Below are 132,378 nucleotides of genomic sequence, written 5' to 3'. Positions count from 1 at the left end.
GGCTAAGGTGTCTTGGCTAAGGTGTCTTGGCTAAGGTGTCTTGGCTAATGTGTCTCGGCTAAGGTGTCTTGGCTAAGGTGTCTTGGCTAAGGTGTCTTGGCATATGTGTCTCGGCTAAGGTGTCTTGGCTAAGGTGTCTTGGCTAAGGTGTCTTGGCTAATGTGTCTCGGCTAAGGTGTCTTGGCTAAGGTGTCTTGGCTAAGGTGTCTTGGCTAAGGTGTCTTGGCTAAGGTGTCTTGGCTAAGGTGTCTTGGCTAAGGTGTCTTGGCTAAGGTGTCTTGGCTAATGTGTCTTGGCTCATGTGTCTTGGCTAAGGTGTCTTGGCTAATGTGTCTTGGCTAAGGTGTCTTGGCTAATGTGTCTTGGCTAAGGTGTCTTGGCTAAGGTGTCTTGGCTAAGGTGTCTTGGCTAATGTGTTTAGGCTAAGGTGTCTTGGCTAAGGTGTCTTGGCTAAGGTGTCTTGGCTAATGTGTCTCGGTTAAGGTGTCTTGGCTAAGGTGTCTTGGCTAAGGTGTCTTGGCTAAGGTGTCTTGGCTAAGGTGTCTTGGCTAAGGTGTCTTAGCTAAGGTGTCTTGGCTAAGGTGTCTTGGTTAAGGTGTCTCGGCTAATGTGTCTTGGCTAAGGTGTCTTAGCTAAGGTGTCTTGGCTAATGTGTTTTGGCTAAGGTGTCTTGGCTAATGTGTTTTGGCTAAGGTGTCTTGGCTAATGTGTCTCGGCTAAGGTGTCTTGGCTAATGTGTCTTGGCTAAGGTGTCTTGGCTAAGGTGTCTTGGCTAAGGTGTCTTGCCTAAGGTGTCTTGGCTAAGGTGTCTTGGTTAAGGTGTCTCGGCTAATGTGTCTTGGCTAAGGTGTCTTAGCTAAGGTGTCTTGGCTAATGTGTTTTGGCTAAGGTGTCTTGGCTAATGTGTTTTGGCTAAGGTGTCTTGGCTAAGGTGTCTTGGCTAAGGTGTCTTGGCTAAGGTGTCTTGGCTAAGGTGTCTTGGCTAATGTGTCTTGGCTAAGGTGTCTTGGCTAATGTGTCTTGGCTAAGGTGTCTTGGCTAAGGTGTCTTGGCTAAGGTGTCTTGGCTAATGTGTCTCGGCTAATGTGTCTTGGCTAATGTGTCTTGGCTAAAGTGTCTTGGCTAATGTGTCTCGGCTAAGGTGTCTTGGCTAATGTGTCTTGGCTAAGGTGTCTTGGCTAAGGTGTCTTGGCTAAGGTGTCTTGGCTAAGGTGTCTTGGCTAATGTGTCTTGGCTAAGGTGTCTTGGCTAATGTGTCTCGGCTAAGGTGTCTTGGCTAAGGTGTCTTGGCTAATGTGTCTTGGCTAAGGTGTCTTGGCTAAGGTGTCTTGGCTAATGTGTCTTGGCTAAGGTGTCTTGGCTAAGGTGTCTTGGCTAAGGTGTCTTGGCTAAGGTGTCTTGGCTAAGGTGTCTTGGCTAATGTGTCTCGGCTAAGGTGTCTTGGCAAAGGTGTCTTGGCTAATGTGTCTCGGCTAAGGTGTCTTGGCTAAGGTGTCTTGGCTAAGGTGTCTTGGCTAATGTGTCTTGGCTAATGTGTCTTGGGTAAAGTGTCTTGGCTAATGTGTCTCGGCTATGGTGTCTTGGCTAATGTGTCTTGGCTAAGGTGTCTTGGCTAAGGTGTCTTGGCGAAGGTGTCTTTGCTAAGGTGTCTTGGCTAATGTGTCTTGGCTTAAGTGTCTTGGCTAAGGTGTCTTGGCTAAGGTGTCTTGGCTAATGTGTCTTGGCTAAGGTGTCTTGGCTAATGTGTCTCGGCTAAGGTGTCTTGGCTAAGGTATCTTGGCTTATGTGTCTTGGCTAAAGTGTCTTGGCTAAGGTGTCTTGGCTAATGTGTCTTGGCTAATGTGTCTCGGCTAAGGTGTCTTGGCTAATGTGTCTTGGCTAAGGTGTCTTGGCTAAGGTGTCTTGGCTAAGGTGTCTCGGCTAATGTGTCTTGGCTAAGGTGTCTTAGCTAAGGTGTCTTGGCTAATGTGTTTTGGTCAAGGTGTCTTGGCTAAGGTGTCTTGGCTAAGGTGTCTTGGCTAAGGTGTCTTGGCTAAGGTGTCTTGGCTAAGGTGTCTTGGCTAAGGTGTCTTGGCTAAGGTGTCTTGGCTAAGATGTCTTGGCTAAGGTGTCTTGGCTAATGTGTCTTGGCTAAGGTGTCTTGGCTAATGTGTCTTGGCTAAGGTGTCTTGGCTAAAGTGTCTTGGCTAAGGTGTCTTGGCTAATGTGTCTCGGCTAAGGTGTCTTGGCTAAGGTGTCTTGGCTAATGTGTCTTGGCTAAGGTGTCTTGGCTAAGGTGTCTTGGCTAAGGTGTCTTGGCTAATGTGTCTTGGCTAATGTGTCTTGGCTAAAGTGTCTTGGCTAATGTGTCTCGGCTAAGGTGTCTTGGCTAATGTGTCTTGGTTAAGGTGTCTTGGCTAAGGTGTCTTGGCTAAGGTGTCTTGGCTAAGGTGTCTTGGCTAAGGTGTCTTGGCTAATGTGTCTTGGCTAAGGTGTCTTGGCTAATGTGTCTCGGCTAAGGTGTCTTGGCTAAGGTGTCTTGGCTAATGTGTCTTGGCTAAGGTGTCTTGGCTAAGTTGTCTTGGCTAAGGTGTCTTGGCTAAAGTGTCTTGGCTAAGGTGTCTTGGCTAAGGTGTCTTGGCTAATGTGTCTTGGCTAAGGTGTCGTGGCTAATGTGTCTCGGCTAAGGTGTCTTTTCTAATGTGTCTTGGCTAATGTGTCTTGGCTAAGATGTCTTGGCTAAGGTGTCTTGGCTAAGGTGTCTTGGCTAAGGTGTCTTGGCTAAGGTGTCTTGGCTAAGGTGTCTTGGCTAATGTGTCTTGGCTAATGTGTCTTGGCTAAAGTGTCTTGGCTAATGTGTCTCGGCTAAGGTGTCTTGGCTAATGTGTCTTGGTTAAGGTGTCTTGGCTAAGGTGTCTTGGCTAAGGTGTCTTGGCTAAGGTGTCTTGGCTAAGGTGTCTTGGCTAATGTGTCTTGGCTAAGGTGTCTTGGCTAATGTGTCTCGGCTAAGGTGTCTTGGCTAAGGTGTCTTGGCTAATATGTCTTGGCTAAGGTGTCTTGGCTAAGGTGTCTTGGCTAATGTGTCTCGGCTAAGGTGTCTTGGCTAAGGTGTCTTGGCTAAGGTGTCTTGGCTAAGGTGTCTTGGCTAATGTGTCTCGGCTAAGGTGTCTTGGCTAAGGTGTCTTGGCTACGGTGTCTTGGCTAATGTGTCTTGGCTAAGGTGTCTTGGCTAAGGTGTCTTGGCTAAGGTGTCTTGGCTAAGGTGTCTTGGCTAAAGTGTCTTGGCTAAGGTGTCTTGGCTAAGGTGTCTTGGCTAAGGTGTCTTGGCTAAGGTGTCTTGGCTAATGTGTCTCGGCTAAGGTGTCTTGGCTAAAGTGTCTTGGCTAATGTGTCTTGGCTAAGGTGTCTTGGCTAAGGTGTCTTGGCTAAGGTGTCTTGGCTAAGGTGTCTTGGCTAAGGTGTCTTGGCTAAGGTGTCTTGGCTAAGGTGTCTTGGCTAAGGTGTCTTGGCTAAGGTGTCTTGGCTAAGGTGTCTTGGCTAAGGTGTCTTGGCAAATGTGTCTCGGCTAAGGTGTCTTGGCTAAGTTGTCTTGGCTAATGTGTCTTGGCTAAAGTGTCTTGGCTAAGGTGTCTTGGCTAATGTGTCTCGGCTAAGGTGTCTCGGCTAATGTGTCTTGGCTAAGGTGTCTTGACTAATGTGTCTTGGCTAAGGTGTCTTGGCTAAGGTGTCTTGGCTAAGGTGTCTTGGCTAAGGTGTCTTGGCTAAGGTGTCTTGGCTAATGTGTTTTGGCTAAGGTGTCTTGGCTAAGGTGTCTTGGCTAAGGTGTCTTGGCTAAGGTGTCTTGGCTAAGGTGTCTTGGCTAAGGTGTCTTGGCTAAGGTGTCTTGGCTAAGGTGTCTTGGCTAATGTGTCTTGGCTAAGGTGTCTTGGCTAAGGTGTCTTGGCTAATGTGTCTTGGCTAATGTGTCTCGGCTAAGGTGTCTTGGCTAAGGTGTCTTGGCTAAGGTGTCTTGGCTAAGGTGTCTTGGCTAAGGTGTCTTGGCTCAGGTGTCTTGGCTAAGGTGTCTTGGCTAATGTGTCTTGGCTAATGTGTCTCGGCTAAGGTGTCTTGGCTAAGGTGTCTTGGCTAAGGTGTCTTGGCTAAGGTGTCTTGGCTAAGGTGTCTTGGCTAAGGTGTCTTGGCTAATATGTCTTGGCTAAGGTGTCTTGGCTAAGGTGTCTTGGCTAATGTGTCTCGGCTAAGGTGTCTTGGCTAAGGTGTCTTGGCTAAGGTGTCTTGGCTAAGGTGTCTTGGCTAATGTGTCTCGGCTAAGGTGTCTTGGCTAAGGTGTCTTGGCTACGGTGTCTTGGCTAATGTGTCTTGGCTAAGGTGTCTTGGCTAAGGTGTCTTGGCTAAGGTGTCTTGGCTAAGGTGTCTTGGCTAAGGTGTCTTGGCTAAAGTGTCTTGGCTAAGGTGTCTTGGCTAAGGTGTCTTGGCTAAGGTGTCTTGGCTAAGGTGTCTTGGCTAATGTGTCTCGGCTAAGGTGTCTTGGCTAAAGTGTCTTGGCTAATGTGTCTTGGCTAAGGTGTCTTGGCTAAGGTGTCTTGGCTAAGGTGTCTTGGCTAAGGTGTCTTGGCTAAGGTGTCTTGGCTAAGGTGTCTTGGCTAAGGTGTCTTGGCTAAGGTGTCTTGGCTAAGGTGTCTTGGCTAAGGTGTCTTGGCTAAGGTGTCTTGGCTAAGGTGTCTTGGCAAATGTGTCTCGGCTAAGGTGTCTTGGCTAAGTTGTCTTGGCTAATGTGTCTTGGCTAAAGTGTCTTGGCTAAGGTGTCTTGGCTAATGTGTCTCGGCTAAGGTGTCTCGGCTAATGTGTCTTGGCTAAGGTGTCTTGACTAATGTGTCTTGGCTAAGGTGTCTTGGCTAAGGTGTCTTGGCTAAGGTGTCTTGGCTAAGGTGTCTTGGCTAATGTGTTTTGGCTAAGGTGTCTTGGCTAAGGTGTCTTGGCTAAGGTGTCTTGGCTAAGGTGTCTTGGCTAAGGTGTCTTGGCTAAGGTGTCTTGGCTAAGGTGTCTTGGCTAAGGTGTCTTGGCTAATGTGTCTTGGCTAAGGTGTCTTGGCTAAGGTGTCTTGGCTAATGTGTCTTGGCTAATGTGTCTCGGCTAAGGTGTCTTGGCTAAGGTGTCTTGGCTAAGGTGTCTTGGCTAAGGTGCCTTGGCTAAAGTGTCTTGGCTAAGGTGTCTTGGCTAATGTGTCTTGGCTAAGGTGTCTTGGCTAAGGTGTCTTGGCTAATATGTCTCGGCTAAGGTGTCTTGGCTAAAGTGTCTTGGCTAATGTGTCTTGGCTAAGGTGTCTTGGCTAAGGTGTCTTGGCTAAGGTGTCTTGGCTAAGGTGTATTGGCTAAGGTGTCTTGGCTAAGGTGTCTTGGCTAAGGTGTCTTGGCTAAGGTGTCTTGGCTAAGGTGTCTTGGCTAAGGTGTCTTGGCAAATGTGTCTCGGCTAAGGTGTCTTGGCTAAGGTGTCTTGGCTAAGGTGTATTGGCTAAGGTGTCTTGGCTAAGGTGTCTTGGCTAAGGTGTCTTGGCTAAGGTGTCTTGGCTAAGGTGTCTTGGCTAAGGTGTCTTGGCAAATGTGTCTCGGCTAAGGTGTCTTGGCTAAGCTGTCTTGGCTAAAGTGTCTTGGCTAAGGTGTCTTGGCTAATGTGTCTCGGCTAAGGTGTCTCGGCTAATGTGTCTTGGCTAAGGTGTCTTGACTAATGTGTCTTGGCTAAGGTGTCTTGGCTAAGGTGTCTTGGCTAAGGTGTCTTGGCTAAGGTGTCTTGGCTAATGTGTTTTGGCTAAGGTGTCTTGGCTAAGGTGTCTTGGCTAAGGTGTCTTGGCTAAGGTGTCTTGGCTAAGGTGTCTTGGCTAAGGTGTCTTGGCTAAGGTGTCTTGGCTAATGTGTCTTGGCTAATGTGTCTTGGCTAAGGTGTCTTGGCTAATGTGTCTTGGCTAATGTGTCTCGGCTAAGGTGTCTTGGCTAAGGTGTCTTGGCTAAGGTGTCTTGGCTAAGGTGTCTTGGCTAAGGTGTCTTGGCTCAGGTGTCTTGGCTAAGGTGTCTTGGCTAATGTGTCTTGGCTAATGTGTCTCGGCTAAGGTGTCTTGGCTAAGGTGTCTTGGCTAAGGTGTCTTGGCTAAGGTGTCTTGGCTAAGGTGTCTTGGCTAAGGTGTCTTGGCTAATATGTCTTGGCTAAGGTGTCTTGGCTAAGGTGTCTTGGCTAATGTGTCTCGGCTAAGGTGTCTTGGCTAAGGTGTCTTGGCTAAGGTGTCTTGGCTAAGGTGTCTTGGCTAATGTGTCTCGGCTAAGGTGTCTTGGCTAAGGTGTCTTGGCTACGGTGTCTTGGCTAATGTGTCTTGGCTAAGGTGTCTTGGCTAAGGTGTCTTGGCTAAGGTGTCTTGGCTAAGGTGTCTTGGCTAAGGTGTCTTGGCTAAAGTGTCTTGGCTAAGGTGTCTTGGCTAAGGTGTCTTGGCTAAGGTGTCTTGGCAAATGTGTCTCGGCTAAGGTGTCTTGGCTAAGTTGTCTTGGCTAATGTGTCTTGGCTAAAGTGTCTTGGCTAAGGTGTCTTGGCTAATGTGTCTCGGCTAAGGTGTCTCGGCTAATGTGTCTTGGCTAAGGTGTCTTGACTAATGTGTCTTGGCTAAGGTGTCTTGGCTAAGGTGTCTTGGCTAAGGTGTCTTGGCTAAGGTGTCTTGGCTAATGTGTTTTGGCTAAGGTGTCTTGGCTAAGGTGTCTTGGCTAAGGTGTCTTGGCTAAGGTGTCTTGGCTAAGGTGTCTTGGCTAAGGTGTCTTGGCTAAGGTGTCTTGGCTAAGGTGTCTTGGCTAATGTGTCTTGGCTAAGGTGTCTTGGCTAAGGTGTCTTGGCTAATGTGTCTTGGCTAATGTGTCTCGGCTAAGGTGTCTTGGCTAAGGTGTCTTGGCTAAGGTGTCTTGGCTAAGGTGTCTTGGCTAAAGTGTCTTGGCTAAGGTGTCTTGGCTAATGTGTCTTGGCTAAGGTGTCTTGGCTAAGGTGTCTTGGCTAATATGTCTCGGCTAAGGTGTCTTGGCTAAAGTGTCTTGGCTAATGTGTCTTGGCTAAGGTGTCTTGGCTAAGGTGTCTTGGCTAAGGTGTCTTGGCTAAGGTGTATTGGCTAAGGTGTCTTGGCTAAGGTGTCTTGGCTAAGGTGTCTTGGCTAAGGTGTCTTGGCTAAGGTGTCTTGGCTAAGGTGTCTTGGCAAATGTGTCTCGGCTAAGGTGTCTTGGCTAAGCTGTCTTGGCTAAAGTGTCTTGGCTAAGGTGTCTTGGCTAATGTGTCTCGGCTAAGGTGTCTCGGCTAATGTGTCTTGGCTAAGGTGTCTTGACTAATGTGTCTTGGCTAAGGTGTCTTGGCTAAGGTGTCTTGGCTAAGGTGTCTTGGCTAAGGTGTCTTGGCTAATGTGTTTTGGCTAAGGTGTCTTGGCTAAGGTGTCTTGGCTAAGGTGTCTTGGCTAAGGTGTCTTGGCTAAGGTGTCTTGGCTAAGGTGTCTTGGCTAAGGTGTCTTGGCTAATGTGTCTTGGCTAATGTGTCTTGGCTAAGGTGTCTTGGCTAATGTGTCTTGGCTAATGTGTCTCGGCTAAGGTGTCTTGGCTAAGGTGTCTTGGCTAAGGTGTCTTGGCTAAGGTGTCTTGGCTAAGGTGTCTTGGCTCAGGTGTCTTGGCTAAGGTGTCTTGGCTAATGTGTCTCGGCTAAGGTGTCTTGGCTAAGGTGTCTTGGCTACGGTGTCTTGGCTAATGTGTCTTGGCTAAGGTGTCTTGGCTAAGGTGTCTTGGCTAAGGTGTCTTGGCTAAGGTGTCTTGGCTAAGGTGTCTTGGCTAAAGTGTCTTGGCTAAGGTGTCTTGGCTAAGGTGTCTTGGCTAAGGTGTCTTGGCTAAGGTGTCTTGGCTAATGTGTCTCGGCTAAGGTGTCTTGGCTAAAGTGTCTTGGCTAATGTGTCTTGGCTAAGGTGTCTTGGCTAAGGTGTCTTGGCTAAGGTGTCTTGGCTAAGGTGTCTTGGCTAAGGTGTCTTGGCTAAGGTGTCTTGGCTAAGGTGTCTTGGCTAAGGTGTCTTGGCTAAGGTGTCTTGGCTAAGGTGTCTTGGCTAAGGTGTCTTGGCTAAGGTGTCTTGGCAAATGTGTCTCGGCTAAGGTGTCTTGGCTAAGTTGTCTTGGCTAATGTGTCTTGGCTAAAGTGTCTTGGCTAAGGTGTCTTGGCTAATGTGTCTCGGCTAAGGTGTCTCGGCTAATGTGTCTTGGCTAAGGTGTCTTGACTAATGTGTCTTGGCTAAGGTGTCTTGGCTAAGGTGTCTTGGCTAAGGTGTCTTGGCTAAGGTGTCTTGGCTAATGTGTTTTGGCTAAGGTGTCTTGGCTAAGGTGTCTTGGCTAAGGTGTCTTGGCTAAGGTGTCTTGGCTAAGGTGTCTTGGCTAAGGTGTCTTGGCTAAGGTGTCTTGGCTAAGGTGTCTTGGCTAATGTGTCTTGGCTAAGGTGTCTTGGCTAAGGTGTCTTGGCTAATGTGTCTTGGCTAATGTGTCTCGGCTAAGGTGTCTTGGCTAAGGTGTCTTGGCTAAGGTGTCTTGGCTAAAGTGTCTTGGCTAAGGTGTCTTGGCTAATGTGTCTTGGCTAAGGTGTCTTGGCTAAGGTGTCTTGGCTAATATGTCTCGGCTAAGGTGTCTTGGCTAAAGTGTCTTGGCTAATGTGTCTTGGCTAAGGTGTCTTGGCTAAGGTGTCTTGGCTAAGGTGTCTTGGCTAAGGTGTATTGGCTAAGGTGTCTTGGCTAAGGTGTCTTGGCTAAGGTGTCTTGGCTAAGGTGTCTTGGCTAAGGTGTCTTGGCTAAGGTGTCTTGGCAAATGTGTCTCGGCTAAGGTGTCTTGGCTAAGCTGTCTTGGCTAAAGTGTCTTGGCTAAGGTGTCTTGGCTAATGTGTCTCGGCTAAGGTGTCTCGGCTAATGTGTCTTGGCTAAGGTGTCTTGACTAATGTGTCTTGGCTAAGGTGTCTTGGCTAAGGTGTCTTGGCTAAGGTGTCTTGGCTAAGGTGTCTTGGCTAAGGTGTCTTGGCTAATGTGTTTTGGCTAAGGTGTCTTGGCTAAGGTGTCTTGGCTAAGGTGTCTTGGCTAAGGTGTCTTGGCTAAGGTGTCTTGGCTAAGGTGTCTTGGCTAATGTGTCTTGGCTAATGTGTCTTGGCTAAGGTGTCTTGGCTAATGTGTCTTGGCTAATGTGTCTCGGCTAAGGTGTCTTGGCTAAGGTGTCTTGGCTAAGGTGTCTTGGCTAAGGTGTCTTGGCTAAGGTGTCTTGGCTCAGGTGTCTTGGCTAAGGTGTCTTGGCTAATGTGTCTTGGCTAATGTGTCTCGGCTAAGGTGTCTTGGCTAAGGTGTCTTGGCTAAGGTGTCTTGGCTAAGGTGTCTTGGCTAATGTGTCTTGGCTAAGGTGTCTTGGCTAAGGTGTCTTGGCTAAGGTGTCTTGGCTAATGTGTCTTGGCTAAGGTGTCTTGGCTAATGTGTCTCGGCTAAGGTGTCTTGGCTAAGGTGTCTTGGTTAATGTGTCTTGGCTAAAGTGTCTTGGCTAAGGTGTCTTGGCTAATGTGTCTCGGCTAAGGTGTCTTGGCTAAGGTGTCTTGGCTAAGGTGTCTTGGCTAATGTGTCTTGGCTAAGGTGTCTTAGCTAAGGTGTCTTGGCTAATGTGTTTTGGCTTAGGTGTCTTGGCTAAGGTGTCTCGGCTAAGGTGTCTTGGCTAAGGTGTCTTGGCTAAGGTGTCTTGGCTAATGTGTCTTGGCTAAGGTGTCTTGGCTAATGTGTCTCGGCTAAGGTGTCTTGGCTAAGGTGTCTTGGCTAATGTGTCTTGGCTAATGTGTCTCGGCTAAAGTGTCTTGGCTAAGGTGTCTTGGCTAATGTGTCTCGGCTAAGGTGTCTTGGCTAAGGTGTCTTGGCTAAGGTGTCTCGGCTAATGTGTCTTGGCTAAGGTGTCTTAGCTAAGGTGTCTTGGCTAATGTGTCTTGGCTAATGTGTCTCGGCTAAGGTGTCTTGGCTAAGGTGTCTCGGCTAAGGTGTCTTGGCTAATGTGTCTTGGCTAAGGTGTCTTGGCTAAGGTGTCTTGGCTAAGGTGTCTTGGCTAAGGTGTCTTGGCTTAGGTGTCTTGGCTAAGGTGTCTTGGCTAATGTGTCTTGGCTAAGGTGTCTTGGCTAATGTGTCTTGGCTAATGTGTCTCGGCTAAGGTGTCTTGGCTAATGTGTCTTGGCTAAGGTGTCTTGGCTAAGGTGTCTTGGCTAAGGTGTCTTGGCTAAGGTGTCTTGGCTAATGTGTTTTGGCTAAGGTGTCTTGGCTAAAGTGTCTTGGCTAAGGTGTCTTGGCTAATGTGTCTCGGCTAAGGTGTCTTGGCTAAGGTGTCTCGGCTAAGGTGTCTTGGCTAATGTGTCTTGGCTAAGGTGTCTTGGCTAAGGTGTCTTGGCTAAGGTGTCTTGGCTAAGGTGTCTTGGCTTAGGTGTCTTGGCTAAGGTGTCTTGGCTAATGTGTCTTGGCTAAGGTGTCTTGGCTAATGTGTCTTGGCTAATGTGTCTCGGCTAAGGTGTCTTGGCTAATGTGTCTTGGCTAAGGTGTCTTGGCTAAGGTTTCTTGGCTAAGGTGTCTTGGCTAAGGTGTCTTGGCTAAGGTGTCTTGGCTAAGGTGTCTTGGCTAATGTGTCTTGGCTAAGGTGTCTTGGCTAAGGTGTCTTGGCTAAGGTGTCTTGGCTACGGTGTCTTGGCTAATGTGTCTTGGCTAAGGTGTCTTGGCTAAGGTGTCTTGGCTAAGGTGTCTTGGCTCAGGTGTCTTGGCTAAGGTGTCTTGGCTAATGTGTCTCGGCTAAGGTGTCTTGGCTAAGGTGTCTTGGCTACGGTGTCTTGGCTAATGTGTCTTGGCTAAGGTGTCTTGGCTAAGGTGTCTTGGCTAAGGTGTCTTGGCTAAGGTGTCTTGGCTAAGGTGTCTTGGCTAAAGTGTCTTGGCTAAGGTGTCTTGGCTAAGGTGTCTTGGCTAAGGTGTCTTGGCTAAGGTGTCTTGGCTAATGTGTCTCGGCTAAGGTGTCTTGGCTAAAGTGTCTTGGCTAATGTGTCTTGGCTAAGGTGTCTTGGCTAAGGTGTCTTGGCTAAGGTGTCTTGGCTAAGGTGTCTTGGCTAAGGTGTCTTGGCTAAGGTGTCTTGGCTAAGGTGTCTTGGCTAAGGTGTCTTGGCTAAGGTGTCTTGGCTAAGGTGTCTTGGCTAAGGTGTCTTGGCTAAGGTGTCTTGGCTAATGTGTCTCGGCTAAGGTGTCTTGGCTAAGTTGTCTTGGCTAATGTGTCTTGGCTAAAGTGTCTTGGCTAAGGTGTCTTGGCTAATGTGTCTCGGCGAAGGTGTCTCGGCTAATGTGTCTTGGCTAAGGTGTCTTGACTAATGTGTCTTGGCTAAGGTGTCTTGGCTAAGGTGTCTTGGCTAAGGTGTCTTGGCTAAGGTGTCTTGGCTAATGTGTTTTGGCTAAGGTGTCTTGGCTAAGGTGTCTTGGCTAAGGTGTCTTGGCTAAGGTGTCTTGGCTAAGGTGTCTTGGCTAATGTGTCTCGGCTAAGGTGTCTTGGCTAAGGTGTCTTGGCTAAGGTGTCTTGGCTAAGGTGTCTTGGCTAAAGTGTCTTGGCTAAGGTGTCTTGGCTAATGTGTCTTGGCTAAGGTGTCTTGGCTAAGGTGTCTTGGCTAATATGTCTCGGCTAAGGTGTCTTGGCTAAAGTGTCTTGGCTAATGTGTCTTGGCTAAGGTGTCTTGGCTAAGGTGTCTTGGCTAAGGTGTCTTGGCTAAGGTGTATTGGCTAAGGTGTCTTGGCTAAGGTGTCTTGGCTAAGGTGTCTTGGCTAAGGTGTCTTGGCTAAGGTGTCTTGGCTAAGGTGTCTTGGCAAATGTGTCTCGGCTAAGGTGTCTTGGCTAAGGTGTCTTGGCTAAAGTGTCTTGGCTAAGGTGTCTTGGCTAATGTGTCTCGGCTAAGGTGTCTCGGCTAATGTGTCTTGGCTAAGGTGTCTTGACTAATGTGTCTTGGCTAAGGTGTCTTGGCTAAGGTGTCTTGGCTAAGGTGTCTTGGCTAAGGTGTCTTGGCTAATGTGTTTTGGCTAAGGTGTCTTGGCTAAGGTGTCTTGGCTAAGGTGTCTTGGCTAAGGTGTCTTGGCTAAGGTGTCTTGGCTAAGGTGTCTTGGCTAATGTGTCTTGGCTAATGTGTCTTGGCTAAGGTGTCTTGGCTAATGTGTCTTGGCTAATGTGTCTCGGCTAAGGTGTCTTGGCTAAGGTGTCTTGGCTAAGGTGTCTTGGCTAAGGTGTCTTGGCTAAGGTGTCTTGGCTCAGGTGTCTTGGCTAAGGTGTCTTGGCTAATGTGTCTTGGCTAATGTGTCTCGGCTAAGGTGTCTTGGCTAAGGTGTCTTGGCTAAGGTGTCTTGGCTAAGGTGTCTTGGCTAAGGTGTCTTGGCTAAGGTGTCTTGGCTAAGGTGTCTTGGCTAAGGTGTCTTGGCTAATGTGTCTTGGCTAAGGTGTCTTGGCTAATGTGTCTCGGCTAAGGTGTCTTGGCTAAGGTGTCTTGGTTAATGTGTCTTGGCTAAAGTGTCTTGGCTAAGGTGTCTTGGCTAATGTGTCTCGGCTAAGGTGTCTTGGCTAAGGTGTCTTGGCTAAGGTGTCTTGGCTAATGTGTCTTGGCTAAGGTGTCTTAGCTAAGGTGTCTTGGCTAATGTGTTTTGGCTTAGGTGTCTTGGCTAAGGTGTCTCGGCTAAGGTGTCTTGGCTAAGGTGTCTTGGCTAAGGTGTCTTGGCTAATGTGTCTTGGCTAAGGTGTCTTGGCTAATGTGTCTCGGCTAAGGTGTCTTGGCTAAGGTGTCTTGGCTAATGTGTCTTGGCTAATGTGTCTCGGCTAAAGTGTCTTGGCTAAGGTGTCTTGGCTAATGTGTCTCGGCTAAGGTGTCTTGGCTAAGGTGTCTTGGCTAAGGTGTCTCGGCTAATGTGTCTTGGCTAAGGTGTCTTAGCTAAGGTGTCTTGGCTAATGTGTCTTGGCTAATGTGTCTCGGCTAAGGTGTCTTGGCTAAGGTGTCTCGGCTAAGGTGTCTTGGCTAATGTGTCTTGGCTAAGGTGTCTTGGCTAAGGTGTCTTGGCTAAGGTGTCTTGGCTAAGGTGTCTTGGCTTAGGTGTCTTGGCTAAGGTGTCTTGGCTAATGTGTCTTGGCTAAGGTGTCTTGGCTAATGTGTCTTGGCTAATGTGTCTCGGCTAAGGTGTCTTGGCTAATGTGTCTTGGCTAAGGTGTCTTGGCTAAGGTGTCTTGGCTAAGGTGTCTTGGCTAAGGTGTCTTGGCTAATGTGTTTTGGCTAAGGTGTCTTGGCTAAAGTGTCTTGGCTAAGGTGTCTTGGCTAATGTGTCTCGGCTAAGGTGTCTTGGCTAAGGTGTCTCGGCTAAGGTGTCTTGGCTAATGTGTCTTGGCTAAGGTGTCTTGGCTAAGGTGTCTTGGCTAAGGTGTCTTGGCTAAGGTGTCTTGGCTTAGGTGTCTTGGCTAAGGTGTCTTGGCTAATGTGTCTTGGCTAAGGTGTCTTGGCTAATGTGTCTTGGCTAATGTGTCTCGGCTAAGGTGTCTTGGCTAATGTGTCTTGGCTAAGGTGTCTTGGCTAAGGTTTCTTGGCTAAGGTGTCTTGGCTAAGGTGTCTTGGCTAAGGTGTCTTGGCTAAGGTGTCTTGGCTAATGTGTCTTGGCTAAGGTGTCTTGGCTAATGTGTCTCGGCTAAGGTGTCTTGGCTAAGGTGTCTTGGCTAAGGTGTCTTGGCTAAGGTGTCTTGGCTAATGTGTCTTGGCTAATGTGTCTTGGCTAAGGTGTCTTGGCTAATGTGCCTTGGCTAATGTGTCTCGGCTAATGTGTCTTGGCTAAGGTGTCTTGGCTAAGGTGTCTTGGCTAAGGTGTCTTGGCTAAGGTGTCTTGGCTCAGGTGTCTTGGCTAAGGTGTCTTGGCTAATGTGTCTTGGCTAATGTGTCTCGGCTAAGGTGTCTTGGCTAAGGTGTCTTGGCTAAGGTGTCTTGGCTAAGGTGTCTTGGCTAAGGTGTCTTGGCTAAGGTGTCTTGGCTAAGGTGTCTTGGCTAATGTGTCTTGGCTAAGGTGTCTTGGCTAATGTGTCTCGGCTAAGGTGTCTTGGCTAAGGTGTCTTGGTTAATGTGTCTTGGCTAAAGTGTCTTGGCTAAGGTGTCTTGGCTAATGTGTCTCGGCTAAGGTGTCTTGGCTAAGGTGTCTTGGCTAAGGTGTCTTGGCTAATGTGTCTTGGCTAAGGTGTCTTAGCTAAGGTGTCTTGGCTAATGTGTTTTGGCTTAGGTGTCTTGGCTAAGGTGTCTCGGCTAAGGTGTCTTGGCTAAGGTGTCTTGGCTAAGGTGTCTTGGCTAATGTGTCTTGGCTAAGGTGTCTTGGCTAATGTGTCTCGGCTAAGGTGTCTTGGCTAAGGTGTCTTGGCTAATGTGTCTTGGCTAATGTGTCTCGGCTAAAGTGTCTTGGCTAAGGTGTCTTGGCTAATGTGTCTCGGCTAAGGTGTCTTGGCTAAGGTGTCTTGGCTAAGGTGTCTCGGCTAATGTGTCTTGGCTAAGGTGTCTTAGCTAAGGTGTCTTGGCTAATGTGTCTTGGCTAATGTGTCTCGGCTAAGGTGTCTTGGCTAAGGTGTCTCGGCTAAGGTGTCTTGGCTAATGTGTCTTGGCTAAGGTGTCTTGGCTAAGGTGTCTTGGCTAAGGTGTCTTGGCTAAGGTGTCTTGGCTTAGGTGTCTTGGCTAAGGTGTCTTGGCTAATGTGTCTTGGCTAAGGTGTCTTGGCTAATGTGTCTGGGCTAATGTGTCTCGGCTAAGGTGTCTAGGCTAATGTGTCTTGGCTAAGGTGTCTTGGCTAAGGTGTCTTGGCTAAGGTGTCTTGGCTAAGGTGTCTTGGCTAAGGTGTCTTGGCTAAGGTGTCTTGGCTAATGTGTCTTGGCTAAGGTGTCTTGGCTAATGTGTCTCGGCTAAGGTGTCTTGGCTAAGGTGTCTTGGCTAAGGTGTCTTGGCTAAGGTGTCTTGGCTAAGGTGTCTTGGCTAATGTGTCTTGGCTAAGGTGTCTTGGCTAATGTGTCTCGGCTAAGGTGTCTTGGCTAAGGTGTCTTGGCTAATGTGTCTTGGCTAATGTGTCTTGGCTAAGGTGTCTTGGCTAAGGTGTCTTGGCTAAGGTGTCTTGGCTAAGGTGTCTTGGCTAAGGTGTCTTGGCTAATGTGTCTTGGCTAATGTGTTTTGGCTAAGGTGTCTTGGCTAAAGTGTCTTGGCTAAGGTGTCTTGGCTAATGTGTCTCGGCTAATGTGTCTTGGCTAAGGTGTCTCGGCTAAGGTGTCTTGGCTAATGTGTCTTGGCTAAGGTGTCTTGGCTAAGGTGTCTTGGCTAAGGTGTCTTGGCTAAGGTGTCTTGGCTTAGGTGTCTTGGCTAAGGTGTCTTGGCTAATGTGTCTTGGCTAAGGTGTCTTGGCTAATGTGTCTTGGCTAATGTGTCTCGGCTAAGGTGTCTTGGCTAATGTGTCTTGGCTAAGGTGTCTTGGCTAAGGTGTCTTGGCTAAGGTGTCTTGGCTAAGGTGTCTTGGCTAAGGTGTCTTGGCTAATGTGTCTTGGCTAAGGTGTCTTGGCTAATGTGTCTCGGCTAAGGTGTCTTGGCTAAGGTGTCTTGGCTAAGGTGTCTTGGCTAAGGTGTCTTGGCTAATGTGTCTTGGCTAAGGTGTCTTGGCTAAGGTGTCTTGGCTAATGTGTCTTGGCTAAGGTGTCTTGGCTAATGTGTCTCGGCTAATGTGTCTTGGCTAAGGTGTCTTGGCTAAGGTGTCTTGGCTAAGGTGTCTTGGCTAATGTGTCTTGGCTAAGGTGTCTTGGCTAAGGTGTCTTGGCTAATGTGTCTTGGCTAATGTGTCTTGGCTAAGGTGTCTTGGCTAATGTGTCTTGGCTAATGTGTCTCGGCTAAGGTGTCTTGGCTAATGTGTCTTGGCTAAGGTGTCTTGGCTAAGGTGTCTTGGCTAAGGTGTCTTGGCTAAGGTGTCTTGGCTAAGGTGTCTTGGCTAAGGTGTCTTGGCTGAGGTGTCTTGGCTAAGGTGTCTTGGCTAATGTGTCTTGGCTAATGTGTCTCGGCTAAGGTGTCTTGGCTAAGGTGTCTTGGCTAAGGTGTCTTGGCTAAGGTGTCTTGGCTAAGGTGTCTTGGCTAAGGTGTCTTGGCTAAGGTGTCTTGGCTAAGGTGTCTTGGCTAATGTGTCTTGGCTAAGGTGTCTTGGCTAATGTGTCTCGGCTAAGGTGTCTTGGCTAAGGTGTCTTGGCTAATGTGTCGTGGCTAAAGTGTCTTGGCTAAGGTGTCTTGGCTAATGTGTCTCGGCTAAGGTGTCTTGGCTAAGGTGTCTTGGCTAAGGTGTCTTGGCTAATGTGTCTTGGCTAAGGTGTCTTAGCTAATGTGTCTTGGCTCATGTGTTTTGGCTTAGGTGTCTTGGCTAAGGTGTCTCGGCTAAGGTGTCTTGGCTAAGGTGTCTTGGCTAAGGTGTCTTGGCTAATGTGTCTTGGCTAAGGTGTCTTGGCTAATGTGTCTCGGCTAAGGTGTCTTGGCTAAGGTGTCTTGGCTAATGTGTCTTGGCTAATGTGTCTCGGCTAAAGTGTCTTGGCTAAGGTGTCTTGGCTAATGTGTCTCGGCTAAGGTGTCTTGGCTAATGTGTCTTGGCTAAGGTGTCTTGGCTAAGGTGTCTTGGCTAAGGTGTCTTGGCTAAGGTGTCTTGGCTAATGTGTCTTGGCTAATGTGTCTCGGCTAAGGTGTCTTGGCTAAGGTGTCTTGGCTAAGGTGTCTTGGCTAAGGTGTCTTGGCTAAGGTGTCTTGGCTAAGGTGTCTTGGCTAAGGTGTCTTGCCTAATGTGTCTTGGCTAAGGTGTCTTGGCTAATGTGTCTCGGCTAAGGTGTCTTGGCTAAGGTGTCTTGGCTAATGTGTCTTGGCTAAAGTGTCTTGGCTAAGGTGTCTTGGCTAAGGTGTCTTGGCTAATGTGTCTTGGCTAAGGTGTCTTGGCTAATGTGTCTCGGCTAAGGTGTCTTGGCTAAGGTGTCTTGGCTAAGGTGTCTTGGCTAAGGTGTCTTGGCTAATGTGTCTTGGCTAAGGTGTCTTGGCTAAGGTGTCTTGGCTAAGGTGTCTTGGCTAAGGTGTCTTGGCTAAGGTGTCTTGGCTAAGGTGTCTTGGCTAAGGTGTCTTGGCTAAGGTGTCTTGGCTAATGTGTCTTGGCTAAGGTGTCTTGGCTAATGTGTCTCGGCTAAGGTGTCTTGGCTAAGGTGTCTTGGCTAAGGTGTCTTGGCTAAGGTGTCTTGGCTAAGGTGTCTTGGCTAAGGTGTCTTGGCTAAGGTGTTTTGGCTAATGTGTCTTGGCTAAGGTGTCTTGGCTAATGTGTCTCGGCTAAGGTGTCTTGGCTAAGGTGTCTTGGCTAAGGTGTCTTGGCTAAGGTGTCTTGGCTAATGTGTCTTGGCTAAGGTGTCTTGGCTAATGTGTCTCGGCTAAGGTGTCTTGGCTAAGGTGTCTTGGCTAAGGTGTCTTGGCTAATGTGTCTCGGCTTAGGTGTCTTGGCTAAGGTTTCTTGGCTAATGTGTCTCGGCTAATGTGTCTTGGCTAAGGTGTCTTAGCTAAGGTGTCTTGGCTTATGTGTTTTGGCTAAGGTGTCTTGGCTAAGGTGTCCCGGCTAAGGTGTCTTGGCTAAGGTGTCTTGGCTAAGGTGTCTTGGCTAATGCGTCTTGGCTAAGGTGTCTTGGCTAATGTGTCTCGGCTAAGGTGTCTTCGCTAAGGTGTCTTGGCTAAGGTGTCTTGGCTAATGTGTCTTGGCTAAGGTGTCTTGGCTAAGGTGTCTTGGCTAAGGTGTCTTGGCTAAAGTGTCTTGGCTAAGGTGTCTTGGCTAAGGTGTCTTGGCTAAAGTGTCTTGGCTAAGGTGTCTTGGCTAATGTGTCTCGGCTAAGGTGTCTTGGCTAAGGTGTCTTGGCTAATGTGTCTTGGCTAATGTGTCTTGGCTAAGGTGTCTTAGCTAAGGTGTCTTGGCTAATGTGTTTTGGCTTAGGTGTCTTGGCTAAGGTGTCTCGGCTTAGGTGTCTTGGCTAAGGTGTCTTGGCTAAGGTGTCTTGGCTAAGGTGTCTTGGCTAAGGTGTCTTGGCTAAGGTGTCTTGGCTAAGGTGTCTTGGCTAATGTGTCTTGGCTAATGTGTCTTGGCTAAGGTGTCTTGGCTAATGTGTCTTGGCTAATGTGTCTCGGCTAAGGTGTCTTGGCTAAGGTGTCTTGGCTAAGGTGTCTTGGCTAAGGTGTCTTGGCTAAGGTGTCTTGGCTCAGGTGTCTTGGCTAAGGTGTCTTGGCTAAGGTGTCTTGGCTAATGTGTCTCGGCTAAGGTGTCTTGGCTAAGGTGTCTTGGCTAATTTGTCTTGGCTAAGGTGTCTTGGCTAAGGTGTCTTGGCTAAGGTGTCTTGGCTAAGGTGTCTTGGCTAAGGTGTCTTGGCTAATGTGTCTTGGCTAAGGTGTCTTGGCTAATGTGTCTCGGCTAAGGTGTCTTGGCTAAGGTGTCTTGGTTAATGTGTCTTGGCTAAAGTGTCTTGGCTAAGGTGTCTTGGCTAATGTGTCTCGGCTAAGGTGTCTTGGCTAAGGTGTCTTGGCTAAGGTGTCTTGGCTAATGTGTCTTGGCTAAGGTGTCTTAGCTAAGGTGTCTTGGCTAATGTGTTTTGGCTTAGGTGTCTTGGCTAAGGTGTCTCGGCTAAGGTGTCTTGGCTAAGGTGTCTTGGCTAAGGTGTCTTGGCTAATGTGTCTTGGCTAAGGTGTCTTGGCTAATGTGTCTCGGCTAAGGTGTCTTGGCTAAGGTGTCTTGGCTAATGTGTCTTGGCTAATGTGTCTCGGCTAAAGTGTCTTGGCTAAGGTGTCTTGGCTAATGTGTCTCGGCTAAGGTGTCTTGGCTAAGGTGTCTTGGCTAAGGTGTCTCGGCTAATGTGTCTAGGCTAAGGTGTCTTAGCTAAGGTGTCTTGGCTAATGTGTCTTGGCTAAGGTGTCTTGGCTAAGGTGTCTTGGCTAAGGTGTCTTGGCTAAGGTGTCTTGGCTAAGGTGTCTTGGCTAAGGTGTCTTGGCTAATGTGTCTTGGCTAATGTGTTTTGGCTAAGGTGTCTTGGCTAAAGTGTCTTGGCTAAGGTGTCTTGGCTAATGTGTCTCGGCTAAGGTGTCTTGGCTAAGGTGTCTCGGCTAAGGTGTCTTGGCTAATGTGTCTTGGCTAAGGTGTCTTGGCTAAGGTGTCTTGGCTAAGGTGTCTTGGCTAAGGTGTCTTGGCTTAGGTGTCTTGGCTAAGGTGTCTTGGCTAATGTGTCTTGGCTAAGGTGTCTTGGCTAATGTGTCTTGGCTAATGTGTCTCGGCTAAGGTGTCTTGGCTAATGTGTCTTGGCTAAGGTGTCTTGGCTAAGGTGTCTTGGCTAAGGTGTCTTGGCTAAGGTGTCTTGGCTAAGGTGTCTTGGCTAAGGTGTCTTGGCTAATGTGTCTTGGCTAAGGTGTCTTGGCTAATGTGTCTCGGCTAAGGTGTCTTGGCTAAGGTGTCTTGGCTAAGGTGTCTTGGCTAAGGTGTCTTGGCTAATGTGTCTTGGCTAAGGTGTCTTGGCTAAGGTGTCTTGGCTAATGTGTCTTGGCTAAGGTGTCTTGGCTAATGTGTCTCGGCTAATGTGTCTTGGCTAAGGTGTCTTGGCTAAGGTGTCTTGGCTAAGGTGTCTTGGCTAATGTGTCTTGGCTAAGGTGTCTTGGCTAAGGTGTCTTGGCTAATGTGTCTTGGCTAATGTGTCTTGGCTAAGGTGTCTTGGCTAATGTGTCTTGGCTAATGCGTCTCGGCTAAGGTGTCTTGGCTAATGTGTCTTGGCTAAGGTGTCTTGGCTAAGGTGTCTTGGCTAAGGTGTCTTGGCTAAGGTGTCTTGGCTAAGGTGTCTTGGCTAAGGTGTCTTGGCTAAGGTGTCTTGGCTGAGGTGTCTTGGCTAAGGTGTCTTGGCTAATGTGTCTTGGCTAATGTGTCTCGGCTAAGGTGTCTTGGCTAAGGTGTCTTGGCTAAGGTGTCTTGGCTAAGGTGTCTTGGCTAAGGTGTCTTGGCTAAGGTGTCTTGGCTAAGGTGTCTTGGCTAAGGTGTCTTGGCTAATGTGTCTTGGCTAAGGTGTCTTGGCTAATGTGTCTCGGCTAAGGTGTCTTGGCTAAGGTGTCTTGGCTAATGTGTCTTGGCTAAAGTGTCTTGGCTAAGGTGTCTTGGCTAATGTGTCTCGGCTAAGGTGTCTTGGCTAAGGTGTCTTGGCTAAGGTGTCTTGGCTAATGTGTCTTGGCTAAGGTGTCTTAGCTTATGTGTCTTGGCTCATGTGTTTTGGCTTAGGTGTCTTGGCTAAGGTGTCTCGGCTAAGGTGTCTTGGCTAAGGTGTCTTGGCTAAGGTGTCTTGGCTAATGTGTCTTGGCTAAGGTGTCTTGGCTAATGTGTCTCGGCTAAGGTGTCTTGGCTAAGGTGTCTTGGCTAATGTGTCTTGGCTAATGTGTCTTGGCTAAGGTGTCTTGGCTAAGGTGTCTTGGCTAAGGTGTCTTGGCTAAGGTGTCTTGGCTGAGGTGTCTTGGCTAAGGTGTCTTGGCTAATGTGTCTTGGCTAATGTGTCTCGGCTAAGGTGTCTTGGCTAAGGTGTCTTGGCTAAGGTGTCTTGGCTAAGGTGTCTTGGCTAAGGTGTCTTGGCTAAGGTGTCTTGGCTAATGTGTCTTGGCTAAGGTGTCTTGGCTAATGTGTCTCGGCTAAGGTGTCTTGGCTAAGGTGTCTTGGCTAATGTGTCTCGGCTAACGTGTCTTGGCTAATGTGTCTCGGCTAACGTGTCTTGGCTAATGTGTCTCGGCTAATGTGTCTTGGCTAAGGTGTCTTGGCTAAGGTGTCTTGGCTAAGGTGTCTTGGCTAAGGTGTCTTGGCTAAGGTGTCTTGGCTAATGTGTCTTGGCTAATGTGTTTTGGCTAAGGTGTCTTGGCTAAAGTGTCTTGGCTAAGGTGTCTTGGCTAATGTGTCTCGGCTAAGGTGTCTTGGCTAAGGTGTCTCGGCTAAGGTGTCTTGGCTAATGTGTCTTGGCTAAGGTGTCTTGGCTAAGGTGTCTTGGCTAAGGTGTCTTGGCTAAGGTGTCTTGGCTAAGATGTCTTGGCTTAGGTGTCTTGGCTAAGGTGTCTTGGCTAATGTGTCTTGGCTAAGGTGTCTTGGCTAATGTGTCTTGGCTAATGTGTCTCGGCTAAGGTGTCTTGGCTAATGTGTCTTGGCTAAGGTGACAGAGTGGAGTGACAGTCGGTGCAAGCAGACGTGTAGTGTTTTGCGATCCGTGGTTTTATATAAATAATTTGGTGTAAAGTCGCGTTGGTCGTGATAAATTCGACACAAGTGCAAAGTTCAAAGTGCTAAGTGAACATTGTTGTGGAGTGTGCGAGTTTGCACCCCTTTTTTGAAGCGAAAGGAAGGAAATTAAAAACTGCATTCGCGGCCGTGCATCTTCGGCTTCAGGTCGCTTCGGCGACAGGCAGCCTGCTGCATCTTTCGTGTGAAGTGCTTTGGTATCGAGGGACAGACTAGTGTGCTGAAACCTTAGTGCTCGTGGGTGGCTTGCGTTTTGTTTACTAACAAAAACGGTGCGTCGCTAGCAACAAAGTGTTTGGTACGGTGCTTGGTACGAATCAGTATTTTGCGCGGCGCGTCCTTTGTGTCGATCGAAAATAGTATTCGTGAGGGCAGCAGGCGTCCCCACGCACATTAAAGTAAAACGTGTCTCCACGCACATAAGTACATGTGCGTCCCTGGTTTAGTGCGACGTTGCGTACACTGATCCTGACTACGTGCTGTTCGAACGTGAGTGTGAGCCTACGTGAGTGTTCGTATAGTGCGTCAGATGGTGTTCAGCGGTGAGTGCTGTGCTTAAGGCTCATTTACACGAGCGAAACGCAGCATTTTTAAAATGAGTGAACACGAAGGAAGTCACCCAAACGCATTGGGTACTGCACTGAGCGTTTTCTTCGGCCGTAGCAGTAAAACTGTGCGTTCTCCGCCCAGTGGAAATTCCCAGTCGGTAGAAGAAGGAAAGAAGGACAGTGAAGGACAGGGAGCAGGTGAGCATACTACAATCGAATGTTGCGATTTAGCTCAGGAAGCACAGGCGGAAAAAGATCCTGCAGGTATTGCTGGCGGAAAAAAGCTTGTGCAGATGCAAATATTTCCGAGGCAGGAGAGCGCCGAAGCATTGACCAAAAGCAGGCTTCAAGAAGCGCTTGACACGGCGCGTGAGTTGCACCTGTACACTAAGGATCGCAACAATGTCCATGCGCCGATAAAGAGGATGTCGGTGAAAATATTAAATGCTCTTAGCAACGTGGAACGTGAGCTTGCTACCTTGAAGCTGCGAGCAGAAAGAGCGGAAAAGGCACTAAGCTATGCCGAAGTAACCCGCGATTCATCGGCTACTCCTGTTATCCCTCCGGCAGGCCCCTCGAAACGTGGGAGAAACCAGAGAACACCGGAGGCCGATGTAGAAGGACAAAAGAAGCAGAAGAGCAATGTTACGGAGAAGAAAATGCCGACCTCAGCCGATGAAAGCAGCGAGTCTCAGTGGAATACTGTTGTAAGGAGAAAACAGCAGAGACCAACACCCGCAGAAGAAAAACATGCTGCTTGGACTTATCCTCCAGCGAAACCGCAAGTGCGTCCGAAAACAGAAGCCATAGTGATCGGGCTTAACGAAAAAGATTCCTACGCGGATATCTTACGGCGTGTTAAGACAGACCCAAAGCTACAGACGCTGGGTAAACAGGTCTCGAAGATCAGGCGCACGCGAGAAGGAAATATGATCTTCGAGCTGAAAAAGGACGAAACGGCCTGTGGGACGAATTACAAGGATCTCCTACAGGAGTCTGTGGGAGAAGCGGGGAAAGTAACAGTACGTGGCAACGAGGCGACAATTGAATGTCGTGATATAGATGAAGTTACAGCAGCAGAGACAGTTGAACTCGCTTTGCGAAGTCGGTTCGAACTAGGAAATGCCACCGTGGAAATAAAGATGAAACCGGCGTTTAATGGAACGCAGACGGCGTACATAAAAATGCCGTTAAAGCAAGCGTTGATTGTAGCAGAAGCCAGAGAGGTAGAGGTTGATTGGTCAATCTGTCGCGTCCGCATTTTGCCCCAGACCAGAAGGTGTTATCGTTGTTGGGAGTTCGACCATGTCCTACGTGACTGTAAGGGCCCAGACAGAAGAGAGCACTGTCTACGCTGCGGTGAAAAAGGGCATCAAGCACGAACCTGCGTCAAACCAGCAGTGTGTCTCGTGTGCCCCCCGGGAAGCAATGCACACCAAGTCGGAGGAACCCGTTGCCACGCAGCTCGGAAAGCATGGAAGTAGTCCAAGTGAACCTTAACCATTGCGAGGCTGCACAGGATCTTCTGTGGCAGGTGATAATGGAAGAAAAAGGCGATGTGGCCATTATATCAGAACCCTATCGTGCACCAGGTAACACCAACAACTGGGTCATGGATAAAACTGAGATGGCTGCAATCTGGGCTGTGGGACCTTTTCCCATTCAAACAGTAGTATCCTGCGGCTTCGAGGGGTTCGTCATCGCCCTGATCAACGGAGTCTATTTCTGCAGCTGCTACGCTCCCCCCAGGTGGGAGCTAAACAAATTCAACGATATGTTAGACAGCCTAGTGGAACAGCTCGAGGGTCGAAGCCCAGTAGTTATAGCTGGAGACTTCAATGCCTGGGCGGTTGAATGGGGAAGTAGACGGACGAACACCAGAGGAGACGCGGTGCTAGAAAGCCTTGCTCGACTGGATGTTGTTTTGGGAAACGTAGGTTCTACTCCCACGTTTAGTAGAAATGATAGGACTTCGATTATAGACATCACGTTCTGTAGCCCAATCCTAGCGCGACATCTGAACTGGAGAGTGAGCGAAGCGTACACTCTCAGCGACCATCGAGTTGTCCGATACGCTGCCATCAGAAGGAGCATGCCAACGACAGTGTATACTAACGGCACCCTAGGTTGGAAAATCCAGTTTTTCGACGAGGAGCTGTTCAAGGAGGCGTTAGCCTTTGGTGGCTTCGCAGATGCGCGCAGCGTGCACGAACTAGCAGCTGGGTTGACTGATGCTTGCGATGCGACAATGCCGAGGAGAAAAGCCTCCAGCTGTAAGCGAAACCCTGCCTATTGGTGGAACGCTTCTATCGCGACACTACGGGCCAGGTGCATAGCAGTACGCCGGAAATTACAGCGGGAGAGACGTATTGGAAACCGAGATCAACTGCGAGCAGCATACGTCACGGCCAGGTCTGATCTGAAGAGAGCAATTAAAGACAGTAAGAGGAGATGCTTCCTGGAGCTTAGTGCTGAAATTGCTCGGAAGCCCTGGGGTTTTGCCTACAAGACAGTGATGCAGAAGGTGAAAACTCGCCAAGAGCCTGTGGAACGATGTCCCATGAGACTTAAAAGGATCATTGGGAATTTGTTCCCCACTCATGACGCTCCAGAACTGTACACTACCTTCAGAACTTCAGAAAAAGAGATTGAGCCAATAACTGAAGACGAAATTCTACGGATTGCCGACCGTCTTAAACCTGGGAAAGCACCTGGCCCGGATGGCATTCCAAACGAAGCAGTCAAAGTAGCCATGAGAGCTTTCCCGAAAGTGTTCCAGATTGTACTCCAGGACACACTGAAGTCAGGCCAATTCCCGTCGACGTGGAAACAGCAGAAGCTGGTGCTAATACCAAAACCAGGAAAGCAGCCGGGCGACCCATCAGCTCTAAGGCCTTTGGGGCTCACAGATTCCCTGGCTAAGGTACAGGAAATTCCAATTCTGGATCGCCTGACAGTGCACACGGAAGGTCCGCTTGGACTTTCTAAGCGGCAGTTTGGATTTCGGAAGAAGCGCTCAACAGTCGACGCAATGTTGGCAGTGCTGGAGACGGGATATGCTGCGTTTCGGAGAAAAAGGTCCGGTGCACGTTACTGCGCGTTGATTACAATCGATGTAAAAAACGCCTTTAACAGTGCTAGCTGGGAGGCAATTGCTGCTGGGTTGGAGCGCATGGAGGTTCCCCCGTACTTGTGCAGGCTCTTGAGTAATTATCTTCAAGGACGGGTGCTACAATATGACACGGAGGAAGGAGTCCGGACAACCTCGATTACGGCAGGCGTCCCACAGGGATCAGTTTTAGGACCCACTCTGTGGAACGTCATGTATGACGGGGTGCTGACTCTCGCACTGCCACCAGGAGCTCAATTGATCGGGTTTGCAGATGACATCGCCCTTACAATAACCGGCGAAACGATTGAGGAGATCGAGATGCTGGCAACGGACGCAGTCAACAGGATTGATAGGTGGATGAGAGGGGTAAAGCTGCAAATTGAGCACGCGAAGACGAAGTTTATAGTCATCAGCAGCCACAGGGAAGTACAGAAAGCTACGATATTGGTTGGCTCGCACCACATTGAGTCTACCAGATATCTAAAATATCTCGGAGTCATAATCGACGATCGGCTGAACTTCAAGCAGCACCTCGTAGAAGTGTGTGGGAAGGCTATGAAGACCGCAAATATGATGGCAACATTCATGCCAAATATAGGTGGACCAAGCAGCAACATTAGGCGCCTACACGCTAATGTAGCTACGTCCGTAGTGAGGTACGGAGCCCCGGCGTGGGCACACATCATGTCGGCGAAGCAGAACCGGAAAGCTGTGGATAAGGTACACAGACGATTGGTCATGCGTGTTACCAGTGCGTATCGTACCATATCGTATGATGCGGTATGCGTAATTGCGGGAATCATGCCGCTCTACATCACCCTTGAAGAAGACGCGAAGAACTTCCGCAACGCACGCTCGGGGGAACCTCTTGCTGATGGAGCAGTTAAGTCGGAGTCAAAGAGGAAATGGCAGGTGGCTTGGAGCAACTCGGCGAAAGGGAGATGGACCTATTCCTTGATCCCCGACGTTGAAACGTGGCTGGGAAGGAAACATGGCGAAGTGAACTTCTTCGTCACACAATTTCTCTCCGGTCATGGCTGTTTCAGGAACTACCTGCATAGATTCCGACATGCCGCTTCACCACGATGCCCAGCATGCGGGGACGTAGATGAGACAGCTGAACACGTTTTGTTCTACTGTCCTAGATTCGCTGAGGAGCGCCGGCAATTGAGCGACAAGTGCGGAACGGCAGTGAACGCGTCGAACATCCTGCAAGTGATGTTGCAGAGTGCAGATCTGTGGAAGGCAGCTGAAACGGCGATGCGATCGATTCTGGTGAAACTGCAGAAACAGTGGCGACAAGATCAACGGTTTGGTCTCGCATGAGTGTGTGCTGTGCTGTGTATGTGATGTCCAGTGTTGTGTTGTGTTGTGAAAAAAAAAAAAAAAAAAAAAAAACAAACAAACAAAAGTGTTGCTTGTTGCTAGCGCGTATCATAAGACAGACTGAGTGCCACAGCACTGCCCCTCCCATGAAGTAATACCGCGAGGTGATTCCGTGGGAGGGTGCACAGGGTTCAAGGAGAGTTTTTTACTGGGTAAAAATCCCATGTCCCCCATTGTGGGTGTCTTTCGAAGATTTTAAACTCCTTGTAAAAAAAAAAAAAAAAAAAAAAAAAAGGTGTCTTGGCTAATGTGTCTTGGCTAATGTGTCTCGGCTAAGGTGTCTTGGCTAATGTGTCTTGGCTAAGGTGTCTTGGCTAAGGTGTCTTGGCTAAGGTGTCTTGGCTAAGGTGTCTTGGCTAAGGTGTCTTGGCTAAGGTCTCTTGGCTAAGGTGTCTTGGCTAATGTGTCTTGGCTAAGGTGTCTTGGCTAATGTGTCTCGGCTAAGGTGTCTTGGCTAAGGTGTCTTGGCTAAGGTGTCTTGGCTAAGGTGTCTTGGCTAAGGTGTCTTGGCTAAGGTGTCTTGGCTAAGGTGTCTCGGCTAATGTGTCTTGGCTAAGGTGTCTTGGCTAATGTGTCTCGGCTAAGGTGTCTTGGCTAAGGTGTCTTGGCTAATGTGTCTTGGCTAAAGTGTCTTGGCTAAGGTGTCTTGGCTAATGTGTCTCGGCTAAGGTGTCTTGGCTAAGATGTCTTGGCTAAGGTGTCTCGGCTAATGTTTCTTGGCTAAGGTGTCTTAGCTAAGGTGTCTTGGCTAATGTGTTTTGGCTAAGGTGTCTTGGCTAAGGTGTCCCGGCTAAGGTGTCTTGGCTAAGGTGTCTTGGCTAAGGTGTCTTGGCTAATGCGTCTTGGCTAAGGTGTCTTGGCTAATGCGTCTCGGCTAAGGTGTCTTGGCTAAGGTGTCTTGGCTAAGGTGTCTTGGCTAATGTGTCTTGGCTAAGGTGTCTTGGCTAAGGTGTCTTGGCTAAGGTGTCTTGGCTAAAGTGTCTTGGCTAAGGTGTCTTGGCTAAGGTGTCTTGGCTAATGTGTCTCGGCTTAGGTGTCCTGGCTAAGGTTTCTTGGCTAATGTGTCTCGGCTAAGGTGTCTTGGCTAAGGTGTCTTGGCTAAGGTGTCTTGGCTAATGTGTCTTGGCCAATGTGTCTTGGCTAAAGTGTCTTGGCTAATGTGTCTCGGCTAAGGTGTCTTGGCTAATGTGTCTTGGCTAAGGTGTCTTGGCTAAGGTGTCTTGGCTAAGGTGTCTTGGCTAAGGTGTCTTGGCTAAGGTGTCTTGGCTAATGTGTCTTGGCTAAGGTGTCTTGGCTAAGGTGTCTTGGCTAATGTGTCTTGGCTAAGGTGTCTTGGCTAATGTGTCTTGGCTAAGGTGTCTTGGCTAATGTGTCTCGGCTAAGGTGTCTTGGCTAAGGTGTCTTGGCTAAGGTGTCTTGGCTAAGGTGTCTTGGCTAAGGTGTCTTGGCTAAGGTGTCTTGGCTAAGGTGTCTTGGCTAATGTGTCTTGGCTAAGGTGTCTTGGCTAATGTGTCTCGGCTAAGGTGTCTTGGCTAAGGTGTCTTGGCTAATGTGTCTTGGCTAAAGTGTCTTGGCTAAGGTGTCTTGGCTAATGTGTCTCGGCTAAGGTGTCTTGGCTAAGATGTCTTGGCTAAGGTGTCTCGGCTAATGTGTCTTGGCTAAGGTGTCTTAGCTAAGGTGTCTTGGCTAATGTGTTTTGGCTAAGGTGTCTTGGCTAAGGTGTCCCGGCTAAGGTGTCTTGGCTAAGGTGTCTTGGCTAAGGTGTTTTGGCTAATGTGTCTTGGCTAAGGTGTCTTGGCTAATGTGTCTTGGCTAAGGTGTCTTGGCTAAGGTGTCTTGGCTAAAGTGTCTTGGCTAAGGTGTCTTGGCTAAGGTGTCTTTGCTAATGTGTCTTGGCTAAGGTGTCTTGGCTAATGTGTCTTGGCTAATGTGTCTTGGCTAATGTGTCTTGGCTAAGGTGTCTTGGCTAAGGTGTCTTGGCTAAGGTGTCTTGGCTAAGGTGTCTTGGCTAAGGTGTCTTGGCTAATGTGTCTTGGCTAAGGTGTCTTGGCTAATGTGTCTTGGCTAATGTGTCTCGGCTAAGGTGTCTTAGCTAATGTGTCTTGGCTAAGGTGTCTTGGCTAAGGTGTCTTGGCTAAGGTGTCTTGGCTAAGGTGTCTTGGCTAAGGTGTCTTGGCTAAGGTGTCTTGGCTAATGTGTCTTGGCTAAGGTGTCTTGGCTAATGTGTCTCGGCTAAGGTGTCTTGGCTAAGGTGTCTTGGCTAATGTGTCTTGGCTAAAGTGTCTTGGCTAAGGTGTCTTGGCTAATGTGTCTCGGCTAAGGTGTCTTGGCTAAGATGTCTTGGCTAAGGTGTCTCGGCTAATGTGTCTTGGCTAAGGTGTCTTAGCTAAGGTGTCTTGGCTAATGTGTTTTGGCTAAGGTGTCTTGGCTAAGGTGTCCCGGCTAAGGTGTCTTGGCTAAGGTGTCTTGGCTAAGGTGTCTTGGCTAATGCGTCTTGGCTAAGGTGTCTTGGCTAATGTGTCTCGGCTAAGGTGTCTTGGCTAAGGTGTCTTGGCTAAGGTGTCTTGGCTAATGTGTCTTGGCTAAGGTGTCTTGGCTAAGGTGTCTTGGCTAAGGTGTCTTGGCTAAAGTGTCTTGGCTAAGGTGTCTTGGCTAAGGTGTCTTGGCTAATGTGTCTCGGCTTAGGTGTCTTGGCTAAGGTTTCTTGGCTAATGTGTCTCGGCTAAGGTGTCTTGGCTAAGGTGTCTTGGCTAAGGTGTCTTGGCTAATGTGTCTTGGCCAATGTGTCTTGGCTAAAGTGTCTTGGCTAATGTGTCTCGGCTAAGGTGTCTTGGCTAATGTGTCTTGGCTAATGTGTCTTGGATAATGTGTCTTGGCTAAAGTGTCTTGGCTAAGGTGTCTTGGCTAAGGTGTCTTGGCTAAGGTGTCTTGGCTAATGTGTCTTGGCTAAGGTGTCTTGGCTAAGGTGTCTTGGCTAAAGTGTCTCGGCTAAGGTGTCTTGGCTAAGGTGTCTTGGCTAATGTGTCTCGGCTAATTTGTCTTGGCTAAGGTGTCTTGGCTAAGGTGTCTTGGCTAATGTGTCTTGGCCAATGTGTCTTGGCTAAAGTGTCTTGGCTAATGTGTCTCGGCTAAGGTGTCTTGGCTAATGTGTCTTGGCTAAGGTGTCTTGGCTAAGGTGTCTTGGCTAAGGTGTCTTGGCTAAGGTGTCTTGGCTAAGGTGTCTTGGCTAATGTGTCTCGGCTAAGGTGTCTTGGCTAATGTGTCTTGGCTAAGGTGTCTTGGCTAAGGTGTCTTGGCTAAGGTGTCTTGGCTAAGGTGTCTTGGCTAAGGTGTCTTGGCTAAGGTGTCTTGGCTAATGTGTCTTGGCCAATGTGTCTTGGCTAAAGTGTCTTGGCTAATGTGTCTCGGCTAAGGTGTCTTGGCTAAGGTATCTTGGCTAAGGTGTCTCGGCTAATGTGTCTTGGCTAAGGTGTCTTAGCTAAGGTGTCTTGGCTAAGGTGTCTTGGCTAAGGTGTCTTGGCTAATGTGTCTCGGCTAAGGTGTCTTGGCTAAGGTGTCTTGGCTAAGGTGTCTTGGCTAATGTGTCTTGGCTAATGTGTCTCGGCTAAGGTGTCTTGCCTAAAGTGTCTTGGCTAAGGTGTCTTGGCTAAGGTGTCTTGGCTAAGGTGTCTTGGCTAAGGTGTCTTGGCTAATGTGTCTCGGCTAAGGTGTCTTGGCTAAGGTGTCTTGGCTAAGGTGTCTTGGCTAAGGTGTCTTGGCTAATGTGCCTTGGCTAATGTGTCTTGGCTAATGTGTCTCGGCTAAGGTGTCTTGGCTAAGGTGTCTTGGCTAAGGTGTCTTGGCTAAGGTGTCTTGGCTAAGGTGTCTTGGCTAATGTGTCTCGGCTAAAGTGTCTTGGCTAAGGTGTCTTGGCTAAAGTGTCTTGGCTAAGGTGTCTTGGCTAATGTGTCTCGGCTAAAGTTTCTTGGCTAAGGTGTCTTGGCTAAGGTGTCTTGGCTAAGGTGTCTTGGCTAAGGTGTCTTGGCTAAGGTGTCTTGGCAAAGGTGTCTTGGCTAAGGTGTCTTGGCTAAGGTGTCTTGGCTAAGGTGTCTTGGCTAAGGTGTCTTGGCGAATGTGTCTTGGCTAAGGTGTCTTGGCTAAGGTGTCTCGGCTAAGGTGTCTTGGCTAAGGTGTCTTGGCTAATGTGTCTTGGCTAATGTGTCTTGGCTAAGGTGTCTTGGCTAATGTGTCTCGGCTAAGGTGTCTTGGCTAATGTGTCTCGGCTAAGGTGTCTTGACTAAGTTGTCTTGGCTAAGGTGTCTTGGCTAAGGTGTCTTGGCTAATGTGTCTTGGCTAATGTGTCTTGGCTAATGTGTCTCGGCTAAGGTGTCTTGGCTAAGGTGTCTTGGCTAAGGTGTCTTGGCTAAGGTGTCTTGGTCAAGGTGTCTTGGCTAATGTGTCTTGGCTAATGTGTCTTGGCTAAGGTGTCTTGGCTAAGGTGTCTTGGCTAATGTGTCTCGGCTAAGGTGTCTTGGCTAAGGTGTCTTGGCTAAGGTGTCTTGGCTAATGTGTCTCGGCTAAAGTGTCTCGGCTAAGGTGTCTTGGCTAAGGTGTCTTGGCTAAGGTGTCTTGGCTAATGTGTCTTGGCTAATGTGTCTCGGCTAAGGTGTCTTGGCTAAGGTGTCTTGGCTAAGGTGTCTTGGCTAAGGTGTCTTGGTCAAGGTGTCTTGGCTAATGTGTCTTGGCTAATGTGTCTTGGGTAATGTGTCTCGGCTAAGGTGTCTTGGCTAAGGTGTCTTGGCTAAGGTGTCTTGGCTAAGGTGTCTTGGCTAATGTGTCTTGGCTAATGTGTCTCGGCTAAAGTGTCTCGGCTAAGGTGTCTTGGCTAAGGTGTCTTGGCTAAGGTGTCTTGGCTAATGTGTCTCGGCTAAGGTGTCTTGGCTAAGGTGTCTTGGCTAAGGTGTCTTGGCTAATGTGTCTCGGCTAAGGTGTCTTTGCTAAGGTGTCTTGGCTAAGGTGTCTTGGCTATTGTGTCTTGGGTAATGTGTCTCGGCTAAGGTGTCTTGGCTAATGTGTCTCGGCTAAGGTGTCTTTGCTAAGGTGTCTTGGCTAAGGTGTCTTGGCTAATGTGTCTTGGGTAATGTGTCTCGGCTAAGGTGTCTTGGCTAAGGTGTCTTGGCTAAGGTGTCTTGGCTAATGTGTCTCGGCTAAGGTGTCTTGGCTAAGGTGTCTTGGCTAAGGTGTCTTGGCTAATGTGTCTTGGCCAATGTGTCTTGGCTAAAGTGTCTTGGCTAATGTGTCTCGGCTAAGGTGTCTTGGCTAAGGTATCTTGGCTAAGGTGTCTCGGCTAATGTGTCTTGGCTAAGGTGTCTTAGCTAAGGTGTCTTGGCTAAGGTGTCTTGGCTAAGGTGTCTTGGCTAATGTGTCTCGGCTAAGGTGTCTTGGCTAAGGTGTCTTGGCTAATGTGTCTTGGCTAATGTGTCTCGGCTAAGGTGTCTTGCCTAAAGTGTCTTGGCTAAGGTGTCTTGGCTAAGGTGTCTTGGCTAAGGTGTCTTGGCTAAGGTGTCTTGGCTAATGTGTCTCGGCTAAGGTGTCTTGGCTAATGTGCCTTGGCTAATGTGTCTTGGCTAATGTGTCTCGGCTAAGGTGTCTTGGCTAAGGTGTCTTGGCTAAGGTGTCTTGGCTAAGGTGTCTTGGCTAAGGTGTCTTGGCTAATGTGTCTCGGCTAAAGTGTCTTGGCTAAGGTGTCTTGGCTTAAGTGTCTTGGCTAAGGTGTCTTGGCTAATGTGTCTCGGCTAAAGTTTCTTGGCTAAGGTGTCTTGGCTAAGGTGTCTTGGCTAAGGTGTCTTGGCTAAGGTGTCTTGGCTAAGGTGTCTTGGCAAAGGTGTCTTGGCTAAGGTGTCTTGGCTAAGGTGTCTTGGCTAAGGTGTCTTGGCTAAGGTGTCTTGGCGAATGTGTCTTGGCTAAGGTGTCTTGGCTAATGTGTCTCGGCTAAGGTGTCTTGGCTAAGGTGTCTTGGCTAATGTGTCTTGGCTAATGTGTCTTGGCTAAGGTGTCTTGGCTAATGTGTCTCGGCTAAGGTGTCTTGGCTAATGTGTCTCGGCTAAGGTGTCTTGGCTAAGTTGTCTTGGCTAAGGTGTCTTGGCTAAGGTGTCTTGGCTAATGTGTCTTGGCTAATGTGTCTTGGCTTATGTGTCTCGGCTAAGGTGTCTTGGCTAAGGTGTCTTGGCTAAGGTGTCTTGGCTAAGGTGTATTGGCTAAGGTGTCTTGGCTAATGTGTCTTGGCTAATGTGTCTTGGCTAAGGTGTCTTGGCTAAGGTGTCTCGGCTAAGGTGTCTTGGCTAAGGTATCTTGGCTAAGGTGTCTCGGCTAAGGTGTCTTGGCTAATGTGTCTTGGCTAATGTGTCTCGGCTAAGGTGTCTTGGCTAAGGTGTCTTGGCTAAGGTGTCTTGGCTAATGTGTCTTGGCCAATGTGTCTTGGCTAAAGTGTCTTGGCTAATGTGTCTCGGCTAAGGTGTCTTGGCTAAGGTATCTTGGCTAAGGTGTCTCGGCTAATGTGTCTTGGCTAAGGTGTCTTAGCTAAGGTGTCTTGGCTAAGGTGTCTTGGCTAAGGTGTCTTGGCTAATGTGTCTCGGCTAAGGTGTCTTGGCTAAGGTGTCTTGGCTAATGTGTCTTGGCTAATGTGTCTCGGCTAAGGTGTCTTGCCTAAAGTGTCTTGGCTAAGGTGTCTTGGCTAAGGTGTCTTGGCTAAGGTGTCTTGGCTAAGGTGTCTCGGCTAAGGTGTCTTGGCTAATGTGCCTTGGCTAAGGTGTCTTGGCTAAGGTGTCTTGGCTAAGGTGTCTTGGCTAATGTGTCTCGGCTAAGGTGTCTTGGCTAAGGTGTCTTGGCTAATGTGTCTTGGCTAATGTGTCTCGGCTAAGGTGTCTTGCCTAAAGTGTCTTGGCTAAGGTGTCTTGGCTAAGGTGTCTTGGCTAAGGTGTCTTGGCTAATGTGTCTCGGCTAAGGTGTCTTGGCTAATGTGCCTTGGCTAATGTGTCTCGGCTAAAGTGTCTTGGCTAAGGTGTCTTGGCTAAAGTGTCTTGGCTAAGGTGTCTTGGCTAATGTGTCTCGGCTAAAGTGTCTTGGCTAATGTGTCTCGGCTAATGTGTCTCGGCTAAAGTGTCTTGGCTAAGGTGTCTTGGCTAAAGTGTCTTGGCTAATGTGTCTTGGCTAATGTGTCTCGGCTAAGGTGTCTTGCCTAAAGTGTCTTGGCTAAGGTGTCTTGGCTAAGGTGTCTTGGCTAAGGTGTCTTGGCTAAGGTGTCTCGGCTAAGGTGTCTTGGCTAATGTGCCTTGGCTAAGGTGTCTTGGCTAAGGTGTCTTGGCTAAGGTGTCTTGGCTAATGTGTCTCGGCTAAGGTGTCTTGGCTAAGGTGTCTTGGCTAATGTGTCTTGGCTAATGTGTCTCGGCTAAGGTGTCTTGCCTAAAGTGTCTTGGCTAATGTGTCTCGGCTAAGGTGTCTTGGCTAAGGTGTCTTGGCTAAGGTGTCTTGGCTAAGGTGTCTTGGCTAAGGTGTCTTGGCTAATGTGTCTCGGCTAAAGTGTCTTGGCTAAGGTGTCTTGGCTAAAGTGTCTTGGCTAAGGTGTCTTGGCTAATGTGTCTCGGCTAAAGTTTCTTGGCTAAGGTGTCTTGGCTAAGGTGTCTTGGCTAAGGTGTCTTGGCTAAGGTGTCTTGGCTAAGGTGTCTTGGCTAAGGTGTCTTGGCTAAGGTGTCTTGGCTAAGGTGTCTTGGCTAAGGTGTCTTGGCTAAGGTGTCTTGGCGAATGTGTCTTGGCTAAGGTGTCTTGGCTAATGTGTCTCGGCTAAGGTGTCTTGGCTAAGGTGTCTTGGCTAATGTGTCTTGGCTAATGTGTCTTGGCTAAGGTGTCTTGGCTAATGTGTCTCGGCTAAGGTGTCTTGGCTAATGTGTCTCGGCTAAGGTGTCTTGGCTAAGTTGTCTTGGCTAAGGTGTCTTGGCTAAGGTGTCTTGGCTAATGTGTCTTGGCTAATGTGTCTTGGCTTATGTGTCTCGGCTAAGGTGTCTTGGCTAAGGTGTCTTGGCTAAGGTGTCTTGGCTAAGGTGTCTTGGCTAAGGTGTCTTGGCTAATGTGTCTTGGCTAATGTGTCTTTGCTAAGGTGTCTTGGCTAAGGTGTCTTGGCTAATGTGTCTCGGCTAAGGTGTCTTGGCTAAGGTGTCTTGGCTAAGGTGTCTTGGCTAATGTGTCTCGGCTAAGGTGTCTTGGCTAAGGTGTCTTGGCTAAGGTGTCTTGGCTAATGTGTCTCGGCTAAGGTGTCTTGGCTAAGGTGTCTTGGCTAAGGTGTCTTGGCTAATGTGTCTTGGCTAAGGTGTCTTGGCTAATGTGTCTCGGCTAAAGTGTCTTGGCTAATGTGTCTCGGCTAATGTGTCTCGGCTAAAGTGTCTTGGCTAAGGTGTCTTGGCTAAAGTGTCTTGGCTAATGTGTCTTGGCTAATGTGTCTCGGCTAAGGTGTCTTGCCTAAAGTGTCTTGGCTAAGGTGTCTTGGCTAAGGTGTCTTGGCTAAGTTGTCTTGGCTAAGGTGTCTTGGCTAAGGTGTCTTGGCTAATGTGTCTTGGCTAATGTGTCTTGGCTTATGTGTCTCGGCTAAGGTGTCTTGGCTAAGGTGTCTTGGCTAATGTGTCTTGGCTAATGTGTCTTGGCTAAGGTGTCTTGGCTAATGTGTCTCGGCTAAGGTGTCTTGGCTAAGGTGTCTTGGCTAAGGTGTATTGGCTAATGTGTCTCGGCTAAGGTGTCTTGGCTAAGGTGTCTTGGCTAAGGTGTCTTGGCTAATGTGTCTCGACTAAAGTGTCTTGGCTAATGTGTCTTGGCTAAGGTGTCTTGGCTAATGTGTCTCGGCTAAGGTGTCTTGTCTAAGGTGTCTTGGCTAAGGTGTCTTGGCTAATGTGTCTCGGCTAAGGTGTCTTGGCTAAGGTGTCTTGGCTAAGGTGTCTTGGCTAATGTGTCTTGGCTAATGTGTCTCGGCTAAAGTGTCTCGGCTAAGGTGTCTTGGCTAAAGTGTCTTGGCTAAGGTGTCTTGGCTAAGGTGTCTTGGCTAAGGTGTCTTGGCTAATGTGTCTCGGCTAAGGTGTCTTGGCTAAGGTGTCTTGGCTAAGGTGTCTTGGCTAAGGTGTCTTGGCTAATGTGTCTTGGCTAATGTGTCTCGGCTAAAGTGTCTTGGCTAAGGTGTCTTGGCTAAAGTGTCTTGGCTAATGTGTCTTGGCTAATGTGTCTCGGCTAAGGTGTCTTGCCTAAAGTGTCTTGGCTAAGGTGTCTTGGCTAAGGTGTCTTGGCTAAGTTGTCTTGGCTAAGGTGTCTTGGCTAAGGTGTCTTGGCTAATGTGTCTTGGCTAATGTGTCTCGGCTAAGGTGTCTTGGCTAAGGTGTCTTGGCTAAGGTGTCTTGGCTAAGGTGTCTTGGCTAATGTGTCTTGGCTAATGTGTCTCGGCTAAAGTGTCTTGGCTAAGGTGTCTTGGCTAAAGTGTCTTGGCTAATGTGTCTTGGCTAATGTGTCTCGGCTAAGGTGTCTTGCCTAAAGTGTCTTGGCTAAGGTGTCTTGGCTAAGGTGTCTTGGCTAAGTTGTCTTGGCTAAGGTGTCTTGGCTAAGGTGTCTTGGCTAATGTGTCTCGGCTAAGGTGTCTTGGCTAAGGTGTCTTGGCTAATGTGTCTCGGCTAAAGTGTCTCGGCTAAGGTGTCTTGGCTAAAGTGTCTTGGCTAAGGTGTCTTGGCTAAGGTGTCTTGGCTAAGGTGTCTTGGCTAATGTGTCTCGGCTAAGGTGTCTTGGCTAAGGTGTCTTGGCTAAGGTGTCTTGGCTAAGGTGTCTTGGCTAATGTGTCTTGGCTAATGTGTCTCGGCTAAAGTGTCTTGGCTAAGGTGTCTTGGCTAAAGTGTCTTGGCTAATGTGTCTTGGCTAATGTGTCTCGGCTAAGGTGTCTTGCCTAAAGTGTCTTGGCTAAGGTGTCTTGGCTAAGGTGTCTTGGCTAAGGTGTCTTGGCTAATGTGTCTTGGCTAATGTGTCTCGGCTAAAGTGTCTCGGCTAAGGTGTCTTGGCTAAAGTGTCTTGGCTAAGGTGTCTTGGCTAAGGTGTCTTGTCTAAGGTGTCTTGGCTAAGGTGTCTTGGCTAAAGTGTCTTGGCTAAGGTGTCTTGGCTAATGTGTCTCGGCTAAAGTGTCTTGGCTAATGTGTCTCGGCTAATGTGTCTCGGCTAAAGTGTCTTGGCTAAGGTGTCTTGGCTAAAGTGTCTTGGCTAATGTGTCTTGGCTAATGTGTCTCGGCTAAGGTGTCTTGCCTAAAGTGTCTTGGCTAAGGTGTCTTGGCTAAGGTGTCTTGGCTAAGTTGTCTTGGCTAAGGTGTCTTGGCTAAGGTGTCTTGGCTAATGTGTCTTGGCTAATGTGTCTTGGCTTATGTGTCTCGGCTAAGGTGTCTTGGCTAAGGTGTCTTGGCTAATGTGTCTTGGCTAATGTGTCTTGGCTAAGGTGTCTTGGCTAATGTGTCTCGGCTAAGGTGTCTTGGCTAAGGTGTCTTGGCTAAGGTGTATTGGCTAATGTGTCTCGGCTAAGGTGTCTTGGCTAAGGTGTCTTGGCTAAGGTGTCTTGGCTAATGTGTCTCGACTAAAGTGTCTTGGCTAATGTGTCTTGGCTAAGGTGTCTTGGCTAATGTGTCTCGGCTAAGGTGTCTTGTCTAAGGTGTCTTGGCTAAGGTGTCTTGGCTAATGTGTCTCGGCTAAGGTGTCTTGGCTAAGGTGTCTTGGCTAAGGTGTCTTGGCTAATGTGTCTTGGCTAATGTGTCTCGGCTAAAGTGTCTCGGCTAAGGTGTCTTGGCTAAAGTGTCTTGGCTAAGGTGTCTTGGCTAAGGTGTCTTGGCTAAGGTGTCTTGGCTAATGTGTCTCGGCTAAGGTGTCTTGGCTAAGGTGTCTTGGCTAAGGTGTCTTGGCTAAGGTGTCTTGGCTAATGTGTCTTGGCTAATGTGTCTCGGCTAAAGTGTCTCGGCTAAGGTGTCTTGGCTAAAGTGTCTTGGCTAAGGTGTCTTGGCTAATGTGTCTTGGCTAAGGTGTCTTGGCTAAGGTGTCTTGGCTAATGTGTCTTGACTAAGGTGTCTTGGCTAATGTGTCTTGGCTAAGGTGTCTTGGCTAATGTATCTTGGCTAAGGTGTCTTGGCTAATGTGTCTCGGCTAAAGTGTCTTGGCTAAGGTGTCTTGGCTAAGGTGTCTTGGCTAAGGTGTCTTGGCTAAGGTGTCTTGGCTAATGTGTCTCGGCTAAAGTGTCTTGGCTAATGTGTCTTGGCTAAGGTGTCTTGGCTAAGGTGTCTTGGCTAAGGTGTCTTGGCTAATGTGTTTTGGCTAAAGTGTCTTGGCTAATGTGTCTTGGCTAATGTGTCTTGGCTAATGTGTCTCGGCTAATGTGTCTTGGCTAATGTGTCTTGGCTAAGGTGTCTTGGCTAAGGTGTCTTGGCTAAAATGTCTTGGCTAAGGTGTCTTGGCTAATGTGTCTTGGCTAATGTGTCTTGGCTAATGTGTCTCGGCAAATGTGTCTTGGCTAATGTGTCTTGGCTAAGGTGTCTTGGCTAATGTGTCTCAGCTAACGTGTCTTGGCTAAGGTGTCTTGGCTAAGGTGTCTTGGCTAATGTGTCTCGGCTAATGTGTGTTCTAATGTGTCTTGGCTAAGGTGTCTTGGCTAAGGTGTCTTGGCTAATGTGTCTTGGCTAATGTGTCTCGGCTAATGTGTCTTGGCTAATGTGTCTTGGCTAATGTGTCTTGGCTAATGTGTCTTGGCTAAAGTGTCTTGGCTAATGTGTCTCGGCTAAGGTGTCTTGGCTAATGTGTCTTGGCTAAGGTGTCTTGGCTAAGCTGTCTTGGCTAAGGTGTCTTGGCTAAGGTGTCTTGGCTAATGTGTCTTGGCTAAAGTGGCTTGGCTAAGGTGTCTTGGCTAATGTGTCTTGGCTAATGTGTCTTGGCTAAAGTGTCTCGGCTAAGGTGTCTTGGCTAAAGTGTCTTGGCTAAGGTGTCTTGGCTAAGGTGTCTTGGCTAAGGTGTCTTGGCTAAGGTGTCTTAGCTAAGGTGTCTTGGCTAATGTGTTTTGGCTAAGGTGTCTTGGCTAAGGTGTCTTGGCTAATGTGTCTCGGCTAAGGTGTCTTGGCTAAGGTGTCTTGGCTAAGGTGTCTTGGCTAATGTGTCTTGGCTAATGTGTCTTGGCTAAAGTGTCTTGGCTAATGTGTCTCGGCTAAGGTGTCTTGGCTAAGGTGTCTTGGCTAAGGTGTCTTGGCTAAGGTGTCTTGGCTAATGTGTCTCGGCTAAGGTGTCTTGGCTAAGGTGTCTTGGCTAAGGTGTCTTGGCTAAGGTGTCTTGGCTAAGGTGTCTTGGCTAATGTGTCTTGGCTAAGGTGTCTTGGCTAATGTGTCTTGGCTAAGGTGTCTTGGCTAAGGTGTCTTGGCTAAGGTGTCTTGGCTAAGGTGTCTTGGCTAATGTGTCTCGGCTAAGGTGTCTTGGCTAAGGTATCTTGGCTAAGGTGTCTCGGCTAATGTGTCTTGGCTAAGGTGTCTTAGCTAAGGTGTCTTGGCTAAGGTGTCTTGGCTAAGGTGTCTTGGCTAATGTGTCTCGGCTAAGGTGTCTTGGCTAAGGTTTCTTGGCTAAGGTGTCTTGGCTAATGTGTCTCGGCTAATGTGTCTCGGCTAAGGTGTCTTGCCTAAAGTGTCTTGGCTAAGGTGTCTTGGCTAAGGTGTCTTGGCTAAGGTGTCTTGGCTAAGGTGTCTTGGCTAAGGTGTCTTGGCTAAGGTGTCTTGGCTAATGTGTCTTGGCTAAGGTGTCTTGGCTAATGTGTCTTGGCTAAGGTGTCTTGGCTAAGGTGTCTTGGCTAATGTGCCTTGGCTAATGTGTCTTGGCTAATGTGTCTCGGCTAAGGTGTCTTGGCTAAGGTGTCTTGGCTAAGGTGTCTTGGCTAAGGTGTCTTGGCTAAGGTGTCTTGGCTAATGTGTCTCGGCTAAAGTGTCTTGGCTAAGGTGTCTTGGCTAAAGTGTCTTGGCTAAGGTGTCTTGGCTAATGTGTCTCGGCTAAAGTGTCTTGGCTAAGGTGTCTTGGCTAAGGTGTCTTGGCTAAGGTGTCTTGGCTAAGGTGTCTTGGCTAAGGTGTCTTGGCAAAGGTGTCTTGGCTAAGATGTCTTGGCTAAGGTGTCTTGGCTAAGGTGTCTTGGCTAAGGTGTCTTGGCGAATGTGTCTTGGCTAAGGTGTCTTGGCTAATGTGTCTCGGCTAAGGTGTCTTGGCTAAGGTGTCTTGGCTAATGTGTCTTGGGTAATGTGTCTTGGCTAAGGTGTCTTGGCTAATGTGTCTTGGCTAATGTGTCTTGGCTAATGTGTCTCGGCTAAGGTGTCTTGGCTAAAGTGTCTTGGCTAAGGTGTCTTGGCTAAGGTGTCTTGGCTAATGTGTCTCGGCTAAGGTGTCTTGGCTAAGGTGTCTTGGCTAATGTGTCTTGGCTAATGTGTCTTGGCTAAGGCGTCTTGGCTAATGTGTCTCGGCTAAGGTGTCTTGGCTAATGTGTCTCGGCTAAGGTGTCTTGGCTAAAGTGTCTTGGCTAAGGTGTCTTGGCTAAGGTGTCTTGGCTAAGGTGTCTTGGCTAATGTGTCTCGGCTAAGGTGTCTTGGCTAAGGTGTCTTGGCTAAGGTGTCTTGGCTAATGTGTCTTGGCTAAGGTGTCTTGGCTAAGGTGTCTTGGCTAATGTGTCTTGGCTAAGGTGTCTTGGCTAAGGTGTCTTGGCTAAGGTGTCTTGGCTAAGGTGTCTTGGCTAAGGTGTCTTGGCTAATGTGTCTCGGCTAAAGTGTCTTGGCTAAGGTGTCTTGGCTAAAGTGTCTTGGCTAAGGTGTCTTGGCTAATGTGTCTCGGCTAAGGTGTCTTGGCTAATGTGTCTTGGCTAAGGTGTCTTGGCTAAGGTGTCTTGGCTAATGTGTCTTGGCTAAGGTGTCTTGGCTAAGGTGTCTTGGCTAAGGTGTCTTGGCTAAGGTGTCTTGGCTAAGGTGTCTTGGCTAATGTGTCTTGGCTAAGGTGTCTTGGCTAATGTGTCTCGGCTAAGGTGTCTTGGCTAAAGTGTCTTGGCTAAGGTGTCTTGGCTAAGGTGTCTTGGCTAATGTGTCTCGGCTAAGGTGTCTTGGCTAAGGTGTCTTGGCTAAGGTGTCTTGGCTAATGTGTCTTGGCTAAGGTGTCTTGGCTAAGGTGTCTTGGCTAATGTGTCTTGGCTAAGGTGTCTTGGCTAAGGTGTCTTGGCTAAGGTGTCTTGGCTAAGGTGTCTTGGCTAAGGTGTCTTGGCTAATGTGTCTCGGTTAAAGTGTCTTGGCTAAGGTGTCTTGGCTAAGGTGTCTTGGCTAAGGTGTCTTGGCTAAGGTGTCTTGGCTAATGTGTCTTGGCTAAGGTGTCTTGGCTAAGGTGTCTTGGCTAATGTGTCTTGGCTAAGGTGTCTTGGCTAAGGTGTCTTGGCTAAGGTGTCTTGGCTAAGGTGTCTTGGCTAAGGTGTCTTGGCTAATGTGTCTCGGCTAAAGTGTCTTGGCTAAGGTGTCTTGGCTAAAGTGTCTTGGCTAAGGTGTCTTGGCTAATGTGTCTTGGCTAATGTGTCTTGGCTAAGGTGTCTTGGCTAAGGTGTCTTGGCTAATGTGTCTTGGCTAAGGTGTCTTGGCTAAGGTGTCTTGGCTAAGGTGTCTTGGCTAAGGTGTCTTGGCTAAGGTGTCTTGGCTAATGTGTCTTGGCTAAGGTGTCTTGGCTAATGTGTCTCGGCTAAGGTGTCTTGGCTAAAGTGTCTTGGCTAAGGTGTCTTGGCTAAGGTGTCTTGGCTAATGTGTCTCGGCTAAGGTGTCTTGGCTAAGGTGTCTTGGCTAAGGTGTCTTGGCTAATGTGTCTTGGCTAAGGTGTCTTGGCTAAGGTGTCTTGGCTAATGTGTCTTGGCTAAGGTGTCTTGGCTAAGGTGTCTTGGCTAAGGTGTCTTGGCTAAGGTGTCTTGGCTAATGTGTCTCGGCTAAAGTGTCTTGGCTAAGGTGTCTTGGCTAAAGTGTCTTGGCTAAGGTGTCTTGGCTAATGTGTCTCGGCTAAAGTGTCTTGGCTAAGGTGTCTTGGCTAAGGTGTCTTGGCAAAGGTGTCTTGGCTAAGGTGTCTTGGCTAAGGTGTCTTGGCTAAGGTGTCTTGGCTAAGGTGTCTTGGCGAATGTGTCTTGGCTAAGGTGTCTTGGCTAATGTGTCTCGGCTAAGGTGTCTTGGCTAAGGTGTCTTGGCTAATGTGTCTTGGCTAATGTGTCTTGGCTAAGGTGTCTTGGCTAATGTGTCTTGGCTAATGTGTCTTGGCTAATGTGTCTCGGCTAAGGTGTCTTGGCTAAGGTGTCTTGGCGAATGTGTCTTGGCTAAGGTGTCTTGGCTAATGTGTCTCGGCTAAGGTGTCTTGGCTAAGGTGTCTTGGCTAATGTGTCTTGGCTAATGTGTCTTGGCTAATGTGTCTTGGCTAATGTGTCTCGGCTAAGGTGTCTTGGCTAATGTGTCTCGGCTAAGGTGTCTTGGCTAAAGTGTCTTGGCTAAGGTGTCTTGGCTAAGGTGTCTTGGCTAATGTGTCTCGGCTAAGGTGTCTTGGCTAAGGTGTCTTGGCTAAGGTGTCTTGGCTAATGTGTCTTGGCTAAGGTGTCTTGGCTAAGGTGTCTTGGCTAATGTGTCTTGGCTAAGGTGTCTTGGCTAAGGTGTCTTGGCTAAGGTGTCTTGGCTAAAGTGTCTTGGCTAATGTGTCTTGGCTAAAGTGTCTTGGCTAAGGTGTCTTGGCTAAGGTGTCTTGGCTAATGTGTCTCGGCTAAGGTGTCTTGGCTAAGGTGTCTTGGCTAAGGTGTCTTGGCTAATGTGTCTTGGCTAAGGTGTCTTGGCTAAGGTGTCTTGGCGAATGTGTCTTGGCTAAGGTGTCTTGGCTAAGGTGTCTTGGCTAATGTGTCTTGGCTAAGGTGTCTTGGCTAAAGTATCTTGGCAAAGGTGTCTTGGCTAAGGTATCTTGGCTAATGTGTCTCGGTCAAGGTGTCTTGGCTAAGGTGTCTTGGCTAAGGTGTCTTGGCTAAGGTGTCTTGGCTAATGTGTCTTGGCTAAGGTGTCTTGGCTAAGGTGTCTTGGCGAATGTGTCTTGGCTAAGGTGTCTTGGCTAAGGTGTCTCGGCTAAGGTGTCTTGGCTAAGGTGTCTTGGCTAATGTGTCTTGGCTAATGTGTCTTGGCTAATGTGTCTCGGTCAAGGTGTCTTGGCTAAGGTGTCTTGGCTAAGGTGTCTTGGCTAAGGTGTCTTGGCTAATGTGTCTTGGCTAAGGTGTCTTGGCTAAAGTATCTTGGCAAAGGTGTCTTGGCTAAGGTATCTTGGCCAATGTGTCTCGGCTAAGGTGTCTTGGCTAAGGTGTCTTGGCTAATGTGTCTTGGCTAAGGTGTCTTGGCTAATGTGTCTTGGCTAAGGTGTCTTGGCTAAGGTGTCTTGGCTAAGGTGTCTTGGCTAAGGTGTCTTGGCTTATGTGTCTCGGCTAAGGTGTCTTGGCTAAGGTATCTTGGCTAAGGTGTCTCGGCTAATGTGTCTTGGCTAAGGTGTCTTAGCTAAGGTGTCTTGGCTAAGGTGTCTTGGCTAAGGTGTCTTGGCTAAGGTGTCTCGGCTAAGGTGTCTTGGCTAAGGTGTCTTGGCTAAGGTGTCTTGGCTAATGTGTCTTGGCTAATGTGTTTTTGCTAAGGTGTCTTGGCTAAAGTGTCTTGGCGAATGTGTCTTGGCTAATGTGTCTTGGCTAATGTGTCTCGGCTAAGGTGTCTTTTCTAAGGTGTCTTGGCTAATGTGTCTTGGCTAAAGTGTCTTGGCTAAGGTGTCTTGGCTAATGTGTCTCGGCTAAGGTGTCTTGGCTAAGGTGTCTTGGCTAAGGTGTCTCGGCTAATGTGTCTTGGCTAAGGTGTCTTGGCTAATGTGTCTCGGCTAAGGTGTCTTGGCTAAGGTGTCTTGGCTAATGTGTCTTGGCTAAGGTGTCTTGGCTAAGGTGTCTTGGCTAAAGTGTCTTGGCTAAGGTGTCTTGGCTAAGGTGTCTTGGCTAAGGTGTCTTGGCTAAGGTGTCTTGGCTAAGGTGTCTTGGCTAAGGTGTCTTGGCTAAGGTGTCTTGGCTAATGTGTCTTGGCTAAGGTGTCTTGGCTAATGTGTCTCGGCTAAGGTGTCTTGGCTAAGGTGTCTTGGCTAATGTGTCTCGGCTAAAGTGTCTTGGCTAAGGTGTCTTGGCTAAGGTGTCTTGGCTAAGGTGTCTTGGCTAAGGTGTCTTGGCTAAGGTGTCTTGGCTAAGGTGTCTTGGCTAAGGTGTCTTGGCTAAGGTGTCTTGGCTAAGGTGTCTTGGCTAAGGTGTCTTGGCTAATGTGTCTCGGCTAAGGTGTCTTGGCTAAGGTGTCTTGGCTAAAGTGTCTTGGCTAAGGTGTCTCGGCTAATGTGTCTTGGCTAAGGTGTCTTGGCTAAGGTGTCTTGGCTAAGGTGTCTTGGCTAATGTGTCTCGGCTAAGGTGTCTTGGCTAAGGTGTCTTGGCTAAGGTGTCTTGGCTAATGTGCCTTGGCTAATGTGTCTTGGCTAATGTGTCTTGGCTAAGGTGTCTTGGCTAAGGTGTCTTGGCTAAGGTGTCTTGGCTAAGGATTCTTGGCTAATGTGTCTCGGCTAAAGTTTCTTGGCTAAGGTGTCTTGGCTAAAGTGTCTTGGCTAAGGTGTCTTGGCTAATGTGTCTCGGCGTAAGTGTCTTGGCTAAGGTGTCTTGGCTAAGGTGTCTTGGCTAAGGTGTCTTGGCTAAGGTGTCTTGACTAATGTGTCTTGGCTAATGTGTCTCGGCTAAGGTGTCTCGGCTAAAGTGTCTTGGCTAAGGTGTCTTGGCTAAGGTGTCTTGGCTAAGGTGTCTTGGCTAAGGTGTCTTGGCTAATGTGCCTTGGCTAATGTGTCTTGGCTAATGTGTCTCGGCTAAGGTGTCTTGGCTAAGGTGTCTTGGCTAAGGTGTCTTGGCTAAGGTGTCTTGGCTAATGTGTCTCGGCTAAAGTGTCTTGGCTAAGGTGTCTTGGCTAAAGTGTCTTGGCTAAGGTGTCTTGGCTAATGTGTCTCGGCTAAAGTGTCTTGGCTAAGGTGTCTTGGCTAAGGTGTCTTGGCTAAGGTGTCTTGGCTAAGGTGTCTTGGCGAATGTGTCTTGGCTAAGGTGTCTTGGCTAAGGTGTCTCGGCTAAGGTGTCTTGGCTAAGGTGTCTTGGCTAATGTGTCTTGGCTAAAGTGTCTTGGCTAAGGTGTCTTGGCTAATGTGTCTCGGCTAAAGTGTCTTGGCTAAGGTGTCTTGGCTAAGGTGTCTCGGCTAATGTGTCTTGGCTAAGGTGTCTTAGCTAAGGTGTCTTGGCTAATGTGTTTTGGCTAAGGTGTCTTGGCTAAGGTGTCTTGGCTAAGGTGTCTTGGCTAAGGTGTCTTGGCTAAGGTGTCTTGGCTAATGTGTCTTGGCTAAGGTGTCTTGGCTAATGTGTCTTGGCTAAGGTGTCTTGGCTAAGGTGTCTTGGCTAAGGTGTCTTGGCTAAGGTGTCTTGGCTAATGTGTCTCGGCTAAAGTGTCTTGGCTAAGGTGTCTTGGCTAAAGTGTCTTGGCTAAAGTGTCTTGGCTAATGTGTCTCGGCTAAAGTGTCTTGGCTAAGGTGTCTTGGCTAAAGTGTCTTGGCTAAGGTGTCTTGGCTAATGTGTCTCGGCTAAAGTGTCTTGGCTAAGGTGTCTTGGCTAAGGTGTCTTGGCTAAGGTGTCTTGGCTAAGGTGTCTTGGCTAAGGTGTCTTGGCTAAGGTGTCTTGGCTAAGGTGTCTTAGCTAAGGTGTCTTGGCTAATGTGTCTCGGCTAAAGTGTCTCGGCTTAGGTGTCTTGGCTAAGGTGTCTTGGCTAAGGTGTCTTGGCTAAGGTGTCTTGGCTAAGGATTCTTGGCTAATGTATCTCGGCTAAAGTGTCTTGGCTAAGGTGTCTTGGCTAAAGTGTCTTGGCTAAGGTGTCTTGGCTAATGTGTCTCGGCGTAAGTGTCTTGGCTAAGGTGTCTTGGCTAAGGTGTCTTGGCTAAGGTGTCTTGGCTAATGTGTCTTGGCTAATGTGTCTCGGCTAAGGTGTCTTGGCTAAAGTGTCTTGGCTAAGGTGTCTTGGCTAATGTGTCTCGGCTAAGGTGTCTTGGCTAAGGTGTCTTGGCTAAGGTGTCTTGGCTAATGTGTCTTGGCTAAGGTGTCTTAGCTAAGGTGTCTTGGCTAATGTGTTTTGGCTAAGGTGTCTTGGCTAAGGTGTCTTGGCTAAGGTGTCTTGGCTAAAGTGTCTAGGCTAAGGTGTCTCGGCTAAGGTGTCTTGGCTAAAGTGTCTTGGCTAAAGTGTCTTGGCTAAGGTGTCTTGGCTAAGGTGTCTTGGCTAATGTGTTTTGGCTAAGGTGTCTCGGCTAAGGTGTCTTGGCTAAGGTGTCTTGGCTAAGGTGTCTTGGCTAAGGTGTCTTGGCTAAGGTGTCTTGGCTTATGTGTCTCGGCTAAAGTGTCTTTGCTAAGGTGTCTTGGCTAAAGTGTCTTGGCTAAGGTGTCTTGGCTAATGTGTCTCGGCTAAAGTGTCTTGGCTAAGGTGTCTTGGCTAAGGTGTCTTGGCTAAGGTGTCTTGGCTAAGGTGTCTTGGCTAAGGTGTCTTGGCTAATGTGTCTTGGCTAAGGTGTCTTGGCTAATGTGTCTCGGCTAAGGTGTCTTGGCTAAGGTGTCTTGGCTAATGTGTCTTGGCTAAGGTGTCTTGGCTAAGGTGTCTCGGCTAATGTGTCTCGGCTAAAGTGTCTTGGCTAAGGTGTCTTGGCTAAGGTGTCTTGGCTAAGGTGTCTTGGCTAAGGTGTCTTGGCTAAGGTGTCTTGGCTAAGGTGTCTTGGCTAATGTGTCTTGGCTAAGGTGTCTTGGCTAAGGTGTCTTGGCTAAGGTGTCTTGGCTAATGTGTCTCGGCTAAGGTGTCTTGGCTAAGGTGTCTTGGCTAAAGTGTCTTGGCTAAGGTGTCTTGGCTAATGTGTCTTGGCTAAGGTGTCTTGGCTAAGGTGTCTTGGCTAAGGTGTCTTGGCTAAGGTGTCTCGGCTAAGGTGTCTTGGCTAAGGTGTCTTGGCTAAGGTGTCTTGGCTAAGGTGTCTTGGCTAATGTGCCTTGGCTAATGTGTCTTGGCTAATGTGTCTCGGCTAAGGTGTCTTGGCTAAGGTGTCTTGGCTAAGGTGTCTTGGCTAAGGTGTCTTGGCTAAGGATTCTTGGCTAATGTGTCTCGGCTAAAGTTTCTTGGCTAAGGTGTCTTGGCTAAAGTGTCTTGGCTAATGTGTCTCGGCTAAGGTGTCTTGGCTAAAGTGTCTTGGCTAAGGTGTCTTGGCTAAGGTGTCTTGGCTAAGGTGTCTTGGCTAAGGTGTCTTTGCTAAGGTGTCTTGGCTTATGTGTCTCGGCTAAGGTGTCTTGGCTAAGGTGTCTTGGCTAAGGTGTCTTGGCTAAGGTGTCTTGGCTAATGTGCCTTGGCTAATGTGTCTTGGCTAATGTGTCTCGGCTAAGGTGTCTTGGCTAAGGTGTCTTGGCTAAGGTGTCTTGGCTAATGTGTCTTGGCTAAGGTGTCTTGGCTAATGTGTCTTGGCTAAGGTGTCTTGGCTAAGGTGTCTTGGCTAAGGTGTCTTGGCTAATGTGTCTCGGCTAAAGTGTCTTGGCTAAGGTGTCTTGGCTAAGGTGTCTTGGCTAAGGTGTCTTGGCTAATGTGTCATGGCTAAGGTGTCTTGCCTAAGGTGTCTTGGCTAATGTGTCTCGGCTAAAGTGTCTTGGCTAAGGTGTCTTGGCTAAAGTGTCTTGGCTAAGGTGTCTTGGTTAATGTGCCTCGGCTAAAGTGTCTTGGCTAAGGTGTCTTGGCTAAGGTGTCTTGGCTAAGGTGTCTTGGCTAATGTGTCTTGGCTAATGTGTCTCGGCTAAGGTGTCTTGGCTAAAGTGTCTTGGCTAAGGTGTCTTGGCTAAGGTGTCTTGGCTAAGGTGTCTTGGCTAAGGTGTCTTGGCTAAGGTGTCTTGGCTAAGGTGTCTTGGCTAATGTGTCTCGGCTAAGGTGTCTTGGCTAAGGTGTCTTGGCTAAGGTGTTTTGGCTAAGGTGTCTTGGCTAATGTGCCTTGGCTAATGTGTCTTGGCTAATGTGTCTCGGCTAAGGTGTCTTGGCTAAGGTGTCTTGGCTAAGGTGTCTTGGCTAAGGTGTCTTGGCTAATGTGTCTCGGCTGAAGTGTCTTGGCTAGGGTGTCTCGGCTAAAGTGTCTTGGCTAAGGTGTCTTGGCTAATGTGTCTTGGCTAAGGTGTCTTGGCTAAGGTGTCTTGGCTAAGGTGTCTTGGCTAAGGTGTCTTGGCTAATGTGTCTCGGCTAAAGTGTCTTGGCTAAGGTGTCTTGGCTAAAGCGTCTTGGCTAAGGTGTCTTGGCTAATGTGTCTCGGCTAAAGTGTCTTGGCTAAGGTGTCTTGGCTAAGGTGTCTTGGCTAAGGTGTCTTGGCTAATGTGTCTTGGCTAATGTGTCTCGGCTAAGGTGTCTTGGCTAAAGTGTCTTGGCTAAGGTGTCTTGGCTAAGGTGTCTTGGCTAAGGTGTCTTGGCTAAGGTGTCTTGGCTAAGGTGTCTTGGCTAAGGTGTCTTGGCTAATGTGTCTTGGCTAAGGTGTCTTGGCTAAGGTGTCTTGGCTAAGGTGTCTTGGCTAATGTGCCTTGGCTAATGTGTCTTGGCTAATGTATCTCGGCTAAGGTGTCTTGGCTAAGGTGTCTTGGCTAAGGTGTCTTGGCTAAGGTGTCTTGGCTAATGTGTCTCGGCTGAAGTGTCTTGGCTAGGGTGTCTTGGCTAAAGTGTCTTGGCTAAGGTGTCTTGGCTAATGTGTCTTGGCTAAGGTGTCTTGGCTAAGGTGTCTTGGCTAATGTGTCTTGGCTAAGGTGTCTTGGCTAAGGTGTCTTGGCTAAGGTGTCTTGGCTAATGTGTCTTGGCTAAAGTGTCTTGGCTAAGGTGTCTTGGCTAAGGTGTCTTGGCTAAGGTGTCTTGGCTAAGGTGTCTTGGCTAAGGTGTCTTGGCGAATGTGTCTTGGCTAAGGTGTCTTGGCTAATGTGTCTCGGCTAAGGTGTCTTGGCTAAGGTGTCTTGGCTAATGTGCCTTGGCTAATGTGTCTTGGCTAAGGTGTCTTGGCTAATGTGTCTCGGCTATGGTGTCTTGGCTAATGTGTCTCGGCTAAGGTGTCTTGGCTAAGGTGTCTTGGCTAAGGTGTCTTGGCTAAGGTGTCTTGGCTAATGTGTCTTGGCTAATGTGTCTCGGCTAAGGTGTCTTGGCTAAGGTGTCTTGGCTAAGGTGTCTTGGCTAAGGTGTCTTGGCTAAGTTGTCTTGGCTAAGGTGTCTTGGCTAAGGTGTCTTGGCTAAGGTGTCTTGGCTAAGGTGTCTTGGCTAAGGTGTCTTGGCTAAGGTGTCTTGGCTAATGTGTCTCGGCTAAGGTGTCTTGGCTAAGGTGTCTTGGCTAATGTGTCTTGGCTAAGGTGTCTTGGCTAAGGTGTCTTGGCTAATGTGTCTTGGCTAATGTGTCTTGGCTAATGTGTCTTGGCTAAGGTGTCTTGGCTAAGGTGTCTTGGCTAAGGTGTCTTGGCGAATGTGTCTTGGCTAAGGTGTCTTGGCTAATGTGTCTCGGCTAAGGTGTCTTGGCTAAGGTGTCTTGGCTAATGTGTCTTGGCTAATGTGTCTTGGCTAAGGTGTCTTGGCTAATGTGTCTCGGCTAAGGTGTCTTGGCTAATGTGTCGCGGCTAAGGTGTCTTGGCTAAGGTGTCTTGGCTAAGGTGTCTTGGCTAAGGTGTCTTGGCTAAGGTGTCTTGGCTAATGTGTCTCGGCTAAGGTGTCTTGGCTAATGTGTCTCGGCTAAGGTGTCTTGGCTAAGGTGTCTTGGCTAAGGTGTCTTGGCTAAGGTGTCTTGGCTAATGTGTCTCGGCTAAGGTGTCTTGGCTAAGGTGTCTTGGCTAAGGTGTCTTGGATAAGGTGTCTTGGCTAATGTGCCTTGGCTAATGTGTCTTGGCTAATGTGTCTCGGCTAAGGTGTCTTGGCTAAGGTGTCTTGGCTAAGGTGTCTTGGCTAAGGTGTCTTGGCTAATGTGTCTCGGCTGAAGTGTCTTGGCTAGGGTGTCTTGGCTAAAGTGTCTTGGCTAAGGTGTCTTGGCTAATGTGTCTTGGCTAAGGTGTCTTGGCTAAGGTGTCTTGGCTAAGGTGTCTTGGCTAAGGTGTCTTGGCTAAGGTGTCTTGGCTAATGTGTCTTGGCTAATGTGTCTTGGCTAAGGTGTCTTGGCTAAGGTGTCTTGGCTAAGGTGTCTTGGCTAAGGTGTCTTGGCTAATGTGTCTTGGCTAAGGTGTCTTGGCTAAGGTGTCTTGGCTAAGGTGTCTTGGCTAAGGTGTCTTGGCTAAGGTGTCTTGGCTAATGTGTCTTGGCTAATGTGTCTCGGCTAAGGTGTCTTGGCTAAAGTGTCTTGGCTAAGGTGTCTTGGCTAAGGTGTCTTGGCTAAGGTGTCTTGGCTAAGGTGTATTGGCTAAGGTGTCTTGGCTAAGGTGTCTTGGCTAATGTGTCTTGGCTAAGGTGTCTTGGCTAAGGTGTCTTGGCTAAGGTGTCTTGGCTAAGGTGTCTTGGCTAATGTGCCTTGGCTAATGTGTCTTGGCTAATGTGTCTTGGCTAAGGTGTCTTGGCTAAGGTGTCTTGGCTAAGGTGTCTTGGCTAAGGTGTCTTGGCTAATGTGTCTCGGCTGAAGTGTCTTGGCTAGGGTGTCTTGGCTAAGGTGTCTTGGCTAAGGTGTCTTGGCTAATGTGTCTCGGCTAAAGTGTCTTGGCTAAGGTGTCTTGGCTAAGGTGTCTTGGCTAAGGTGTCTTGGCTAATGTGTCTTGGCTAAGGTGTCTTGGCTAAGGTGTCTTGGCTAATGTGTCTCGGCTAAAGTGTCTTGGCTAAGGTGTCTTGGCTAAAGTGTCTTGGCTAAGGTGTCTTGGCTAATGTGTCTCGGCTAAAGTGTCTTGGCTAAGGTGTCTTGGCTAAGGTGTCTTGGCTAAGGTGTCTTGGCTAATGTGTCTTGGCTAATGTGTCTCGGCTAAAGTGTCTTGGCTAAGGTGTCTTGGCTAAAGTGTCTTGGCTAAGGTGTCTTGGCTAAAGTGTCTTGGCTAAGGTGTCTTGGCTAATGTGTCTCGGCTAAAGTGTCTTGGCTAAGGTGTCTTGGCTAAAGTGTCTTGGCTAAGGTGTCTTGGCTAAGGTGTCTTGGCTAAGGTGTCTTGGCTAAGGTGTCTTGGCTTAGGTGTCTTGGCTAAGGTGTCTTGGCTAATGTGTCTCGGCTAAGGTGTCTTGGCTAAGGTGTCTTGGCTAAGGTGTCTTGGCTAAGGTGTCTTGGCTAATGTGCCTTGGCTAATGTGTCTTGGCTAATGTGTCTCGGCTAAGGTGTCTTGGCTAAGGTGTCTTGGCTAAAGTGTCTTGGCTAAGGTGTCTTGGCTAATGTGTCTCGGCTGAAGTGTCTTGGCTAAGGTGTCTCGGCTAAAGTGTCTTGGCTAAGGTGTCTTGGCTAATGTGTCTTGGCTAAGGTGTCTTGGCTAAGGTGTCTTGGCTAAGGTGTCTTGGCTAAGGTGTCTTGGCTAAGGTGTCTTGGCTAATGTGTCTCGGCTAAAGTGTCTTGGCTAAGGTGTCTTGGCTAAAGTGTCTTGGCTAAGGTGTCTTGGCTAATGTGTCTCGGCTAAAGTGTCTTGGCTAAGGTGTCTTGGCTAAGGTGTCTTGGCTAATGTGTCTTGGCTAATGTGTCTCGGCTAAGGTGTCTTGGCTAAAGTGTCTTGGCTAAGGTGTCTTGGCTAAGGTGTCTTGGCTAAGGTGTCTTGGCTAAGGTGTCTTGGCTAAGGTGTCTTGGCTAAGGTGTCTTGGCTAAGGTGTCTTGGCTAAGGTGTCTTGGCTAATGTGTCTCGGCTAAGGTGTCTTGGCTAAGGTGTCTTGGCTAAGGTGTCTTGGCTAAGGTGTCTTGGCTAATGTGCCTTGGCTAATGTGTCTTGGCTAATGTGTCTCGGCTAAGGTGTCTTGGCTAAGGTGTCTTGGCTAAGGTGTCTTGGCTAAGGTGTCTTGGCTAAGGTGTCTTGGCTAATGTGTCTCGGCTGAAGTGTCTTGGCTAGGGTGTCTTGGCTAAAGTGTCTTGGCTAAGGTGTCTTGGCTAATGTGTCTTGGCTAAGGTGTCTTGGCTTATGTGTCTTGGCTAATGTGTCTTGGCTAAGGTGTCTTGGCTAAGGTGTCTTGGCTAAGGTGTCTTGGCTAATGTGTCTTGGCTAATGTGTCTTGGCTAAGGTGTCTTGGCTAAGGTGTCTTGGCTAAGGTGTCTTGGCTAAGGTGTCTTGGCGAATGTGTCTTGGCTAAGGTGTCTTGGCTAATGTGTCTCGGCTAAGGTGTCTTGGCTAAGGTGTCTTGGCTAATGTGTCTTGGCTAATGTGTCTTGGCTAAGGTGTCTTGGCTAAGGTGTCTTGGCTAATGTGTCTCGGCTAAGGTGTCTTGGCTAATGTGTCTCGGCTAAGGTGTCTTGGCTAAGGTGTCTTGGCTAAGGTGTCTTGGCTAAGGTGTCTTGGCTAATGTGTCTTGGCTAATGTGTCTTGGCTAATGTGTCTCGGCTAAGGTGTCTTGGCTAAGGTGTCTTGGCTAAGGTGTCTTGGCTAAGGTGTCTTGGCTAAGGTGTCTTGGCTAAGGTGTCTTGGCTAAAGTGTCTTGGCTAAGGTGTCTTGGCTAAGGTGTCTTGGCTAAGGTGTCTTGGCTAAGGTGTCTTGGCTAATGCGTCTCGGCTATGGTGTCTTGGCTAAGGTGTCTCGGCTAAGGTGTCTTGGCTAAAGTGTCTTGGCTAAGGTGTCTCGGCTAATGTGTCTCGGCTAAAGTGTCTTGGCTAAGGTGTCTTGGCTAAGGTGTCTTGGCTAAGGTGTCTTGGCTAAGGTGTCTTGGCTAATGTGTCTTGGCTAAGGTGTCTTGGCTAATGTGTCTCGGCTAAGGTGTCTTGGCTAAGGTGTCTTGGCTAATGTGTCTTGGCTAAAGTGTCTTGGCTAAGGTGTCTTGGCTAATGTGTCTCGGCTAAGGTGTCTTGGCTAAGGTGTCTTGGCTAAGGTGTCTCGGCTAATGTGTCTTGGCTAAGGTGTCTTAGCTAAGGTGTCTTGGCTAATGTGTCTTGGCTAAGGTGTCTTGGCTTAGGTGTCTTGGCTAAGGTATCTTGGCTAAGGTGTCTTGGCTAAGGTGTCTTGGCTAATGTGTCTTGGCTAAGGTGTCTTGGCTAAGGTGTCTTGGCTAAGGTGTCTTGGCTAAGGTGTCTTGGCTAAGGTGTCTTGGCTAAGGTGTCTTGGCTTAGGTGTCTTGGCTAAGGTGTCTTGGCTAATGTGTCTTGGCTAAAGTGTCTTGGCTAAGGTGTCTTGGCTAATGTGTCTTGGCTAAGGTGTCTTGGCTAAGGTGTCTTGGCTAAGGTGTCTTGGCTAATGTGTCTTGGCTAAGGTGTCTTGGCTAAGGTGTCTTGGCTAATGTGTCTCGGCTAATGTGTCTTGGCTAAGGTGTCTTGGCTAAGGTGTCTTGGCTAAGGTGTCTCGGCTAATGTGTCTTGGCTAAGGTGTCTTGGCTAAGGTGTCTTGGCTAAGGTGTCTTGGCTAAGGTGTCTTGGCCAATGTGTCTCGGCTAATGTGTCTTGGCTAAGGTGTCTTAGCTAAGGTGTCTTGGCTAATGTGTCTTGGCTAAGGTGTCTTGGCTAATGTGTCTTGGCTAATGTGTCTCGGCTAATGTGTCTTGGCTAAGATGTCTTGGCTAAGGTGTCTTGGCTAAGGTGTCTTGGCTAAGGTGTCTTGGCTAAGGTGTCTTGGCTAATGTGTCTCGGCTAATGTGTCTTGGCTAAGGTGTCTTGGCTAAGGTGTCTTGGCTAATGTGTCTCGGCTAATGTGTCTCGGCTAAGGTGTCTTGGCTAATGTGTCTTGGCTAATGTGTCTTGGCTAAGGTGTCTTGGCTAAGGTGTCTCGGCTAATGTGTCTTGGCTAAGGTGTCTTGGCTAATGTGTCTCGGCTAAGGTGTCTTGGCTAAGGTGTCTTGGCTAAGGTGTCTTGGCTAATGTGTCTTGGCTAATGTGTCTCGGCTAAGGTGTCTTGGCTAAGGTGTCTTAGCTAAGGTGTCTTGGCTAAGGTGTCTTGGCTAATGTGTCTTGGCTAATGTGTCTCGGCTAATGTGTCTTGGCTAAGGTGTCTTGGCTAAGGTGTCTTGGCTAAGGTGTCTTGGCTAAGGTGTCTTGGCTAAGGTGTCTTGGCTAAGGTGTCTTGGCTAAGGTTTCTTGGCTAAGGTGTCTTGGCTAAGGTGTCTTGGCTAATGTGTCTTGGCTAATGTATCTCGGCTAATGTGTCTTGGCTAATGTGTCTCGGCTAAGGTGTCTTGGCTAAGGTGTCTTGGCTAAGGTGTCTTGGCTAAGGTGTCTTGGCTAAGGTGTCTTGGCTAATGTGTCTCGGCTAATGTGTCTCGGCTAAAGTGTCTTGGCTAAGGTGTCTTGGCTAAGGTGTCTTGGCTAAGGTGTCTTGGCTAAGGTGTCTTGGCTAAGGTGTCTTGGCTAAGGTGTCTTGGCTAAGGTGTCTTGGCTAAGGTGTCTTGGCTAAGGTGTCTTGGCTAATGTGTCTTGGCTAATGTGTCTCGGCTAAGGTGTCTTGGCTAAAGTGTCTTGGCTATGGTGTCTTGGCTGAGGTGTCTTGGCTAAGGTGTCTTGGCTAAGGTGTCTTGGCTAAGGTGTCTTGGCTATGGTGTCTTGGCTGAGGTGTCTTGGCTAAGGTGTCTTGGCTAAGGTGTCTCGGCAAAGGTGTCTTGGCTAAGGTGTCTTGGCTAAGGTGTCTTGGCTAAGGTGTCTTGGCTAATGTGTCTCGGCTAATGTGTCTTGGCTAATGTGTCTCGGCTAAGGTGTCTTGGCTAAGGTGTCTTGGCTAAGGTGTCTTGGCTAATGTGTCTCGGCTAAGGTGTCTTGGCTAAGGTGTCTTGGCTAAGGTGTCTTGGCTAATGTGTCTCGGCTAATGTGTCTTGGCTAATGTGTCTCGGCTAAGGTGTCTTGGCTAAGGTGTCTTGGCTAAGGTGTCTTGGCTAAGGTGTCTTGGCTAATGTGTCTCGGCTAATGTGTCTTGGCTAATGTGTCTCGGCTAAGGTGTCTTGGCTAAGGTGTCTTGGCTAAGGTGTCTTGGCTAATGTGTCTCGGCTAAGGTGTCTTGGCTAAGGTATCTTGGCTAAGGTGTCTCGGCAAATGTGTCTTGGCTAAGGTGTCTTAGCTAAGGTGTCTTGGCGAATGTGTCTTGGCTAAGGTGTCTTGGCTAATGTGTCTCGGCTAAGGTGTCTTGGCTAAGGTGTCTTGGCTAATGTGTCTTGGCTAATGTGTCTTGGCTAAGGTGTCTTGGCTAATGTGTCTCGGCTAAGGTGTCTTGGCTAATGTGTCTCGGCTAAGGTGTCTTGGCTAAGGTGTCTTGGCTAAGGTGTCTTGGCTAAGGTGTCTTGGCTAATGTGTCTTGGCTAATGTGTCTTGGCTAATGTGTCTCGGCTAAGGTGTCTTGGCTAAGGTGTCTTGGCTAAGGTGTCTTGGCTAAGGTGTCTTGGCTAATGTGTCTTGGCTAAGGTGTCTTGGCTAAGGTGTCTTGGCTAAGGTGTCTTGGCTAATGTGTCTCGGCTAAGGTGTCTTGGCTAAGGTGTCTTGGCTAATGTGTCTTGGCTAAAGTGTCTTGGCTAAGGTGTCTCGGCTAATGTGTCTCGGCTAAAGTGTCTTGGCTAAGGTGTCTTGGCTAAGGTGTCTTGGCTAAGGTGTCTTGGTTAAGGTGTCTTGGCTAAGGTGTCTTGGCTAATGTGTCTCGGCTAAGGTGTCTTGGCTAAGGTATCTTGGCTAAGGTGTCTCGGCTAATGTGTCTTGGCTAAGGTGTCTTGGCTAATGTGTCTCGGCTAAGGTGTCTTGGCTAAGGTATCTTGGCTAAGGTGTCTCGGCTAATGTGTCTTGGCTAAGGTGTCTTAGCTAAGGTGTCTTGGCTAAGGTGTCTTGGCTAATGTGTCTTGGCTAAGGTGTCTTGGCTAAGGTGTCTTGGCTAATGTGTCTCGGCTGAAGTGTCTTGGCTAAGGTGTCTTGGCTAAGGTGTCTTGGCTAATGTGTCTCGGCTAAGGTGTCTTGGCTAAGGTATCTTGGCTAAGGTGTCTCGGCAAATGTGTCTTGGCTAAGGTGTCTTAGCTAAGGTGTCTTGGCGAATGTGTCTTGGCTAAGGTGTCTTGGCTAATGTGTCTCGGCTAAGGTGTCTTGGCTAAGGTGTCTTGGCTAATGTGTCTTGGCTAATGTGTCTTGGCTAAGGTGTCTTGGCTAATGTGTCTCGGCTAAGGTGTCTTGGCTAATGTGTCTCGGCTAAGGTGTCTTGGCTAAGGTGTCTTGGCTAAGGTGTCTTGGCTAAGGTGTCTTGGCTAATGTGTCTTGGCTAATGTGTCTTGGCTAATGTGTCTCGGCTAAGGTGTCTTGGCTAAGGTGTCTTGGCTAAGGTGTCTTGGCTAAGGTGTCTTGGCTAATGTGTCTTGGCTAAGGTGTCTTGGCTAAGGTGTCTTGGCTAAGGTGTCTTGGCTAATGTGTCTCGGCTAAGGTGTCTTGGCTAAGGTGTCTTGGCTAATGTGTCTTGGCTAAAGTGTCTTGGCTAAGGTGTCTCGGCTAATGTGTCTCGGCTAAAGTGTCTTGGCTAAGGTGTCTTGGCTAAGGTGTCTTGGCTAAGGTGTCTTGGTTAAGGTGTCTTGGCTAAGGTGTCTTGGCTAATGTGTCTCGGCTAATGTGTCTTGGCTAATGTGTCTCGGCTAAGGTGTCTTGGCTAAGGTGTCTTGGCTAAGGTGTCTTGGCTAATGTGTCTCGGCTAAGGTGTCTTGGCTAAGGTATCTTGGCTAAGGTGTCTCGGCTAATGTGTCTTGGCTAAGGTGTCTTAGCTAAGGTGTCTTGGCTAAGGTGTCTTGGCTAAGGTGTCTTGGCTAATGTGTCTCGGCTAATGTGTCTTGGCTAATGTGTCTTGGCTAATGTGTCTTGGCTAAGGTGTCTTGGTTAAGGTGTCTTGGCTAAGGTGTCTTGGCTAATGTGTCTCGGCTAATGTGTCTTGGCTAATGTGTCTCGGCTAAGGTGTCTTGGCTAAGGTGTCTTGGCTAAGGTGTCTTGGCTAATGTGTCTCGGCTAAGGTGTCTTGGCTAAGGTGTCTTGGCTAAGGTGTCTTGGCTAAGGTGTCTTGGCTAAGGTGTCTTGGCTAATGTGTCTTGGCTAATGTATCTCGGCTAATGTGTCTTGGCTAATGTGTCTCGGCTAAGGTGTCTTGGCTAAGGTGTCTTGGCTAAGGTGTCTTGGCTAAGGTGTCTTGGCTAAGGTGTCTTGGCTAATGTGTCTCGGCTAAAGTGTCTTGGCTAAGGTGTCTGGGCTAAGGTGTCTTGGCTAAGGTGTCTTGGCTAAGGATTCTTGGCTAATGTGTCTTGGCTAAGGTGTCTTGGCTAATGTGTCTCGGCTGAAGTGTCTTGGCTAGGGTGTCTTGGCTAATGTGTCTCGGCTAAGGTGTCTTGGCTAATGTGCCTTGGCTAATGTGTCTTGGCTAAGGTGTCTTGGCTAAGGTGTCTTGGCTAAGGTGTCTTGGCTAATGTGTCTTGGCTAAGGTGTCTTGGCTAATGTGTCTCGGCTGAAGTGTCTTGGCTAGGGGGTCTTGGCTAAAGTGTCTTGGCTAAGGTGTCTTGGCTAATGTGTCTCGGCTAAAGTGTCTTGGCTAAGGTGTCTTGGCTAAGGTGTCTTGGCTAAGGTGTCTTGGCTAATGTGTCTTGGCTAAGGTGTCTTGGCTAAGGTGTCTTGGCTAATGTGTCTCGGCTGAAGTGTCTTGGCTAGGGTGTCTTGGCTAATGTGTCTCGGCTAAGGTGTCTTGGCTAATGTGCCTTGGCTAATGTGTCTTGGCTATTGTGTCTTGGCTAAGGTGTCTTGGCTAAGGTGTCTTGGCTAATGTGTCTTGGCTAAGGTGTCTTGGCTAATGTGTCTCGGCTGAAGTGTCTTGGCTAGGTTGTCTTGGCTAAAGTGTCTTGGCTAAGGTGTCTTGGCTAATGTGTCTCGGCTAAAGTGTCTTGGCTAAGGTGTCTTGGCTAAGGTGTCTTGGCTAAGGTGTCTTGGCTAATGTGTCTTGGCTAAGGTGTCTTGGCTAAGGTGTCTTGGCTAATGTGTCTCGGCTAAAGTGTCTTGGCTAAGGTGTCTTGGCTAAAGTGTCTTGGTTAAGGTGTCTTGGCTAATGTGTCTCGGCTAAGGTGTCTTGGCTAAGGTGTCTTGGCTAAGGTGTCTTGGCTAAGGTGTCTTGGCTAATGTGTCTTGGCTAATGTGTCTCGGCTAAGGTGTCTTGGCTAAAGTGTCTTGGCTAAGGTGTCTTGGCTAAGGTGTCTTGGCTAAGGTGTCTTGGCTAAGGTGTCTTGGCTTAGGTGTCTTGGCTAAGGTGTCTTGGCTAATGTGTCTCGGCTAAGGTGTCTTGGCTAAGGTGTCTTGGCTAAGGTGTCTTGGCTAAGGTGTCTTGGCTAATGTGCCTTGGCTAATGTGTCTTGGCTAATGTGTCTCGGCTAAGGTGTCTTGGCTAAGGTGTCTTGGCTAAAGTGTCTTGGCTAAGGTGTCTTGGCTAATGTGTCTCGGCTGAAGTGTCTTGGCTAGGGTGTCTCGGCTAAAGTGTCTTGGCTAAGGTGTCTTGGCTAATGTGTCTTGGCTAAGGTGTCTTGGCTAAGGTGTCTTGGCTAAGGTGTCTTGGCTAAGGTGTCTTGGCTAAGGTGTCTTGGCTAATGTGTCTCGGCTAAAGTGTCTTGGCTAGGGTGTCTTGGCTAAAGTGTCTTGGCTAAGGTGTCTTGGCTAATGTGCCTTGGCTAATGTGTCTTGGCTAATGTGTCTCGGCTAAGGTGTCTTGGCTAAGGTGTCTTGGCTAAGGTGTCTTGGCTAAGGTGTCTTGGCTAAGGTGTCTTGGCTAATGTGTCTCGGCTAAAGTGTCTTGGCTAGGGTGTCTTGGCTAAAGTGTCTTGGCTAAGGTGTCTTGGCTAATGTGTCTTGGCTAAGGTGTCTTGGCTAATGTGTCTTGGCTAAGGTGTCTTGGCTAAGGTGTCTTGGCTAAGGTGTCTTGGCTAATGTGTCTTGGCTAATGTGTCTTGGCTAAGGTGTCTTGGCTAAGGTGTCTTGGCTAAGGTGTCTTGGCTAAGGTGTCTTGGCTAAGGTGTCTTGGCTAAGGTGTCTTGGCGAATGTGTCTTGGCTAAGGTGTCTTGGCTAATGTGTCTCGGCTAAGGTGTCTTGGCTAAGGTGTCTTGGCTAATGTGTCTTGGCTAAGGTGTCTTGGCTAAGGTGTCTTGGCTAAGGTGTCTTGGCTAATGTGTCTTGGCTAATGTGTCTTGGCTAATGTGTCTCGGCTAAGGTGTCTTGGCTAAGGTGTCTTGGCTAAGGTGTCTTGGCTAAGGTGTCTTGGCTAAGGTGTCTTGGCTAAAGTGTCTCGGCTAAGGTGTCTTGGCTAAGGTGTCTTGGCTAAGGTGTCTTTTCTAAGGTGTCTTGGCTAAGGTGTCTTGGCTAAGGTGTCTTGGCGAATGTGTCTTGGCTAAGGTGTCTTGGTTAATGTGTCTCGGCTAAGGTGTCTTGGCTAATGTGTCTCGGCTAAGGTGTCTTGGCTAAGGTGTCTTGGCTAATGTGTCTTGGCTAATGTGTCTTGGCTAATGTGTCTCGGCTAAGGTGTCTTGGCTAAGGTGTCTTGGCTAAGGTGTCTTGGCTAAGGTGTCTTGGCTAAGGTGTCTTGGCTAAAGTGTCTTGGCTAAGGTGTCTTGGCTAAGGTGTCTTGGCTAAGGTGTCTTGGCTAAGGTGTCTTGGCTAATGTGTCTCGGCTAAGGTGTCTTGGCTAAGGTGTCTCGGCTAAGGTGTCTTGGCTAAAGTGTCTTGGCTAAGGTGTCTCGGCTAATGTGTCTCGGCTAAAGTGTCTTGGCTAAGGTGTCTTGGCTAAGGTGTCTTGGCTAAGGTGTCTTGGCTAAGGTGTCTTGGCTAAGGTGTCTTGGCTAAGGTGTCTTGGCTAAGGTGTCTTGGCTAATGTGTCTTGGCTAAGGTGTCTTGGCTAATGTGTCTCGGCTAAGGTGTCTTGGGTAAGGTGTCTTGGCTAATGTGTCTTGGCTAAAGTGTCTAAGCTAAGGTGTCTTGGCTAATGTGTCTCGGCTAAGGTGTCTTGGCTAAGGTGTCTTGGCTAAGGTGTCTCGGCTAATGTGTCTTGGCTAAGGTGTCTTAGCTAAGGTGTCTTGGCTAATGTGTCTTGGCTAAGGTGTCTTGGCTTAGGTGTCTTGGCTAAGGTGTCTTGGCTAAGGTGTCTTGGCTAAGGTGTCTTGGCTAATGTGTCTTGGCTAAGGTGTCTTGGCTAAGGTGTCTTGGCTAAGGTGTCTTGGCTAAGGTGTCTTGGCAAAGGTGTCTTGGCTAATGTGTCTCGGCTAAGGTGTCTTGGCTAAGGTGTCTTGGCTAATGTGTCTTGGCTAAAGTGTCTTGGCTAATGTGTCTTGGCTAATGTGTCTTGGCTAAGGTGTCTTGGCTAAGGTGTCTTGGCTAAGGTGTCTCGGCTAATGTGTCTTGGCTAATGTGTCTTGGCTAAGGTGTCTCGGCTAATGTGTCTTGGCTAAGGTGTCTTGGCTAAGGTGTCTTGGCTAAGGTGTCTTGGCTAAGGTGTCTTGGCTAATGTGTCTCGGCTAATGTGTCTTGGCTAAGGTGTCTTAGCTAAGGTGTCTTGGCTAAGGTGTCTTGGCTAAGGTGTCTTGGCTAATGTGTCTTGGCTAATGTGTCTCGGCTAAAGTGTCTTGGCTAAGATGTCTTGGCTAAGGTGTCTTGGCTAAGGTGTCTTGGCTAAGGTGTCTTGGCTAAGGTGTCTTGGCTAATGTGTCTCGGCTAATGTGTCTTGGCTAAGGTGTCTTGGCTAAGGTGTCTTGGCTAATGTGTCTCGGCTAATGTGTCTCGGCTAAGGTGTCTTGGCTAATGTGTCTTGGCTAATGTGTCTTGGCTAAGGTGTCTTGGCTAAGGTGTCTCGGCTAATGTGTCTTGGCTAAGGTGTCTTGGCTAATGTGTCTCGGCTAAGGTGTCTTGGCTAAGGTGTCTTGGCTAAGGTGTCTTGGCTAATGTGTCTTGGCTAATGTGTCTCGGCTAATGTGTCTTGGCTAAGGTGTCTTGGCTAAGGTGTCTTGGCTAAGGTGTCTTGGCTAAGGTGTCTTGGCTAAGGTGTCTTGGCTAATGTGTCTTGGCTAATGTGTCTCGGCTAATGTGTCTTGGCTAAGGTGTCTTGGCTAAGGTGTCTTGGCTAAGGTGTCTTGGCTAATGTGTCTCGGCTAATGTGTCTTGGCTAAGGTGTCTTGGCTAAGGTGTCTTGGCTAATGTGTCTCGGCTAATGTGTCTCGGCTAAGGTGTCTTGGCTAATGTGTCTTGGCTAATGTGTCTTGGCTAAGGTGTCTTGGCTAAGGTGTCTCGGCTAATGTGTCTTGGCTAAGGTGTCTTGGCTAAGGTGTCTTGGCTAAGGTGTCTTGGCTAAGGTGTCTTGGCTAAGGTGTCTTGGCTAATGTGTCTTGGCTAATGTGTCTCGGCTAATGTGTCTTGGCTAAGGTGTCTTGGCTAAGGTGTCTTGGCTAAGGTGTCTTGGCTAAGGTGTCTTGGCTAAGGTGTCTTGGCTAATGTGTCTTGGCTAATGTGTCTCGGCTAATGTGTCTTGGCTAAGGTGTCTTGGCTAAGGTGTCTTGGCTAAGGTGTCTTGGCTAATGTGTCTTGGCTAATGTGTCTCGGCTAAGGTGTCTTGGCTAAGGTGTCTTGGCTAATGTGTCTTGGCTAAGGTGTCTTGGCTAATGTGTCTTGGCTAAGGTGTCTTGGCTAAGGTGTCTTGGCTAATGTGTCTTGGCTAAGGTGTCTTGGCTAAGGTGTCTTGGCTAAGGTGTCTTGGCTAATGTGTCTTGGCTAATGTGTCTCGGCTAATGTGTCTTGGCTAAGGTGTCTTGGCTAAGGTGTCTTGGCTAAGGTGTCTTGGCTAATGTGTCTTGGCTAATGTGTCTCGGCTAAGGTGTCTTGGCTAAAGTGTCTTGGCTAATGTGTCTCGGCTAAGGTGTCTTGGCTAAGGTGTCTTGGCTAATGTGTCTTGGCTAATGTGTCTTGGCTAAGGTGTCTTGGCTAATGTGTCTCGGCTAAGGTGTCTTGGCTAATGTGTCTCGGCTAAGGTGTCTTGGCTAAGGTGTCTTGGCTAAGGTGTCTTGGCTAAGGTGTCTTGGCTAATGTGTCTTGGCTAATGTGTCTTGGCTAATGTGTCTTGGCTAAGGTGTCTTGGCTAAGGTGTCTTGGCTAAGGTGTCTTGGCTAAAGTGTCTTGGCTAAGGTGTCTTGGCTAAGGTGTCTTGGCTAAGGTGTCTTGGCTAAGGTGTCTTGGCTAATGTGTCTCGGCTAAGGTGTCTTGGCTAAGGTGTCTTGGCTAAGGTGTCTTGGCTAAGGTGTCTTGGCTAATGTGTCTTGGCTAATGTGTCTCGGCTAAGGTGTCTTGGCTAAGGTGTCTTGGCTAAGGTGTCTTGGCTAAGGTGTCTTGGCTAAGGTGTCTTGGCTAAGGTGTCTTGGCTTAGGTGTCTTGGCTAAGGTGTATTGGCTAATGTGTCTCGGCTAAGGTGTCTTGGCTAAGGTGTCTTGGCTAAGGTGTCTTGGCTAAGGTGTCTTGGCTAATGTGCCTTGGCTAATGTGTCTTGGCTAATGTGTCTCGGCTAAGGTGTCTTGGCTAAGGTGTCTTGGCTAAAGTGTCTTGGCTAAGGTGTCTTGGCTAATGTGTCTCGGCTGAAGTGTCTTGGCTAGGGTGTCTCGGCTAAAGTGTCTTGGCTAAGGTGTCTTGGCTAATGTGTCTTGGCTAAGGTGTCTTGGCTAAGGTGTCTTGGCTAAGGTGTCTTGGCTAAGGTGTCTTGGCTAAGGTGTCTTGGCTAATGTGTCTCGGCTAAGGTGTCTTGGCTAAGGTGTCTTGGCTAATGTGTCTTGGCTAAGGTGTCTTGGCTAATGTGTCTCGGCTAAAGTGTCTTGGCTAAGGTGTCTTGGCTAAGGTGTCTTGGCTAAGGTGTCTTGGCTAATGTGTCTTGGCTAATGTGTCTCGGCTAAGGTGTCTTGGCTAAAGTGTCTTGGCTAAGGTGTCTTGGCTAAGGTGTCTTGGCTAATGTGTCTTGGCTAAGGTGTCTTGGCTAAGGTGTCTTGGCTAAGGTGTCTTGGCTAATGTGTCTCGGCTAAGGTGTCTTGGCTAAGGTGTCTTGGCTAAGGTGTCTTGGCTAAGGTGTCTTGGCTAATGTGCCTTGGCTAATGTGTCTTGGCTAATGTGTCTCGGCTAAGGTGTCTTGGCTAAGGTGTCTTGGCTAAGGTGTCTTGGCTAAGGTGTCTTGGCTAAGGTGTCTTGGCTAATGTGTCTCGGCTGAAGTGTCTTGGCTAGGGTGTCTTGGCTAAAGTGTCTTGGCTAAGGTGTCTTGGCTAATGTGTCTTGGCTAAGGTGTCTTGGCTAATGTGTCTTGGCTAAGGTGTCTTGGCTAAGGTGTCTTGGCTAAGGTGTCTTGGCTAAGGTGTCTTGGCTAATGTGTCTTGGCTAATGTGTCTTGGCTAAGGTGTCTTGGCTAAGGTGTCTTGGCTAAGGTGTCTTGGCTAAGGTGTCTTGGCTAAGGTGTCTTGGCTAAGGTGTCTTGGCGAATGTGTCTTGGCTAAGGTGTCTTGGCTAATGTGTCTCGGCTAAGGTGTCTTGGCTAAGGTGTCTTGGCTAATGTGTCTTGGCTAAGGTGTCTTGGCTAAGGTGTCTTGGCTAATGTGTCTCGGCTAAGGTGTCTTGGCTAATGTGTCTCGGCTAAGGTGTCTTGGCTAAGGTGTCTTGGCTAAGGTGTCTTGGCTAAGGTGTCTTGGCTAATGTGTCTTGGCTAATGTGTCTTGGCTAATGTGTCTCGGCTAAGGTGTCTTGGCTAAGGTGTCTTGGCTAAGGTGTCTTGGCTAAGGTGTCTTGGCTAAGGTGTCTTGGCTAAGGTGTCTTGGCTAAAGTGTCTTGGCTAAGGTGTCTTGGCTAAGGTGTCTTGGTTAAGGTGTCTTGGCTAAGGTGTCTTGGCTAATGTGTCTCGGCTAAGGTGTCTTGGCTAAGGTGTCTCAGCTAAGGTGTCTTGGCTAAAGTGTCTTGGCTAAGGTGTCTCGGCTAATGTGTCTCGGCTAAAGTGTCTTGGCTAAGGTGTCTTGGCTAAGGTGTCTTGGCTAATGTGTCTCGGCTAAGGTGTCTTGGGTAAGGTGTCTTGGCTAATGTGTCTTGGCTAAAGTGTCTTGGCTAAGGTGTCTTGGCTAATGTGTCTCGGCTAAGGTGTCTTGGCTAAGGTGTCTTGGCTAAGGTGTCTCGGCTTATGTGTCTTGGCTAAGGTGTCTTAGCTAAGGTGTCTTGGCTAATGTGTCTTGGCTAAGGTGTCTTGGCTTAGGTGTCTTGGCTAAGGTGTCTTGGCTAAGGTGTCTTGGCTAAGGTGTCTTGGCTAATGTGTCTTGGCTAAGGTGTCTTGGCTAATGTGTCTCGGCTAAGGTGTCTTGGCTAAAGTGTCTTGGCTAAGGTGTCTTGGCTAAGGTGTCTTGGCTAAGGTGTCTTGGCTAAGGTGTCTTGGCTTAGGTGTCTTGGCTAAGGTGTCTTGGCTAATGTGTCTCGGCTAAGGTGTCTTGGCTAAGGTGTCTTGGCTAAGGTGTCTTGGCTAAGGTGTCTTGGCTAATGTGTCTTGGCTAAGGTGTCTTGGCTAATGTGTCTTGGCTAATGTGTCTTGGCTAATGTGTCTTGGCTAAGGTGTCTTGGCTAATGTGTCTTGGCTAAGGTGTCTTGGCTAAGGTGTCTTGGCTAATGTGTCTTGGCTAAGGTGTCTTGGCTAAGGTGTCTTGGCTAATGTGTTTTGGCTAATGTTTCTTGGCTAATGTGTCTTGGCTAATGTGTCTTGGCTAATGTGTCTTGGCTAATGTGTCTTGGCTAAGGTTTCTTGGCTAAAGTGTCTTGGCTAAGGTGTCTTGTCTAAGGTGTCTTGGCTAAGGTGTCTTGGCTAAAGTGTCTTGGCTAATGTGTCTTGGCTAAGGTGTCTTGGCTAATGTGTCTTGGCTAATGTGTCTTGGCTAATGTGTCTTGGCTAATGTGTCTCGGCTAATGTGTCTTGGCTAAGGTGTCTTGGCTAAGGTGTCTTGGCTAATGTGTCTTGGCTAAGGTGTCTTGGCTAAAGTGTCTTGGCTAAGGTGTCTTGTCTAAGGTGTCTTGGCTAAGGTGTCTTGGCTAAGGTGTCTTGGCTAAGGTGTCTTGGCTAAAGTGTCTTGGCTAAGGTGTCTCGGCTAATGTGTCTTGGCTAAGTTGTCTTGGCTAAGGTGTCTTGGCTAAGGTGTCTTGGCTAATGTGTCTTGGCTAATGTGTCTTGGCTAATGTGTCTTGGCTAAGGTGTCTTGGCTAATGTGTCTTGGCGAAGGTGTCTTGGCTAAGGTGTCTTGGCTAAGGTGTCTTGGCTAATGTGTCTTGGCTAATGTGTCTTGGCTAATGTGTCTTGGCTAATGTGTCTTGGCTAATGTGTCTCGGCTAATGTGTCTTGGCTAAGGTGTCTTGGCTAAGGTGTCTTGGCTAATGTGTCTTGGCTAAGGTGTCTTGGCTAAAGTGTCTTGGCTAAGGTGTCTTGTCTAAGGTGTCTTGGCTAAGGTGTCTTGGCTAAGGTGTCTTGGCTAATGTGTCTTGGCTAATGTGTCTTGGCTAATGTGTCTTGGCTAATGTGTCTTGGCTAAGGTGTCTTGGCTAATGTGTCTTGGCGAAGGTGTCTTGGCTAAGGTGTCTTGGCTAAGGTGTCTTGGCTAATGTGTCTTGGCTAATGTGTCTTGGCTAATGTGTCTTGGCTAATGTGTCTTGGCTAATGTGTCTCGGCTAATGTGTCTTGGCTAAGGTGTCTTGGCTAAGGTGTCTTGGCTAATGTGTCTTGGCTAAGGTGTCTTGGCTAAAGTGTCTTGGCTAAGGTGTCTTGTCTAAGGTGTCTTGGCTAAGGTGTCTTGGCTAAGGTGTCTTGGCTAATGTGTCTTGGCTAAGGTGTCTTGGCTAAGGTGTCTTGGCTAAAGTGTCTTGGCTAAGGTGTCTTGTCTAAGGTGTCTTGGCTAAGGTGTCTTGGCTAATGTGTCTTGGCTAATGTGTCTTGGCTAATGTGTCTTGGCTAATGTGTCTTGGCTAAGGTGTCTTGGCTAAGGTGTCTTGGCTTATGTGTCTTGGCTAAGGTGTCTTGGCTAAAGTGTCTTGGCTAAGGTGTCTTGTCTAAGGTGTCTTGGCTAAGGTGTCTTGGCTAAGGTGTCTTGGCTAATGTGTCTTGGCTAAGGTGTCTTGGCTAAGGTGTCTTGGCTAAGGTGTCTTGGCTAAGGTGTCTTGGCTAATGTGTCTTGGCTAAGGTGTCTTGGCTAAAGTGTCTTGGCTAAGGTGTCTTGTCTAAGGTGTCTTGGCTAAGGTGTCTTGGCTAAGGTGTCTTGGCTAATGTGTCTTGGCTAAGGTGTCTTGGCTAAGGTGTCTTGGCTAATGTGTCTTGGCTAATGTGTCTTGGCTAATGTGTCTTGGCTAATGTGTCTTGGCTAAGGTGTCTTGGCTAATGTGTCTTGGCTAATGTGTCTTGGCTAATGTGTCTTGGCTAAGGTGTCTTGGCTAATGTGTCTTTTCTAAGGTGTCTTGGCTAATGTGTCTTGGCTAAGGTGTCTTGGCTAAAGTGTCTTGGCTAAGGTGTCTTGTCTAAGGTGTCTTGGCTAAGGTGTCTTGGCTAAGGTGTCTTGGCTAATGTGTCTTGGCTAAGGTGTCTTGGCTAATGTGTCTTGGCTAAGGTGTCTTGGCTAATGTGTCTTGGCTAATGTGTCTCGGCTAATGTGTCTTGGCTAAGGTGTCTTGGCTAAGGTGTCTTGGCTAATGTGTCTTGGCTAAGGTGCCTTGGCTAAAGTGTCTTGGCTAAGGTGTCTTGTCTAAGGTGTCTTGGCTAAGGTGTCTTGGCTAAGGTGTCTTGGCTAATGTGTCTTGGCTAAGGTGTCTTGGCTAAGGTGTCTTGGCTAATGTGTCTTGGCTAATGTGTCTTGGCTAATGTGTCTTGGCTAATGTGTCTTGGCTAAGGTGTCTTGGCTAATGTGTCTTGGCGAAGGTGTCTTGGCTAAGGTGTCTTGGCTAAGGTGTCTTGGCTAATGTGTCTTGGCTAATGTGTCTTGGCTAATGTGTCTTGGCTAATGTGTCTTGGCTAAGGTGTCTTGGCTAATGTGTCTTGGCTAAGGTGTCTTGGCTAAGGTGTCTTGGCTAATGTGTCTTGGCTAAGGTGTCTTGGCTAAAGTGTCTTGGCTAAGGTCTCTTGTCTAAGGTGTCTTGGCTAAGGTGTCTTGGCTAAGGTGTCTTGGCTAATGTGTCTTGGCTAAGGTGTCTTGGCTTAGGTGTCTTGGCTAATGTGTCTTGGCTAATGTGTCTTGGCTAAGGTGTCTTGGCTAATGTGTCTTGGCTAAGGTGTCTCGGCTAATGTGTCTTGGCTAAGGTGTCTTGGCTAAGGTGTCTTGGCTAATGTGTCTTGGCTAAGGTGTCTTGGCTAAGGTGTCTTGGCTAAGGTGTCTTGGCTAAGGTGTCTTGGCTAATGTGTCTTGGCTAAGGTGTCTCGGCTAATGTGTCTTGGCTAAGGTGTCTTGGCTAAGGTGTCTTGGCTAATGTGTCTTGGCTAAGGTGTCTTGGCTAAGGTGTCTTGGCTAAGGTGTCTTGGCTAATGTGTCTTGGCTAATGTGTCTTGGCTAAGGTGTCTTGGCTAATGTGTCTTGGCTAAGGTGTCTTGGCTAAAGTGTCTTGGCTAAGGTGTCTTGTCTAAGGTGTCTTGGCTAATGTGTCTTGGCTAATGTGTCTTGGCTAATGTGTCTTGGCTAAGGTGTCTTGGCTAAGGTGTCTTGGCTAATGTGTCTTGGCTAAAGTGTCTTGGCTAAGGTGTCTTGTCTAAGGTGTCTTGGCTAAGGTGTCTTGGCTAAGGTGTCTTGGCTAATGTGTCTTGGCTAAGGTGTCTTGGCTAAGGTGTCTTGGCTAATGTGTCTTGGCTAAGGTGTCTTGGCTAAAGTGTCTTGGCTAAGGTGTCTTGTCTAAGGTGTCTTGGCTAAGGTGTCTTGGCTAAGGTGTCTTGGCTAATGTGTCTTGGCTAAGGTGTCTTGGCTAAGGTGTCTTGGCTAATTTGTCTGGGCTAATGTGTCTTGGCTAATGTGTCTTGGCTAATGTGTCTTGGCTAAGGTGTCTTGGCTAATGTGTCTTGGCGAAGGTGTCTTGGCTAAGGTGTCTTGGCTAAGGTGTCTTGGCTAATGTGTCTTGGCTAATGTGTCTTGGCTAATGTGTCTTGGCTAATGTGTCTTTTCTAAGGTGTCTTGGCTAATGTGTCTTGGCTCAGGTGTCTTGGCTAATGTGTCTTTTCTAAGGTGTCTTGGCTAATGTGTCTTGGCTCAGGTGTCTTGGCTAATGTTTCTTTTCTAAGGTGTCTTGGCTAATGTGTCGTGGCTAATGTGTCTTGGCTAATGTGTCTTGACTAATGTGTCTTTGCTAAGGTGTCTTGGCTAATGTGTCTTGGCTCAGGTGTCTTGGCTAATGTGTCTTTTCTAAGGTGTCTTGGCTAATGTGTCTTGGCTAAGGCGTCTTGGCTAATGTGTTTGCTAAGGTGTCTTGGCTAATGTGTCTTGGCTAAGGTGTCTTTTCTAAGGTGTCTTGGCTAATGTGTCTTTTCTAAGGTGTCTTGGCTAAGGTGTCGTGGCTAAAGTGTCTTGGCTAAGGTGTCTTGGCTAATGTGTCTTGGCTAAGGTGTCTTGGCTAATGTGTCTTGGCTAATGTGTCTTGGCTAAGGTGTCTTGGCTAATGTGTCTTTTCTAAGGTGTCTTAGCTCATGTGTCTTGGCTAAGGTGTCTTGGCTAATGTGTCTTGGCTAATGTGTTTTGGCTAATGTGTCTTGGCTAATGTGTCTTGGCTAAGGTGTCTTGGCTAATGTGTCTTGGCTAAGGTGTCTTGGCTAATGTGTCTTTTCAAAGGTGTCTTGGCTAATGTGTCTTGGCTAATGTGTCTTGGCTAATGTGTCTTGGCTAAGGTGTCTTGGCTAATGTGTCTTGGCTAAGGTGTCTTGGCTAAGGTGTCTTGGCTAATGTGTCTTGGCTAATGTGTCTTGGCTAAGGTGTCTTCTCTAATGTGTCTTGGCTAAGGTGTCTTGGCTAATGTGTCTTGGCTAATGTGTCTTGGCTAAGGTGTCTTGGCTAATGTGTCTTGGCTAAGGTGTCTTGGCTAATGTGTCTTGGCTAATGTGTCTTGGCTAAGGTGTCTTGGCTAAGGTGTCTTGGCTAATGTGTCTTGGCTAAGGTGTCTTGCCTAAGGTGTCTTGGCTAATGTGTCTTGGCTAATGTGTCTTTTCTAAGGTGTCTTGGCTAATGTGTCTTGGCTCAGGTGTCTTGGCTAATGTGTCTTTTCTAAGGTGTCTTGGCTAATGTGTCTTGGCTCAGGTGTCTTGGCTAATGTTTCTTTTCTAAGGTGTCTTGGCTAATGTGTCTTGGCTAAGGTGTCTTGGCTAATGTGTCTTGGCTAATGTGTCGTGGCTAATGTGTCTTGGCTAATGTGTCTTGACTAATGTGTCTTTGCTAAGGTGTCTTGGCTAATGTGTCTTGGCTCAGGTGTCTTGGCTAATGTGTCTTGGCTAAGGTGTCTTGGCTAATGTGTCTTGGCTAATGTGTCTTGGCTAATGTGTCTCGGCTAAGGTGTCTTGGCTAATGTGTCTTGGCTAAGATGTCTTTTCTAAGGTGTCTTGGCTAATGTGTCTTTTCTAAGGTGTCTTGGCTAAGGTGTCGTGGCTAAAGTGTCTTGGCTAAGGTGTCTTGGCTAATGTGTCTTGGCTAAGGTGTCTTGGCTAATGTGTCTTGGCTAATGTGTCTTGGCTAAGGTGTCTTGGCTAATGTGTCTTTTCTAAGGTGTCTTAGGTCATGTGTCTTGGCTAATGTGTTTTGGCTAATGTGTCTTGGCTAATGTGTCTTGGCTAAGGTGTCTTGGCTAATGTGTCTTGGCTAAGGTGTCTTGGCTAATGTGTCTTTTCAAAGGTGTCTTGGCTAATGTGTCTTGGCTAATGTGTCTTGGCTAATGTGTCTTGGCTAAGGTGTCCTGGCTAATGTGTCTTGGCTAAGGTGTCTTGGCTAAGGTGTCTTGGCTAATGTGTCTTGGCTAATGTGTCTTGGCTAAGGTGTCTTCTCTAATGTGTCTTGGCTAAGGTGTCTTGGCTAATGTGTCTTGGCTAATGTGTCTTGGCTAAGGTGTCTTGGCTAATGTGTCTTGGCTAAGGTGTCCTGGCTAATGTGTCTTGGCTTAGGTGTCTTGGCTAATGTGTCTTGGCTAATGTGTCTTGGCTAAGGTGTCTTGGCTAATGTGTCTTTTCTAAGGTGTCTTAGCTCATGTGTCTTGGCTAAGGTGTCTTGGCTAATGTGTCTTGGCTAATGTGTTTTGGCTAATGTGTCTTGGCTAATGTGTCTTGGCTAAGGTGTCTTGGCTAATGTGTCTTGGCTAAGGTGTCTTGGCTAATGTGTCTTGGCTAAGGTGTCTTGGCTAAGGTGTCTCGGCTAATGTGTCTTGGCTAATGTGTCTTGGCTAAGGTGTCTTGGCTAAGGTGTCTTGGCTAAGGTGTCTTGGCTAAGGTGTCTTGGCTAAAGTGTCTTGGCTAAGGTGTCTTGTCTAAGGTGTCTTGGCTAAGGTGTCTTGGCTAAGGTGTCTTGGCTAATGTGTCTTGGCTAAGGTGTCTTGGCTAAGGTGTCTTGGCTAATGTGTCTTGGCTAATGTGTCTTGGCTAATGTGTCTTGGCTAATGTGTCTTGGCTAATGTGTCTTGGCTAAGGTGTCTTGGCGAAGGTGTCTTGGCTAATGTGTCTTGGCTCAGGTGTCTTGGCTAATGTGTCTTTTCTAAGGTGTCTTGGCTAATGTGTCTTGGCTAAGGCGTCTTGGCTAATGTGTTTGCTAAGGTGTCTTGGCTAAGGTGTCTTTTCTAAGGTGTCTTGGCTAATGTGTCTTTTCTAAGGTGTCTTGGCTAAGGTGTCGTGGCTAAAGTGTCTTGGCTAAGGTGTCTTGGCTAATGTGTCTTGGCTAAGGTGTCTTGGCTAATGTGTCTTGGCTAATGTTTCTTGGCTAATGTGTCTTGGCTAATGTGTCTTGGCTAATGTGTCTTGGCTAATGTGTCTTGGCTAAGGTGTCTTGGCTAATGTGTCTTGGCTAAGGTGTCTTGGCTAATGTGTCTTGGCTAATGTGTCTTGGCTAAGGTGTCTTGGCTAAGGTGTCTTGGCTAAGGTGTCTCGGCTAAGGTGTCTTGGCTAAGGTGTCTTGGCTAAGGTGTCTTGGCTAAAGTGTCTTGGCTAAGGTGTCTTGTCTAAGGTGTCTTGGCTAAGGTGTCTTGGCTAATGTGTCTTGGCTAATGTGTCTTGGCTAATGTGTCTTGGCTAATGTGTCTTGGCTAAGGTGTCTTGGCTAATGTGTCTTGGCTAAGGTGTCTTGGCTAATGTGTCTTGGCTAAGGTGTCTTGGCTAATGTGTCTTGGCTAAGGTGTCTTGGCTAAGGTGTCTTGGCTAATGTGTCTTGGCTAAGGTGTCTTGGCTAAGGTGTCTTGGCTAATGTGTCTTGGCTAAGGTGTCTTGGCTAATGTGTCTTGGCTAATGTGTCTTGGCTAATGTGTCTTGGCTAAGGTGTCTTGGCTAATGTGTCTTGGCTAAGGTGTCTTGGCTAAAGTGTCTTGGCTAAGGTGTCTTGTCTAAGGTGTCTTGGCTAATGTGTCTCGGCTAATGTGTCTTGGCTAATGTGTTTTGGCTAATGTTTCTTGGCTAATGTGTCTTGGCTAATGTGTCTTGGCTAATGTGTCTTGGCTAATGTGTCTTGGCTAAGGTGTCTTGGCTAATGTGTCTTGGCTAAGGTGTCTTGGCTAATGTGTCTTGGCTAATGTGTCTTGGCTAAGGTGTCTTGGCTAAGGTGTCTTGGCTAAGGTGTCTCGGCTAAGGTGTCTTGGCTAAGGTGTCTTGGCTAAGGTGTCTTGGCTAAAGTGTCTTGGCTAAGGTGTCTTGTCTAAGGTGTCTTGGCTAAGGTGTCTTGGCTAATGTGTCTTGGCTAATGTGTCTTGGCTAATGTGTCTTGGCTAATGTGTCTTGGCTAAGGTGTCTTGGCTAAGGTGTCTTGGCTAATGTGTCTTGGCTAAGGTGTCTTGGCTAATGTGTCTTGGCTAAGGTGTCTTGGCTAATGTGTCTTGGCTAATGTGTCTTGGCTAAGGTGTCTTGGCTAATGTGTCTTGGCTAATGTGTCTTGGCTAATGTGTCTAGGCTAAGGTGTCTTGGCTAATGTGTCTTGGCTAATGTGTCTTGGCTAATGTGTCTTGGCTAATGTGTCTTGGCTAAGGTGTCTTGGCTAAGGTGTCTTGGCTAATGTGTCTTGGCTAAGGTGTCTTGGCTAAAGTGTCTTGGCTAAGGTGTCTTGGCTAAGGTGTCTTGGCTAAGGTGTCTTGGCTAATGTGTCTTGGCTAAGGTGTCTTGGCTAAGGTGTCTTGGCTAATGTGTCTTGGCTAATGTGTCTTGGCTAATGTGTCTTGGCTAATGTGTCTCGGCTAATGTGTCTTGGCTAAGGTGTCTTGGCTAAGGTGTCTTGGCTAATGTGTCTTGGCTATGGTGTCTTGGCTAAAGTGTCTTGGCTAAGGTGTCTTGTCTAAGGTGTCTTGGCTAAGGTGTCTTGGCTAAGGTGTCTTGGCTAATGTGTCTTGGCTAAGGTGTCTTGGCTAAGGTGTCTTGGCTAAAGTGTCTTGGCTAAGGTGTCTTGTCTAAGGTGTCTTGGCTAAGGTGTCTTGGCTAATGTGTCTTGGCTAATGTGTCTTGGCTAATGTGTCTTGGCTAATGTGTCTTGGCTAAGGTGTCTTGGCTAAGGTGTCTTGGCTAATGTGTCTTGGCTAAGGTGTCTTGGCTAAAGTGTCTTGGCTAAGGTGTCTTGGCTAATGTGTCTTGGCTAAGGTGTCTTTTCTAAGGTGTCTTGGTTAATGTGTCTCGGCTAATGTGTCTTGGCTAAGGTGTCTTGGCTAAGGTGTCTTGGCTAATGTGTCTTGGCTAAGGTGTCTTGGCTAAAGTGTCTTGGCTAAGGTGTCTTGTCTAAGGTGTCTTGGCTAAGGTGTCTTGGCTAAGGTGTCTTGGCTAAGGTGTCTTGGCTAATGTGTCTTGGCTAAGGTGTCTTGGCTAAGGTGTCTTGGCTAAGGTGTCTTGGCTAATGTGTCTTGGCTAATGTGTTTTGGCTAATGTGTCTTGGCTAATGTGTCTTGGCTAATGTGTCTTGGCTAATGTGTCTTGGCTAAGGTGTCTTGGCTAATGTGTCTTGGCTAAGGTGTCTTGGCTAATGTGTCTCGGCTAAGGTGTCTTGGCTAATGTGTCTTGGCTAATGTGTCTTGGCTAAGGTGTCTTGGCTAATGTGTCTTTTCTAAGGTGTCTTGGCTAATGTGTCTTGGCTAAGGTGTCTTGGCTAAAGTGTCTTGGCTAAAGTGTCTTGGCTAAGGTGTCTTGTCTAAGGTGTCTTGGCTAAGGTGTCTTGGCTAAGGTGTCTTGGCTAATGTGTCTTGGCTAAGGTGTCTTGGCTAATGTGTCTTGGCTAATGTGTCTTGGCTAATGTGTCTTGGCTAATGTGTCTCGGCTAATGTGTCTTGGCTAAGGTGTCTTGGCTAAGGTGTCTTGGCTAATGTGTCTTGGCTAAGGTGTCTTGGCTAAAGTGTCTTGGCTAAGGTGTCTTGTCTAAGGTGTCTTGGCTAAGGTGTCTTGGCTAAGGTGTCTTGGCTAAGGTGTCTTGGCTAATGTGTCTTGGCTAAGGTGTCTTGGCTAAGGTGTCTTGGCTAATGTGTCTTGGCTAATGTGTCTTGGCTAATGTGTCTTGGCTAATGTGTCTTGTCTAAGGTGTCTTGGCTAAGGTGTCTTGGCTAAGGTGTCTTGGCTAAAGTGTCTTGGCTAAGGTGTCTTGTCTAAGGTGTCTTGGCTAATGTGTCTTGGCTAAGGTGTCTTGGCTAATGTGTCTTGGCTAAGGTGTCTTGGCTAATGTGTCTTGGCTAATGTGTCTTGGCTAATGTGTCTTGGCTAATGTGTCTTGGCTAATGTGTCTTGGCTAAGGTGTCTTGGCTAAGGTGTCTTGGCTAATGTGTCTTGGCTAAGGTGTCTTGGCTAAGGTGTCTTGGCTAAGGTGTCTTGGCTAATGTGTCTTGGCTAAGGTGTCTTGGCTAAAGTGTCTTGGCTAAGGTGTCTTGGCTAAGGTGTCTTGGCTAAGGTGTCTTGGCTAAGGTGTCTTGGCTAATGTGTCTTGGCTAATGTGTCTTTTCTAAGGTGTCTTGGCTAATGTGTCTTGGCTAATGTGTCTTGGCTAATGTGTCTTGGCTAAGGTGTCTTGGCTAATGTGTCTTGGCTAAGGTGTCTTGGCTAAGGTGTCTTGGCTAATGTGTCTTGGCTAAGGTGTCTTGGCTAAGGTGTCTTGGCTAATGTGTCTTGGCTAATGTGTTTTGGCTAATGTTTCTTGGCTAATGTGTCTTGGCTAATGTGTCTTGGCTAATGTGTCTTGGCTAATGTGTCTTGGCTAAGGTGTCTTGGCTAATGTGTCTTGGCTAAGGTGTCTTGGCTAATGTGTCTTGGCTAAGGTGTCTTGGCTAATGTGTCTTGGCTAATGTGTCTTGGCTAAGGTGTCTTGGCTAATGTGTCTTTTCTAAGGTGTCTTAGCTCATGTGTCTTGGCTAAGGTGTCTTGGCTAATGTGTCTTGGCTAATGTGTTTTGGCTAATGTGTCTTGGCTAATGTGTCTTGGCTAAGGTGTCTTATCTAATTTGTCTTGGCTAAGGTGTCTTGGCTAATGTGTCTTGGCTAAGGTGTCTTGGCTAATGTGTCTTGGCTAATGTGTCTTGGCTAAGGTGTCTTGGCTAAGGTGTCTTGGCTAAGGTGTCTCGGCTAAGGTGTCTTGGCTAAGGTGTCTTGGCTAAGGTGTCTTGGCTAAAGTGTCTTGGCTAAGGTGTCTTGTCTAAGGTGTCTTGGCTAAGGTGTCTTGGCTAATGTGTCTTGGCTAATGTGTCTTGGCTAATGTGTCTTGGCTAATGTGTCTTGGCTAAGGTGTCTTGGCTAAGGTGTCTTGGCTAATGTGTCTTGGCTAAGGTGTCTTGGCTAATGTGTCTTGGCTAAGGTGTCTTGGCTAATGTGTCTTGGCTAATGTGTTTTGGCTAATGTGTCTTGGCTAATGTGTCTTGGCTAAGGTGTCTTATCTAATTTGTCTTGGCTAAGGTGTCTTGGCTAATGTGTCTTGGCTAAGGTGTCTTGGCTAATGTGTCTTGGCTAATGTGTCTTGGCTAAGGTGTCTTGGCTAAGGTGTCTTGGCTAAGGTGTCTCGGCTAAGGTGTCTTGGCTAAGGTGTCTTGGCTAAGGTGTCTTGGCTAAAGTGTCTTGGCTAAGGTGTCTTGTCTAAGGTGTCTTGGCTAAGGTGTCTTGGCTAATGTGTCTTGGCTAATGTGTCTTGGCTAATGTGTCTTGGCTAATGTGTCTTGGCTAAGGTGTCTTGTCTAAGGTGTCTTGGCTAATGTGTCTTGGCTAAGGTGTCTTGGCTAATGTGTCTTGGCTAATGTGTCTTGGCTAATGCGTCTAGGCTAAGGTGTCTTGGCTAATGTGTCTTGGCTAATGTGTCTTGGCTAATGTGTCTTGGCTAAGGTGTCTTGGCTAAGGTGTCTTGGCTAATGTGTCTTGGCTAAGGTGTCTTGGCTAAAGTGTCTTGGCTAAGGTGTCTTGTCTAAGGTGTCTTGGCTAAGGTGTCTTGGCTAAGGTGTCTTGGCTAATGTGTCTTGGCTAAGGTGTCTTGGCTTATGTGTCTTGGCTAATGTGTCTTGGCTAATGTGTCTTGGCTAATGTGTCTCGGCTAATGTGTCTTGGCTAAGGTGTCTTGGCTAAGGTGTCTTGGCTAATGTGTCTTGGCTAAGGTGTCTTGGCTAAAGTGTCTTGGCTAAGGTGTCTTGTCTAAGGTGTCTTGGCTAAGGTGTCTTGGCTAAGGTGTCTTGGCTAAGGTGTCTTGGCTAAGGTGTCTTGGCTAAGGTGTCTTGGCTAAAGTGTCTTGGCTAAGGTGTCTTGTCTAAGGTGTCTTGGCTAAGGTGTCTTGGCTAATGTGTCTTGGCTAATGTGTCTTGGCTAATGTGTCTTGGCTAATGTGTCTTGGCTAATGTGTCTTGGCTAATGTGTCTTGGCAAATGTGTCTTGGCTAATGTGTCTTGGCTAAGGTGTCTTGGCTAAGGTGTCTTGGCTAAAGTGTCTTGGCTAAGGTGTCTTGTCTAAGGTGTCTTGGCTAAGGTGTCTTGGCTAAGGTGTCTTGGCTAATGTGTCTTGGCTAAGGTGTCTTGGCTAAGGTGTCTTGGCTAATGTGTCTCGGCTAATGTGTCTTGGCTAATGTGTCTTGGCTAATGTGTCTCGGCTAATGTGTCTTGGCTAAGGTGTCTTGGCTAAGGTGTCTTGGCTAATGTGTCTTGGCTAAGGTGTCTTGGCTAAAGTGTCTTGGCTAAGGTGTCTTGTCTAAGGTGTCTTGGCTAAGGTGTCTTGGCTAAGGTGTCTTGGCTAATGTGTCTTGGCTAAGGTGTCTTGGCTAAGGTGTCTTGGCTAATGTGTCTTGGCTAATGTGTCTTGGCTAATGTGTCTTGGCTAATGTGTCTTGGCTAAGGTGTCTTGGCTAATGTGTCTTGGCGAAGGTGTCTTGGCTAAGGTGTCTTGGCTAAGGTGTCTTGGCTAATGTGTCTTGGCTAATGTGTCTTGGCTAATGTGTCTTGGCTAATGTGTCTTTTCTAAGGTGTCTTGGCTAATGTGTCTTGGCTCAGGTGTCTTGGCTAATGTGTCTTTTCTAAGGTGTCTTGGCTAATGTGTCTTGGCTCAGGTGTCTTGGCTAATGTTTCTTTTCTAAGGTGTCTTGGCTAATGTGTCTTGGCTAAGGTGTCTTGGCTAATGTGTCTTGGCTAATGTGTCGTGGCTAATGTGTCTTGGCTAATGTGTCTTGACTAATGTGTCTTTGCTAAGGTGTCTTGGCTAATGTGTCTTGGCTCAGGTGTCTTGGCTAATGTGTCTTTTCTAAGGTGTCTTGGCTAATGTGTCTTGGCTAAGGCGTCTTGGCTAATGTGTTTGCTAAGGTGTCTTGGCTAATGTGTCTTGGCTAAGGTGTCTTTTCTAAGGTGTCTTGGCTAATGTGTCTTTTCTAAGGTGTCTTGGCTAAGGTGTCGTGGCTAAAGTGTCTTGGCTAAGGTGTCTTGGCTAATGTGTCTTGGCTAAGGTGTCTTGGCTAATGTGTCTTGGCTAATGTGTCTTGGCTAAGGTGTCTTGGCTAATGTGTATTTTCTAAGGTGTCTTAGCTCATGTGTCTTGGCTAAGGTGTCTTGGCTAATGTGTCTTGGCTAATGTGTTTTGGCTAATGTGTCTTGGCTAATGTGTCTTGGCTAAGGTGTCTTGGCTAATGTGTCTTGGCTAAGGTGTCTTGGCTAATGTGTCTTGGCTAAGGTGTCTTGGCTAATGTGTCTTGGCTAATGTGTCTTGGCTAATGTGTCTTGGCTAAGGTGTCTTGGCTAATGTGTCTTGGCTAAGGTGTCTTGGCTAAGGTGTCCTGGCTAATGTGTCTTGGCTAAGGTGTCTTGGCTAAGGTGTCTTGGCTAATGTGTCTTGGCTAATGTGTCTTGGCTAAGGTGTCTTCTCTAATGTGTCTTGGCTAAGGTGTCTTGGCTAATGTGTCTTGGCTAATGTGTCTTGGCTAAGGTGTCTTGGCTAATGTGTCTTGGCTAAGGTGTCTTGGCTAATGTGTCTTGGCTAAGGTGTCTTGGCTGATGTGTCCTGGCTAATGTGTCTTGGCTAAGGTGTCTTGGCTAATGTGTCTTTTCTAAGGTGTCTTAGCTCATGTGTCTTGGCTAAGGTGTCTTGGCTAATGTGTCTTGGCTAATGTGTTTTGGCTAATGTGTCTTGGCTAATGTGTCTTGGCTAAGGTGTCTTGGCTAATGTGTCTTGGCTAAGGTGTCTTGGCTAATGTGTCTTGGCTAAGGTGTCTTGGCTAATGTGTCTTGGCTAATGTGTCTTGGCTAAGGTGTCTTGGCTAAGGTGTCTTGGCTAAGGTGTCTTGGCTAAGGTGTCTTGGCTAAAGTGTCTTGGCTAAGGTGTCTTGTCTAAGGTGTCTTGGCTAATGTGTCTTGGCTAAGGTGTCTTGGCTAATGTGTCTTGGCTAAGGTGTCTTGGCTAAGGTGTCTTGGCTAAGGTGTCTTGGCTAAGGTGTCTTGGCTAAAGTGTCTTGGCTAAGGTGTCTTGTCTAAGGTGTCTTGGCTAATGTGTCTTGGCTAAGGTGTCTTGGCTAATGTGTCTTGGCTAAGGTGTCTTGGCTAAGGTGTCTTGGCTAAGGTGTCTTGGCTAATGTGTCTCGGCTGAAGTGTCTTGGCTAATGTGTCTTGGCTAATGTGTTTTGGCTAATGTGTCTTGGCTAATGTGTCTTGGCTAAGGTGTCTTGGCTAATGTGTCTTGGCTAAGGTGTCTTGGCTAAGGTGTCTTGGCTAAGGTGTCTTGGCTAAGGTGTCTTGGCTAATGTGTCTTGGCTAAGGTGTCTTGGCTAAGGTGTCTTGGCTAATGTGTCTTGGCTATGGTGTCTTGGCTAATGTGTCTTGGCTAAGGTGTCTTGGCTAATGTGTCTTGGCTAATGTGTCTTGGCTAATGTGTCTTGGCTAATGTGTCTTGGCTAAGGTGTCTTGGCTAATGTGTCTTGGCGAAGGTGTCTTGGCTAATGTGTCTTGGCTCAGGTGTCTTGGCTAATGTGTCTTTTCTAAGGTGTCTTGGCTAATGTGTCTTGGCTAAGGCGTCTTGGCTAATGTGTTTGCTAAGGTGTCTTGGCTAATGTGTCTTGGCTAAGGTGTCTTGGCTAAGGTGTCTTGGCTAATGTGTCTTTTCTAAGGTGTCTTGGCTAAGGTGTCGTGGCTAAAGTGTCTTGGCTAAGGTGTCTTGGCTAATGTGTCTTTTCTAAGGTGTCTTGGCTAATGTGTCTTGGCTAAGGCGTCTTGGCTAATGTGTTTGCTAAGGTGTCTTGGCTAATGTGTCTTTTCTAAGGTGTCTTGGCTAATGTGTCTTGGCTAAGGTGTCTTGGCTAAGGTGTCTTGGCTAATGTGTCTTGGCTAAGGTGTCTTGGCTAAAGTGTCTTGGCTAAGGTGTCTTGTCTAAGGTGTCTTGGCTAAGGTGTCTTGGCTAAGGTGTCTTGGCTAATGTGTCTTGGCTAAGGTGTCTTGGCTAAGGTGTCTTAGCTCATGTGTCTTGGCTAAGGTGTCTTGGCTAATGTGTCTTTTCTAAGGTGTCTTAGCTCATGTGTCTTGGCTAATGTGTCTTGGCTAAGGTGTCTTGGCTAATGTGTCTTGGCTAAGGTGTCTTGGCTAATGTGTCTTGGCTAAGGTGTCTTGGCTAATGTGTCTTGGCTAATGTGTCTTGGCTAATGTGTCTTGGCTAAGGTGTCTTGGCTAATGTGTCTTGGCTAAGGTGTCTTGGCTAAGGTGTCTTGGCTAATGTGTCTTGGCTAAGGTGTCTTGGCTAAGGTGTCTTGGCTAATGTGTCTTGGCTAATGTGTTTTGGCTAATGTGTCTTGGCTAATGTGTCTTGGCTAATGTGTCTTGGCTAATGTGTCTTGGCTAATGTGTCTTGGCTAAGGTGTCTTGGCTAATGTGTCTTGGCTAAGGTGTCTTGGCTAATGTGTCTTGGCTAAGGTGTCTTGGCTAATGTGTCTTGGCTAATGTGTCTTGGCTAAGGTGTCTTGGCTAATGTGTCTTTTCTAAGGTGTCTTAGCTCATGTGTCTTGGCTAAGGTGTCTTGGCTAATGTGTCTTGGCTAATGTGTTTTGGCTAATGTGTCTTGGCTAATGTGTCTTGGCTAAGGTGTCTTGGCTAAGGTGTCTTGGCTAAAGTGTCTTGGCTAAGGTGTCTTGTCTAAGGTGTCTTGGCTAAGGTGTCTTGGCTAATGTGTCTTGGCTAAGGTGTCTTGGCTAAGGTGTCTTGGCTAATGTGTCTTGGCTAATGTGTCTTGGCTAATGTGTCTTGGCTAATGTGTCTCGGCTAATGTGTCTTGGCTAAGGTGTCTTGGCTAAGGTGTCTTGGCTAATGTGTCTTGGCTAAGGTGTCTTGGCTAAAGTGTCTTGGCTAAGGTGTCTTGTCTAAGGTGTCTTGGCTAAGGTGTCTTGGCTAAGGTGTCTTGGCTAATGTGTCTTGGCTAAGGTGTCTTGGCTAAGGTGTCTTGGCTAATGTGTCTTGGCTAATGTGTCTTGGCTAATGTGTCTTGGCTAATGTGTCTTGGCTAAGGTGTCTTGGCTAATGTGTCTTGGCGAAGGTGTCTTGTCTAAGGTGTCTTGGCTAAGGTGTCTTGGCTAATGTGTCTTGGCTAATGTGTCTTGGCTAATGTGTCTTGGCTAAGGTGTCTTGGCTAAGGTGTCTTGGCTAAAGTGTCTTGGCTAAGGTGTCTTGTCTAAGGTGTCTTGGCTAAGGTGTCTTGGCTAAGGTGTCTTGGCTAATGTGTCTTGGCTAAGGTGTCTTGGCTAAGGTGTCTTGGCTAATGTGTCTTTTCTAAGGTGTCTTAGCTCATGTGTCTTGGCTAAGGTGTCTTGGCTAATGTGTCTTGGCTAATGTGTTTTGGCTAATGTGTCTTGGCTTATGTGTCTTGGCTAAGGTGTCTTGGCTAATGTGTCTTGGCTAAGGTGTCTTGGCTAATGTGTCTTGGCTAAGGTGTCTTGGCTAATGTGTCTTGGCTAATGTGTCTTGGCTAAGGTGTCTTGGCTAAGGTGTCTTGGCTAAGGTGTCTCGGCTAAGGTGTCTTGGCTAAGGTGTCTTGGCTAATGTGTCTTGGCTAAGGTGTCTTGGCTAAGGTGTCTTGGCTAATGTGTCTTGGCTAATGTGTCTTGGCTAAGGTGTCTTCTCTAATGTGTCTTGGCTAATGTGTCTTGGCTTATGTGTCTAGGCTAAGGTGTCTTGGCTAATGTGTCTTGGCTAATGTGTCTTGGCTAAGGTGTCTTGGCTAATGTGTCTTTTCTAAGGTGTCTTGGCTAATGTGTCTTGGCTAAGGTGTCTTGGCTAATGTGTCTTGGCTAATGTGTCTTGGCTAAGGTGTCTTGGCTAATGTGTCTTGGCTAATGTGTCTTGGCTAATGTGTCTTGGCTAAGGTGTCTTGGCTAATGTGTCTTGGCTAAGGTGTCTTGGCTAAGGTGTCTTGGCTAATGTGTCTTGGCTAAGGTGTCTTGGCTAAGGTGTCTTGGCTAATGTGTCTTGGCTAATGTGTTTTGGCTAATGTGTCTTGGCTAATGTGTCTTGGCTAATGTGTCTTGGCTAATGTGTCTTGGCTAATGTGTCTTGGCTAATGTGTCTTGGCTAATGTGTCTTGGCTAAATTGTCTTGGCTAAGGTGTCTTGGCTAAGGTGTCTTGGCTAATGTGTCTTGGCTAAGGTGTCTTGGCTAAGGTGTCTTGGCTAAGGTGTCTTGGCTAATGTGTCTTGGCTAATGTGTCTTGGCTAAAGTGTCTTGGCTAAGGTGTCTTGGCTAAGGTGTCTTGGCTAATGTGTCTTGGCTAATGTGTCTTGGCTAATGTGTCTTGGCTAAGGTGTCTTGGCTAATGTGTCTTGGCTAATGTGTCTTGGCTGATGTGTCTTGGCTAATGTGTCTTGGCTAATGTGTTTCGGCTAATGTGTCTTGGCTAAGGTGTCTTGGCTAAGGTGTCTTGGCTAATGTGTCTTTTCTAATGTGTCTTGGCTAATGTGTCTTGGCTAATGTGTCTCGGCTAATGTGTCTCGGCTAAGGTGTCGTGGCTAAGGTGTCTTGGCTAAGGTGTCTTGGCTAATGTGTCTTGGCTAAGGTGTCTTGGCTAAGGTGTCTTGGCTAATGTGTCTTGGCTAAGGTGTCTTGGCTAAGGTGTCTTGGCTAAGGTGTCTCGGCTAATGTGTCTCGGCTAAGGTGTCTTGGCTAAGGTGTCTTGGCTAAGGTGTCTTGGCTAATGTGTCTTGGCTAAGGTGTCTTGGCTAAGGTGTCTTGGCTAATGTGTCTTGGCTAAGGTGTCTTGTCTAAGGTGTCTTGGCTAAGGTGTCTTGGCTAAGGTGTCTTGGCTAATGTGTCTTGGCTAAGGTGTCTTGGCTAAAGTGTCTTGGCTAAGGTGTCTTGTCTAAGGTGTCTTGGCTAAGGTGTCTTGGCTAATGTGTCTTGGCTAATGTGTCTTGGCTAATGTGTCTTGGCTAATGTGTCTTGGCTAAGGTGTCTTGGCTAAGGTGTCTTGGCTAATGTGTCTTGGCTAAAGTGTCTTGGCTAAAGTGTCTTGGCTAAGGTGTCTTGTCTAACCGTGCAAATAGACCTGGAGCGATATTTCTCAGTGAGATATCTCTCGTTGCGATGCGATGAAATGCGATGAAAAGTTCATATATAAAAAACAACATCTAAACGTCGTTGCCATAGAAACACATAGAATTATATCATCACAGTAGCCAAAGAAATGTCTCGCCCAGCGATTTTCCTTTGTTTGCTAAATTGAGCTACTTTGCGAAATATCTCACTGAGAAATATCGCTCCAGGTCTATTTGCACGGTAAGGTGTCTTGGCTAAGGTGTCTTGGCTAAGGTGTCTTGGCTAATGTGTCTTGGCTAAGGTGTCTTGGCTAATGTGTCTTGGCTAATGTGTCTTGGCTAATGTGTCTTGGCTAATGTGTCTCGGCTAATGTGTCTTGGCTAAGGTGTCTTGGCTAAGGTGTCTTGGCTAATGTGTCTTGGCTAAGGTGTCTTGGCTAAGGTGTCTTGGCTAAGGTGTCTTGGCTAATGTGTCTTGGCTAAGGTGTCTTGGCTAAGGTGTCTTGGCTAAGGTGTCTTGGCTAATGTGTCTTGGCTAAGGTGTCTTGTCTAAGGTGTCTTGGCTAAGGTGTCTTGGCTAAGGTGTCTTGGCTAATGTGTCTTGGCTAAGGTGTCTTGGCTAAAGTGTCTTGGCTAAGGTGTCTTGTCTAAGGTGTCTTGGCTAAGGTGTCTTGGCTAATGTGTCTTGGCTAATGTGTCTTGGCTAATGTGTCTTGGCTAATGTGTCTTGGCTAAGGTGTCTTGGCTAAGGTGTCTTGGCTAAGGTGTCTTGGCTAAGGTGTCTTGGCTAATGTGTCTTGGCTAAGGTGTCTTGGCTAAGGTGTCTTGTCTAAGGTGTCTTGGCTAAGGTGTCTTGGCTAATGTGTCTTGGCTAATGTGTCTTGGCTAATGTGTCTTGGCTAATGTGTCTTGGCTAAGGTGTCTTGGCTAAGGTGTCTTGGCTAATGTGTCTTGGCTAATGTGTCTTGGCTAATGTGTCTTGGCTAATGTGTCTCGGCTAATGTGTCTTGGCTAAGGTGTCTTGGCTAAGGTGTCTTGGCTAATGTGTCTTGGCTAAGGTGTCTTGGCTAAAGTGTCTTGGCTAAGGTGTCTTGTCTAAGGTGTCTTGGCTAAGGTGTCTTGGCTAAGGTGTCTTGGCTAATGTGTCTTGGCTAAGGTGTCTTGGCTAAGGTGTCTTGGCTAATGTGTCTTGGCTAAGGTGTCTTGGCTAAGGTGTCTTGGCTAAGGTGTCTTGGCTAATGTGTCTTGGCTAAGGTGTCTTCTCTAATGTGTCTTGGCTAATGTGTCTTGGCTCATGTGTCTAGGCTAAGGTGTCTTGGCTAATGTGTCTTTTCTAAGGTGTCTTGGCTAATGTGTCTTGGCTAATGTGTCTTTTCTAAGGTGTCTTGGCTAATGTGTCTTGGCTAAGGTGTCTTGGCTAATGTGTCTTGGCTAAGGTGTCTTGGCTAAGGTGTCTTGGCTAATGTGTCTTGGCTAAGGTGTCTTGGCTAAGGTGTCTTGGCTAAGGTGTCTTGGCTAATGTGTCTTGGCTAAGGTGTCTTCTCTAATGTGTTTTGGCTAATGTGTCTTGGCTCATGTGTCTAGGCTAAGGTGTCTTGGCTAATGTGTCTTTTCTAAGGTGTCTTGGCTAATGTGTCTTGGCTAAGGTGTCTTGTCTAAGGTGTCTTGGCTAATGTGTCTTGGCTAAGGTGTCTTGGCTAAAGTGTCTTGGCTAAAGTGTCTTGGCTAAGGTGTCTTGTCTAAGGTGTCTTGGCTAAGGTGTCTTGGCTAAGGTGTCTTGGCTAATGTGTCTTGGCTAAGGTGTCTTGGCTAAGGTGTCTTGGCTAATGTGTCTTGGCTAAGGTGTCTTGGCTAAGGTGTCTTGGCTAAGGTGTCTTGGCTAATGTGTCTTGGCTAAGGTGTCTTCTCTAATGTGTCTTGGCTAATGTGTCTTGGCTCATGTGTCTAGGCTAAGGTGTCTTGGCTAATGTGTCTTTTCTAAGGTGTCTTGGCTAATGTGTCTTGGCTAAGGTGTCTTGTCTAAGGTGTCTTGGCTAATGTGTCTTGGCTAAGGTGTCTTGGCTAATGTGTCTTGGCTAAGGTGTCTTGGCTAAGGTGTCTTGGCTAATGTGTCTTGGCTAAGGTGTCTTGGCTAAGGTGTCTTGGCTAATGTGTCTTGGCTAAGGTGTCTTGGCTAAGGTGTCTTGGCTAAGGTGTCTTGGCTAATGTGTCTTGGCTAAGGTGTCTTCTCTAATGTGTCTTGGCTAATGTGTCTTGGCTTATGTGTCTAGGCTAAGGTGTCTTGGCTAATGTGTCTTTTCTAAGGTGTCTTGGCTAATGTGTCTTGGCTAATGTGTCTTGGCTAATGTGTCTTGGCTAATGTGTCTTGGCTAATGTGTCTTGGCTTATGTGTCTAGGCTAAGGTGTCTTGGCTAATGTGTCTTTTCTAAGGTGTCTTGGCTAATGTGTCTTGGCTAATGTGTCTTGGCTAATGTGTCTTGGCTAAGGTGTCTTGGCTAAGGTGTCTTGGCTAATGTGTCTTGGCTAATGTGTCTTGGCTAATGTGTCTTGGCTAATGTGTCTTGGCTAAGGTGTCTTGGCTAAGGTGTCTTGGCTAATGTGTCTTGGCTAAGGTGTCTTCTCTAATGTGTCTTGGCTAATGTGTCTTGGCTTATGTGTCTAGGCTAAGGTGTCTTGGCTAATGTGTCTTTTCTAAGGTGTCTTGGCTAATGTGTCTTGGCTAAGGTGTCTTGGCTAAGGTGTCTTGGCTAATGTGTCTTGGCTAAGGTGTCTTGGCTAAAGTGTCTTGGCTAAGGTGTCTTGTCTAAGGTGTCTTGGCTAAGGTGTCTTGGCTAAGGTGTCTTGGCTAATGTGTCTTGGCTAAGGTGTCTTGGCTAAGGTGTCTTGGCTAATGTGTCTTGGCTAAGGTGTCTTTTCTAAGGTGTCTTGGCTAAGGTGTCTTGGCTAAGGTGTCTTGGCTAATGTGTCTTGGCTAAGGTGTCTTCTCTAATGTGTCTTGGCTAATGTGTCTTGGCTTATGTGTCTAGGCTAAGGTGTCTTGGCTAATGTGTCTTTTCTAAGGTGTCTTGGCTAATGTGTCTTGGCTAATGTGTCTTGGCTAATGTGTCTTGGCTAAGGTGTCTTGGCTAAGGTGTCTTGGCTAATGTGTCTTGGCTAATGTGTCTTGGCTAATGTGTCTTGGCTAATGTGTCTTGGCTAAGGTGTCTTGGCTAAGGTGTCTTGGCTAATGTGTCTTGGCTAATGTGTCTTGGCTAAGGTGTCTTGTCTAAGGTGTCTTGGCTAAGGTGTCTTGGCTAAGGTGTCTTGGCTAATGTGTCTTGGCTAAGGTGTCTTGGCTAAAGTGTCTTGGCTAAGGTGTCTTGTCTAAGGTGTCTTGGCTAAGGTGTCTTGGCTAATGTGTCTTGGCTAATGTGTCTTGGCTAATGTGTCTTGGCTAATGTGTCTTGGCTAAGGTGTCTTGGCTAAGGTGTCTTGGCTAAGGTGTCTTGGCTAAGGTGTCTTGGCTAATGTGTCTTGGCTAAGGTGTCTTGGCTAAGGTGTCTTGTCTAAGGTGTCTTGGCTAAGGTGTCTTGGCTAATGTGTCTTGGCTAATGTGTCTTGGCTAATGTGTCTTGGCTAATGTGTCTTGGCTAAGGTGTCTTGGCTAAGGTGTCTTGGCTAATGTGTCTTGGCTAATGTGTCTTGGCTAATGTGTCTTGGCTAATGTGTCTCGGCTAATGTGTCTTGGCTAAGGTGTCTTGGCTAAGGTGTCTTGGCTAATGTGTCTTGGCTAAGGTGTCTTGGCTAAAGTGTCTTGGCTAAGGTGTCTTGTCTAAGGTGTCTTGGCTAAGGTGTCTTGGCTAAGGTGTCTTGGCTAATGTGTCTTGGCTAAGGTGTCTTGGCTAAAGTGTCTTGGCTAAGGTGTCTTGTCTAAGGTGTCTTGGCTAAGGTGTCTTGGCTAAGGTGTCTTGGCTAATGTGTCTTGGCTAAGGTGTCTTGGCTAAGGTGTCTTGGCTAATGTGTCTTGGCTAAGGTGTCTTGGCTAAGGTGTCTTGGCTAAGGTGTCTTGGCTAAGGTGTCTTGGCTAATGTGTCTTGGCTAAGGTGTCTTCTCTAATGTGTCTTGGCTAATGTGTCTTGGCTTATGTGTCTAGGCTAAGGTGTCTTGGCTAATGTGTCTTTTCTAAGGTGTCTTGGCTAATGTGTCTTGGCTAATGTGTCTTGGCTAATGTGTCTTGGCTAAGGTGTCTTGGCTAAGGTGTCTTGGCTAATGTGTCTTGGCTAATGTGTCTTGGCTAATGTGTCTTGGCTAATGTGTCTTGGCTAAGGTGTCTTGGCTAAGGTGTCTTGGCTAAGGTGTCTTGGCTAATGTGTCTTGGCTAAGGTGTCTTGTCTAAGGTGTCTTGGCTAAGGTGTCTTGGCTAAGGTGTCTTGGCTAATGTGTCTTGGCTAAGGTGTCTTGGCTAAAGTGTCTTGGCTAAGGTGTCTTGTCTAAGGTGTCTTGGCTAAGGTGTCTTGGCTAATGTGTCTTGGCTAATGTGTCTTGGCTAATGTGTCTTGGCTAATGTGTCTTGGCTAAGGTGTCTTGGCTAAGGTGTCTTGGCTAAGGTGTCTTGGCTAAGGTGTCTTGGCTAATGTGTCTTGGCTAAGGTGTCTTGGCTAAGGTGTCTTGTCTAAGGTGTCTTGGCTAAGGTGTCTTGGCTAATGTGTCTTGGCTAAGGTGTCTTGGCTAATGTGTCTTGGCTAATGTGTCTTGGCTAATGTGTCTTGGCTAATGTGTCTCGGCTAATGTGTCTTGGCTAAGGTGTCTTGGCTAAGGTGTCTTGGCTAATGTGTCTTGGCTAAGGTGTCTTGGCTAAAGTGTCTTGGCTAAGGTGTCTTGTCTAAGGTGTCTTGGCTAAGGTGTCTTGGCTAAGGTGTCTTGGCTAATGTGTCTTGGCTAAGGTGTCTTGGCTAAGGTGTCTTGGCTAATGTGTCTTGGCTAAGGTGTCTTGGCTAAGGTGTCTTGGCTAAGGTGTCTTGGCTAATGTGTCTTGGTTAAGGTGTCTTCTCTAATGTGTCTTGGCTAATGTGTCTTGGCTCATGTGTCTAGGCTAAGGTGTCTTGGCTAATGTGTCTTTTCTAAGGTGTCTTGGCTAATGTGTCTTGGCTAATGTGTCTTTTCTAAGGTGTCTTGGCTAATGTGTCTTGGCTAAGGTGTCTTGGCTAATGTGTCTTGGCTAAGGTGTCTTGGCTAAGGTGTCTTGGCTAATGTGTCTTGGCTAAGGTGTCTTGGCTAAGGTGTCTTGGCTAAGGTGTCTTGGCTAATGTGTCTTGGCTAAGGTGTCTTCTCTAATGTGTCTTGGCTAATGTGTCTTGGCTCATGTGTCTAGGCTAAGGTGTCTTGGCTAATGTGTCTTTTCTAAGGTGTCTTGGCTAATGTGTCTTGGCTAAGGTGTCTTGTCTAAGGTGTCTTGGCTAATGTGTCTTGGCTAAGGTGTCTTGGCTAAAGTGTCTTGGCTAAAGTGTCTTGGCTAAGGTGTCTTGTCTAAGGTGTCTTGGCTAAGGTGTCTTGGCTAAGGTGTCTTGGCTAATGTGTCTTGGCTAAGGTGTCTTGGCTAAGGTGTCTTGGCTAATGTGTCTTGGCTAAGGTGTCTTGGCTAAGGTGTCTTGGCTAAGGTGTCTTGGCTAATGTGTCTTGGCTAAGGTGTCTTCTCTAATGTGTCTTGGCTAATGTGTCTTGGCTCATGTGTCTAGGCTAAGGTGTCTTGGCTAATGTGTCTTTTCTAAGGTGTCTTGGCTAATGTGTCTTGGCTAAGGTGTCTTGTCTAAGGTGTCTTGGCTAATGTGTCTTGGCTAAGGTGTCTTGGCTAATGTGTCTTGGCTAAGGTGTCTTGGCTAAGGTGTCTTGGCTAATGTGTCTTGGCTAAGGTGTCTTGGCTAAGGTGTCTTGGCTAATGTGTCTTGGCTAAGGTGTCTTGGCTAAGGTGTCTTGGCTAAGGTGTCTTGGCTAATGTGTCTTGGCTAAGGTGTCTTCTCTAATGTGTCTTGGCTAATGTGTCTTGGCTTATGTGTCTAGGCTAAGGTGTCTTGGCTAATGTGTCTTTTCTAAGGTGTCTTGGCTAATGTGTCTTGGCTAATGTGTCTTGGCTAATGTGTCTTGGCTAATGTGTCTTGGCTTATGTGTCTAGGCTAAGGTGTCTTGGCTAATGTGTCTTTTCTAAGGTGTCTTGGCTAATGTGTCTTGGCTAATGTGTCTTGGCTAATGTGTCTTGGCTAAGGTGTCTTGGCTAAGGTGTCTTGGCTAATGTGTCTTGGCTAATGTGTCTTGGCTAATGTGTCTTGGCTAATGTGTCTTGGCTAAGGTGTCTTGGCTAAGGTGTCTTGGCTAATGTGTCTTGGCTAAGGTGTCTTCTCTAATGTGTCTTGGCTAATGTGTCTTGGCTTATGTGTCTAGGCTAAGGTGTCTTGGCTAATGTGTCTTTTCTAAGGTGTCTTGGCTAATGTGTCTTGGCTAAGGTGTCTTGGCTAAGGTGTCTTGGCTAATGTGTCTTGGCTAAGGTGTCTTGGCTAAAGTGTCTTGGCTAAGGTGTCTTGTCTAAGGTGTCTTGGCTAAGGTGTCTTGGCTAAGGTGTCTTGGCTAATGTGTCTTGGCTAAGGTGTCTTGGCTAAGGTGTCTTGGCTAATGTGTCTTGGCTAAGGTGTCTTGGCTAAGGTGTCTTGGCTAAGGTGTCTTGGCTAAGGTGTCTTGGCTAATGTGTCTTGGCTAAGGTGTCTTCTCTAATGTGTCTTGGCTAATGTGTCTTGGCTTATGTGTCTAGGCTAAGGTGTCTTGGCTAATGTGTCTTTTCTAAGGTGTCTTGGCTAATGTGTCTTGGCTAATGTGTCTTGGCTAATGTGTCTTGGCTAAGGTGTCTTGGCTAAGGTGTCTTGGCTAATGTGTCTTGGCTAATGTGTCTTGGCTAATGTGTCTTGGCTAATGTGTCTTGGCTAAGGTGTCTTGGCTAAGGTGTCTTGGCTAATGTGTCTTGGCTAAGGTGTCTTGGCTAAGGTGTCTTGGCTAAGGTGTCTTGGCTAATGTGTCTTGGCTAAGGTGTCTTCTCTAATGTGTCTTGGCTAATGTGTCTTGGCTTATGTGTCTAGGCTAAGGTGTCTTGGCTAATGTGTCTTTTCTAAGGTGTCTTGGCTAATGTGTCTTGGCTAATGTGTCTTGGCTAATGTGTCTTGGCTAAGGTGTCTTGGCTAAGGTGTCTTGGCTAATGTGTCTTGGCTAAGGTGTCTTGGCTAAGGTGTCTTGGCTAAGGTGTCTTGGCTAATGTGTCTTGGCTAAGGTGTCTTGGCTAAGGTGTCTTGGCTAAGGTGTCTTGGCTAAGGTGTCTTGGCTAAGGTGTCTTGGCTAATGTGTCTTGGCTAAGGTGTCTTGGCTAAGGTGTCTTCTCTAATGTGTCTTGGCTAATGTGTCTTGGCTTATGTGTCTAGGCTAAGGTGTCTTGGCTAATGTGTCTTTTCTAAGGTGTCTTGGCTAATGTGTCTTGGCTAATGTGTCTTGGCTAATGTGTCTTGGCTAAGGTGTCTTGGCTAAGGTGTCTTGGCTAATGTGTCTTGGCTAATGTGTCTTGGCTAATGTGTCTTGGCTAATGTGTCTTGGCTAAGGTGTCTTGGCTAAGGTGTCTTGGCTAATGTGTCTTGGCTAAGGTGTCTTGGCTAAGGTGTCTTGGCTAAGGTGTCTTGGCTAATGTGTCTTGGCTAAGGTGTCTTCTCTAATGTGTCTTGGCTAATGTGTCTTGGCTTATGTGTCTAGGCTAAGGTGTCTTGGCTAATGTGTCTTTTCTAAGGTGTCTTGGCTAATGTGTCTTGGCTAATGTGTCTTGGCTAATGTGTCTTGGCTAAGGTGTCTTGGCTAAGGTGTCTTGGCTAATGTGTCTTGGCTAAGGTGTCTTGGCTAAGGTGTCTTGGCTAAGGTGTCTTGGCTAATGTGTCTTGGCTAAGGTGTCTTGGCTAAGGTGTCTTGGCTAATGTGTCTTGGCTAAGGTGTCTTGGCTAAGGTGTCTTGGCTAATGTGTCTCGGCTAAGGTGTCTTGGCTAATGTGTCTCGGCTAAGGTGTCTTGGCTAATGTGTCTTTTCTAAGGTGTCTTGGCTAATGTGTCTTGGCTAAGGTGTCTTGGCTAAGGTGTCTTGGCTAATGTGTCTTGGCTAAGGTGTCTTCTCTAATGTGTCTTGGCTAATGTGTCTTGGCTTATGTGTCTAGGCTAAGGTGTCTTGGCTAATGTGTCTTTTCTAAGGTGTCTTGGCTAATGTGTCTTGGCTAATGTGTCTTGGCTAATGTGTCTTGGCTAAGGTGTCTTGGCTAAGGTGTCTTGGCTAATGTGTCTTGGCTAAGGTGTCTTGGCTAAGGTGTCTTGGCTAAGGTGTCTTGGCTAATGTGTCTTGGCTAAGGTGTCTTGGCTAAGGTGTCTTGGCTAAGGTGTCTTGGCTAAGGTGTCTTGGCTAAGGTGTCTTGGCTAATGTGTCTTGGCTAAGGTGTCTTCTCTAATGTGTCTTGGCTAATGTGTCTTGGCTTATGTGTCTAGGCTAAGGTGTCTTGGCTAATGTGTCTTTTCTAAGGTGTCTTGGCTAATGTGTCTTGGCTAAGGTGTCTTGTCTAAGGTGTCTTGGCTAATGTGTCTTGGCTAAGGTGTCTTGGCTAAAGTGTCTTGGCTAAGGTGTCTTGTCTAAGGTGTCTTGGCTAAGGTGTCTTGGCTAAGGTGTCTTGGCTAATGTGTCTTGGCTAAGGTGTCTTGGCTAAGGTGTCTTGGCTAATGTGTCTTGGCTAAGGTGTCTTGGCTAAGGTGTCTTGGCTAAGGTGTCTTGGCTAATGTGTCTTGGCTAAGGTGTCTTCTCTAATGTGTCTTGGCTAATGTGTCTTGGCTTATGTGTCTAGGCTAAGGTGTCTTGGCTAATGTGTCTTTTCTAAGGTGTCTTGGCTAATGTGTCTTGGCTAATGTGTCTTGGCTTATGTGTCTAGGCTAAGGTGTCTTGGCTAATGTGTCTTTTCTAAGGTGTCTTGGCTAATGTGTCTTGGCTAAGGTGTCTTGGCTAAGGTGTCTTGGCTAATGTGTCTTGGCTAATGTGTCTTGGCTAATGTGTCTTGGCTAATGTGTCTTGGCTAAGGTGTCTTGGCTAAGGTGTCTTGGCTAATGTGTCTTGGCTAAGGTGTCTTCTCTAATGTGTCTTGGCTAATGTGTCTTGGCTTATGTGTCTAGGCTAAGGTGTCTTGGCTAATGTGTCTTTTCTAAGGTGTCTTGGCTAATGTGTCTTGGCTAAGGTGTCTTGGCTAAGGTGTCTTGGCTAATGTGTCTTGGCTAAGGTGTCTTGGCTAAAGTGTCTTGGCTAAGGTGTCTTGTCTAAGGTGTCTTGGCTAAGGTGTCTTGGCTAAGGTGTCTTGGCTAATGTGTCTTGGCTAAGGTGTCTTGGCTAAGGTGTCTTGGCTAATGTGTCTTGGCTAAGGTGTCTTGGCTAAGGTGTCTTGGCTAAGGTGTCTTGGCTAATGTGTCTTGGCTAAGGTGTCTTGGCTAAGGTGTCTTGGCTAAGGTGTCTTGGCTAATGTGTCTTGGCTAATGTGTCTTGGCTAAGGTGTCTTGGCTAAGGTGTCTTGGCTAAGGTGTCTTGGCTAATGTGTCTTGGCTAAGGTGTCTTGGCTAAGGTGTCTTGGCTAAGGTGTCTTGGCTAATGTGTCTTGGCTAAGGTGTCTTGTCTAAGGTGTCTTGGCTAAGGTGTCTTGGCTAAGGTGTCTTGGCTAATGTGTCTTGGCTAAGGTGTCTTGGCTAAAGTGTCTTGGCTAAGGTGTCTTGTCTAAGGTGTCTTGGCTAAGGTGTCTTGGCTAATGTGTCTTGGCTAATGTGTCTTGGCTAATGTGTCTTGGCTAATGTGTCTTGGCTAATGTGTCTTGGTTAAGGTGTCTTGGCTAAGGTGTCTTGGCTAAGGTGTCTTGGCTAAGGTGTCTTGGCTAATGTGTCTTGGCTAAGGTGTCTTGGCTAAGGTGTCTTGGCTAAGGTGTCTCGGCTAATGTGTCTCGGCTAAGGTGTCTTGGCTAAGGTGTCTTGGCTAAGGTGTCTTGGCTAATGTGTCTTGGCTAAGGTGTCTTGGCTAAGGTGTCTTGGCTAATGTGTCTTGGCTAAGGTGTCTTGTCTAAGGTGTCTTGGCTAAGGTGTCTTGGCTAAGGTGTCTTGGCTAATGTGTCTTGGCTAAGGTGTCTTGGCTAAAGTGTCTTGGCTAAGGTGTCTTGTCTAAGGTGTCTTGGCTAAGGTGTCTTGGCTAATGTGTCTTGGCTAATGTGTCTTGGCTAATGTGTCTTGGCTAATGTGTCTTGGCTAAGGTGTCTTGGCTAAGGTGTCTTGGCTAATGTGTCTTGGCTAAGGTGTCTTGGCTAATGTGTCTTGGCTAAGGTGTCTTGTCTAAGGTGTCTTGGCTAAGGTGTCTTGGCTAAGGTGTCTTGGCTAATGTGTCTTGGCTAAGGTGTCTTGGCTAATGTGTCTTGGCTAATGTGTCTTGGCTAATGTGTCTTGGCTAATGTGTCTCGGCTAATGTGTCTTGGCTAAGGTGTCTTGGCTAAGGTGTCTTGTCTAATGTGTCTTGGCTAAGGTGTCTTGGCTAAGGTGTCTTGGCTAAGGTGTCTTGGCTAATGTGTCTTGGCTAAGGTGTCTTGGCTAAGGTGTCTTGGCTAAGGTGTCTTGGCTAATGTGTCTTGGCTAAGGTGTCTTCTCTAATGTGTCTTGGCTAATGTGTCTTGGCTTATGTGTCTAGGCTAAGGTGTCTTGGCTAATGTGTCTTTTCTAAGGTGTCTTGGCTAATGTGTCTTGGCTAATGTGTCTTGGCTAATGTGTCTTGGCTAATGTGTCTTGGCTTATGTGTCTAGGCTAAGGTGTCTTGGCTAATGTGTCTTTTCTAAGGTGTCTTGGCTAATGTGTCTTGGCTAAGGTGTCTTGGCTAAGGTGTCTTGGCTAATGTGTCTTGGCTAATGTGTCTTGGCTAATGTGTCTTGGCTAATGTGTCTTGGCTAAGGTGTCTTGGCTAAGGTGTCTTGGCTAATGTGTCTTGGCTAAGGTGTCTTCTCTAATGTGTCTTGGCTAATGTGTCTTGGCTAATGTGTCTAGGCTAAGGTGTCTTGGCTAATGTGTCTTTTCTAAGGTGTCTTGGCTAATGTGTCTTGGCTAAGGTGTCTTGGCTAAGGTGTCTTGGCTAATGTGTCTTGGCTAAGGTGTCTTGGCTAAAGTGTCTTGGCTAAGGTGTCTTGTCTAAGGTGTCTTGGCTAAGGTGTCTTGGCTAAGGTGTCTTGGCTAATGTGTCTTGGCTAAGGTGTCTTGGCTAAGGTGTCTTGGCTAATGTGTCTTGGCTAAGGTGTCTTGGCTAAGGTGTCTTGGCTAAGGTGTCTTGGCTAATGTGTCTTGGCTAAGGTGTATTGGCTAAGGTGTCTTGGCTAAGGTGTCTTGGCTAATGTGTCTTGGCTAATGTGTCTTGGCTAAGGTGTCTTGGCTAAGGTGTCTTGGCTAAGGTGTCTTGGCTAATGTGTCTTGGCTAAGGTGTCTTGGCTAAGGTGTCTTGGCTAAGGTGTCTTGGCTAATGTGTCTTGGCTAAGGTGTCTTGTCTAAGGTGTCTTGGCTAAGGTGTCTTGGCTAAGGTGTCTTGGCTAATGTGTCTTGGCTAAGGTGTCTTGGCTAAAGTGTCTTGGCTAAGGTGTCTTGTCTAAGGTGTCTTGGCTAAGGTGTCTTGGCTAATGTGTCTTGGCTAATGTGTCTTGGCTAATGTGTCTTGGCTAATGTGTCTTGGCTAAGGTGTCTTGGCTAATGTGTCTTGGCTAAGGTGTCTTGGCTAAGGTGTCTTGGCTAATGTGTCTTGGCTAAGGTGTCTTGTCTAAGGTGTCTTGGCTAAGGTGTCTTGGCTAATGTGTCTTGGCTAATGTGTCTTGGCTAAGGTGTCTTGGCTAAGGTGTCTTGGCTAAGGTGTCTTGGCTAAGGTGTCTTGGCTAATGTGTCTTGGCTAAGGTGTCTTGGCTAAGGTGTCTTGTCTAAGGTGTCTTGGCTAAGGTGTCTTGGCTAATGTGTCTTGGCTAATGTGTCTTGGCTAAGGTGTCTTGGCTAAGGTGTCTTGGCTAATGTGTCTTGGCTAATGTGTCTTGGCTAATGTGTCTTGGCTAATGTGTCTCGGCTAATGTGTCTTGGCTAAGGTGTCTTGGCTAAGGTGTCTTGGCTAATGTGTCTTGGCTTAGGTGTCTTGGCTAAAGTGTCTTGGCTAAGGTGTCTTGTCTAAGGTGTCTTGGCTAAGGTGTCTTGGCTAAGGTGTCTTGGCTAATGTGTCTTGGCTAAGGTGTCTTGGCTAAGGTGTCTTGGCTAATGTGTCTTGGCTAAGGTGTCTTGGCTAAGGTGTCTTGGCTAAGGTGTCTTGGCTAATGTGTCTTGGCTAAGGTGTCTTCTCTAATGTGTCTTGGCTAAGGTGTCTTGGCTCATGTGTCTAGGCTAAGGTGTCTTGGCTAATGTGTCTTTTCTAAGGTGTCTTGGCTAATGTGTCTTGGCTAATGTGTCTTTTCTAAGGTGTCTTGGCTAATGTGTCTTGGCTAAGGTGTCTTGGCTAATGTGTCTTGGCTAAGGTGTCTTGGCTAAGGTGTCTTGGCTAATGTGTCTTGGCTAAGGTGTCTTGGCTAAGGTGTCTTGGCTAAGGTGTCTTGGCTAATGTGTCTTGGCTAAGGTGTCTTCTCTAATGTGTCTTGGCTAATGTGTCTTGGCTCATGTGTCTAGGCTAAGGTGTCTTGGCTAATGTGTCTTTTCTAAGGTGTCTTGGCTAATGTGTCTTGGCTAAGGTGTCTTGTCTAAGGTGTCTTGGCTAATGTGTCTTGGCTAAGGTGTCTTGGCTAAAGTGTCTTGGCTAAAGTGTCTTGGCTAAGGTGTCTTGTCTAAGGTGTCTTGGCTAAGGTGTCTTGGCTAATGTGTCTTGGCTAAGGTGTCTTGGCTAAGGTGTCTTGGCTAATGTGTCTTGGCTAAGGTGTCTTGGCTAAGGTGTCTTGGCTAATGTGTCTTGGCTAAGGTGTCTTCTCTAATGTGTCTTGGCTAATGTGTCTTGGCTCATGTGTCTAGGCTAAGGTGTCTTGGCTAATGTGTCTTTTCTAAGGTTTCTTGGCTAATGTGTCTTGGCTAAGGTGTCTTGTCTAAGGTGTCTTGGCTAATGTGTCTTGGCTAAGGTGTCTTGGCTAATGTGTCTTGGCTAAGGTGTCTTGGCTAAGGTGTCTTGGCTAATGTGTCTTGGCTAAGGTGTCTTGGCTAAGGTGTCTTGGCTAATGTGTCTTGGCTAAGGTGTCTTGGCTAAGGTGTCTTGGCTAAGGTGTCTTGGCTAATGTGTCTTGGCTAAGGTGTCTTCTCTAATGTGTCTTGGCTAATGTGTCTTGGCTTATGTGTCTAGGCTAAGGTGTCTTGGCTAATGTGTCTTTTCTAAGGTGTCTTGGCTAATGTGTCTTGGCTAAGGTGTCTTGTCTAAGGTGTCTTGGCTAATGTGTCTTGGCTAAGGTGTCTTGGCTAAAGTGTCTTGGCTAAGGTGTCTTGTCTAAGGTGTCTTGGCTAAGGTGTCTTGGCTAAGGTGTCTTGGCTAATGTGTCTTGGCTAAGGTGTCTTGGCTAAGGTGTCTTGGCTAATGTGTCTTGGCTAAGGTGTCTTGGCTAAGGTGTCTTGGCTAAGGTGTCTTGGCTAATGTGTCTTGGCTAAGGTGTCTTCTCTAATGTGTCTTGGCTAATGTGTCTTGGCTTATGTGTCTAGGCTAAGGTGTCTTGGCTAATGTGTCTTTTCTAAGGTGTCTTGGCTAATGTGTCTTGGCTAATGTGTCTTGGCTAATGTGTCTTGGCTAATGTGTCTTGGCTTATGTGTCTAGGCTAAGGTGTCTTGGCTAATGTGTCTTTTCTAAAGTGTCTTGGCTAATGTGTCTTGGCTAAGGTGTCTTGGCTAAGGTGTCTTGGCTAATGTGTCTTGGCTAATGTGTCTTGGCTAATGTGTCTTGGCTAATGTGTCTTGGCTAAGGTGTCTTGGCTAAGGTGTCTTGGCTAATGTGTCTTGGCTAAGGTGTCTTCTCTAATGTGTCTTGGCTAATGTGTCTTGGCTTATGTGTCTAGGCTAAGGTGTCTTGGCTAATGTGTCTTGGCTAAGGTGTCTTCTCTAATGTGTCTTGGCTAATGTGTCTTGGCTCATGTGTCTAGGCTAAGGTGTCTTGGCTAATGTGTCTTTTCTAAGGTGTCTTGGCTAATGTGTCTTGGCTAAGGTGTCTTGTCTAAGGTGTCTTGGCTAATGTGTCTTGGCTAAGGTGTCTTGGCTAATGTGTCTCGGCTAAGGTGTCTTGGCTAAGGTGTCTTGGCTAATGTGTCTTGGCTAAGGTGTCTTGGCTAAGGTGTCTTGGCTAATGTGTCTTGGCTAAGGTGTCTTGGCTAAGGTGTCTTGGCTAATGTGTCTTGGCTAATGTGTCTTGGCTAATGTGTCTTGGCTAATGTGTCTTGGCTAATGTGTCTTGGCTAAGGTGTCTTGGCTAAGGTGTCTTGGCTAATGTGTCTTGGCTAAGGTGTCTTCTCTAATGTGTCTTGGCTAATGTGTCTTGGCTTATGTGTCTAGGCTAAGGTGTCTTGGCTAATGTGTCTTTTCTAAGGTGTCTTGGCTAATGTGTCTTGGCTAAGGTGTCTTGGCTAAGGTGTCTTGGCTAATGTGTCTTGGCTAAGGTGTCTTGGCTAAAGTGTCTTGGCTAAGGTGTCTTGTCTAAGGTGTCTTGGCTAAGGTGTCTTGGCTAATGTGTCTTGGCTAATGTGTCTTGGCTAATGTGTCTTGGCTAATGTGTCTTGGCTAAGGTGTCTTGGCTAAGGTGTCTTGGCTAAGGTGTCTTGGCTAAGGTGTCTTGGCTAATGTGTCTTGGCTAAGGTGTCTAGGCTAAGGTGTCTTGGCTAAGGTGTCTCGGCTAATGTGTCTCGGCTAAGGTGTCTTGGCTAAGGTGTCTTGGCTAAGGTGTCTTGGCTAATGTGTCTTGGCTAAGGTGTCTTGGCTAAGGTGTCTTGGCTAATGTGTCTTGGCTAAGGTGTCTTGTCTAAGGTGTCTTGGCTAAGGTGTCTTGGCTAAGGTGTCTTGGCTAATGTGTCTTGGCTAAGGTGTCTTGGCTAAAGTGTCTTGGCTAAGGTGTCTTGTCTAAGGTGTCTTGGCTAAGGTGTCTTGGCTAATGTGTCTTGGCTAATGTGTCTTGGCTAATGTGTCTTGGCTAATGTGTCTTGGCTAAGGTGTCTTGGCTAAGGTGTCTTGGCTAATGTGTCTTGGCTAAGGTGTCTTGGCTAAAGTGTCTTGGCTAAGGTGTCTTGTCTAAGGTGTCTTGGCTAAGGTGTCTTGGCTAATGTGTCTTGGCTAATGTGTCTTGGCTAAGGTGTCTTGGCTAATGTGTCTTGGCTAATGTGTCTTGGCTAATGTGTCTTGGCTAATGTGTCTCGGCTAATGTGTCTTGGCTAAGGTGTCTTGGCTAAGGTGTCTTGGCTAATGTGTCTTGGCTAAGGTGTCTTGGCTAAGGTGTCTTGGCTAAGGTGTCTTGGCTAATGTGTCTTGGCTAAGGTGTCTTGGCTAAGGTGTCTTGGCTAAGGTGTCTTGGCTAATGTGTCTTGGCTAAGGTGTCTTGTCTAAGGTGTCTTGGCTAAGGTGTCTTGGCTAAGGTGTCTTGGCTAATGTGTCTTGGCTAAGGTGTCTTGGCTAAAGTGTCTTGGCTAAGGTGTCTTGTCTAAGGTGTCTTGGCTAAGGTGTCTTGGCTAATGTGTCTTGGCTAATGTGTCTTGGCTAATGTGTCTTGGCTAATGTGTCTTGGCTAAGGTGTCTTGGCTAAGGTGTCTTGGCTAAGGTGTCTTGGCTAAGGTGTCTTGGCTAATGTGTCTTGGCTAAGGTGTCTTGGCTAAGGTGTCTTGGCTAAGGTGTCTCGGCTAATGTGTCTCGGCTAAGGTGTCTTGGCTAAGGTGTCTTGGCTAAGGTGTCTTGGCTAATGTGTCTTGGCTAAGGTGTCTTGGCTAAGGTGTCTTGGCTAATGTGTCTTGGCTAAGGTGTCTTGTCTAAGGTGTCTTGGCTAAGGTGTCTTGGCTAAGGTGTCTTGGCTAATGTGTCTTGGCTAAGGTGTCTTGGCTAAAGTGTCTTGGCTAAGGTGTCTTGTCTAAGGTGTCTTGGCTAAGGTGTCTTGGCTAATGTGTCTTGGCTAATGTGTCTTGGCTAATGTGTCTTGGCTAATGTGTCTTGGCTAAGGTGTCTTGGCTAAGGTGTCTTGGCTAATGTGTCTTGGCTAAGGTGTCTTGGCTAAAGTGTCTTGGCTAAGGTGTCTTGTCTAAGGTGTCTTGGCTAAGGTGTCTTGGCTAAGGTGTCTTGGCTAATGTGTCTTGGCTAAGGTGTCTTGGCTAATGTGTCTTGGCTAATGTGTCTTGGCTAATGTGTCTTGGCTAATGTGTCTCGGCTAATGTGTCTTGGCTAAGGTGTCTTGGCTAAGGTGTCTTGGCTAATGTGTCTTGGCTAAGGTGTCTTGGCTAAGGTGTCTTGGCTAAGGTGTCTTGGCTAATGTGTCTTGGCTAAGGTGTCTTGGCTAAGGTGTCTTGGCTAAGGTGTCTTGGCTAATGTGTCTTGGCTAAGGTGTCTTGTCTAAGGTGTCTTGGCTAAGGTGTCTTGGCTAAGGTGTCTTGGCTAATGTGTCTTGGCTAAGGTGTCTTGGCTAAAGTGTCTTGGCTAAGGTGTCTTGTCTAAGGTGTCTTGGCTAAGGTGTCTTGGCTAATGTGTCTTGGCTAATGTGTCTTGGCTAATGTGTCTTGGCTAATGTGTCTTGGCTAAGGTGTCTTGGCTAAGGTGTCTTGGCTAAGGTGTCTTGGCTAAGGTGTCTTGGCTAATGTGTCTTGGCTAAGGTGTCTTGGCTAAGGTGTCTTGTCTAAGGTGTCTTGGCTAAGGTGTCTTGGCTAATGTGTCTTGGCTAATGTGTCTTGGCTAATGTGTCTTGGCTAATGTGTCTTGGCTAAGGTGTCTTGGCTAAGGTGTCTTGGCTAATGTGTCTTGGCTAATGTGTCTTGGCTAATGTGTCTTGGCTAATGTGTCTCGGCTAATGTGTCTTGGCTAAGGTGTCTTGGCTAAGGTGTCTTGGCTAATGTGTCTTGGCTAAGGTGTCTTGGCTAAAGTGTCTTGGCTAAGGTGTCTTGTCTAAGGTGTCTTGGCTAAGGTGTCTTGGCTAAGGTGTCTTGGCTAATGTGTCTTGGCTAAGGTGTCTTGGCTAAGGTGTCTTGGCTAATGTGTCTTTTCTAAGGTGTCTTGGCTAAGGTGTCTTGGCTAATGTGTCTTGGCTAAGGTGTCTTGGCTAAAGTGTCTTGTCTAAGGTGTCTTGGCTAAGGTGTCTTGGCTAATGTGTCTTGGCTAATGTGTCTTGGCTAATGTGTCGTGGCTAATGTGTCTTGGCTAAGGTGTCTTGGCTAAGGTGTCTTGGCTAATGTGTCTTGGCTAATGTGTCTTGGCTAATGTGTCTTGGCTAATGTGTCTCGGCTAATGTGTCTTGGCTAAGGTGTCTTGGCTAATGTGTCTTGGCTAAGGTGTCTTGGCTAAAGTGTCTTGGCTAAGGTGTCTTGTCTAAGGTGTCTTGGCTAAGGTGTCTTGGCTAATGTGTCTTGGCTAATGTGTCTTGGCTAATGTGTCTTGGCTAAGGTGTCTTGGCTAAGGTGTCTTGGCTAATGTGTCTTGGCTCATGTGTCTAGGCTAAGGTGTCTTGGCTAATGTGTCTTTTCTAAGGTGTCTTGGCTAATGTGTCTTGGCTAAGGTGTCTTGTCTAAGGTGTCTTGGCTAATGTGTCTTGGCTAAGGTGTCTTGGCTAATGTGTCTTGGCTAAGGTGTCTTGGCTAAGGTGTCTTGGCTAATGTGTCTTGGCTAAGGTGTCTTGGCTAAGGTGTCTTGGCTAATGTGTCTTGGCTAAGGTGTCTTGGCTAAGGTGTCTTGGCTAAGGTGTCTTGGCTAATGTGTCTTGGCTAAGGTGTCTTCTCTAATGTGTCTTGGCTAATGTGTCTTGGCTTATGTGTCTAGGCTAAGGTGTCTTGGCTAATGTGTCTTTTCTAAGGTGTCTTGGCTAATGTGTCTTGGCTAAGGTGTCTTGTCTAAGGTGTCTTGGCTAATGTGTCTTGGCTAAGGTGTCTTGGCTAAAGTGTCTTGGCTAAGGTGTCTTGTCTAAGGTGTCTTGGCTAAGGTGTCTTGGCTAAGGTGTCTTGGCTAATGTGTCTTGGCTAAGGTGTCTTGGCTAAGGTGTCTTGGCTAATGTGTCTTGGCTAAGGTGTCTTGGCTAAGGTGTCTTGGCTAAGGTGTCTTGGCTAATGTGTCTTGGCTAAGGTGTCTTCTCTAATGTGTCTTGGCTAATGTGTCTTGGCTTATGTGTCTAGGCTAAGGTGTCTTGGCTAATGTGTCTTTTCTAAGGTGTCTTGGCTAATGTGTCTTGGCTAATGTGTCTTGGCTAATGTGTCTTGGCTAATGTGTCTTGGCTTATGTGTCTAGGCTAAGGTGTCTTGGCTAATGTGTCTCGGCTAAGGTGTCTTGGCTAATGTGTCTTGGCTAAGGTGTCTTGGCTAAGGTGTCTTGGCTAATGTGTCTTGGCTAATGTGTCTTGGCTAATGTGTCTTGGCTAATGTGTCTTGGCTAAGGTGTCTTGGCTAAGGTGTCTTGGCTAATGTGTCTTGGCTAAGGTGTCTTCTCTAATGTGTCTTGGCTAATGTGTCTTGGCTTATGTGTCTAGGCTAAGGTGTCTTGGCTAATGTGTCTTGGCTAAGGTGTCTTCTCTAATGTGTCTTGGCTAATGTGTCTTGGCTCATGTGTCTAGGCTAAGGTGTCTTGGCTAATGTGTCTTTTCTAAGGTGTCTTGGCTAATGTGTCTTGGCTAAGGTGTCTTGTCTAAGGTGTCTTGGCTAATGTGTCTTGGCTAAGGTGTCTTGGCTAATGTGTCTTGGCTAAGGTGTCTTGGCTAAGGTGTCTTGGCTAATGTGTCTTGGCTAAGGTGTCTTGGCTAAGGTGTCTTGGCTAAGGTGTCTTGGCTAATGTGTCTTGGCTAAGGTGTCTTCTCTAATGTGTCTTGGCTAATGTGTCTTGGCTTATGTGTCTAGGCTAAGGTGTCTTGGCTAATGTGTCTTTTCTAAGGTGTCTTGGCTAATGTGTCTTGGCTAAGGTGTCTTGGCTAAGGTGTCTTGGCTAATGTGTCTTGGCTAAGGTGTCTTCTCTAATGTGTCTTGGCTAATGTGTCTTGGCTTATGTGTCTAGGCTAAGGTGTCTTGGCTAATGTGTCTTTTCTAAGGTGTCTTGGCTAATGTGTCTTGGCTAATGTGTCTTGGCTAAGGTGTCTTGGCTAAGGTGTCTTGGCTAATGTGTCTTGGCTAAGGTGTCTTGGCTAAGGTGTCTTGGCTAAGGTGTCTTGGCTAATGTGTCTTGGCTAAGGTGTCTTGGCTAAGGTGTCTTGGCTAAGGTGTCTTGGCTAAGGTGTCTTGGCTAAGGTGTCTTGGCTAATGTGTCTTGGCTAAGGTGTCTTCTCTAATGTGTCTTGGCTAATGTGTCTTGGCTTATGTGTCTAGGCTAAGGTGTCTTGGCTAATGTGTCTTTTCTAAGGTGTCTTGGCTAATGTGTCTTGGCTAAGGTGTCTTGTCTAAGGTGTCTTGGCTAATGTGTCTTGGCTAAGGTGTCTTGGCTAAAGTGTCTTGGCTAAGGTGTCTTGTCTAAGGTGTCTTGGCTAAGGTGTCTTGGCTAAGGTGTCTTGGCTAATGTGTCTTGGCTAAGGTGTCTTGGCTAAGGTGTCTTGGCTAATGTGTCTTGGCTAAGGTGTCTTGGCTAAGGTGTCTTGGCTAAGGTGTCTTGGCTAATGTGTCTTGGCTAAGGTGTCTTCTCTAATGTGTCTTGGCTAATGTGTCTTGGCTTATGTGTCTAGGCTAAGGTGTCTTGGCTAATGTGTCTTTTCTAAGGTGTCTTGGCTAATGTGTCTTGGCTAATGTGTCTTGGCTAATGTGTCTTGGCTAATGTGTCTTGGCTTATGTGTCTAGGCTAAGGTGTCTTGGCTAATGTGTCTTTTCTAAGGTGTCTTGGCTAATGTGTCTTGGCTAAGGTGTCTTGGCTAAGGTGTCTTGGCTAATGTGTCTTGGCTAATGTGTTTTGGCTAATGTGTCTTGGCTAATGTGTCTTGGCTAAGGTGTCTTGGCTAAGGTGTCTTGGCTAATGTGTCTTGGCTAAGGTGTCTTCTCTAATGTGTCTTGGCTAATGTGTCTTGGCTTATGTGTCTAGGCTAAGGTGTCTTGGCTAATGTGTCTTTTCTAAGGTGTCTTGGCTAATGTGTCTTGGCTAAGGTGTCTTGGCTAAGGTGTCTTGGCTAATGTGTCTTGGCTAAGGTGTCTTGGCTAAAGTGTCTTGGCTAAGGTGTCTTGTCTAAGGTGTCTTGGCTAAGGTGTCTTGGCTAAGGTGTCTTGGCTAATGTGTCTTGGCTAAGGTGTCTTGGCTAAGGTGTCTTGGCTAATGTGTCTTGGCTAAGGTGTCTTGGCTAAGGTGTCTTGGCTAAGGTGTCTTGGCTAATGTGTCTTGGCTAAGGTGTCTTCTCTAATGTGTCTTGGCTAATGTGTCTTGGCTTATGTGTCTAGGCTAAGGTGTCTTGGCTAATGTGTCTTTTCTAAGGTGTCTTGGCTAATGTGTCTTGGCTAATGTGTCTTGGCTAATGTGTCTTGGCTAAGGTGTCTTGGCTAAGGTGTCTTGGCTAATGTGTCTTGGCTAATGTGTCTTGGCTAATGTGTCTTGGCTAATGTGTCTTGGCTAAGGTGTCTTGGCTAAGGTGTCTTGGCTAATGTGTCTTGGCTAATGTGTCTCGGCTAATGTGTCTTGGCTCAGGTGTCTTGGCTAAGGTGTCTTGTCTAAGGTGTCTTGGCTAAGGTGTCTTGGCTAATGTGTCTTGGCTAATGTGTCTTGGCTAATGTGTCTTGGCTAATGTGTCTTGGCTAAGGTGTCTTGGCTAAGGTGTCTTGGCTAATCTGTCTTGGCTAATGTGTCTTGGCTAATGTGTCTTGGCTAATGTGTCTCGGCTAATGTGTCTTGGCTAAAGTGTCTTGGCTAAGGTGTCTTGGCTAATGTGTCTTGGCTAAGGTGTCTTGGCTAAAGTGTCTTGGCTAAGGTGTCTTGTCTAAGGTGTCTTGGCTAAGGTGTCTTGGCTAAGGTGTCTTGGCTAATGTGTCTTGGCTAAGGTGTCTTGGCTAAGGTGTCTTGGCTAATGTGTCTTGGCTAAGGTGTCTTGGCTAAGGTGTCTTGGCTAAGGTGTCTTGGCTAATGTGTCTTGGCTAAGGTGTCTTCTCTAATGTGTCTTGGCTAATGTGTCTTGGCTTATGTGTCTAGGCTAAGGTGTCTTGGCTAAGGTGTCTTGGCTAATGTGTCTTGGCTAAGGTGTCTTGGCTAAGGTGTCTTGGCTAATGTGTCTTTTCTAAGGTGTCTTGGCTAATGTGTCTTGGCTAAGGTGTCTTGTCTAAGGTGTCTTGGCTAAGGTGTCTTGGCTAATGTGTCTTGGCTAATGTGTCTTGGCTAATGTGTCTTGGCTAATGTGTCTTGGCTAAGGTGTCTTGGCTAAGGTGTCTTGGCTAATGTGTCTTGGCTAATGTGTCTTGGCTAATGTGTCTTGGCTAATGTGTCTCGGCTAATGTGTCTTGGCTAAGGTGTCTTGGCTAAGGTGTCTTGGCTAATGTGTCTTGGCTAAGGTGTCTTGGCTAAAGTGTCTTGGCTAAGGTGTCTTGTCTAAGGTGTCTTGGCTAAGGTGTCTTGGCTAAGGTGTCTTGGCTAATGTGTCTTGGCTAAGGTGTCTTGGCTAAGGTGTCTTGGCTAATGTGTCTTGGCTAAGGTGTCTTGGCTAAGGTGTCTTGGCTAAGGTGTCTTGGCTAATGTGTCTTGGCTAAGGTGTCTTCTCTAATGTGTCTTGGCTAATGTGTCTTGGCTTATGTGTCTAGGCTAAGGTGTCTTGGCTAATGTGTCTTTTCTAAGGTGTCTTGGCTAATGTGTCTTGGCTAAGGTGTCTTGTCTAAGGTGTCTTGGCTAAGGTGTCTTGGCTAATGTGTGTTGGCTAATGTGTCTTGGCTAATGTGTCTTGGCTAATGTGTCTTGGCTAAGGTGTCTTGGCTAAGGTGTCTTGGCTAATGTGTCTTGGCTAATGTGTCTTGGCTAATGTGTCTTGGCTAATGTGTCTCGGCTAATGTGTCTTGGCTAAGGTGTCTTGGCTAAGGTGTCTTGTCTAAGGTGTCTTGGCTAAGGTGTCTTGGCTAATGTGTCTTGGCTAATGTGTCTTGGCTAATGTGTCTTGGCTAATGTGTCTTGGCTAAGGTGTCTTGGCTAAGGTGTCTTGGCTAATGTGTCTTGGCTAATGTGTCTTGGCTAATGTGTCTTGGCTAATGTGTCTCGGCTAATGTGTCTTGGCTAAGGTGTCTTGGCTACGGTGTCTTGGCTAATGTGTCTTGGCTAATGTGTCTTGGCTAAGGTGTCTTGGCTAAGGTGTCTTGGCTAATGTGTCTTGGCTAAGGTGTCTTGGCTAAGGTGTCTTGGCTAATGTGTCTTGGCTAAGGTGTCTTGGCTAAGGTGTCTTGGCTAAGGTGTCTTGGCTAATGTGTCTTGGCTAAGGTGTCTTCTCTAATGTGTCTTGGCTAATGTGTCTTGGCTTATGTGTCTAGGCTAAGGTGTCTTGGCTAAGGCGTCTTGGCTAATGTGTCTTGGCTAAGGTGTCTTGGCTAAGGTGTCTTGGCTAATGTGTCTTTTCTAAGGTGTCTTGGCTAATGTGTCTTGGCTAAGGTGTCTTGTCTAAGGTGTCTTGGCTAAGGTGTCTTGGCTAATGTGTCTTGGCTAATGTGTCTTGGCTAATGTGTCTTGGCTAATGTGTCTTGGCTAAGGTGTCTTGGCTAAGGTGTCTTGGCTAATGTGTCTTGGCTAATGTGTCTTGGCTAATGTGTCTTGGCTAATGTGTCTCGGCTAATGTGTCTTGGCTAAGGTGTCTTGGCTAAGGTGTCTTGGCTAATGTGTCTTGGCTAAGGTGTCTTGGCTAAAGTGTCTTGGCTAAGGTGTCTTGTGTAAGGTGTCTTGGCTAAGGTGTCTTGGCTAAGGTGTCTTGGCTAATGTGTCTTGGCTAAGGTGTCTTGGCTAAGGTGTCTTGGCTAATGTGTCTTGGCTAATGTGTCTTGGCTAAGGTGTCTTGGCTAATGTGTCTTGGCTAATGTGTATCGGCTAATGTGTCTTGGCTAAGGCGTCTTGGCTAATGTGTTTGCTAAGGTGTCTTGGCTAATGTGTCTTGGCTAATGTGTCTTGGCTAATGTGTCTTGGCTAATGTGTCTCGGCTAATGTGTCTTGGCTAATGTGTCTTGGCTAAGGTGTCTTGGCTAAAGTGTCTTGGCTAAGGTGTCTTGTCTAAGGTGTCTTGGCTAAGGTGTCTTGGCTAAGGTGTCTTGGCTAATGTGTCTTGGCTAAGGTGTCTTGGCTAAGGTGTCTTGGCTAATGTGTCTTGGCTAATGTGTCTTGGCTAATGTGTCTTGGCTAATGTGTCTTGGCTAAGGTGTCTTGGCTAATGTGTCTTGGCGAAGGTGTCTTGGCTAAGGTGTCTTGGCTAAGGTGTCTTGGCTAATGTGTCTTGGCTAATGTGTCTTGGCTAATGTGTCTTGGCTAATGTGTCTTTTCTAAGGTGTCTTGGCTAATGTGTCTTGGCTCAGGTGTCTTGGCTAATGTTTCTTTTCTAAGGTGTCTTGGCTAATGTGTCTTGGCTAAGGTGTCTTGGCTAATGTGTCTTGGCTAATGTGTCGTGGCTAATGTGTCTTGGCTAATGTGTCTTGACTAATGTGTCTTAGCTAAGGTGTCTTGGCTAATGTGTCTTGGCTCAGGTGTCTTGGCTAATGTGTCTTTTCTAAGGTGTCTTGGCTAATGTGTCTTGGCTAAGGCGTCTTGGCTAATGTGTTTGCTAAGGTGTCTTGGCTAATGTGTCTTGGCTAAGGTGTCTTTTCTAAGGTGTCTTGGCTAATGTGTCTTTTCTAAGGTGTCTTGGCTAAGGTGTCGTGGCTAAAGTGTCTTGGCTAAGGTGTCTTGGCTAATGTGTCTTGGCTAAGGTGTCTTGGCTAATGTGTCTTGGCTAATGTGTCTTGGCTAAGGTGTCTTGGCTAATGTGTCTTTTCTAAGGTGTCTTAGCTCATGTGTCTTGGCTAAGGTGTTTGCTAAGGTGTCTTGGCTAATGTGTCTCGGCTAATGTGTCTTGGCTAATGTGTCTTGGCTAATGTGTTTTGGCTAATGTGTCTTGGCTAATGTGTCTTGGCTAAGGTGTCTTGGCTAAGGTGTCTTGGCTAATGTGTCTTGGCTAATGTGTCTTGGCTAAAGTGTCTTGGCTAAGGTGTCTTGGCTAAGGTGTCTTGGCTAATGTGTCTTGGCTAATGTGTCTTGGCTAATGTGTCTTGGCTAAGGTGTCTTGGCTAATGTGTCTTGGTTAATGTGTCTTGGCTAATGTGTCTTGGCTAATGTGTCTTGGCTAATGTGTCTTGGCTAATGTGTTTCGGCTAATGTGTCTTGGCTAAGGTGTCTTGGCTAAGGTGTCTTGGCTAATGTGTCTTTTCTAATGTGTCTTGGCTAATGTGTCTTGGCTAATGTGTCTTGGCTAATGTGTCTCGGCTAAGGTGTCTTGGCTAAAGTGTCTTGGCTAAGGTGTCTTGGCTAATGTGTCTTGGCTAAGGTGTCTTGGCTAAGGTGTCTTGGCTAATGTGTCTTGGCTAAGGTGTCTTGGCTAAGGTGTCTTGGCTAAGGTGTCTTGGCTAATGTGTCTTGGCTAATGTGTCTTGGTTAATGTGTCTCGGCTAATGTGTCTTGGCTAATGTGTCTTGGCTAATGTGTCTCGGCTAATGTGTCTCGGCTAAGGTGTCTTGGCTAAGGTGTCTTGGCTAATGTGTCTTGGCTAAGGTGTCTTGGCTAAGGTGTCTTGGCTAATGTGTCTTGGCTAAGGTGTCTTGGCTAAGGTGTCTTGGCTAACGTGTCTTGGCTAATGTGTCTTGGCTAATGTGTCTCGGCTAATGTGTCTTGGCTAAGGTGTCTTGGCTAAGGTGTCTTGGCTAATGTGTCTTGGCTAATGTGTCTTGGCTAAGGTGTCGTGGCTAAAGTGTCTTGGCTAAGGTGTCTTGGCTAATGTGTCTTGGCTAAGGTGTCTTAGCTAATGTGTCTTTTCTAAGGTGTCTTGGCTAATGTGTCTTGGCTTATGTGTCTAGGCTAAGGTGTCTTGGCTAATGTGTCTTTTCTAAGGTGTCTTGGCTAATGTGTCTTGGCTAATGTGTCTTGGCTAATGTGTCTTGGCTAAGGTGTCTTGGCTAAGGTGTCTTGGCTAATGTGTCTTGGCTAATGTGTCTTGGCTAATGTGTCTTGGCTAATGTGTCTTGGCTAAGGTGTCTTGGCTAAGGTGTCTTGGCTAATGTGTCTTGGCTAATGTGTCTCGGCTAATGTGTCTTGGCTCAGGTGTCTTGGCTAAGGTGTCTTGTCTAAGGTGTCTTGGCTAAGGTGTCTTGGCTAATGTGTCTTGGCTAATGTGTCTTGGCTAATGTGTCTTGGCTAATGTGTCTTGGCTAAGGTGTCTTGGCTAAGGTGTCTTGGCTAATCTGTCTTGGCTAATGTGTCTTGGCTAATGTGTCTTGGCTAATGTGTCTCGGCTAATGTGTCTTGGCTAAAGTGTCTTGGCTAAGGTGTCTTGGCTAATGTGTCTTGGCTAAGGTGTCTTGGCTAAAGTGTCTTGGCTAAGGTGTCTTGTCTAAGGTGTCTTGGCTAAGGTGTCTTGGCTAAGGTGTCTTGGCTAATGTGTCTTGGCTAAGGTGTCTTGGCTAAGGTGTCTTGGCTAATGTGTCTTGGCTAAGGTGTCTTGGCTAAGGTGTCTTGGCTAAGGTGTCTTGGCTAATGTGTCTTGGCTAAGGTGTCTTCTCTAATGTGTCTTGGCTAATGTGTCTTGGCTTATGTGTCTAGGCTAAGGTGTCTTGGCTAAGGCGTCTTGGCTAATGTGTCTTGGCTAAGGTGTCTTGGCTAAGGTGTCTTGGCTAATGTGTCTTTTCTAAGGTGTCTTGGCTAATGTGTCTTGGCTAAGGTGTCTTGTCTAAGGTGTCTTGGCTAAGGTGTCTTGGCTAATGTGTCTTGGCTAATGTGTCTTGGCTAATGTGTCTTGGCTAATGTGTCTTGGCTAAGGTGTCTTGGCTAAGGTGTCTTGGCTAATGTGTCTTGGCTAATGTGTCTTGGCTAATGTGTCTTGGCTAATGTGTCTCGGCTAATGTGTCTTGGCTAAGGTGTCTTGGCTAAGGTGTCTTGGCTAATGTGTCTTGGCTAAGGTGTCTTGGCTAAAGTGTCTTGGCTAAGGTGTCTTGTGTAAGGTGTCTTGGCTAAGGTGTCTTGGCTAAGGTGTCTTGGCTAATGTGTCTTGGCTAAGGTGTCTTGGCTAAGGTGTCTTGGCTAATGTGTCTTGGCTAAAGTGTCTTGGCTAATGTGTCTTGGCTAATGTGTCTTGGCTAATGTGTCTTGGCTAATGTGTCTCGGCTAATGTGTCTTGGCTAAGGTGTCTTGGCTAAGGTGTCTTGGCTAATGTGTCTTGGCTAAGGTGTCTTGGCTAAGGTGTCTTGGCTAATGTGTCTTGGCTAAGGTGTCTTGGCTAAGGTGTCTTGGCTAAGGTGTCTTGGCTAATGTGTCTTGGCTAAGGTGTCTTCTCTAATGTGTCTTGGCTAATGTGTCTTGGCTTATGTGTCTAGGCTAAGGTGTCTTGGCTAAGGTGTCTTGGCTAATGTGTCTTGGCTAAGGTGTCTTGGCTAAGGTGTCTTGGCTAATGTGTCTTTTCTAAGGTGTCTTGGCTAATGTGTCTTGGCTAAGGTGTCTTGTCTAAGGTGTCTTGGCTAAGGTGTCTTGGCTAATGTGTCTTGGCTAATGTGTCTTGGCTAAGGTGTCTTGGCTAAGGTGTCTTGGCTAAGGTGTCTTGGCTAATGTGTCTTGGCTAATGTGTCTTGGCTAATGTGTCTTGGCTAATGTGTCTTGGCTAATGTGTCTTGGCTAAGGTGTCTTGGCTAAGGTGTCTTGGCTAATGTGTCTTGGCTAATGTGTCTTGGCTAATGTGTCTTGGCTAATGTGTCTCGGCTAATGTGTCTTGGCTAAGGTGTCTTGGCTAAGGTGTCTTGGCTAATGTGTCTTGGCTTAGGTGTCTTGGCTAATGTGCCTTGGCTAAGGTGTCTTGGCTAATGTGTCTTGGCGAAGGTGTCTTGGCTAAGGTGTCTTGGCTAATGTGTCTTGGCTAATGTGTCTTGGCTAATGTGTCTTGGCTAATGTGTCTTTTCTAAGGTGTCTTGGCTAATGTGTCTTGGCTCAGGTGTCTTGGCTAATGTTTCTTTTCTAAGGTGTCTTGGCTAATGTGTCTTGGCTAAGGTGTCTTTACTAATGTGTCTTGGCTAATGTGTCGTGGCTAATGTGTCTTGGCTAATGTGTCTTGACTAATGTGTCTTTGCTAAGGTGTCGTGGCTAAAGTGTCTTGGCTAAGGTGTCTTGGCTAATGTGTCTTTTCTAAGGTGTCTTGGCTAATGTGTCTTGGCTAAGGCGTCTTGGCTAATGTGTTTGCTAAGGTGTCTTGGCTAATGTGTCTTGGCTAATGTGTCTTGGCTAATGTGTCTTGGCTAATGTGTCTCGGCTAATGTGTCTTGGCTAATGTGTCTTGGCTAAGGTGTCTTGGCTAAAGTGTCTTGGCTAAGGTGTCTTGTCTAAGGTGTCTTGGCTAAGGTGTCTTGGCTAAGGTGTCTTGGCTAATGTGTCTTGGCTAAGGTGTCTTGGCTAAGGTGTCTTGGCTAATGTGTCTTGGCTAATGTGTCTTGGCTAATGTGTCTTGGCTAATGTGTCTTGGCTAAGGTGTCTTGGCTAATGTGTCTTGGCGAAGGTGTCTTGGCTAAGGTGTCTTGGCTAAGGTGTCTTGGCTAATGTGTCTTGGCTAATGTGTCTTGGCTAATGTGTCTTGGCTAATGTGTCTTTTCTAAGGTGTCTTGGCTAATGTGTCTTGGCTCAGGTGTCTTGGCTAATGTTTCTTTTCTAAGGTGTCTTGGCTAATGTGTCTTGGCTAAGGTGTCTTGGCTAATGTGTCTTGGCTAATGTGTCGTGGCTAATGTGTCTTGGCTAATGTGTCTTGACTAATGTGTCTTAGCTAAGGTGTCTTGGCTAATGTGTCTTGGCTCAGGTGTCTTGGCTAATGTGTCTTTTCTAAGGTGTCTTGGCTAATGTGTCTTGGCTAAGGCGTCTTGGCTAATGTGTTTGCTAAGGTGTCTTGGCTAATGTGTCTTGGCTAAGGTGTCTTTTCTAAGGTGTCTTGGCTAATGTGTCTTTTCTAAGGTGTCTTGGCTAAGGTGTCGTGGCTAAAGTGTCTTGGCTAAGGTGTCTTGGCTAATGTGTCTTGGCTAAGGTGTCTTGGCTAATGTGTCTTGGCTAATGTGTCTTGGCTAAGGTGTCTTGGCTAATGTGTCTTTTCTAAGGTGTCTTAGCTCATGTGTCTTGGCTAAGGTGTCTTGGCTAATGTGTCTTGGCTAATGTGTTTTGGCTAATGTGTCTTGGCTAATGTGTCTTGGCTAAGGTGTCTTGGCTAAGGTGTCTTGGCTAATGTGTCTTGGCTAATGTGTCTTGGCTAAAGTGTCTTGGCTAAGGTGTCTTGGCTAAGGTGTCTTGGCTAATGTGTCTTGGCTAATGTGTCTTGGCTAATGTGTCTTGGCTAAGGTGTCTTGGCTAATGTGTCTTGGTTAATGTGTCTTGGCTAATGTGTCTTGGCTAATGTGTCTTGGCTAATGTGTCTTGGCTAATGTGTTTCGGCTAATGTGTCTTGGCTAAGGTGTCTTGGCTAAGGTGTCTTGGCTAATGTGTCTTTTCTAATGTGTCTTGGCTAATGTGTCTTGGCTAATGTGTCTTGGCTAATGTGTCTCGGCTAAGGTGTCTTGGCTAAGGTGTCTTGGCTAAGGTGTCTTGGCTAATGTGTCTTGGCTAAGGTGTCTTGGCTAAGGTGTCTTGGCTAATGTGTCTTGGCTAAGGTGTCTTGGCTAAGGTGTCTTGGCTAAGGTGTCTTGGCTAATGTGTCTTGGCTAATGTGTCTTGGTTAATGTGTCTCGGCTAATGTGTCTTGGCTAATGTGTCTTGGCTAATGTGTCTCGGCTAATGTGTCTCGGCTAAGGTGTCTTGGCTAAGGTGTCTTGGCTAATGTGTCTTGGCTAAGGTGTCTTGGCTAAGGTGTCTTGGCTAATGTGTCTTGGCTAAGGTGTCTTGGCTAAGGTGTCTTGGCTAACGTGTCTTGGCTAATGTGTCTTGGCTAATGTGTCTCGGCTAATGTGTCTTGGCTAAGGTGTCTTGGCTAAGGTGTCTTGGCTAATGTGTCTTGGCTAATGTGTCTTGGCTAAGGTGTCGTGGCTAAAGTGTCTTGGCTAAGGTGTCTTGGCTAATGTGTCTTGGCTAAGGTGTCTTAGCTAATGTGTCTTTTCTAAGGTGTCTTGGCTAATGTGTCTTGGCTAAGGTGTCTCGGTTAATGTGTCTTGGCTAAGGTGTCGTGGCTAAAGTGTCTTGGCTAAGGTGTCTTGGCTAATGTGTCTTGGCTAATGTGTCTTGGCTAAGGTGTCTTGTTTAAGGTGTCTTGGCTAATGTGTCTTGGCTAATGTGTCTTGGCTAATGTGTCTTGGCTAATGTGTCTTGGCTAATGTGTCTTGGCTAATGTGTCTTGGCTAAGGTGTCGTGGCTAAAGTGTCTTGGCTAAGGTGTCTTGGCTAATGTGTCTTGGCTAAGGTGTCTTAGCTAATGTGTCTTTTCTAAGGTGTCTTGGCTAATGTGTCTTGGCTAAAGTGTCTCGGTTAATGTGTCTTGGCTAAGGTGTCTTGGCTAAGGTGTCTTGGCTAATGTGTCTTGGCTAAGGTGTCTTGGCTAATGTGTCTTGGCTAAGGTGTCTTGGCTAATGTGTCTTGGCTAATGTGTCTTGACTAATGTGTCTTTGCTAATGTGTCTTGGCTAATGTGTCTTGGCTAAGGTGTCTTGGCTAATGTGTCTTGGCTAAGGTGTCTTGGCTAAGGTGTCTTGGCTAAGGTGTCTTGGCTAATGTGTCTTGGCTAAGGTGTCTTGTTTAAGGTGTCTTGGCTAATGTGTCTTGGCTAAGATGTCTTGGCTAAGGTGTCTTGGCTAATGTGTCTTGGCTAATGTGTCTTGGCTAATGTGTCTTGGCTAATGTGTCTTGGCTAATGTGTCTTGGCTAATGTGTCTTGGCTAAATTGTCTTGGCTAAGGTGTCTTGGCTAAGGTGTCTTGGCTAATGTGTCTTGGCTAAGGTGTCTTGGCTAAGGTGTCTTGGCTAAGGTGTCTTGGCTAATGTGTCTTGGCTAATGTGTCTTGGCTAAGGTGTCGTGGCTAAAGTGTCTTGGCTAAGGTGTCTTGGCTAATGTGTCTTGGCTAAGGTGTCTTAGCTAATGTGTCTTTTCTAAGGTGTCTTGGCTAATGTGTCTTGGCTAAGGTGTCTCGGTTAATGTGTCTTGGCTAAGGTGTCGTGGCTAAAGTGTCTTGGCTAAGGTGTCTTGGCTAATGTGTCTTGGCTAATGTGTCTTGGCTAAGGTGTCTTGTTTAAGGTGTCTTGGCTAATGTGTCTTGGCTAATGTGTCTTGGCTAATGTGTCTCGGCTAATGTGTCTTGGCTAAGGTGTCGTGGCTAAGGTGTCTTGGCTAATGTGTCTTGGCTAATGTGTCTTGGCTAAGGTGTCGTGGCTAAAGTGTCTTGGCTAAGGTGTCTTGGCTAATGTGTCTTGGCTAAGGTGTCTTAGCTAATGTGTCTTTTCTAAGGTGTCTTGGCAAATGTGTCTTGGCTAAGGTGTCTTGGCTAATGTGTCTTGGCTAATGTGTCTTGGCTAATGTGTCTTGGCTAATGTGTCTTGGCTAAGGTGTCTTGGCTAATGTGTCTTGGCTAAGGTGTCTTGGCTAATGTGTCTTGGCTAATGTGTCTTGACTAATGTGTCTTTGCTAATGTGTCTTGGCTAATGTGTCTTGGCTAAGGTGTCTTGGCTAAGGTGTCTTGGCTAATGTGTCTTGGCTAATGTGTCTTGGCTAATGTGTCTCGGCTAATGTGTCTTGGCTAAGGTGTCTTGGCTAAGGTGTCTTGGCTAATGTGTCTTGGCTAATGTGTCTTGGCTAAGGTGTCGTGGCTAAAGTGTCTTGGCTAAGGTGTCTTGGCTAATGTGTCTTGGCTAAGGTGTCTTAGCTAATGTGTCTTTTCTAAGGTGTCTTGGCTAATGTGTCTTGGCTAAGGTGTCTCGGTTAATGTGTCTTGGCTAAGGTGTCGTGGCTAAAGTGTCTTGGCTAAGGTGTCTTGGCTAATGTGTCTTGAATAATGTGTCTTGGCTGAGGTGTCTTGTTTAAGGTGTCTTGGCTAATGTGTCTTGGCTAATGTGTCTTGGCTAAGGTGTCGTGGCTAAGGTGTCTTGGCTAATGTGTCTTGGCTAATATGTCTTGGCTAAGGTGTCGTGGCTAAAGTGTCTTGGCTAAGGTGTCTTGGCTAATGTGTCTTGGCTAAGGTGTCTTAGCTAATGTGTCTTTTCTAAGGTGTCTTGGCTAATATGTCTTGGCTAAGGTGTCTCGGTTAATGTGTCTTGGCTAAGGTGTCTTGGCTAAGGTGTTTTGGCTAATGTGTCTTGGCTAAGGTGTCTTGGCCAATGTGTCTTGGCTAAGGTGTCTTGGCTAAGGTGTCTTGGCTAATGTGTCTTGACTAATGTGTCTTTGCTAATGTGTCTTGGCTAATGTGTCTTGGCTAAGGTGTCTTGGCTAATGTGTCTTGGCTAAGGTGTCTTGGCTAAGGTGTCTTGGCTAATGTGTCTTGTTTAAGGTGTCTTGGCTAATGTGTCTTGGCTAAGGTGTCTTGGCTAAGGTGTCTTGGCTAATGTGTCTTGGCTAATGTGTCTTGGCTAATGTGTCTTGGCTAATGTGTCTTGGCTAATGTGTCTTGGCTAATGTGTCTTGGCTAAATTGTCTTGGCTAAGGTGTCTTGGCTAAGGTGTCTTGGCTAATGTGTCTTGGCTAATGTGTCTTGGCTAATGTGTCTTGGCTAAGGTGTCGTGGCTAAAGTGTCTTGGCTAAGGTGTCTTGGCTAATGTGTCTTGGCTAAGGTGTCTTAGCTAATGTGTCTTTTCTAAGGTGTCTTGGCTAATGTGTCTTGGCTAAGGTGTCTCGGTTAATGTGTCTTGGCTAAGGTGTCGTGGCTAAAGTGTTTTGGCTAAGGTGTCTTGGCTAATGTGTCTTGGCTAAGGTGTCGTGGCTAAAGTGTCTTGGCTAATGTGTCTTGGCTAATGTGTCTCGGCTAATAAGTCTTAGCTAATGTGTCTTTTCTAAGGTGTCTTGGCTAATGTGTCTTGGCTAAGGTGTCTCGGTTAATGTGTCTTGGCTAAGGTGTCGTGGCTAAAGTGTCTTGGCTAAGGTGTCTTGGCTAATGTGTCTTGGCTAAGGTGTCTTAGCTAATGTGTCTTTTCTAAGGTGTCTTGGCTAATGTGTCTTGGCTAAGGTGTCTCGGTTAATGTGTCTTGGCTAAGGTGTCGTGGCTAAAGTGTTTTGGCTAAGGTGTCTTGGCTAATGTGTCTTGGCTAAGGTGTCGTGGCTAAAGTGTCTTGGCTAAGGTGTCTTGGCTAATGTGTCTTGGCTAAGGTGTCTTAGCTAATGTGTCTTTTCTAAGGTGTCTTGGCTAATGTGTCTTGGCTAAGGTGTCTCGGTTAATGTGTCTTGGCTAAGGTGTCGTGGCTAAAGTGTTTTGGCTAAGGTGTCTTGGCTAAGGTGTCTTGTTTAAGGTGTCTTGGCTAATGTGTCTTGGCTAATGTGTCTTGGCTAATGTGTCTCGGCTAATGTGTCTTGGCTAAGGTGTCGTGGCTAAGGTGTCTTGGCTAATGTGTCTTGGCTAATGTGTCTTGGCTAAGGTGTCGTGGCTAAAGTGTCTTGGCTAAGGTGTCTTGGCTAATGTGTCTTGGCTAAGGTGTCTTAGCTAATGTGTCTTTTCTAAGGTGTCTTGGCTAATGTGTCTTGGCTAAGGTGTCTTGGCTAATGTGTCTTGGCTAATGTGTCTTGGCTAATGTGTCTTGGCTAATGTGTCTTGGCTAAGGTGTCTTGGCTAATGTGTCTTGGCTAAGGTGTCTTGGCTAATGTGTCTTGGCTAATGTGTCTTGACTAATGTGTCTTTGCTAATGTGTCTTGGCTAATGTGTCTTGGCTAAGGTGTCTTGGCTAATGTGTCTTGGCTAAGGTGTCTTGGCTAAGGTGTCTTGGCTAAGGTGTCTTGGCTAAGGTGTCTTGGCTAAGGTGTCTTGGCTAAGGTGTCTTGGCTAATGTGTCTTGGCTAAGGTGTCTTCTCTAATGTGTCTTGGCTAATGTGTCTTGGCTTATGTGTCTAGGCTAAGGTGTCTTGGCTAATGTGTCTTTTCTAAGGTGTCTTGGCTAAGGTGTCTTGGCTAAGGTGTCTTGGCTAATGTGTCTTGGCTAAGGTGTCTTGGCTAAGGTGTCTTGGCTAAGGTGTCTTGGCTAATGTGTCTTGGCTAAGGTGTCTTGGCTAAAGTGTCTTGGCTAAGGTGTCTTGGCTAAGGTGTCTTGGCTAATGTGTCTTGGCTAAGGTGTCGTGGCTAAAGTGTCTTGGCTAAGGTGTCTTGGCTAATGTGTCTTGGCTAAGGTGTCTTAGCTAATGTGTCTTTTCTAAGGTGTCTTGGCTAATGTGTCTTGGCTAAGGTGTCTTGGCTAATGTGTCTTGGCTAATGTGTCTTGGCTAATGTGTCTTGGCTAATGTGTCTTGGCTAAGGTGTCTTGGCTAATGTGTCTTGGCTAAGGTGTCTTGGCTAATGTGTCTTGGCTAATGTGTCTTGACTAATGTGTCTTTGCTAATGTGTCTTGGCTAATGTGTCTTGGCTAAGGTGTCTTGGCTAATGTGTCTTGGCTAAGGTGTCTTGGCTAAGGTGTCTTGTTTAAGGTGTCTTGGCTAATGTGTCTTGGCTAAGATGTCTTGGCTAAGGTGTCTTGGCTAATGTGTCTTGGCTAATGTGTCTTGGCTAATGTGTCTTGGCTAATGTGTCTTGGCTAATGTGTCTTGGCTAATGTGTCTTGGCTAATGTGTCTTGGCTAAATTGTCTTGGCTAAGGTGTCTTGGCTAAGGTGTCTTGGCTAATGTGTCTTGGCTAAGGTGTCTTGGCTAAGGTGTCTTGGCTATGGTGTCTTGGCTAATGTGTCTTGGCTAAGGTGTCTTGGCTAAAGTGTCTTGGCTAAGGTGTCTTGGCTAAGGTGTCTTGGCTAATGTGTCTTGGCTAATGTGTCTTGGCTAATGTGTCTTGGCTAATGTGTCTCGGCTAAGGTGTCTTGGCTAATGTGTCTTTTCTAATGTGTCTTGGCTAATGTGTCTTGGCTAATGTGTCTTGGCTAATGTGTCTTGGCTAAGGTGTCTTGGCTAATGTGTCTTGGCTAAGGTGTCTTGGCTAATGTGTCTTGGCTAATGTGTCTTGACTAATGTGTCTTTGCTAATGTGTCTTGGCTAATGTGTCTTGGCTAAGGTGTCTTGGCTAATGTGTCTTGGCTAAGGTGTCTTGGCTAAGGTGTCTTGTTTAAGGTGTCTTGGCTAATGTGTCTTGGCTAAGATGTCTTGGCTAAGGTGTCTTGGCTAATGTGTCTTGGCTAATGTGTCTTGGCTAATGTGTCTTGGCTAATGTGTCTTGGCTAATGTGTCTTGGCTAATGTGTCTTGGCTAATGTGTCTTGGCTAAATTGTCTTGGCTAAGGTGTCTTGGCTAAGGTGTCTTGGCTAATGTGTCTTGGCTAAGGTGTCTTGGCTAAGGTGTCTTGGCTAAGGTGTCTTGGCTAATGTGTCTTGGCTAAGGTGTCTTGGCTAAAGTGTCTTGGCTAAGGTGTCTTGGCTAATGTGTCTTGGCTAATGTGTCTTGGCTAAGGTGTCGTGGCTAAAGTGTCTTGGCTAAGGTGTCTTGGCTAATGTGTCTTGGCTAAGGTGTCTTAGCTAATGTGTCTTTTCTAAGGTGTCTTGGCTAATGTGTCTTGGCTAAGGTGTCTTGGCTAATGTGTCTTGGCTAATGTGTCTTGGCTAATGTGTCTTGGCTAATGTGTCTTGGCTAAGGTGTCTTGGCTAATGTGTCTTGGCTAAGGTGTCTTGGCTAATGTGTCTTGGCTAATGTGTCTTGACTAATGTGTCTTTGCTAATGTGTCTTGGCTAATGTGTCTTGGCTAAGGTGTCTTGGCTAATGTGTCTTGGCTAAGGTGTCTTGGCTAAGGTGTCTTGGCTAATGTGTCTTGGCTAAGGTGTCTTAGCTAATGTGTCTTTTCTAAGGTGTCTTGGCTAATGTGTCTTGGCTAAGGTGTCTCGGTTAATGTGTCTTGGCTAAGGTGTCGTGGCTAAAGTGTTTTGGCTAAGGTGTCTTGGCTAAGGTGTCTTGTTTAAGGTGTCTTGGCTAATGTGTCTTGGCTAATGTGTCTTGGCTAATGTGTCTCGGCTAATGTGTCTTGGCTAAGGTGTCGTGGCTAAGGTGTCTTGGCTAATGTGTCTTGGCTAATGTGTCTTGGCTAAGGTGTCGTGGCTAAAGTGTCTTGGCTAAGGTGTCTTGGCTAATGTGTCTTGGCTAAGGTGTCTTAGCTAATGTGTCTTTTCTAAGGTGTCTTGGCTAATGTGTCTTGGCTAAGGTGTCTTGGCTAATGTGTCTTGGCTAATGTGTCTTGGCTAATGTGTCTTGGCTAATGTGTCTTGGCTAAGGTGTCTTGGCTAATGTGTCTTGGCTAAGGTGTCTTGGCTAATGTGTCTTGGCTAATGTGTCTTGACTAATGTGTCTTTGCTAATGTGTCTTGGCTAATGTGTCTTGGCTAAGGTGTCTTGGCTAATGTGTCTTGGCTAAGGTGTCTTGGCTAAGGTGTCTTGGCTAAGGTGTCTTGGCTAAGGTGTCTTGGCTAAGGTGTCTTGGCTAAGGTGTCTTGGCTAATGTGTCTTGGCTAAGGTGTCTTCTCTAATGTGTCTTGGCTAATGTGTCTTGGCTTATGTGTCTAGGCTAAGGTGTCTTGGCTAATGTGTCTTTTCTAAGGTGTCTTGGCTAAGGTGTCTTGGCTAAGGTTTCTTGGCTAATGTGTCTTGGCTAAGGTGTCTTGGCTAAGGTGTCTTGGCTAAGGTGTCTTGGCTAATGTGTCTTGGCTAAGGTGTCTTGGCTAAAGTGTCTTGGCTAAGGTGTCTTGGCTAAGGTGTCTTGGCTAATGTGTCTTGGCTAAGGTGTCGTGGCTAATGTGTCTTGGCTAAGGTGTCTTGGCTAATGTGTCTTGGCTAAGGTGTCTTAGCTAATGTGTCTTTTCTAAGGTGTCTTGGCTAATGTGTCTTGGCTAAGGTGTCTTGGCTAATGTGTCTTGGCTAATGTGTCTTGGCTAATGTGTCTTGGCTAATGTGTCTTGGCTAAGGTGTCTTGGCTAATGTGTCTTGGCTAAGGTGTCTTGGCTAATGTGTCTTGGCTAATGTGTCTTGACTAATGTGTCTTTGCTAATGTGTCTTGGCTAATGTGTCTTGGCTAAGGTGTCTTGGCTAATGTGTCTTGGCAAGGGTGTCTTGGCTAAGGTGTCTTGTTTAAGGTGTCTTGGCTAATGTGTCTTGGCTAAGATGTCTTGGCTAAGGTGTCTTGGCTAATGTGTCTTGGCTAATGTGTCTTGGCTAATGTGTCTTGGCTAATGTGTCTTGGCTAATGTGTCTTGGCTAATGTGTCTTGGCTAATGTGTCTTGGCTAAATTGTCTTGGCTAAGGTGTCTTGGCTAAGGTGTCTTGGCTAATGTGTCTTGGCTAAGGTGTCTTGGCTAAGGTGTCTTGGCTAAGGTGTCTTGGCTAATGTGTCTTGGCTAAGGTGTCTTGGCTAAAGTGTCTTGGCTAAGGTGTCTTGGCTAAGGTGTCTTGGCTAATGTGTCTTGGCTAATGTGTCTTGGCTAATGTGTCTTGGCTAATGTGTTTCGGCTAATGTGTCTTGGCTAATGTGTCTTTTCTAATGTGTCTTGGCTAATGTGTCTTGGCTAATGTGTCTTGGCTAATGTGTCTTGGCTAAGGTGTCTTGGCTAATGTGTCTTGGCTAAGGTGTCTTGGCTAATGTGTCTTGGCTAATGTGTCTTGACTAATGTGTCTTTGCTAATGTGTCTTACCTAATGTGTCTTGGCTAAGGTGTCTTGGCTAATGTGTCTTGGCTAAGGTGTCTTGGCTAAGGTGTCTTGTTTAAGGTGTCTTGGCTAATGTGTCTTGGCTAAGATGTCTTGGCTAAGGTGTCTTGGCTAATGTGTCTTGGCTAATGTGTCTTGGCTAATGTGTCTTGGCTAATGTGTCTTGGCTAATGTGTCTTGGCTAATGTGTCTTGGCTAATGTGTCTTGGCTAAATTGTCTTGGCTAAGGTGTCTTGGCTAAGGTGTCTTGGCTAATGTGTCTTGGCTAAGGTGTCTTGGCTAAGGTGTCTTGGCTAAGGTGTCTTGGCTAATGTGTCTTGGCTAAGGTGTCTTGGCTAAAGTGTCTTGGCTAAGGTGTCTTGGCTAATGTGTCTTGGCTAATGTGTCTTGGCTAAGGTGTCGTGGCTAAAGTGTCTTGGCTAAGGTGTCTTGGCTAATGTGTCTTGGCTAAGGTGTCTTAGCTAATGTGTCTTTTCTAAGGTGTCTTGGCTAATGTGTCTTGGCTAAGGTGTCTTGGCTAATGTGTCTTGGCTAATGTGTCTTGGCTAATGTGTCTTGGCTAATGTGTCTTGGCTAAGGTGTCTTGGCTAATGTGTCTTGGCTAAGGTGTCTTGGCTAATGTGTCTTGGCTAATGTGTCTTGACTAATGTGTCTTTGCTAATGTGTCTTGGCTAATGTGTCTTGGCTAAGGTGTCTTGGCTAATGTGTCTTGGCTAAGGTGTCTTGGCTAAGGTGTCTTGTTTAAGGTGTCTTGGCTAATGTGTCTTGGCTAAGATGTCTTGGCTAAGGTGTCTTGGCTAATGTGTCTTGGCTAATGTGTCTTGGCTAATGTGTCTTGGCTAATGTGTCTTGGCTAATGTGTCTTGGCTAATGTGTCTTGGCTAATGTGTCTTGGCTAAATTGTCTTGGCTAAGGTGTCTTGGCTAAGGTGTCTTGGCTAATGTGTCTTGGCTAAGGTGTCTTGGCTAAGGTGTCTTGGCTAAGGTGTCTTGGCTAATGTGTCTTGGCTAAGGTGTCTTGGCTAAAGTGTCTTGGCTAAGGTGTCTTGGCTAAGGTGTCTTGGCTAATGTGTCTTGGCTAATGTGTCTTGGCTAATGTGTCTTGGCTAATGTGTTTCGGCTAATGTGTCTTGGCTAATGTGTCTTTTCTAATGTGTCTTGGCTAATGTGTCTTGGCTAAGGTGTCTTGGCTAATGTGTTTCGGCTAATGTGTCTTGGCTAAGGTGTCTTGGCTATGGTGTCTTGGCTAATGTGTCTTTTCTAATGTGTCTTGGCTAATGTGTCTTGGCTAATGTGTCTCGGCTAATGTGTCTCGGCTAAGGTGTCTTGGCTAAGGTGTCTTGGCTAAGGTGTCTTGGCTAATGTGTCTTGGCTAAGGTGTCTTGGCTAAGGTGTCTTGGCTAAGGTGTCTTGGCTAATGTGTCTTGGCTAAGGTGTCTTGGCTAAAGTGTCTTGGCTAAGGTGTCTTGGCTAAGGTGTCTTGGCTAATGTGTCTTGGCTAATGTGTTTCGGCTAATGTGTCTTGGCTAAGGTGTCTTGGCTATGGTGTCTTGGCTAATGTGTCTTTTCTAATGTGTCTTGGCTAATGTGTCTTGGCTAATGTGTCTCGGCTAATGTGTCTCGGCTAAGGTGTCTTGGCTAAGGTGTCTTGGCTAAGGTGTCTTGGCTAATGTGTCTTGGCTAAGGTGTCTTGGCTAAGGTGTCTTGGCTAATGTGTCTTGGCTAAGGTGTCTTGGCTAAGGTGTCTTGGCTAAGGTGTCTTGGCTAATGTGTCTTGGCTAATGTGTCTTGGTTAATGTGTCTCGGCTAATGTGTCTTGGCTAATGTGTCTCGGCTAATGTGTCTCGGCTAAGGTGTCTTGGTTAATGTGTCTCGGCTAATGTGTCTTGGCTAATGTGTCTTGGCTAAGGTGTCTTGGCTAAGGTGTCTTGGCTAAGGTGTCTTGGCTAATGTGTCTTGGCTAAGGTGTCTTGGCTAATGTGTCTTGGCTAATGTGTCTTGGCTAATGTGTCTCGGCTAATGTGTCTCGGCTAAGGTGTCTTGGCTAAGGTGTCTTGGCTAAGGTGTCTTGGCTAATGTGTCTTGGCTAAGGTGTCTTGGCTAAGGTGTCTTGGCTAATGTGTCTTGGCTAAGGTGTCTTGGCTAAGGTGTCTTGGCTAATGTGTCTTGGCTAATGTGTCTTGGCTAATGTGTCTCGGCTAATGTGTCTTGGCTAAGGTGTCTTGGCTAAGGTGTCTTGGCTAATGTGTCTTGGCTAATGTGTCTTGGCTAAGGTGTCGTGGCTAAAGTGTCTTGGCTAAGGTGTCTTGGCTAATGTGTCTTGGCTAAGGTGTCTTAGCTAATGTGTCTTTTCTAAGGTGTCTTGGCTAATGTGTCTTGGCTAAGGTGTCTCGGTTAATGTGTCTTGGCTAAGGTGTCGTGGTCAAAGTGTATTGGCTAAGGTGTCTTGGCTAATGTGTCTTGGCGAATGTGTCTTGGCTAAGGTGTCTTGTTTAAGGTGTCTTGGCTAATGTGTCTTGGCTAATGTGTCTTGGCTATTGTGTCTCGGCTAATGTGTCTTGGCTAAGGTGTCGTGGCTAAGGTGTCTTGGCTAATGTGTCTTGGCTAATGTGTCTTGGCTAAGGTGTCGTGGCTAAAGTGTCTTGGCTAAGGTGTCTTGGCTAATGTGTCTTGGCTAAGGTGTCTTGGCTAATGTGTCTTGGCTAATGTGTCTTAGCTAATGTGTCTTTTCTAAGGTGTCTTGGCTAATGTGTCTTGGCTAAGGTGTCTCGGTTAATGTGTCTTGGCTAAGGTGTCTTGGCTAATGTGTCTTGGCTAATGTGTCTAGGCTAATGTGTGTTGGCTTATGTGTCTTGGCTAAGGTGTCTTGGCTAAGGCGTCTTGGCTAATGTGTCTTGGCTAATGTGTCTCGGCTAATGTGTCTTGGCTAAGGTGTCTTGGCTAAGGTTTCTTGGCTAATGTGTCTCGGCTAAGGTGTCTTGGCTAATGTGTCTCGGCTAATGTGTCTTGGCTAATGTGTCTTGGCTAAGGTGTCTTGGCTAATGTGTCTCGGCTAATGTGTCTTGGCTAATGTGTCTTGGCTAATGTGTCTTTTCTAAGGTGTCTTGGCTAATGTGTCTTGGCTAAGGTGTCTCGGTTAATGTGTCTTGGCTAAGGTGTCGTGGCTAAAGTGTCTTGGCTAAGGTGTCTTGGCTAATGTGTCTTGGCGAATGTGTCTTGGCTAAGGTGTCGTGGCTAAAGTGTCTTGGCTAAGGTGTCTTGGCTAATGTGTCTTGGCTAAGGTGTCTTAGCTAATGTGTCTTTTCTAAGGTGTCTTGGCTAATGTGTCTTGGCTAAGGTGTCTCGGTTAATGTGTCTTGGCTAAGGTGTCGTGGCTAAAGTGTCTTGGCTAAGGTGTCTTGGCTAATGTGTCTTGGCTAATGTGTCTTGGCTGAGGTGTCTTGTTTAAGGTGTCTTGGCTAATGTGTCTTGGCTAATGTGTCTTGGCTAAGGTGTCGTGGCTAAGGTGTCTTGGCTAATGTGTCTTGGCTAATATGTCTTGGCTAAGGTGTCGTGGCTAAAGTGTCTTGGCTAAGGTGTCTTGGCTAATGTGTCTTGGCTAAGGTGTCTTAGCTAATGTGTCTTTTCTAAGGTGTCTTGGCTAATGTGTCTTGGCTAAGGTGTCGTGGCTAAAGTGTCTTGGCTAAGGTGTCTTGGCTAATGTGTCTTGGCTAATGTGTCTTGGCTGAGGTGTCTTGTTTAAGGTGTCTTGGCTAATGTGTCTTGGCTAATGTGTCTTGGCTAAGGTGTCGTGGCTAAGGTGTCTTGGCTAATGTGTCTTGGCTAATATGTCTTGGCTAAGGTGTCGTGGCTAAAGTGTCTTGGCTAAGGTGTCTTGGCTAATGTGTCTTGGCTAAGGTGTCTTAGCTAATGTGTCTTTTCTAAGGTGTCTTGGCTAATGTGTCTTGGCTAAGGTGTCTCGGTTAATGTGTCTTGGCTAAGGTGTCTTGGCTAAGGTGTTTTGGCTAATGTGTCTTGGCTAAGGTGTCTTAGCTAATGTGTCTTTTCTAAGGTGTCTTGGCTAATGTGTCTTGGCTAAGGTGTCTCGGTTAATGTGTCTTGGCTAAGGTGTCGTGGTCAAAGTGTATTGGCTAAGGTGTCTTGGCTAATGTGTCTTGGCGAATGTGTCTTGGCTAAGGTGTCTTGTTTAAGGTGTCTTGGCTAATGTGTCTTGGCTAATGTGTCTTGGCTATTGTGTCTCGGCTAAGGTGTCTTGGCTAATGTGTCTTGGCTAATGTGTCTTGGCTAATGTGTCTTGGCTAAGGTGTCGTGGCTAAAGTGTCTTGGCTAAGGTGTCTTGGCTAATGTGTCTTGGCTAAGGTGTCTTAGCTAATGTGTCTTTTCTAAGGTGTCTTGGCTAATGTGTCTTGGCTAAGGTGTCTCGGTTAATGTGTCTTGGCTAAGGTGTCGTGGCTAAAGTGTCTTGGCTAAGGTGTCTTGGCTAATGTGTCTTGGCTAATGTGTCTTGGCTGAGGTGTCTTGTTTAAGGTGTCTTGGCTAATGTGTCTTGGCTAATGTGTCTTGGCTAAGGTGTCGTGGCTAAGGTGTCTTGGCTAATGTGTCTTGGCTAATATGTCTTGGCTAAGGTGTCGTGGCTAAAGTGTCTTGGCTAAGGTGTCTTGGCTAATGTGTCTTGGCTAAGGTGTCTTAGCTAATGTGTCTTTTCTAAGGTGTCTTGGCTAATGTGTCTTGGCTAAGGTGTCTCGGTTAATGTGTCTTGGCTAAGGTGTCTTGGCTAAGGTGTTTTGGCTAATGTGTCTTGGCTAAGGTGTCTTGGCTAATGTGTCTTGGCTAAGGTGTCTTGGCTAAGGTGTCTTGGCTAATGTGTCTTGACTAATGTGTCTTTGCTAATGTGTCTTGGCTAATGTGTCTTGGCTAAGGTGTCTTGGCTAATGTGTCTTGGCTAAGGTGTCTTGGCTAAGGTGTCTTGGCTAATGTGTCTTGGCTAAGGTGTCTTGTTTAAGGTGTCTTGGCTAATGTGTCTTGGCTAAGGTGTCTTGGCTAAGGTGTCTTGGCTAATGTGTCTTGGCTAATGTGTCTTGGCTAATGTGTCTTGGCTAATGTGTCTTGGCTAATGTGTCTTGGCTAATGTGTCTTGGCTAAATTGTCTTGGCTAAGGTGTCTTGGCTAAGGTGTCTTGGCTAATGTGTCTTGGCTAAGGTGTCTTGGCTAAGGTGTCTTGACTAAGGTGTCTTGGCTAATGTGTCTTGGCTAATGTGTCTTGGCTAAGGTGTCGTGGCTAAAGTGTCTTGGCTAAGGTGTCGTGGCTAAAGTGTCTTGGCTAAGGTGTCTTGGCTAATGTGTCTTGGCTAAGGTGTCTTAGCTAATGTGTCTTTTCTAAGGTGTCTTGGCTAATGTGTCTTAGCTAATGTGTCTTTTCTAAGGTGTCTTGGCTAATGTGTCTTGGCTAAGGTGTCTCGGTTAATGTGTCTTGGCTAAGGTGTCGTGGCTAAAGTGTTTTGGCTAAGGTGTCTTGGCTAATGTGTCTTGGCTAATGTGTCTTGGCTAAGGTGTCTTGTTTAAGGTGTCTTGGCTAATGTGTCTTGGCTAATGTGTCTTGGCTAATGTGTCTCGGCTAATGTGTCTTGGCTAAGGTGTCGTGGCTAAGGTGTCTTGGCTAATGTGTCTTGGCTAATGTGTCTTGGCTAAGGTGTCGTGGCTAAAGTGTCTTGGCTAAGGTGTCTTGGCTAATGTGTCTTGGCTAAGGTGTCTTAGCTAATGTGTCTTTTCTAAGGTGTCTTGGCTAATGTGTCTTGGCTAAGGTGTCTTGGCTAATGTGTCTTGGCTAATGTGTCTTGGCTAATGTGTCTTGGCTAATGTGTCTTGGCTAAGGTGTCTTGGCTAATGTGTCTTGGCTAAGGTGTCTTGGCTAATGTGTCTTGGCTAATGTGTCTTGACTAATGTGTCTTTGCTAATGTGTCTTGGCTAATGTGTCTTGGCTAAGGTGTCTTGGCTAATGTGTCTTGGCTAAGGTGTTTTGGCTAAGGTGTCTTGGCTAAGGTGTCTTGGCTAATGTGTCTTGGCTAAGGTGTCTTGTTTAAGGTGTCTTGGCTAATGTGTCTTGGCTAAGATGTCTTGGCTAAGGTGTCTTGGCTAATGTGTCTTGGCTAATGTGTCTTGGCTAATGTGTCTTGGCTAAAGTGTCTTGGCTAATGTGTCTTGGCTAATGTGTCTTGGCTAATGTGTCTTGGCTAAATTGTCTTGGCTGAGGTGTCTTGGCTAAGGTGTCTTGGCTAATGTGTCTTGGCTAAGGTGTCTTGGCTAAGGTGTCTTGGCTAAGGTGTCTTGGCTAATGTGTCTTGGCTAAGGTGTCTTGGCTAAAGTGTCTTGGCTAAGGTGTCTTGGCTAAGGTGTCTTGGCTAATGTGTCTTGGCTAATGTGTCTTGGCTAATGTGTCTTGGCTAATGTGTTTCGACTAATGTGTCTTGGCTAATGTGTCTTTTCTAATGTGTCTTGGCTAATGTGTCTTGGCTAATGTGTCTTGGCTAATGTGTTTCGGCTAATGTGTCTTGGCTAAGGTGTCTTGGCTATGGTGTCTTGGCTAATGTGTCTTTTCTAATGTGTCTTGGCTAATGTGTCTTGGCTAATGTGTCTCGGCTAATGTGTCTCGGCTAAGGTGTCTTGGCTAAGGTGTCTTGGCTAAGGTGTCTTGGCTAATGTGTCTTGGCTAAGGTGTCTTGGCTAAGGTGTCTTGGCTAAGGTGTCTTGGCTAATGTGTCTTGGCTAAGGTGTCTTGTTTAAGGTGTCTTGGCTAATGTGTCTTGGCTAAGATGTCTTGGCTAAGGTGTCTTGGCTAATGTGTCTTGGCTAATGTGTCTTGGCTAATGTGTCTTGGCTAATGTGTCTTGGCTAATGTGTCTTGGCTAATGTGTCTTGGCTAATGTGTCTTGGCTAAATTGTCTTGGCTAAGGTGTCTTGGCTAAGGTGTCTTGGCTAATGTGTCTTGGCTAAGGTGTCTTGGCTAAGGTGTCTTGGCTAAGGTGTCTTGGCTAATGTGTCTTGGCTAAGGTGTCTTGGCTAAAGTGTCTTGGCTAAGGTGTCTTGGCTAAGGTGTCTTGGCTAATGTGTCTCGACTAATGTGTCTTGGCTAATGTGTCTTGGCTTATGTGTTTCGGCTAATGTGTCTTGGCTAATGTGTCTTTTCTAATGTGTCTTGGCTAATGTGTCTTGGCTAATGTGTCTTGGCTAATGTGTTTCGGCTAATGTGTCTTGGCTAAGGTGTCTTGGCTATGGTGTCTTGGCTAATGTGTCTTTTCTAATGTGTCTTGGCTAATGTGTCTTGGCTAATGTGTCTCGGCTAATGTGTCTCGGCTAAGGTGTCTTGGCTAAGGTGTCTTGGCTAAGGTGTCTTGGCTAATGTGTCTTGGCTAAGGTGTCTTGGCTAAGGTGTCTTGGCTAAGGTGTCTTGGCTAATGTGTCTTGGCTAAGGTGTCTTGGCTAAAGTGTCTTGGCTAAGGTGTCTTGGCTAAGGTGTCTTGGCTAATGTGTCTTGGCTAATGTGTTTCGGCTAATGTGTCTTGGCTAAGGTGTCTTGGCTATGGTGTCTTGGCTAATGTGTCTTTTCTAATGTGTCTTGGCTAATGTGTCTTGGCTAATGTGTCTCGGCTAATGTGTCTCGGCTAAGGTGTCTTGGCTAAGGTGTCTTGGCTAAGGTGTCTTGGCTAATGTGTCTTGGCTAAGGTGTCTTGGCTAAGGTGTCTTGGCTAATGTGTCTTGGCTAAGGTGTCTTGGCTAAGGTGTCTTGGCCAAGGTGTCTTGGCTAATGTGTCTTGGCTAATGTGTCTTGGCTAATGTGTCTTGGCTAATGTGTTTCGGCTAATGTGTCTTGGCTAATGTGTCTTTTCTAATGTGTCTTGGCTAATGTGTCTTGGCTAATGTGTCTTGGCTAATGTGTTTCGGCTAATGTGTCTTGGCTAAGGTGTCTTGGCTATGGTGTCTTGGCTAATGTGTCTTTTCTAATGTGTCTTGGCTAATGTGTCTTGGCTAATGTGTCTCGGCTAATGTGTCTCGGCTAAGGTGTCTTGGCTAAGGTGTCTTGGCTAAGGTGTCTTGGCTAATGTGTCTTGGCTAAGGTGTCTTGGCTAAGGTGTCTTGGCTAATGTGTCTTGGCTAATGTGTTTCGGCTAATGTGTCTTGGCTAAGGTGTCTTGGCTATGGTGTCTTGGCTAATGTGTCTTTTCTAATGTGTCTTGGCTAATGTGTCTTGGCTAATGTGTCTCGGCTAATGTGTCTCGGCTAAGGTGTCTTGGCTAAGGTGTCTTGGCTAAGGTGTCTTGGCTAATGTGTCTTGGCTAAGGTGTCTTGGCTAAGGTGTCTTGGCTAAGGTGTCTTGGCTAATGTGTCTTGGCTAAGGTGTCTTGGCTAAAGTGTCTTGGCTAAGGTGTCTTGGCTAAGGTGTCTTGGCTAATGTGTCTTGGCTAATGTGTTTCGGCTAATGTGTCTTGGCTAAGGTGTCTTGGCTATGGTGTCTTGGCTAATGTGTCTTTTCTAATGTGTCTTGGCTAATGTGTCTTGGCTAATGTGTCTCGGCTAATGTGTCTCGGCTAAGGTGTCTTGGCTAAGGTGTCTTGGCTAAGGTGTCTTGGCTAATGTGTCTTGGCTAAGGTGTCTTGGCTAAGGTGTCTTGGCTAATGTGTCTTGGCTAAGGTGTCTTGGCTAAGGTGTCTTGGCTAAGGTGTCTTGGCTAATGTGTCTTGGCTAACGTGTCTTGGTTAATGTGTCTCGGCTAATGTGTCTTGGCTAATGTGTCTTGGCTAATGTGTCTCGGCTAATGTGTCTCGGCTAAGGTGTCTTGGCTAAGGTGTCTTGGCTAAGGTGTCTTGGCTAATGTGTCTTGGCTAAGGTGTCTTGGCTAATGTGTCTTGGCTAAGGTGTCTTGGCTAAGGTGTCTTGGCTAAGGTGTCTTGGCTAATGTGTCTTGGCTAATGTGTCTTGGCTAATGTGTCTCGGCTAATGTGTCTTGGCTAAGGTGTCTTGGCTAAGGTGTCTTGGCTAATGTGTCTTGGCTAATGTGTCTTGGCTAAGGTGTCGTGGCTAAAGTGTCTTGGCTAAGGTGTCTTGGCTAATGTGTCTTGGCTAAGGTGTCTTGGCTAATGTGTCTCGGCTAATGTGTCTTGGCTAAGGTGTCTTGGCTAATGTGTCTTGGCTAATGTGTCTTGGCTAAGGTGTCGTGGCTAAAGTGTCTTGGCTAAGGTGTCTTGGCTAATGTGTCTTGGCTAAGGTGTCTTAGCTAATGTGTCTTTTCTAAGGTGTCTTGGCTAATGTGTCTTGGCTAAGGTGTCTCGGTTAATGTGTCTTGGCTAAGGTGTCGTGGCTAAAGTGTCTTGGCTAAGGTGTCTTGGCTAATGTGTCTTGGCTAATGTGTCTTGGCTGAGGTGTCTTGTTTAAGGTGTCTTGGCTAATGTGTCTTGGCTAATGTGTCTTGGCTAAGGTGTCTTGGCTAAGGTGTCTTGGCTAATGTGTCTTGGCTAATATGTCTTGGCTAAGGTGTCGTGGCTAAAGTGTCTTGGCTAAGGTGTCTTGGCTAATGTGTCTTGGCTAAGGTGTCTTAGCTAATGTGTCTTTTCTAAGGTGTCTTGGCTAATGTGTCTTGGCTAAGGTGTCTCGGTTAATGTGTCTTGGCTAAGGTGTCTTGGCTAAGGTGTCTTGGCTAATGTGTCTTGGCTAAGGTGTCTTGGCCAATGTGTCTTGGCTAAGGTGTCTTGGCTAAGGTGTCTTGGCTAATGTGTCTTGACTAATGTGTCTTTGCTAATGTGTCTTGGCTAATGTGTCTTGGCTAAGGTGTCTTGGCTAATGTGTCTTGGCTAAGGTGTCTTGGCTAAGGTGTCTTGGCTAATGTGTCTTGGCTAAGGTGTCTTGTTTAAGGTGTCTTGGCTAATGTGTCTTGGCTAAGGTGTCTTGGCTAAGGTGTCTTGGCTAATGTGTCTTGGCTAATGTGTCTTGGCTAATGTGTCTTGGCTAATGTGTCTTGGCTAATGTGTCTTGGCTAATGTGTCTTGGCTAAATTGTCTTGGCTAAGGTGTCTTGGCTAAGGTGTCTTGGCTAATGTGTCTTGGCTAAGGTGTCTTGGCTAAGGTGTCTTGACTAAGGTGTCTTGGCTAATGTGTCTTGGCTAATGTGTCTTGGCTAAGGTGTCGTGGCTAAAGTGTCTTGGCTAAGGTGTCTTGGCTAATGTGTCTTGGCTAAGGTGTCTTAGCTAATGTGTCTTTTCTAAGGTGTCTTGACTAATGTGTCTTGGCTAAGGTGTCTCGGTTAATGTGTCTTGGCTAAGGTGTCGTGGCTAAAGTGTTTTGGCTAAGGTGTCTTGGCTAATGTGTCTTGGCTAATGTGTCTTGGCTAAGGTGTCTTGTTTAAGGTGTCTTGGCTAATGTGTCTTGGCTAATGTGTCTTGGCTAATGTGTCTCGGCTAATGTGTCTTGGCTAAGGTGTCGTGGCTAAGGTGTCTTGGCTAATGTGTCTTGGCTAATGTGTCTTGGCTAAGGTGTCGTGGCTAAAGTGTCTTGGCTAAGGTGTCTTGGCTAATGTGTCTTGGCTAAGGTGTCTTAGCTAATGTGTCTTTTCTAAGGTGTCTTGGCTAATGTGTCTTGGCTAAGGTGTCTTGGCTAATGTGTCTTGGCTAATGTGTCTTGGCTAATGTGTCTTGGCTAATGTGTCTTGGCTAAGGTGTCTTGGCTAATGTGTCTTGGCTAAGGTGTCTTGGCTAATGTGTCTTGGCTAATGTGTCTTGACTAATGTGTCTTTGCTAATGTGTCTTGGCTAATGTGTCTTGGCTAAGGTGTCTTGGCTAATGTGTCTTGGCTAAGGTGTCTTGGCTAAGGTGTCTTGGCTAAGGTGTCTTGGCTAATGTGTCTTGGCTAAGGTGTCTTGTTTAAGGTGTCTTGGCTAATGTGTCTTGGCTAAGATGTCTTGGCTAAGGTGTCTTGGCTAATGTGTCTTGGCTAATGTGTCTTGGCTAATGTGTCTTGGCTAATGTGTCTTGGCTAATGTGTCTTGGCTAATGTGTCTTGGCTAAATTGTCTTGGCTAAGGTGTCTTGGCTAAGGTGTCTTGGCTAATGTGTCTTGGCTAAGGTGTCTTGGCTAAGGTGTCTTGGCTAAGGTGTCTTGGCTAATGTGTCTTGGCTAAGGTGTCTTGGCTAAAGTGTCTTGGCTAAGGTGTCTTGGCTAAGGTGTCTTGGCTAATGTGTCTTGGCTAATGTGTCTTGGCTAATGTGTCTTGGCTAATGTGTTTCGGCTAATGTGTCTTGGCTAATGTGTCTTTTCTAATGTGTCTTGGCTAATGTGTCTTGGCTAATGTGTCTTGGCTAATGTGTTTCGGCTAATGTGTCTTGGCTAAGGTGTCTTGGCTATGGTGTCTTGGCTAATGTGTCTTTTCTAATGTGTCTTGGCTAATGTGTCTTGGCTAATGTGTCTCGGCTAATGTGTCTCGGCTAAGGTGTCTTGGCTAAGGTGTCTTGGCTAAGGTGTCTTGGCTAATGTGTCTTGGCTAAGGTGTCTTGGCTAAGGTGTCTTGGCTAAGGTGTCTTGGCTAATGTGTCTTGGCTAAGGTGTCTTGGCTAAAGTGTCTTGGCTAAGGTGTCTTGGCTAAGGTGTCTTGGCTAATGTGTCTTGGCTAATGTGTTTCGGCTAATGTGTCTTGGCTAAGGTGTCTTGGCTATGGTGTCTTGGCTAATGTGTCTTTTCTAATGTGTCTTGGCTAATGTGTCTTGGCTAATGTGTCTTGGCTAATGTGTCTTGGCTAATGTGTCTTGGCTAATGTGTCTTGGCTAATGTGTCTTGGCTAAATTGTCTTGGCTAAGGTGTCTTGGCTAAGGTGTCTTGGCTAATGTGTCTTGGCTAAGGTGTCTTGGCTAAGGTGTCTTGGCTAAGGTGTCTTGGCTAATGTGTCTTGGCTAAGGTGTCTTGGCTAAAGTGTCTTGGCTAAGGTGTCTTGGCTAAGGTGTCTTGGCTAATGTGTCTTGGCTAATGTGTCTTGGCTAATGTGTCTTGGCTAATGTGTTTCGGCTAATGTGTCTTGGCTAATGTGTCTTTTCTAATGTGTCTTGGCTAAGGTGTCTTGGCTAATGTGTCTTGGCTCATGTGTCTTGGCTAAGGTGTCTTGGCTAATGTGTCTTGGCTAATGTGTCTCGGCTAAGGTGTCTTGGCTAATGTGTCTCGGCTAAGGTGTCTTGGCTAAGGTGTCTTAGCTAATGTGTCTTGGCTAATGTGTCTCGGCTAATGTGTCTCAGCTAAGGTGTCTTGGCTAAGGTGTCTTGGCTAAGGTGTCTTGGCTAATGTGTCTTGGCTAAGGTGTCTTGGCTAAAGTGTCTTGGCTAAGGTGTCTTGGCTAAGGTGTCTTGGCTAATGTGTCTTGGCTAATGTGTCTTGGCTAATGTGTCTTGGCTAATGTGTTTCGGCTAATGTGTCTTGGCTAATGTGTCTTTTCTAATGTGTCTTGGCTCTGCAACGTTGCCTCGATGCTCTTCTAAGATACACTGCTGATTGGAAAATCAAGATAAATGCAACAAAAACACAGTCCATGGTATTTCCTCATCGTCTGAGAAGAAACTTAACACCTCCTCTGAGCCCAGTAATTACTGTTGACGGAACGATTGTCCCTTGGGCCTCTGCGATAAAATACCTAGGACTTACGTTCGATTTCAAGATGCTTTTCCGGGGACATGTGGAAACCATCTTGGAGAGAGGACATTTTCTTCTAAAATGCCTGTACCCACTCATAAATCGTAGGTCCAAATTATCACTGCCAAACAAATTGGCAATCTTTAACCAAATTATAATGCCAGCAGTAACATATGCAGCCCCTGTTTGGAATTCTTGCGCAAGAACTCACCACAGTAGACTACAGATCATGCTGAACAAATTGTTACGCATGATACTCGACACAAGCCGCTTCACGCGAAATGCAGATCTTTATGCCCTTGCTGGGGTAGCCCCCTTATCAGAGATCCTCGAGCGATTAGTAACAAAATTCAACAGCCGGTGTTTAAATTCCCCATACCCGCTGATCCAAGGTCTCCCACAGATTAGGGATTAAGATTAAGCATAGGTTAGTGTAGGATTAAGGTATAGGTAAAAAAAAAAAAAAAAAAAAAAAAAAATAAAACTACCGCACGGTCTTACAGGTCTACTGCTGATAGCTCACAGTTTCTAAATAACGCCAAAATTGGCTACATCTGCTCATTTTGTGAAACCAATTGGTTGGTCTTAATGTAATTATATATGGATGTATGGATTGTTCTCCAAATCTTAACTATGAATAAAATTTATATTATATATTATATATATATGTGTCTTGGCTAATGTGTCTTGGCTAATGTGTCTTGGCTAATGTGTTTCGGCTAATGTGTCTTGGCTAAGGTGTCTTGGCTATGGTGTCTTGGCTAATGTGTCTTTTCTAATGTGTCTTGGCTAATGTGTCTTGGCTAATGTGTCTCGGCTAATGTGTCTCGGCTAAGGTGTCTTGGCTAAGGTGT

General features: G+C 47.0%; 1 long non-coding RNA gene across 3 annotated transcripts; it reads left to right on the top strand.

Annotated features, from left to right (window-relative positions):
- Window positions 1–64,584: 64,584 nt before the first annotated feature.
- On the top strand, window positions 64,585–108,281 carry LOC125774463 (uncharacterized). 3 transcript variants are annotated; one of them, XR_007420924.1, is made up of 3 exons: window positions 64,585–64,886; window positions 73,675–73,730; window positions 108,141–108,281. It is a non-coding gene; the product is annotated as an uncharacterized LOC125774463 (long non-coding RNA). The 3 variants fall into 3 exon arrangements; XR_007420923.1 differs by lacking the exon at window positions 64,585–64,886 and adding an exon at window positions 64,997–65,222; XR_007420922.1 differs by lacking the exon at window positions 64,585–64,886 and adding an exon at window positions 66,332–66,566.
- Window positions 108,282–132,378: the final 24,097 nt, after the last annotated feature.

Source organism: Anopheles funestus, unplaced genomic scaffold (genome assembly GCF_943734845.2).
Source record: "Anopheles funestus unplaced genomic scaffold, idAnoFuneDA-416_04 scaffold_9_ctg1, whole genome shotgun sequence".
NCBI classification, from domain to species: Eukaryota; Metazoa; Arthropoda; class Insecta; order Diptera; family Culicidae; genus Anopheles; species Anopheles funestus.
Note: the sequence above shows the minus strand (reverse complement) of the source record. Positions and strands in the feature narration are given on the sequence as shown.